A 144,179-nucleotide genomic window follows, 5' to 3' on the forward strand; every position below is an offset into this window, starting at 1 on the left:
GTGGGATGGAGGAGAGAATAGAAAAGGAAAAAAAAAAGTAAGACTCGTGGGCTGAGATAAAGACAGTTTAATAGGACAGGAAAGGAAGATTAATAATAATAATGAATATACAAAACAAGTGATGAATAGCACAATTTCTCACCCCCTAAAGCCGATGCTCAGCTAGTTCCTGAGCTGCCCCGCCTCCCGACCAACTCCCCAGTTATATATGGAACATGATGCCATATGGTATGGAATATTCCTTTGATCAATGTGGATCACCTGTCCTGGCCGTGTGCCCTCCCAGCTTCTTGGGTGCCCCCAGCCTTCTCGTTGGCAGGGCAGTATGAGAAGCTGAAAAGTCCTTGACTGCTTGGCAACAACTAAAACGTGAGTGTGTTATCAACATCATTCTCATCCTAAATCCAAAACACAACACTATACCAGCTGCTAGGAAGAAAATTAACTCTATCCTTGCCAAAATCATTACAGTAGATAAACCCCAAATATAAGGGATTAAATAATAATCAGTTCCAAAAAATGAATGTTTTCAGATCTGTAAAGACACTGATTCTGTTTATGAGATTGTATTGGTCTGGTTCATCTAATGGCAGCACACACTGGCTTATAGCTAATTGTGGACTGAAAAGAGTAACATGATTTTCAGCTAGTGCAGAACTCCACCATGCTCCCTGTGCTTCAGTGGAGTTGCAAACGCTCAGCACCTGTTTCATTAGGCCAACAGATGGTCTCAATTTAAGGACACCCATAGGCGAAATGACCTTCATTTACTTCAGGCTCTCATGATGTTCCACATTGCTGTGCTTACCTTAAATGTTTTGTGGATGAAGAAAATATTATGTATTATATAAAATAAGCAATGTATGCTGTGTTAACAGATCAGAGCACACAGACTCACTTCACTTCACTTATTATAACCTAGTTCAAAACCTGTTGAGACTGACAGAAAGATTCCCAGGGTCTGTAACTTGGCTTGGATCATGATCTATGGACAGATCTGGCATTAATATTGGTCCTTTTAGTCTGTGGGCTTCATGAGACTGGGACTTTTACACAGGTTCACAGATTGGTAGGGGTTGGAAGGGACCTCTGAAGATCATCTAGTCCAACCCCCCTGATAAAGCAGGACCACCTAGAGCAGGTTGCACAGGATTGCATCCAGGCAGGTTTTGAATCTCTCCAGAGAAGGAGACTCCACAACCTCTCTGGGCAGCCTGTCCCAGTGCTCGGTCACCCTCAAAGGGAAGATGTTTTTCCTCATGTTCAGATGGAACTTCCTGTGTTCCAGTTTGTTTCCCTTGCCCCTTGTCCTGTCACTGGGCACCATGGTGAAGAGTCTGGCCCCTTCCGCTAGACATCCACCCTTTAGATACTTATAAGCGTTGATCAGATCCCCTCTCAAGTCTTCTCTTCTCCAGGCTAAACAGACCCAGCTCTCTCAGCCTTTCCTCATACGAGAGATGCTCCAGTCCCCTGATGATCCTTGTAGCCCTTCGCTGGACTCTCTCCAGTAGTTCCCTGTCTTTCTTGAACTGGGGAGCCCAGAACTGGACACAATGTTCCAGATGTGGCCTCACCAGGGCAGAGAAGAGGGAGAGGATAACCTCCCTCGACCTGCTGGCCACACTCTTCTGAATGCACCCCAGCATACCGTTGACCTTCTTGGCCACGAGGGCACACTGCTGGCTCATGGAGAGCTTGTTGTCCACCAGGACTCCCAGGTCCTTTCCTGCAGTGCTGCTTCCCAGCAGGTCAACCCCTAACCTGTACTGGTGCCTGGGGTTATTCCTCCCTAGGTGCAGGACCCTACACTTGCCCTTATTGAATTTCATATGGCTCCTCTTTGCACAGTTCTCTAGTCTGTCCAGGTGTCGCTGAATGGCAGCACAGCCTTCTGGTGTGTTGGCTACTCCTCCCAGTTTTGTATCATCAGCGAATTTGCTGAGGGTACACTCTGTCCCCTCATCCAGGTCATTGATGAATATGTTGAACAGGACCAGATCAAGCACTGACCTTTAGGGCACACCGCCTCCAACTAGACTTTGTGTCGCTTATCACAACCCTCTGAGATCTGCTATTCATCCAGTTCTCTACCCACCTCACTGACCACTCATCCAACCCACACTTCCTAAGCTTGCTAACAAGGATGTTATGAGAGACAATATCAAAAGCTTTGCTTTTCGTTGAAATACCAGCTGATGTTTGGGCACTGTACCTCCCTCTGCTTGTTTGTGATCCTATAGTGCAGACATTGTTCAGGTCATCTAACCTAAATGCAATGGCAATTGTTTTATTTTTAAAGTAGATCAATTTCTTGATAGGACAAGGGGTAATGGTTTTAAACTAAAAGAGGGTAGATTTGGACCAGATATAAGGAAGAATTTTTTTACAATGATGAGGATGGTGAAACACTGGAACAGGTTGCCCAGAGAGATGGTTGATGTCCCATCCCTGGAAACATTCAAGGTCAGGCTGGATGTGGCTTTGAGCAACCTGATCTAGTTGAGGATGTCCCTGTTCACTGCAGGGCGGTTGGACTAGATGACCTTTAAATGTCCCTTCCAACCCAAATTACCCTATGATTCTATGATTCTTGATCCACATCACACTGCAGGCACAAGTACACTGTCCAGTAAAAGAGCAAAAATGAGCAATAGAAATAGAGACAGTTGGGAATAGATATTAACTGGAAACAAAAATTACTATAACATAATCTTTTAATGTGTTTCCCAGTTTCTGAATGGAAAAAATTATTAATAACTACAAACTTTACTCAGAGGTGATTCTATATGCTTACATACGGTTATCCCATAATGATATACAAATACTATGCTTTTCATTTCTCTATTTCATCAGTAACTATCTACATTATAACATCTAAAATCTGAGTTGGGGCTATCTATTGTATCATCATCTCTACAGCTTAGAAGATCTAACTCTTTTACTTTAGAATAAAAGTCCTACTTACAATTCAGATGAACACGGGCCATCATGAATTGTCAAGGTTGAGTTCCTCCTGCTTCTTTCATGCTGTCTAATTGACGTGACTTTTGACATTGTGGTAAAATATGCTCATATTTTGGGATTGAAACAAAAAGGACAGTGGATCTAGTGGGTGGAAGAAAAGCCCTCCAGTGGAGCAAGTCTCAGGATTCATTACACTCTATAAACAGTGACATTTCCGGATCAGCAGTGCAGGAATGTTAGGGCATATCGTATATTTGTCTGCTGACATGAGAAGATGAGACTCAACAATCAAATTAAAGAATTGTCAGTCCCACAGTTCTCTGTTACCCAGGGATATAACAATATAATTGTTTCTTCTCTTACACATTCCCCCTAAGCAACCCACCTGAATACAGCAGAAAGATTCAAACAGACTTTTTTCTCCACTAAAATATAAAGATGTAAGTAAATGATACAGTGCTCCACAGTGTTTGATAATGATTTATATTGGTAGTAGCGGGGATTCATATTTAGGAAAGAGTATTGAAAAGCTTTCATGCACACATGAATATCAAATAAACAGTCATGACCCTTCAGGCAAACTGGTTAGGTTGGTGAAATGACACTTTATATAGTTGGACAGACCACTGCTTGCTTTACAAGGCTTCCTAGGAGTCCCAGCCAAGATGAGGATCTGGATGTTTGTGTGATCCTCCTGGGTCAGAGACACCAGGGCCCCTCTCACAGAGTTCAGAGCTGGTGGGTAGGAGGCTTCCGAGGACACTGTCGGAAGTCTGCTTGCTTAATTAGGTAGTGTCTGTCATGGTGCCCAATGACTACTGGCAAAAGGATATAGAAAGGGGCTTCAGTTCCAGTGACAGAAAGGGCAAAGAACTGGTAGGTGTGAGAAAACCCACAAAGATGCCTGAAATGAAAGAAAACATTTAACCCAAGACCATTCAATGCCAGGGCACCTATACATTCTGTTAGGGGATAAGGAAACACCTTTGACTGATGTTTGGAAAACAGGGTCCATTAAGGCAAACACCAATATGTTCCAGGTGTGTCACTGTGTAGGTGATGGTCCTTCACACATAAAATTGACAGGAGTCAATATTTAAATTGCTTCAATTCTTGTGATGAAAGCTGTGTTTTACTAATTTTTATATGATTTTATAATTCTTTAAAAGATGGAAGTTATGAAATATTTAGTCATTTTTGCACAGACCTGAATTAAATTTCTACCACGAGGTTAAGTATTGCCTATTTGTTACTATAATGACAACAGGAACATCTGTCTCTTTAAATCATAGTTATCCAAAGGTAGGTAGCATTCTAATGCTGTGTAAAACTAAAAGTGACATGGTATTTTCCTATGAGAGGCTCTTAATGAGCATCCTAATGAGAGGCTTTTAGTGAATCTTGGATCTTAGCAGGTCACACATGCTCAGACCTCTGTACTATGTATCTTTTTCTTGGCTAAATTGTACCTGTAGTTTAAGTAGGTTCTCAGTTTCAGTTAAAATTATCTTTCAGCTTTGTTCATACTCAGACTGGTCAGATGTTATGCTAAAGTTGACTCTGAGTCATGTTACCTTGGCACAGAACTGATGTAGAATATCTGTTAGGGTGTAATATATGCCTTTTCCAAAGAGATGATAATGTTGACTGACATCCTGTGTAGACCAGGAAACCAATAGTAACATTTCCTTCCTACCACATATGCACCCAGACATTTGCTGAGTTCCCTTTATGAAAGCAATCAAACTATGATTCTATTCATAGTAAAAATAAAAAAGGTTGTAGAAACCTAAGGTGCTAATAAACAATAAATATCGGGTCTATCACTTATTCCAACGTAACTGAGCAAGATATAAATAGGTCTTTTCTTCAGGACTGAGATACAATATCCATTGATGCTAATAAGAAATAAAGTTGTGACGACTTCAGTGAGCATAGGATCAGACTACAGATACATAAAAAATGAGTCCTCAGAGGTAGAAAATTTTACAGAGATAATAGACAAGCAAGGCACTGACCAAGAGCTCTCCCTGGAAGCTTGCTGGCATCTTTGAGACCCCAACATTTCCATTAGAACTATTGTGATTTACAGATTGAATAACATTTCTTCCTTCCTCTAGGTCTGGGTTTGTCACGTGTTTGTCCATGAAAGAATTTTTTTCTTGTATTCAAAAGGCTAGTAACCTTCTCCCTCAAGATATTCCCAGACCTTTACTCATCCTGATTAGATTATTGGATAAACATCTTTCATAAGGACAGAAGGGAGTATTATCACCAGCTATTGTTATGTTATGGAGACACAATATTTATCCTGCATTTCCTGCACAGAACTTAAATATTACTCTCAGGATCATTCTTAGGAACATGTCTCTCCTTAGTCCTTTCTGATATGACTTTCAAAGAGAGGTTGAAGGCTGAAATATGTCTTCCGTAAGTTATGTCTAGTGCATGTAGACACTATAAAGAGGTATTTATACTCGTGTCATATGTGGGAAAAAGGAATTTCACCTAGGAAAATAATTTCAACAAAATAATTTTATTTATTAAAATATGCCTCCCAAGTCAATCACTTTTTTTTACATCATTGATGGCTGAAATGATTCCGTTTGTCTGTACTCACTTGTGCATCAATTTAGTAAAAGGGCATACTGGTTCCTGTCCTCCCTGGCCTTTTATTGAAGTAAAATTAAACAATTTCAGGATTCAATTATTAATACCTTCCATCTATAAACCATGTCTTCATCTATAAACCATATTGACATTCAGTCTAGACATCTCAAGAGGGGATTCACTTCATGAATATCAATAAACAGGTTGTAAGGAGATTGGGAATATTAAATTATTTCAAAGTGTTTGACAGTTGACAATGTTAATACAATAATTAAAAGCTCACATCCCTTAAAAAAAAAAAAAAAAAAAAAAAGCTGGGCAGCACTTCCATGTAGGAAGCAGCAAAGTCCTTAAAAGGTATAAATCAACATAGCTGTGCTGTCAGTACTGGATCTGTATGGATTTCCATCAACTCCTGCACTACCTTTACAAAAAAGAAATATTCTTTATGCTCCAAAGGTGGTTTCAAGAACTGGCTTAACCTCAGTTTATGCCCAATTTGGCATTAACTTTTCAGCCAGAAGGAGGTAAAAAATAATTTGAAAATGAAAATCCTATCCTGCATTAGACCTCTCCTTTGAAAAGGAAGCGGTAGGTAACCCAGTACACTGAAGACCTGGCTCCCTGCTCGAGATGCAGTTTGGAAAGCATTGAGTCAGAAAGCAAATGGTAAAAATTCACAGTAGTCTTTCTGCCTCTCTTGGTGCAGCATGTGTAAAGCTTCCCTTGGTAGGAATCCATCAACTCAGAAAAGCTAATGATGAAAGACAGCAGATTTCTGTCAGGCATTTGTCTTAGCAATGACCTTCTGTGAGAAAATAGAACAATTGACCACAGGAACACAAATCATGTCAGGGGCTTCTTCGAAATTGCTTCTTGAGGTGGCTGGAACCTAATATCAATAGTCTATGTGTTTGAAAACGGGGAAGGCAAAAAAAAATCATAAAACATTTATGGCTCTTAAAAAAAAGGTAATGCAATAAATATAATCCTATTAATAGTATCCCACTATGTTTTAGTTTATTCTGCTAAAATACCACTAGCTTAACATTCATCCAGATTTTCTTGTGTAATGGACTGGTGATGCGATCACTCAGTGTCTCCCTACTGCTTGGACTGGAGGCAGACTAACAATTTGGCTGTACTTTTTGGACAGGAGTTGGGCAATTATATGGATAACAAAGATTCAGAATTACTATTGTTAATACTAAATAAATCTTGGGAGAAATAGTCTTAGGCAGTGGTTAAGATGTTTCTCACTTCAGTGGGATTAAAACCTGATGACATTTAATTTGAGTGAACTGAGAGCTTTTCAGCCCCCGCTGTTGTAACCTAAACTTGCCATTATGCAACACGTTAATTAAAACTGGCTTTAATATTTGCATTTGGAACTTAATTAACTATATTGAAGACAATGCCATGTGTGCTTATTTTGCATCCACACTTCCTGCAAAACATCGCTGATAATTTCAGTTGTAACCCGTGGGTGCACGAAAATGAAGCGGGTTGTATCCCTAAACTGATGACACTTTAATAATGGGCGGAAATAGCCTGAGGTGTGAACTCCCTCCCACAAGGGAGACAGCTCAAACCCAGGACGAAAGGTGCATTCAGGCTCACCTCCGCTGTTAAGTCAGTGCACCCCAGGCTCCCACTGCTGCCTCTTTGCCTTCCCACCAGCCACCCACCACTGCCTCCCTGATGCTTCCCTCCTCCTCCCTCTCTTCCACCCCACTTCCACCTCCCCATCAGTGACAGCAGGAATGCCAATACAGAGCCCAACCTAATCAGCTTAGCAGTTTGGGCTTTGCCCAGGCCCCTGTTTCACAAACGAAGTTGCTGTGTCCTGTGGATGAGGTACACGCCTGATCTAGCCCATGAAGTTCACAGCCAGGCTATGCATGACTCGAGGACCTAGGCTGAAAGGTTTTTAACCACTTGCCCAGCCTGATGCTTGTGAGTGGACATCAGCAGGATCTTCATGTTCCTCTTAGATGGGTGTTAAAGTGGAGACAGGGATGACCTCTGATGTGACTCCTTTGAATATGAGTGTAGCAGTGGCTTGGCTAGAAAAGGACTAAAACAAATGAGTGCCTGCAGCATCTGGCAGCACCAATCTCTTCACGAAACACCACTGATGGTCAGTGCAGGATTTACCATCTGCTGCAAACTACTGGGTGACCCTCAACATCCAGGCACTCTCCCCTATAGCCTGTGCCATGCCATGGAGCCACTGGCAATTGCCTGCTGCATGGAAAGAGCCTCTTGCAAGAGGATGGCTGGCATGCCATTCCCCAGAGGGACTGGGCAGTACTGCGTGAGAGCAGCCCTGCAATGTCAGTGGTGCCCCTAGGTCTTGTCTGGGGTGCTCACCCATCCTTCTCCCTCCCCTTCTCTAGCAAAGGGATGCCAAACACGCACCACTGGCCTCTGATGCACTGGCATCTGCTTTCAGATCAAAAGCTAGATGTATACCTGCTTCTCCAAACTCTTCATGGGGTTGATTCAGATTTCCGTCTTATCTGGGGCGCTTTTATTGGTCCTGTACAGTTGAAACATACTAATTACTGTCCTAGCGTCTGCCTTCACCGCAGACAAATCATTACTCATTGTGAGAGAAATGCTGCCCTCCAGCTGTCAGGGCAAGTTATTTGTAATCCTGACCAATTTTATACTTTTAACAAATGTACTTTATAAAAAAAGTATCAGAAGGAATAATGAACACTGCTCATAATCAGTAGTCAGTCAGGATTAAAAATTACTTTCACCAAAATATTCAGGGGGTGATACCGGCTTTTGAGGTGATTGTAAGCCACCATCTCTAGATACACTGGTTTTCCTCTAGACAATGAATGTAAAAGACTCTCAAAAATGTAATTGTAAAGAAGAGTTAAAGTGTATTTGAGATAAATACTACAGTACATTTGACAAGGCACACTTCAATTTTATTCTGTCTGGGGCAGTTTTTCATTCTGGTTTTAACAGAATTTAGTTGAATGCTCATTTTAGAATCAAAGATATTTTCTCTTAAGGAACTGCATCCAGTGGAGCATTGACATAGCAAATGGTTGTGTGCTTGTTGCATATATGTCTGCATCTGCACATTTATTTCAGATGTGTTAGACTAAAAAGTGCCCATTTTTCTTGGTGCTGGTCAATGTAGGTACGTACGTAGATGATGCTGAGTGAGAACACCAGCTACTGGAATGCAGAATTGAGTCAGAAACATGTGCAGCGTGCTTACTGGCTCCTTATTATTCTTCCTACACTGCTTCCCCTTTCTTTTGCATGCACTCACTGAATTACTCATGGAAAAGCATGTCCTGGGAGATATTTTGATGATTTAGGAACTTTAATACTACCCTATAATTTCTTAGCCATGTTTTTCCCACTTCGCTTTCCCATATAAGACAATAAGGTTAAGAATAATTTGCACACTTAAATCCTTTCCCCTTCAATTTACATTTCCACTTAAACAAAGCTGATAAATCACTCTGTAACCAGCAGTCAGTGTGAGTACCTTCTGCCATCAGGCTCTCCTGTGACTCTCCTATGCTAACAAAAAACAATACGTCAAGGTCCCTGTCACTCTTCTTGGCTGCTGTAGTGTACTGACAGCATCCAAATGTCTCCTTGGATTGACTGCTGGCAAGCGTGGGGCTGGTGAAGGTCTTTGCTCAGGATGCTGGGGCAGTTCAGAAATCTTTTCACAAGTCTTTTACATTCTCTCCTTTTCAATATAGAGAAAATCTTCTTGTAGTGTAGATCAGACTATTTTTCTTCAAGTCAGTAGAGAACTATCAACTCCTCCCAGATTTCAGTCTGAACCATGATGTTTGTAAGTTTTCTGGTAGAAGGAAGGATGGTGTTCAGTGGTGCTGGAGGTGGTGGAAGAGTTCCTAGTTTATATGCTGCTGTAATTGAGCAGGGGAGAATTTACACACACTTTCTTTTCGACCCCTTAGGAGACACAACTTCTTCTATTTGCCTCTGATACATTGAAGGACATTGCTAAAACATCAGAAGAATAGTCCTTCCCTTCTATAATTTTATACCAACAGGTAAAACCCCAAACAGGCAGAAATTCTGTGCTAGTTTACATATCTTGCACTCCCTGATTTGCCATATTTACTCTGACTAGTACATAAGATGGATGCAAATAACTTACATAATAGTTAGCCAAAATCTTACTGTGATTAACAGGTACTTGGCTTCTTCCTTGCAAAACACCTCTGAAACCAATATGGGATGATATTAGAGATAACACATCATTTTGGGAGTGTTAAAGCCTATGTGCCTATCAGTCAAAAAACTAGCACCCAATATCTTGAGATTAGGAATTAGACAGTAAGGGAAGCACATTGCCTTGGAATTAAGTAGCAATTTTTTGAAATGCTTTAATTCCCAAAGCACTTCAGAAAACTCTGAGTCGTATCTCAGTACCAACTGCACAGGGACCAGCTAGACCAGCAGACTGTATATGTGACTAAATTTTCTGGAACCCATAAACTTTTCAAAACAGTTTTAATTGCTCAAAGGAGGAAGAGTAGTAATTGGGAGAGAGCAAGATAGATCATATTTTCTGAAGGTGTTTTCTCACTGTCTCAGCAAATCATAGACTTTTTTTGTTTGTCTGTTCAAACACCTTGCCTTGGTTTGGAACAAGACAGTCAATTAGGGTAGGTAGGTAATCACCAGGGATTAGATCCACTTGTAATTGGGAACATTAATTTGACAGGAAACACTTTCTTTAGGGGAAAAAGAAAAAAGAAAAAAAAAAAAAAAAAAAGGAAAGAAAAAGAGTGAGGAGTGCTGAGCTTTTTCAGTGCCTGGAGCAGAACATGTCAGTGTCTCGGTTCCAAGGGTGGGGAAGTCCGTAAATCAGAGGGATCGCTGCTTTCTGTGGGAATACTGAACCTGTGCTTCAGTGACGCATGTGAGAATTAAAGAATCCCAGAAGACTTGAAATTGTTTTCAAAAGGTGCACAGAGCTTAATTACTAGAGGGGTTGTTCGTTATCAACCCTGAAAGGCTCCGTGTTGATCTTTTTGTGGGATATGATGTGAATATTAAGTGTCAGACACTGTATATCAGACTGCCAGACCTTCTGGGCAAAACATGTTGCTTTTTAGCAAGATGTCTCATCGGAGGCAGGTTTTACCTCACAGTTTACACTTGCTGTGGGGTACCTGCTACCAACTGAGCTTTCACACTGTTCAGCTGAATGCAGTGTGGTGCGTTTTCACTCCAGGGCTCGTCTCCTGGAGAAGTTAATGGGCTGAAGGGTAGGGTGAGCATTTACAAGCCACAATTTGGAAGAGGAGTAAGTTACCTCATACTTTCTGTGCACTAAGAGCATCTACACAGACCATAAGTGCACTGTAGCTGGCATGTGGCAAATCCCAACCCCAAAGTGCTGCACCAACTCTGAAAGAGCTCTTTATGAAGACAGGTTTGCAATGATTTCTAGAAGTCTTGAGATCAAGTGATGCAAACTTTGCCGCCCTGCTACAGTTCATGGGTACTTGGCAACAAGAAAAGTGGGCAGAAGGCACAAAACTCCCAAAATGCAGTGACCTTTTCATTTAAAGGTATTCATTTTTTCTCTGACTATGAAGCAAAATGGAGCTCGAAAGTCCCTGTACTCCTGGGCTGCACTAGGCAGGGCATTGCCAGTAGGTCGGGGGAGGTGATCCTTCCCCTCTGCTGTGCCCTGGTGAGGCACATCTGGATTCCAACTTTCATCCTGAGGAAGTTATGAGCTGGACTCACCACTACAAGAGAGACATGGATGTACTGGAGATCAAAAAGATGATTAATAGAATCATAGAATATCTCAAGTTGGAAGTGACCAATAAGAATCTTGTCTAACTCACTGCTCCTCACAGGACTACCTAACACTAAACCATATGACTAAGGGCATCATCCTGACACTCCTTGACCTCTGACAGGCTTGGTACCACGACAACTTCCCTGGGGAGCCTGTTCCAGTGACTGACCACCCTCTCACTGAAGAACTTTTTCCTAATGTCCAATCTGAACTTCTCCTGACACAGCTTCATTCCATTTCCCTGTGTCCTGTTGCTGGTCACCGAAGAGAGGAGATTAGCACCTACCCCTCCACTGCTCCCCTTGAGGAAGTTATAGACTGAGATGAGGTCACACCTTAGCCTTGTCTTCTCCAAGCTGAACAAGCCAAGTGACCTCAGCCACTCCTCAGAAATCTTGTCCTCAAGGCCTTTCACTATTTTGGTCACTCTTCTCTGGACACACTCCAATAGTTTGATGTTATTCTTATATTGAGGCACCCAAAACTGCACACAGGACTTGAGGTGGGGCCACATCATTGCAGTGTAGTGGGACGATGACCTCCCTCGACCAGCTAGCTACACTGTGCTTGATGCCCCCCAGGACACGGTTGGCCCTTTTCGTTGCCAGAGCACACTGTTGACTCATATTCAACTTGCCATCAACCCAAACCCCCACATCTCTTTCCATGAGGCTGCTCTCCAGCCTCTCGTTCCCCAGCTTGTATGTATAACCAGGATTATCCTGCCCCAGGTGGAGAACCTGGCACTTGTTCTTGTTAAATTTCATATGACTGGTGATTGCTCAGCTCTCTAGTCTTTCCAGATATTTCTGTAAGGCCTCTCTACCCTTGAGGGAGTCCACAGCTCCTCCTAGTTTAGTATCATTGTCAAACTTAATGTACATTCTATTCTGTGTCCAGATAATTTATAAAAAATATAAAAAGTTCTGGCCCTAAAATTGAGCCCTGGGGAACCCCACTGGTGACTGGCCACCAGCCTAATCTGAGCCCATTTACTATAACTCTTTGAGCCCGACTCATCAGCCATTTGTTCACCCAATGTATTATGGACTTGGCTAGCTGTGTCCTGGACATTTTGGACATTTTGTCCAGAAGGATACTGTGAGAGACAATATCAAAAGCTTTGCTAAATCCAAAACTACCACATCTATTGGCTTCCCTTGGTCAACTAAATGTGTGACCTTGGCATAAAAGGAAATTAAGTTGGTTAATCAGGACTTTCCCCAGCTGTGACCAATGACTACATTGTTTCTCAAGTGTTTTTCAGTAACTCCCAGGATAACCTTCTCCATAATTTTGTCAGGCTCTGAAGTAAGACTGACAGGCCTGTAATTACAAGGATGTTCCTTCTTCTTGAAAATTGGGACATTTGCCAACTTTCAGTTGACTGGAAACTCTCCAGATTCCCAAGACCATTGAAAAATAATGGAGAGAGGTCCCATGATGACATTGGGCAGCTCTTTCAGTACCCTGGGATGCATCCCTTCAGGCCCCATAGACATGCACGTCCAGCTGGAGCATCAAGTTTTGAACAAGTTCAGAGTTGGCTGGGACTTTATCATCCCCCCAGTCATGGTCTTCCTACACAGGGCTCTGGGGGTCCCAGAGCCCATCATCAGTATTAAAGGCAGAGACAGAGAAGGCATTGAATGTCTCCACTTTGTCTACATCCCTATTGGTGAGGTGACTGACCTCATCAAGTAATAGACCAATGTTATCTTTGATCCCCCTTTTGCTGTCAATATATTTAAAAAGCCCTTTTATTGTCCTTCACAGTGCTGGCCAGCTTGAACTCTGAGCTTTTTCCACATGAATTTTCTCTCTAGAGTGGGAAACAGCATCCCTGTAGTCCTCCTGCGTTACCTGTCCTTGCTTCCAATGCCCATACATTTTCCTTTTCTGCCTAAATCCTAGAGGAAGATCCTTGCTCAGCCAAGACAGCCTTCTGCCCCACTTGGGGTGTCTTTCATACAAAGAGAGGCTGAGAGAGCGGGGCCTGTTCAACCTGCTGAAGAGAAGGCTCCAAGGGGATATTTTTATTTATGTGGATAAATACCTGATGGGAGGTAAGGAAGACACCACTTCTCTGTGGTGTCCAGTGACAGGGCAAAAAGCAATGGACACAAAGTAAAAAATAGGAAATTATATTTATCATAGAATCATAGAATCATAGAATCATAGAATGGTTTGGGTTGGAAAGGACCTTAAAGATCATCTAGTTCCAATCCCCCTGCCATGGGCAGGGACACCTTCCAATAGACCACGTTGCCCAAAGCCTCATCCAACCTTGTCTTAAACACTTCCAGGGAGGGGGCATCCACAGCTTCTCTGGGCAACCTGTTCCAGTACCTCACCACTCTAACAGTAAAGAGTTTATTTCTCACATTCAATCTAAATCGACCCTCCTTCAGCTTAAACCCATTACCCCTTGTCCTGTCACTACACTCCCTGATAAACAGTCCCTCCCCAGCTTTCCTGTAGGCCCCTTCAGGTACTGGTAAGCCACAATTAGATCTCCCTGGAGCCTTCTTTTCTCCAGGCTGAACAATCCCAACTCTCTCAGCCTGTCCTCATAGGAGAGGTGCTCCAGCCTTCTGATCAGCTTCATGGTCCTCCTCTGGACTCGCTCCAATAGCTCAATGTCTCTCTTGTACTGGGGCCCCCAGAGCTGGACGTAGTACTCCATGTGGGGTCTCACCAGAGCAGAGTAGAGGGGCAGGATCACCTCCCTCGACCTGCTGGTCACACTTCTTTTGATGCAGTCCAGGACATGGTTGGCTTTCTGGGCTGCAAGATCACATTGCCAGGTCATGTTGAGCTTTTCATCCACCAACACCCCCAAGTCCTTCTCCTCAGGGCTGCTTTCAATCCATTCCTTGCCCAGCCTATAGTCGTGCTTGGGATTGCACCGACCCACGTGCAGGACCTTGCACTTGGCTTTTTTAAACTTCATGTGGTTCGCACAGGCCCACCTCTCAAGCCTGTCAAGGTTCCTCTGGATGGCATCCCTCCCCTCCAGCTTGTGGACGGCACCATGCAGCTTGGTGTCGTCGGCAAACTTGCTGAGGGTGCACTCAATCCCACTGTCCGTGTCACAAAGATGTTAAACAGTGCCGGTATTAGTACCGACCCCTGAGGAGCACCACTCATCCCTGTTCTCCACTTGGACATGCAGCCGTTGACCACAGCTCTTTGAGTGCAACCATCCAGCCAATTCCTTAGCCACTGAGTGGTCCATCCATCGAATCCATGTCTCTCCAATTTAGAGACAAGGATGTCATGCGGGACAGTGTCAAAGGCCTTGTACAAGTCCAGGTAGATGACATCTGCCACTCTTTCCTTACCCACCAACACTGTAACCCCATTGCAGAAGGCCACCAAATTTGTCAGGCACAATTTGCCCTTAGTGAAGCCATGTTGGCTGTCACCAATCACCTCCTTAATTTTCCATGTGCCTGAGCATGGTCTCCAGGAGGATCTGCTCCATGACCTTGCCAGGCATGGAGGTGAGACTGACTGGCCTGTAGTTCCCTGGGTCTTCCTTTTTTCTCTTTTTAAAAATGGGGGTTATGTTTCCCCTTTTGCAGTCAGTGGGAACTTCGCCGGACTGCCAGGACTTCTCAAATAAGATGGAGAGTGACCCGGCTACTTCATCTGCCAATTCCCTCAAGACCAGCAGATGTAAATATAAGAAAAATCCTTTTCACTGTGTGGGTGCTCAAACACTGGCACAGGTTGTCCAGAGAGGTTGTAGAGTCTCCATCCTTGGAGATATTCAAAACCCAACTAGACATGGTCCTGGGCAACCAACTCTAGGTCACACTGCTTGAGAAGGAGGGTTGGACCAGATGCCCTCCAGAGGTCCCTGCTAACCACAACTATTGATTTTGTAATTGTGTATCATGATCAAAGGGAAGCCCTGCATGTCCTGTTCCCAGATGTCAAGGGCTGGTTTCCTCCTGCCTTTTCTCATCTTTCCCAACCACAGGTCCTGGCAATGTTATGCTTTGTATCCTTACCACAATGACCTTGCAGATGCTGGTAAATGCTATCAAGTGTGCTGATGTGCCCTGCCTTGTTCTGTCCTGCCTCCTCACCCCTCTTTTAAGCCCTTTATATGCTCCTGCAGGGTCTCACAGAGGTGAGTGAAATGAAAAGAGTGTCCCAGCACGAGGGAATGTTGCCTGCTCTTATAATCTTTTGCTTTGTCTTAACTGAACCTAAAAGCTTCATGGCAATCATGGAATGAGCAACAGTTATTTTTTTCCCCATTCTCTGGAATGACAGGGAGAGACATCATTTTTCCTAAAGATAAATTAGAAAGTTATGAATTACACTGATGCAATGCTGAAACTACCATCTTTCCTTGTGCAGGTGCAGGTTGTGACGATGAGAGTGCTTAACCACTTGAGTTAAAAAAAGTCCATGTCTACAGGTGATTGTTGCCTGTTTTGTGTGCCTGCCTGTTCTGTGCATACAGCTGGTTCCCACTTTCTTCCTGAGGGAGCTGTGACTCAGAGCTGGGAGTGACAGGAAAGTAGTGGATCTCTGAGGGAGAAAGGTGCTACCACTGAGGGGGTGGCACGAGCTCCAGCCTAACCAAGGAAAGAGATGATAAATGACTCAGGTGAAGGAACAGCAGCCATGGCGAGCAGACAGGGTGATCAAAACAGTAGAGAAAGAGACCCTGCTGGTAATTTCAGAAGGATATCAGCGTCGTCCTGCACTCCTCTGAGGCTCGTATTAGATCTGGGTTAAGGGATTATGCCTCCAGCAGCCCTTTGGTCAGAATTTTTGTGCAAAAAGACTCTCAATCAGCTTCAAAGGCACAGACATATGTTTCATTCCTGTTAGCTGTGGCAATGCTGGAAGTTTCTTCATTTCTGCTTTGGTCCCATAACTGCCTGTTAAAAAATGCTTACAAGATGTGCAGACACGCAACAGGTACTTTCAAGAGTTGTGCAAAAGGTACTCAGCACAGGGATCGTGACTGTTCAAACATCCCTGCAGCCTGGAGCATGTGTGAGCTGCCGTGGCTTGTGCTGGCTCCGCTAACCTGAGTTTTCAAAAGACGTTGCTGAGGAGCACTGACAGCAGGAGGAATGTTCTAGGACAAAACTGGGACAAGATTACTGTTCCTGCTTGCTTCACATATTGATTCAAAGCATTTGGCAGGAGACACAGTGAATCACTAAGCTTGCCACTATGCAAGAATTACACTGGCGTGATGATGCCTGATGGTTCTTGATGCTATTGTTCCTTTACAAAAAGTCTCCTCCCCATACCAAATACAAAGAAACCCAAATCCGTGGTACACCAAATGTGATGAAAGCTAAGGATCGGAAAGCGGTGCCTTAACAAGAATGAAAAAGAGGTTTGTCAAGCAGTGGAGTCTGTTCCCTCAGGAAAACCTTGTGTTGCAACACAGGTTTATCTCTTGCTCCAGATGCTTCTCTGCACAAAACACAACATGCCCCTAGTGTGCATAGCATTTGCTTAGCTGGGTACAAACTATTCCAAAGGTGTAGTTAAAGTCTGAGAAAGAGGAAATGTGATTGAATGCCTGAAACCAGAGGACACAGAGTCCAAATTCTTTGGTGTTACAAAGAAAGAGGAATTCTCAGTGGTAATGATCTACCAATTTCCATAAACCAGGACCACTTCCTCTTGAAACCTCAGTAATTCAAGCCTCATCTACTAAAATCAAAACATTTCTATTAAGTTTTCCCCAGATTAAAATGTTTCTAATAAATTATTGAAGCTAAATCAGAATGTTTCTTTTTTAATAAGCCACATGTTTTATTTTGTATCAGTGCAATAAATCATTATACTTCATTTCCCTATACTGATAGCATACTGAGTTATGTGAGGTGTAATCTAAGTCCCCCTTCAATCCTATTGCCTGGGTTCCTGGAGCACTATGTTTCTCACAACACACTGTGGATTTCCTGTGACTCACGGGTGGTTACTCAGATTTCTAAGAAGAATGAAAAATTAAGACTCCCTGGTACTAGCTTCTTCAAGGCATCTTACCACTATGGGAAATGATAATGGTGAACACAATACCTGAAAAAAAAAAAGTATTTGAAATTAATTAATTCAAAGGAAAACATTTACATTTTATGAATACTAAAACTTTTCATCTCACCCAGAATATCACAACAAAAAAGTTGATATTGCAAATAGAAATTCTAAAAAAATATAGCAACAGAAGTTTTGAAAATTTCTGAGTTGTGCTCTGATTTGAGACAAAACCAAAATCTTGTGTACTCTAGGACCAGTCCAGTGTTCAGTTTTGATCCTTGTTCTATTTCATAGAATCATAGAATGGTTTGGGTTGGAAGGGACCTCAAAGATCATCTAGTTCCAACCCCCCTGCCATGGGCAGGGACACCCTCCACTAGACCAGGTTGCCCAAAGGCCCATCCAACCTGGCCTTCAACACTTCCAGGGAGGGGGCATCCACAGCTTCTCTGGGCAAACTGTTCCAGTGCCTCATCACCCTCACAGTAAAGAATTTCTTTCTAACATCTAATCTAAATTGACCTTCTTCTACCTTAAACCTATTACCCCTTGTCCTCTCACTCCGTGCCCTTGTAAACAGTCCCTCTCAAGCTTTCCTGTAGGCCCCTTCAGGTACTGGAAGGCTGCTCTAAGGTCTCCCCGGAGCCTTCTCTTCTCCAGGCTCAACAACCCCAACTCTCTCAGCCTGTCCTCATAGGAGAAGTGCTCCAGTCTTCTGATCAGCTTCATGGCCTCCTCTGGACTCGCCCCAACAGCTCCATGTCTCTCTTGTACTGGGGCCCCCAGAGCTGGACGTAGTACTCCAGGAGGGGTCTCACAAGAGCGGAGTAGAGGGGCAAGATCACCTCCCTCGATCTGCTGGTCACACTTCTCTTGATGCAGCCCAGGACATGGTTGGCTTTCTGGGCTGCAAGTGCACATTGCCCGCTCATGTTGAGCTTCCCATCAATCAATACCCCGAAGTCCTTCTCCTCAGGGCTGCTCTCAATAATATTTGCTGATTTAAATGCTGGTTCAATCACAGAAAGATTATTGGGAACTCATAAAATAGAATGATGGAAAAACATACATGTCTAGAGTAAGATGCATTAAAGCTTGATTTATTTTCAATGAACTTATAGTCTTTCTGTAATATGTCCACTACTAATTAGATTATTAATTGTGTTCAAAATATTTGGATCAAAAAGATATATCTTAGCTTAAACATACAATATTGTGACTCTTACAGTCCCAAATCTTTCTAGACTACTTTGTCAGGAGTAAAACCACTTGTCCTTTTAAAGTCTTCCACTCGCTCCTGAATGGCACTTCCCAGGTACCCTATTGGAGAGAAGATCACCTGCTTTGCTAAACTCTACCACCTACCACATTTAGAAATAATTTTAATTAGGCCAGGATGTAGTTATACTAACAAACACAAATTGGGTTCTGCCTGTATAATCCAGATCAAAATAATTTCATAACTCATTAGGGAACTATATGACAGCTTTAAACAATTGCAATTGTAGAATAGTTCCTTTGGTCATGATGTTAATATGATCTGTTCTGCTGCACACAAGAAAAAAAGAACATCTGAAGTGTATGCACTGTAATTTGATGTGTAATTGTGGTGTAAGCAAAGCCAAGAGGAGCAGAGCAGGAGCGGTGTTCCATCTACTGTGCAGGAAATTCTAGGTGAAGCTAAGGTGAACTTAGGACACCTTCAAGTGTCCATTTTACATGTTGCTACCTGCTATTTGTTATATGAGAACACTCAGTATCTAATATTCCTGGCACTCTTTGTTTAAGGCAAGACAGCCACTGCACTAAAAAGCATCCTGAACAGAAAGAACATAGAATTATTTTTTAAAGATATTCAACAAGCGATCGTCCTGTTTTGTAGAACTAGAAAGTCATCTTGTAACAGGACCAGAATACTAAAGCTAATTGCAAATATCTTAAGGTCATTGCTGAATTATGAAATTCAGGCTCAGCTATACCTAGTATGTGAATGTCTGTTTTGTTTGCCCAAGAGAAAATGCGGATCATAGCAATACACATTCTTACAAAAATAAGAGCAAATGCTGAAACGTCTTCATCCTTATTTCAGGTCAAGGTCTAACAGTAAAAAGCACAGGCTGACAAGATTTGTATTGTCAGTGTAGAAATGTTAGAGGAACAACTTGGGACAATTGCAGAAGGGACAAGATAATTGTTGCTGAGTTCATTTTCTGTCTCATTTACTGTATGAATGCATTATGATGAAAGCTTGCTCTTTCTATGCAAGAAATTGGTATATTTTATATGGACAATTAACTGGACTGCAAGTTATCTGCTAAAAATCAAATAACCTTGGAGGAGAATATGCTAACTTCAACAAGAGAAGTGGCAACAGCTGAAGTGTTTTCTTTACATGGACTCATTGTCATAAGACTTATTCTTTTCAGTACATCAGTTGGCTTCATTATAGTGTTCTTGATAGTATATTGTGATTAAACTGCAGGATCTACAAATGGTTCAGCAATAGGGTTATAGAGTACTAAATTATGAAGGACAGAGTGTTAAATCTATCAAAAGATAAAGGAGTAAAAATATCCTTTTATTATAAATTAACAATGAGATGTTAAACATTAGATCTGCCTAGAAAAGCAAATCAGGCACACTGGGAGGCATATTAAATAGATATAGCCCACTTTAATGCAGCCCTGAAACATGGCAAGTCAGTGTGTCGTCTTTGCCTGGTAGGGAGTCTGGATAACAAATGTAAATGAGGAAAATGCTAAATTTGCTGTAGATTTGAAAGCTAGATTTTATTTTTTGAGGTTTAAGACAGATAATATTATTTGCAAACTAGGTAACATTTTGTTTCATTTAAATTTCCAGTAACAAACAGGTATTGATTACAGGCTGTAGGTGTCCTGTCAGCATCAACTATGAATTCAAAACAAGCTGAAACAGTTATGTCTCTAATTTTGCAAATACTCATACACGTGATTAAGCACAGGGATAGACCAGTCCTATTCATGTCAGGGAAATTCTCAAACACCCTGGACTGATAATCTGTAAGATCTTTGAGAAGCAGATATATCGTAATGCATTCTGATCTGGAAAAATGAAGACTGTGGGTACATCTTTCATGAGAAATACTCTGAAATATGGGATCACAATAGAAGACTCACCTGGAAAGCAATTATTTTTTGTTGTCATGATTATTAATTATTGCTGTTAAGTGTTATAGGAGATGCAAAGGTCAGAGAGTTCTAGAGAGATTCCACTCTGAAAGATTATGCCTTGCTTAACAATGGGGATAAAGATGTTATATGGGTTTCATTGAAGATGTTTTGTTTTGTGAGAGTTAATCCACATATGTGGTATTATCAAAAAAGTGCCAAGCCATCCAAAAAGTATAGCCTTGGACAGTTTGTGTCCAAAGCCAATGTTAATCATGGGTAGGAAATTTCCTGTCACGGTATTTCTCACTCCATTATCTGACCATTTTATTGTAATAAGAATTGTATGAACAAAAACAATCACATATTTTAAAAAATATGTTATTATAACTTCACCCACACACGTAATTAGACCTCACTTTATAGAGATAGACAATTTGGCTACTCCAAACAGATCACATTTTTCCCAAGGGAAAAGAAGTTTCTATAGATTTATATAATTGTTTCTAAATTAACTCAGTCATTTTCAAGCCTATAGCATTAAGATTCTCAGGATAAGGTGTTTTAACTGCAAATTGCCAGTATACTTATAAGGCTACAAACAGCATAGCATGCTTAATAAAAAATAAAAATAGCTGGTTTTCCTAAATAATATTTGAAATTTCTGAAGGATCTATTGCAAGACCTGCTCACAGCTTGATTTCTCTCAGTGCTGGAAAAATTCCAGCCTAATATCCACTTCCTTTTAAATGGGATTGAAAATGGCTCAAGAAAACTTTTGAACATCAAATTCAGGGCTTTGAAGTGACCTGTTCATTTACCTCTTCCACACCAACAGGTAGTCCTGAGAATTAACCAGACATATTAGTGATTATACATGAAAAGACCCATAATGCTTTTAATTCACAAGCAATTTGTGTAAGCTCAGACCTTGTCCAGGTGACTTGTTGTGATGATATCAAATTCACTATTACACTTACACCTTATCAAAATAAGATCTCATTGGAGTTTAAATCATGATAGTTAACACCGAAGATCCATATCCAAATAGCTGACAGAACTGTCTTAACAAGCAAATAAACCAAAGAAAATTAGGGAAAAAAATGCATTTATAAAAAAAAAAAGTTATTTTTTTCCTTTGCAGAGAAGTGAGCATTTCAACCAACCATTTCAACCAAAAAATGGAAAAAAAACCAAACACAATTTTGATGTGGAAGTAAACTTTAGAGGATTTTTTTTTTAACCATAATTTCCTTCTAGAGAAAAAAAACAAACAAACCAAAAACTCATCAATATCAGCATCACTGAAACAAGCTTTGGGGAGCCTATGGTGTGGGTTTCTACAGCCACAATACTAAAGGACCAGGCTCTCAAACTGGGGGCTGTAACATCCCAGATTTCCCATGAATGGGAACCAGAGGAAGAGAACCAGCTCGAATGGTTTACTCAGGCAAAACGCCTTTATTTAAATAGGGCGGTTAACGTGCATGAAATGTGGAAGCAAATGAAGGGTATTGTGGGGCCAGGAGAACAGTAGGGATGCTAAGGAGTCATTTTGATAAGCTTTTAAGTACCAAAACTTTATAAGGATCCCAATAAATATGTTTAGGAATTGACCATCAGCCTTTAAAAATAATGTCATAGGATATTTTAATAATATGTTATATTCTAAACATTTAGTATCCCCAGTACCCTCTTTGGCTAACAGGGTCTCTGAGAGAGGGGGATTGCAAAGGCAAAAGTAAAAATTAAATTTCATTAAGAAATTAGCACACCAGCAGATCCATTCCCCCCACTGGACTCTGCCTAATGCTGCTGGCATGCACAGAGCTTTGGTTTGTGCTGGACTGAAATGGTTTTTAAAATTTCTGAACAAACTACAGTTCACATTAGCGACTGACGCTACGCAGAGGTGCTCTGTTGGGGGTTTCTTCTATTTTCATTTTTGGGGGAAAGGTGAAGGATTAAATCTCTGTGGAAGATACTGTAACTAATTCTCATACATAATTGCATATGCATAGAACAAGCGAGAATCCCTCTCACAGAGCAGAAATTGGATTGAGAGAGACATCTAATAAAATTACATGTGATTATTGAAATCTTGAGTATTTAATTACAGTTTTTAACCCATGGGCTCTCAGACTTCCCCCATGGAGCTATAATCAAACTGTGTCCATACTGGGGGAAAAACCCCAGCATTCATAACAAACAATATGACTGCAGCAAATGGTAATGGGTTTTACAAGAAATGCCAACATGAAAAGTCTTGGGACTCTATAGCAAGAGATAAATACCTTGCAAGATCAGGATGTCTAAATACTTTAACTATTTCTCTGCTGCAATGCATTTTACTTGGTCACACTTTCTGGTTAAATTTTGTTCTGGCACCATTCAGATGGCAGGGTTGTTAGAGCTACGGTCTGACATCGCAGTCTCAACTTTGTCTTTTTTTGGGTGCAGGCAGATGGGCTCAGATCCTCTGGAAATGCTGGGGTGTGGAGCCAAGCTGCCCTTTCAGTCTCCAGGCTGATACTATCCAGGCTCTGTGGATACTGAAGCAGGAGAAAGGATCAGTCATTTTCTCTATTCTTTCCAAAAAATGGGAAAGAGGTAAGTGTGCTTCCTGGAAGGGCAGCATCTGCAAGGGAAAAGGAACGGTTAGCCTTAAACTGAGAAAGCTGGAGATGAAGAAATAGTCTCAGACCAGCGGTAGGAAAGCAGAGGAGGCATCAAACAGACTACCCTCCAGAAATACTTCCCTGTACATGTTCCAGCATTCAGTAATCTGCAGCTCAGAGACTGGCTGAAGCAGTGCTGAGGTCTCCATGTGTAATAGTCCTCACTGGATTTTCCAGCTAAGAAATCTTCACTATGTTCTTAGACTCTCTTGCCACACAGTGTCTCTTTCTCACAGGAGAGTATGCTACAGTTCAAAATCTGCCATATAGGGGATAAAACCAGCCCTACCTCTATCCTTGAGGCTGATTAAATTACGATAACCTACTGCCTTCTAGACTCTGTACACTGTTTCAGTTGACTGAAGCAGACAGTGTATTCACTCAATGCAGAAAAACTTTGTGAGGATCTGTCTCAATAGAAAAAACTTTGGTAAATTAAAATCTAAACAAAGCAGCAACACGCCATACACAGAGAGGCTTTAATGAATACTTTTGTAAAGGCATTTCTAAACTATAAAGCAGGTTGTCTGACGAAAGCAGCATTGTGCAAAACAGGCAAAATATCGGTTTGACATGTGGATACATTCAAAACACGGAGAGATAGAGACTTTTAAACAGAGTTAGGATTGTTTCATACACCAAGGATATTTATGCTGGCAATAATCTTCCTAAGCATCTGAAAGTTAGGATGTTTTATTAGCTGCCTTCTTTACTTACATCACTTAACCCATAAAAGTTGTGTTTACTCCTTTCTTTATAATGTACACCTGCTTTCCTTCCCCTCCCTGCACCAGACAAGAAAAAGACTGGTTGGGGAACTCTGTACTTAAAGTACACAAAGACTTTTCCCGATCAATATTTGACATTTCTACACTCATTAACATTTTGTATTTGTTGTTCTCAGAGTCTTCAATTGTTTGTATGTGAAATAAAGCATGTTTTACTCATCAGACTGATAAGTTTGAGCAGTGTGTGTTACAGACTGGTACCGACTGCCTTCAGCTTGGACTGTAACATTAGATGATCACCAGATAAAATGTTAACATCTGTGTTATGTGTATGTTTTCATTTTAAAAAATACCACAGTCAAAATATTTGTTACAAAGTAAAGGGACTATTTCAGCACATGGAGATAGTCTAAGAGGGGCTAATGCACATATTGGAAAAGAATAAATTACTAAGGCAAAGTCAAAAGGAATTTGCAGTTTGATGGCAATGTCAAACCTAATTTGCCCTTTCTTTGTATGTGCTTCTGAAGTGAGGAATGACAACAATGTAGGTTTCTGACACTGGAAAATTGTGCCTCTTCACATTTTACACACCGATTCAATGGATATTCTCATGTAACAGTTATTTATAACAGTTAACTGTCTGTCACTTAGTGAAAATGGGTGTGAAAAGAAAAAATGTTGGCTGTACACTACCTATTAACATGAAACTTTTTGGTTTTCTCTAGAACTAAAACCCCGTCATGAACAGACTAGCTTACATTGGGGGTTTATTCACAATACTTTAATTTATCCTTTGACTCCACTGTCTGTATATAGCACTGTGAATGTGAGATGTTACCTTCTCCGTGAGAGCAACCAGAGCTTAGCTTTGGTCAGGGTGAAATGTCTCAGAATGGTCATTAAGAACATTTAAAATGGTGTTTTCCTCAATATATTTCAATCTTATAAAAAACAGAGGAAGAAGGTGACAAAATTTGCATACTAGATCCTTATGTTCATTCATTTACATCAAAATTTCCTGGTTTAACAGAATGGAAACCGTCTTAAAAAGAAGAAACAGATCTGAGTGTTTTCTTTAAGCAATTACTTAGAATTAGCAGGATTATTTCTCAGACTTATTGGGAGCCTTCCAGACTTACACACAACACTACAAAGTCTGATTTGCCACCTGTTTACAGTATACAAACAATACAGTGCACTAACCAGAAGGAAGCAAACCACTGCAGCTGATTAACAGAAGGCAACAGAGGACAACCTGAAACTATTGTTGGGTGCTTCTACTCTATGTTTTTGCTCTTCTCGTTCCGATTTGCCACACAATAATAATAGCAATAAGTAACTTGGCATTTCCATAACGTTGTTCTTCCTTAGCTTGGAATGGCTCTTTTCAGGTTTACTTCAGATAAAGCAGGTCAATACCCAGCAGACTGAGGGCAATCAGGCCAAACTACTCATTCATGACTTCATTTTCAGGGGTGTTCTTGATGTTATCAGTTGCACACAACCCTACCTTCACCTGCTCTTAATTCCTCCGAGTAAATGGAGCAAGAGGAACTCTCTGGATTGGATATGAAATAGCTCTCGGAGAATATACTCCTGACCTTTTGTTGGTGTTGTCTTTAATTTACCATTTGCTAATAACTGGTCCTGTAGGTCAACAACCGAGCAAAGAGAAAGCCAGTTAAGAAGTGGAATGTGAAGATAAACAAGGTTTTAGAAAATATAAACAATTCCTTGCCCATCCAAATAACATGTGTGCATCTACCACCTCATTCTTAGGCTGAAAAACCTTCTGCAGCACAGGCACAAATCACATCAGGTTATTCAAAATATATCTGATTCAACTATTTCACATGCTCAAAGTGTTTGTAAAACAATTGTGTGTTACTATAACCTCCATCTCACAAGGCGTCTGTTGAACTTTGTGGTAAAAATTTCTTTTGGCCCTGTTGGAAAAGGGCTGGGACCTACACCAAGGACTTTGGAAAACCTAGTAATCTGGGGGTTGCATACAAGTTTTTTGTAAGCATGCAATTAAACCTGTGAGCACTGAAACAAATAAGGTTGGGCTTACTATGAATTTGTGTCATGGTCAGATGGATTCGCGGGGGTTCTTGGCAGCGTGAGCTCAGACTGAAACTTTTGGCAGAGTTAATGTTGCAGCATTTTCCTTAGCTGTCATGTCAACAGGCTCTCTTCTATATGGCCTCACGTCCTCCCATTTCTGTTAATCCTGTAGGAACATAACATCTTTCAGATTGCTAATGTGCTGACAAATCTGGGGGAAACAGTGGGGCCTCTAAAACAAAAAGCAAGATCCTACAAGCCATTCTTCTTTAGGAAACCAGGGTTAAAAAGCCTATCTACGGAACTTGTTTACTTCTCCATTCCTCGGATTTCACTTTTGTCAGTATGCTCAGGATAAAATACAGAAAAGCCAGATAAATTGCATTCTGTTGGTTAAATTCCTCTTCCCTATCTAGCAGAAGACAACCCAGACTATGTCTGATTCCTCAGCTGAAAAATGCCCACTTCATCATATCTAGGAACATCAGTTCTCAGGACACATTTGAAATGCCTGGACCTACTTTTAGATGTAGGAAAGGATCTGAAAATGCTGCATATTCAAAAAGGCAGCCTGTAGGAAGACATGCTGTACAAGAGCTGTGTTGCTAGCGGGGAAGATAGTGGACCAGGAAAGGGTATTGGAAGGAAATTTAGGGCTGAGTACACGTCTCTTGCTTTAGCAGGTTGAACCCATAGGAATTTCAACAGGGCAGCAAAACCTGTTGCCCACAGTGAGATAACTTTGAAGAAACTATTGTGAATGGAAACCCATGGGAATTTCCTGTCCTTTAAGCAGGTTTTTCCTGTATAGGGAATAACCTGGCCCCTTATTACTGCGCTCTTTCTTTTTCTCTCCCACGTACACAGAGGACATAAATATTGTTGAAATGTCAGTCTTTATCATCATCAGCTGTTCACACTCTCTGAGCTACAGACTGCATTTTCACATGCAACCCCTTCTGATATCAACCCAGGACATTTCACTGAACTTAAATGTGTCATCTAATAACATCACAGATCATTACTTACGTGGCAGAACTGCTGGGTAATTTTTATTTAAAAAAAAAAAAAGAAGAGTCTGTATCTCTGTTGTTTGAATTTGAATCTCATTTACATCCCAAATAGAAATGAATTGACATTAGAAAATTTTGTTATTTCTTCTGACCTGGGCAAAAAATAGGGGTTTTCAATTCTAAAAAAAAAATGGATTTTTTTTTTTTTTTTAATTATTATTCTAAGCCATGACTGGAATATAAATCTTTCTAATGTTTTCTACTGGAAATTCTTCTTTCTGTCAATGACAGTTGGAAATTTTGAAATAACACAACTACTACTTTTTTCCTAAATATTTTCATATTGAAGCATTTATCAGTGTTACCTTTGCCTGTAGCTCCATCAGTTCTAGGAATTGAGATTTTTCTAATAAAAACCAAAACACCAGTCAACTCTCCACTCTCTTCAAATTATGCCATTTTACAGTTAAGATAGAGTGCAAGTTAAATCAGCCTCTCATCTCAGATTATAGACCAGCCTGGCAACAAGAAGAGTTTCACTGATTCTAATGTTATATGGGTTTGGCACATGAAATTAAAGTTTTGGGTCCTTTGAACATCAGTGAGCCCAAAACACTGTCCAGCAATCAAATGCAGATATAACAGTTCCTAAATTTGCTCAGTTCCAGTCAAGTCAATGAGCTTTTGTTTCAAATCTTCTCCTCATGAGAATCTGTCCTCCTTTCATATTCAATATCACTCAGCACTTTCTAATAAAGAATTCAAAATTAAATTAGCCAAAAGGTTAGGAGGAAGGACCTTATATAAGCTTTTATAAAATAAAAATCACAACTAGTCCACAATGTAACTGGTTTCTTGCAAGCCTATGCTTCTCCCTACTAAGATCTTTCAAGCTACTTCTGTGAAAAAAACCCTGAATATTCAAAATTAACACCCATCACCTTCATAGGGGGACTTACATCCCCAGCCACATTTTCAAATACTTGTTTCCACATAGTAATATGTGGTGCTGAACCAAAATTCTGGTAGGAGAAGGACTGGAAGAATACCTCTGTGTCTTCAGGTGCAATCGTACTTGAGGGGACTTCTACAAAATGATACACACCTTTCACAACACTAAGGGTTTAATTCATCACTGCTATTAAAAGGTAGTTCTAGGATCTTGCTACACTGAAGATTAGAAACCATTTTCCCATTTCTAGTCTTAATGTGCTTAAGGATAACATTAAGTTATTCTAATACCGGTATTTCTTTTAGCATAAATAGCATCCTCATGCTGATTACCAACATAAACTTATAGCCACCCACCTCATCTCATCATAGTTTTCATTTTCCTGGGATAAATAGTCTTCACTAGGTATCATCCAGATTTCTCCCTACAAGACTTAACGTAAAAAGTCTACCCTCTACATGGACCACGGGGCTTGCTCTGACAGACTGAACTGTTTCATTCGGTTGAAGTGCTCTATCCTTAGCATTTGATAATTGAGGAATAAGTAAATCTTGAACATATATGGAAACTTGAGGGAATAACATGCTGTACGTTCTCAGTGATGAAGACTAACTTTGTAATCCAGTGCAAAAATGTATCTATCTGATTTGTTTTTCTCTTTCTTCCCTCCTGCCATAGCATCATAATTAGCTGACTTTTGTATTCAAAAGTTAGTGAGTAAGAGAAGGAAAGATTGTCCTCAGTTAAGATGATAATCACAGGAATAAATTGGGAGTATGTTAGATTGCTTTTTACTATTCCACATAATTTAAGATCATTTCTAAAATTGTTATTTATGTCTTTATACTGTAAAATCAATGACTTCTATATCTTTTGTGTGGAGTGTGCAGTAAATGCTTTTCCCAAGTATTCATGTGACACAGCAAGCTTGGGTCTCTTGGTTGATTTCAAACACATTGTAATAGGAAAATGACTGAATTCAGAAAGATGTATTCTTCATACTTTTGGTAGAGGTTGGTAAATATGGCTGTTGAGAGAAGTGTTCTCATTTTCATGATCTACAGAGACACACTATGTCTCAGCATGATAAATCAGTGAGTTTCCTTTTTAGACAAAAGAGATTTGGAAATGCATTATTGCTAAAGAACCATTTGATGCATCTTTGACATACATTTGGCTGAGACAGATCCCACTGAGATGTCAGGAATATCTCTAGGTTTCATTTCTATGACTTTACCTCATTCTGATCTACATTGGCGTAACGGCAGCTTGACAGCATTTACAGCAGTGGGGCTGAGCAAAACCTCAATACGTAATCTATGAGCTGGATCTTTGGACATTTGCTTCTTAATTTAAATTTTGAATGAGCTCTGAAAAATTCAGACTTACTCTTAAAATTACATTTCATGAGGTTTCTGTTCAAACAGAAAATACCACAAACGTTATGTGGTTTCACCACAAATCTTGTACCAGTCATGCCAGTTTCCACAAAATCACTGCAAATTTTTTGAAGCTTTCAAGATGTGAGGAATTTATAACAGAACAAAAATCCTGATATCAGATGGGAGCTTTGTACTCTGTCCATGTGGTGTGATGTGTCACATTCCTGGGTCAAGTCCTGCAAGTTCTACTCAAACATGATCTCAACAGCCATCTCAGTACGTTGTCCTGTTACTTGACTCCATGAAAATCATGTCAGGAAAGGGGCTAGTTTGCCTAGTTGCCAAGTAGGATCCATATGATATGGTCACAAATCCCATCCTAACAGCAGTCTATAACCTCACCTTATTTGCACACTGAGGCTGTATCTTGAAAGTCTCACACCTGAGACAGAGCTTCCCCATGGTATTAATGTTTATCCAGCTGAATGAAACATCTGTAGAAACCTCTAAACCTCTCACAGAAGAGAAAGTGAGAAATGAAATTCAAAGGCTCTCCCCATCCCTGCGTATTCATGTGTGCCTTGAAATCCAGGCCAAGGATTTGGCTCATTATTAGCCATAGCCCTATTAGTGATTTCTTTTACAGAGAATGACATGCATTCTGAGCACACCTAAATCCATCCTGCCCTTGCCCTGAAGGTAGCTTATTCTCTTCTTAAACCTGCCTTTGGAGAGTTTGAACAAATAGTAGCTCAGACTAGTTCTGACCTGTTTTTCCCCTGTTTTAATTGTCTTGCCAATTAGCTGGGCTTCTAAAATTTTTCTCACATGATTCACATATGTCTTTCTTCTGCCCAGCATGCCATTTGTATGTGTGTGAAATGAAATGCATGGTAGGACTTAGCCATGCTCTTTCTCTTAACAGAAAATTATGATATTCCAAACTTATATTGACACTTGTCTTTACTATACAGTATGCTGCAGTTGGTATTTCTCATTTCATATTTACACTAGGTCTTTTGCACCAAAAGGGTACCTATTGCATTTATTTGGCAGGGAATTCAGTAGTGATGAAAGTTTTAGATGGCATATCTTCTTCACCCAGGGCAGTTGGTGTCTTACGAGTTTTCAGAAATGAACTTTTTACTGAGTAAAAAACAATGAAAATGGAACAATATCTCTAAAGAAAATCTAAGTCTAAAATTTAACAGTAATAACTATTATGATGATAATGGTGTATTAAATTCAAGGAATGAGCAATCAGCATGATTATGGACCCCTAAGAGATTTCCATTAGCCATGTCATGTACAGAGGACCCATCTGAAAAGGTGACACATCATTTTAAGTACTGTGCTAAGTATCAGAGTTCTTAAACCATTCTGCAGCCTAAATGGAATAGACAGAGGCTCATAACTGAAGTGACTTCTCTGCCTAAAGTCACATGGTAGGTCTGTGGCAAAGCCAAAAATAAAAACCAGGTCTACTACTCCAGTGGTATACACACTGTGCTGCACTGTTTTTCTGTCTTTCTGTATTGTCCAAGATGTTTTCCAGACCCCTATGTGCTATGTTCACAGCTACATCTGTGCTGTAAGCACTTCACATGCCATCCCTGAAATGTAGCATGGCTGCACAAAAAAGCACAAAAGCAACGTGCAAGGTGGAGTGTTAGGAATGAAGAACTTCTTATCCAGCTGGCATTGAGAAGTCCTCAGTTTTTCCAAATAGTAAGCTAAAAAAACCAGGGGGAAAATGCAGGGTTCCGAATGCATAATTCTTCCTCTGCAGAATATTAGTCACAAACATTTGGAAGGGGGTATAAGCTACTCAGTATGGACTATTATTATTATTATACAGACACATTAACACCAATGTAGCAGGAATATCTGGAAGCAGCAAATAATGCAACGTACTCTATTACATCACTCTATCATCCACTTAAAATATTTACTCTAAAGGGGTAATGTCAAGTTTTCAGAATTTGTAAATATCTTCTCCTGACCTGTTTCTCAGTGATAAAATAGGGTGTCTTATCTGAAAAATCCTAGCTCAAGAATGGAGTTGCCATTAGCTTCAGGATCAAGCATTCATTAACCTTCTTCAAAGGCAACAGGCAACTCTACAGGACAGTTCTAAGAGGAGTAATAAGGATCTGATATGGCTATGTGTATGTCTAGGGGTTGCACGAAAACAGTCTGTGTGTTGGTAGATAATTATTTTGTATGAGTTCTGGATGTTGGCCCAGATAAACAAAGGCATTTAGGAGTCAAAGCTACAGTTGTTTAATGCTGAAATGTTTTGCAAAGCCTTTCCAAGAGCTGTCAACTCTTTCAGGCTGACCCGTGGCAAGCTGAAATAAGATGGTGCATGTTTTATTTATGGTGTTTCATTTTTATCTGCTCACATATTCATTGTTTTGATAGACAGTGCTATCTTTGAATGATTTTTGTGGAAAGATGCCTTTCCATTAGTAAATTGCTTTTTGAGATGCAATCTGCAGCAATGGTCAGATGTTGACCCCACTCAGGAGAGTACCCAAGGAGCAAAAAGGCCTCACTAATAAAAAACTCTCTGCTGTCTCTAACATTTGAATATGGTTGTCTTTTAACCTCTCCTTGTTATCCTGGGAAGAGGGTGGAGATTTTCTATAATGAAGGCTCCATAATACTAATCACAAAGTGGAAAGGAATGAAAACCCATTTTGCCACACCGAAGTGGGACAGACAGCCCCACAGAGTCCTCTGTGCCAAAGAGTTGTCCCCTTATGGCGGAACCAGAGACCAGCAGGGACTAAAGTTTCTGATAAAGAAGGAAAGGTAGTGCAGACCTCAGAGCCCGGGAGGAAGTATACCACCTCTGTATGAACATCCTTGACATGATAGCAATCTGACATCAGGTCTACAGAGAGCTTGCCAATTCTTAAAACTTTATCTACGATAACTTGTCACTAAAAAAGAGATTTCAGACACCTCTGAGAGATTTTTTTCTAAACTATACTCACAAATGCATTCACGGTTCTGTCGACATGGATCAGCTAACTCCAACCAAGTTCTTGAGTGGGGAGCCTTTCAGCCTACTGCTGAGGGGAGAAACAGGATTGCTCCATTCCTTCCCATCTGGGAGACACATGGGGCAGGTGTGGGTGCAGTGGGCAGGGACAGGTAAACAGAATGCAGCACATGGCGAGAAGGGCACAACGTTCCTCTATGCGTAAAAGGGTTATAAGGATGCAGGCTGTTTCCCTTCAGCGAAAAATCAGATGGACCCGTCTCCTCAGCAATGAAACTCCTACTATTCCTAGTACAGAATCCATCCTTTAAGGAATAACTTAGTCTTTAACGTAGTGAAACACAGTCATTTGGCCAGAACCACAATGAGTCTGCGACTAGCTCGGAGCTATTGTGTTTTAGCTCACGCAGCAAACTCAAAAAACAGGGGTTTATGCCTTTTTTAAATGCAGCATTTAAAGGGTCAGAGATGAGATAGGACCTCAGGCTTCCTGTCATGCATGTCAGTACTCAGACCTTGGGGAAGGAAGCCAAGTGGTACTGACGGAGACATCTTCACTTGGTGCTTTTGCTCTGGGACAGTCAGTTAGTCAGAACGTGCTAAGTAACAGCCAGGACACAGCTAACGTGGAAATGTACAGCTTCGTGATGTGATCTACTTTGTGGCTTCTCCTCTCCCTTGTGTCAAGCCACATTCGCTTCTTAATTATCATGGCAAAACTCCAGTGTAACATTACTGAAGTCCTTCATATTAATTCATACGTGCGTTGGTAAGAATTAAATTCAAATACAATATTTTTCATTAGCATTTGCATATCTCACTAAAGCAAATGAATTGCACTGAGTCACCATGAAAATTGACTGGGTAAGCTAAATGCATAGTTTAGCTAGAGTCAGCAAGCAAGATACTTTGTCTCCACTCCCACAGACAGAAATCCACACCAAGATTTTTTGGTGTGCAAATGAGCCTGATTTACTTTGATTATAAAACAGACTCATAGCTTAATAAAGGAAACCAAATTACCTTAACTTGCATGTGCATGTGGAACCTCCATAAATTATGGTCATATATAATGAATGGAATAAAGCCGCAAAAGTTACATGAAAGCAAACGTTCCAATCAAACTTATGCTATGGTGCAAATCTGAAGTGACTTCACCAATCTCAGTTAAATTTCCCTGAGTTTACATTGGCTTAACTGAAAACATATTTTCCTCATTAGCATTCAGCTGAAACTTTCACATGACAAGCAGCATCACAAGGCTGATTTTTAAAGGGGTAGCTTTCTCTGCACTACATGTGAGATTCCTGCTCCTTGTGCAGCCTGAAAATAGCATCTTGGAAAAACACCACCTCCAAAGGAGACTGGTCAGCCTTGAACATTTTGTGTCATTGTATACTTCTAGGCCTGTGCTAGCCCTTCGATGTATCTAACAGTCCCCTTTTCATGGGTACAACGTACCCAGCTTCCAAACATTGGTAAAGATTAGATTCCACCTGGCTTTCTGCTTCCAGTATTTATTGCAGGGAAGGCACGTAGTATGTCTACCAAATTATAAGTGTTGACTTTTCCTACCGAGAGTAGAAAGTGTGTCTTTCAAACTTCCTAAGACAATATAGACGGAATGAAATCACAAACCTGTTTTAAAATTCAGCATTCATCACAGCCATTGTTCAAAGTCTCAGACTGACAGAAATGACAGAAAATCCGTGAAACTCCAGCCACCGTGTATTTAACATGCCGATGGGCTGGCACTGCAGCCTTGTGCTAGAGGTTCCCTTCCCAAAGAGAGAGTGAGCATCCCTGTACACGCAGGCACCCGGGTGCTCTGGCAGGAGTGTATGAGGCAGGAGGCTGGTGTAAGCCCACCCTTCCGGAAAGCAGAGTTGAGAAATATCCCCTAAGATCATCACCTGAGATCATAGCCCCTCCAGTGACTATAACTCTGCAATGGCTCCAGCTGCGACTGAAACATTCTTCAGTGTATTAATCACTGGGATGGTTTGCGAAAGGTATTTATGTGCCTCACATAGAAATGATTTCTGCTGTTGACTTGAGAATTAAGCAAACTCACCACCACACACCGTGTTCCTCTCTTGCCCATAGTCTTTTGATTCTGATGTTTAGAGCCCTTTTGACAGGAGATAAACCTTAACCCTAGTTTCACGTCTACCTATGAGCAATGGCTATGCGTGGGAGCAACTGCTGGCAGAAATTTTGGCCAGAGGTAGACCAAGTAAAGTCACTTCAGATTCACTTTTCTTTCTCACACACAGGAATGCTCCTGCAGAAGGATGTCATAATGAGGGTGTGACACACAGGAATGTCAGGAAGAAGATTTTCTTTATTTTCTGGCATAGAGATATCTGGGGTAAGTGTTAAAAAAAAGTTATTGCTCTTTCCTGATGCTAGAGGTGAAGAAAACTATTTTGGGGGACCTTGCTAACCTCAGAAGAAGCCCCTGGCTCTCATACTTAATGGGAAATTTGAAATGCTGCCATGAAAGTGTATCCTGGATACCACAGGCTGCCTTTTGAGAAATTACATTTTCACCCCATGCAGAGCTGGGAACTTGAACAGGAGGCAGGAACGTAGCATGAACTCGACAGTCCCAGCCTCTTAAATAAGCAAGATGCTTTGTGGGAAACACAAGACCTGGGAGCCAGAAACACCTGCCCACCACTGCCAAAGCGGGCTGCCACAGTTCCCCTGTGCTGTGTCTACAGCGGGCAGCCAAAGCCAGGAACAGCTGCCTGCCCTCGAGGGAAGGCATTGTGAACTGTGCTCGTTCACACTCCTTTTCCCCTGAAAAGCATGTATTTATTGATGTTTAAAAATACACAGTTGAAGGTATGGGTGGCTGCCACATCCTGCCCCTCTCCGAGCACTGTTTTTATCACAACAGGGGCTGTGGTTAAGGCTACCATTGCACCAGGGGGAATGCAGGGCTCAGTTCTAACGAGCATATTCGTTAAGGAAAAACACAAACAAACACCTCCCTGGCAGTGGCAGGCTTTGTGTTTACTGTTTCTCCAGAGTTTCCAGCTGAGGAGCAACTTAAACCTTACTCTGTCTTGTGGTTTAATGTTGTTTTCATTGAGCTTAGCATCATGAAGGCAGGTTTGAAGCTGTTCTCTCACCTGAAGTCATGACCGAGGCCCTTCTCGAGTGCTGGGGATGGGATTGAAGTAATCAACCTACTTCCAAGTGAGCACGTGATGGGGACTATCATTTTAATCTTCTCATCATTTCCCAGAGCTCAGACGTAAAGAAACAGCAAAGAGGAGTGGCCAGAAGGACTGACTCTCCTCAGAACTATAAAATTGCTCTTCCTGAGAAAAAAGAGAGAATGAACAAAATTCAGATGTTTAGACATCAATTTACCCTCCTTCCCAATTTCTCAGCCCCACAGGACCTTAGCTTAGGCTGTATTGTGGGTGTCACACTCGGGAGGCAATGTGAGGGCAGACAGCCAAGGCATGGCTGGGTCCCAGGCTAATGACAAGAGACTGTGACCTCCCTTGTGCCCACTCACCAACAGAGGAGATGCAGTGAGATAAACACACCCTCTCCAGATGGAAACCATGCCCAAACCTCTCCTGAGCAAGCTGGGTAGGAAGAGGCAGGGGCACAGAGGAGGTGGAGAGTGGGTTTTGAGCTGAGAAAGAAGATTTGATAAAATCAGTTTTGGATGTCAGGCCAAAATAGGAGTCAAGTAAGAGTAAGGGAATTGTGAGATGAGGGACAACTTGAAGCAGCTTCTGGGATTTCTTAGTACTGAGCCAGGAAGGAGTTTGGAGCCTCAGAGCCAGCTCTGCCCTCCTCTTGGCAGTGCCAAAAAGGGCAGCAGTACACTGTGAACTGGTCAGGGGATCACATCCTACTCTGTTTCATAGTTTGAAGTGGTTGGGAGCCGCTGGATGGGGGCCAAAATAAGAGCATAGGTGCAATAAGGAGCTTTCATCTCCTAGCAGAAACCCATAGGGCTGGACAGACAAAGAGAAGACAAACATGCACCCTAATGCTGCAGATTTGCTGCAGCAAAAATCTCTCATCCACAAATACAAGGAGGACAGTCCATCAGAGGAGCCTTTTACACCTTCTGGAAAGTCATCTGAAGTAATTCCTGGTGATAAAAATTTTCATTTGCTCCAGTTAGGGTCCTTAGATGATCAGATCAGATTTCATATAGATAAATTGCAGCCAGCTAGATAGAAAACAGCAAAATACTTCATTTGACACTTCCAATTTCAAGTTCAACTCAATGTCACAGAAATAGCCTTGCTTGGAAAATATCTGTGAATCAAGATACTTAGTGCTTCAAGTACATCCAACAAGATCTATCTAAATAGCAGCATTAACAAAATGATAGTGTGTCTGGCCTCTGCATGCAATAAAGCAGAAAGCACAGAGATTTTCTGCTTGGATCTGTTTAACTCTTCAATGAAAAGTTTTCTTCTGCATTTCTAGACTTTGGAATTTTTCCATTTAAATGGGTGGCAAACTCTGCCTCACAGAGTAGAAGTTTCTGCAGCAGTTTTAGTGTGCTGCAAAAAATGAGCTTTGAAACACAAGAAAAGGAGTGAGTCCCAATGTACAGGACCCAAACTACCTGCTTACAGACAAACAGAGAAACCCTCCCATGGTGGAAAAGAAATATACAGCAACAACAACATTTTAATTTAAACAAGCACCAGATACTAACCAGCTTGCTCTTCCAGTAAACATCCATGACTTACTGAACGGTTGCAAAAACATAGTCATTGTGTTGCTGAAAGAACATTAATGTTTGATTTAAACACAGCTGCAAAAATACCTGGGCAGAAATTTAGGGTCTTCAGTCTCATATTGTTTTCAAAATAAAGTGAGATGACAGGGAGGACCTACCACACGAAATATTTCCACTTTATTCTCAATCACAATTTGCAATGTACATGTAAACAATCATAAGACTTCTTGTTCTGTAGCTAAATCTTACCAAACCAATCCTAGATAAATTTACAATGCAGAAACCACTCAAATGAACTTTTGAATCAAGCCGCTAGTGAAGTTTGCCTTTCTGCAAAATGAAGCCCTCAAACTTGCACATCCATTCTCAGATTTTAACTGGGACTCTGAGGCACCCTTGTACTATAAGTTATTCCACAAAGCATTTTTTTTTTTTCATTCAAAGACAAACATACTTTCTGCAAACTGAATTTTGTGAACTAGAGCCTATGCAGAGCCCTCTGAAATGGAGGGAAAGATTCTCCATCTGTGCCTGTGCTATCGAGTCAAGAGCAAGTGAAAGAACAGCAAATGTTGTCACTCATACACTTTCTATCAATATTGCTGGCTTTGGCTTGGCATTGAATACTTGTGATTTCATTTTACATGAGGGAAATATATATGACTAATTGTAAATGTCTTGAGTGAAGGCATCTACATCTGCACAAGTCACCCTGGGCTGCTTTCATAGTGAACAGAGAATTAGTCAATGCAATTAACACACACTGCGTGCACAGCAGCTCAGGATGACTGTGTTTGGTCATGTGAACTTGACTGACCGTATTGACACAGCCCCTGATAAAAGGCTAGCAAGTACACTTGATAGGCTTGAGGGAAGGGATGCCATCCAGAGAGACCTTGACAGGCTTGAGGAGTGGGCCCATGCAAACCTCGTGAAGTTCAACAAGGCCAAGTGCAAGGTCCTGCACATGGGTTGGAGCAATCCTCAGTATCACTACATGCAGAGTCATGAATGGATTGAGAGCAGTCCTGCAGAGAAGGGCTTGAGGATATTGGTAGATGAAAATTTAGATATGAGCCGGCAGTGTGCGCTTGCAGCCCAGAAAGCCAACTATATCCTGACCTGCATCAAGAGAAGTGTGACCAGCAGGTGGTGGAAGGTGCTTCTGCCCCTCTGCTCTGGTCTTGTGAGACCCCGCCTGGAGTACTGCATCCAGCTTTGGGGTCCACAGTACAAGAAAGACATGGACTGTTAGATGGGATCCAGAGGAGGGCCATGAAACTGATCAGAGGGCTGGAATACCTCTCCTACAAAGACAGGCTGAGAGAAAGGGGGTTGTTCTGCCTGGAGAAGAGAAGGCTCCAGGGAGAGCTTCTTGCAGCCTTTCAATACATAAAGTGGGCTTATAAGAAAGGTGGAGAGAGGCTTTTTACCAGGACCTGTAGTGACAGGCAACAGTTTTAAACTTAAAAGAGAGTAGATTTAGATCGGACATAAGAAAGAAAATCTTTACTGTTAGAATGGTGAGGCCCTGGAACAGATTTCCTAGAGAAGTTGTGGATGCCCCATCCCTGGAAGTGTTCAAGGTCAGGTTGGATGGGGCTTTGAGCAACCTGATCTAGTGAAAAACGTCCCTGCCGATAGCAGGGAAGTTGGACTACATGATCTTTAAAGATCCCTTCCAATCCAAATCATTCTGTGATTCTATGATAAGTAGCTCAGATGTAGGAACTACACTGTTGTCACCTAATGCTAGGAGAGATGGATGCCTTTCACAACCTCTGTGCTAGGAAGTGTCAAGACTGAGGTACCTGCCAGTGAATGGGTGTATTATGTGCTGTTCAAGAATGTTCAAGTCCAGGCTGCGTGAATAAGAGCTCATGTTAAGGTAGTCAACATACGCAGAATTTGCTGCTCCAAGAGACAGGTTTGGTTTGACAAATTGTTATAGGTGCAAGTAGGTCTTGAAAGATTCGTTGGTCCAGTCTTAAGTGACAAAGTACACGTGCTCTCATTGTCTTCAGTAGACTTTTGATCAGATACCAAATATACACAACCAATCAAAATAAACCAACCTTCTACCTTTTTGGCATTACGTAACTGGGTGTTTGCTATTCCACCTGTACTGTCTATGCCTGCATTAGCCTTAAAAGTCTTTTCTGATCCCCATACATGTGAAGACAATTGCACTTTGAAAACAGCAGCACTAGAGATGATGGCCTTGGTTCCTAATGCCAAGAAATAGTAAAGCTTTGAGGAATACTTGTAAATACGTCTGTTCCATTTCTATGAACATAGTCACTGTCTAGCTTTACATCAGAATTAAAGGACAAAATTGCATTCAGTGGGAATGGAAGTGAGCAGGTAACTACTGAAGTAGCTTCTCGTTGTAGCGGGCAGGACAAGAATAATGAGTTCAGCTTGTGGCAAGGAAGATTTACATCAGACATTAGGAAATACTTTCTAATGATAAGAATAGCAAAGCACAGGAATTGCCTGAGGATGCTGTGACGCCTCTATACTGGAGGTCTTTAAAAACACATCAGATGCACATCTATCAGGAGTGGCCTGGGTAGAGATCCTGCCTTGGGTATCTGTACCTACCAGGTAACCTCCTTTCAGCCCGATGCTGCCACCATTCATGCTAGTTCCCTATAACTTCTTTTTAGGGTTGTGGAACTGAAAAGATAAATAAACTAATTAGGCTCTTTGGATATTATTCTTAGCAGGAAGCTTACCAGGATGCAGGGTAATTTCCAGAAAGATCTCCGGATCTTGAAGACCTTATCAAGTCCTCCAGCCAGCAGATATTTCTAATCAGATTCCCTTGCTTCACTCAGATGAGAGTCAAGACCACAGGCAGTGTTTCTGCGAGTAGGGTCTGAGGTAGTGACCCATGACCCTCAATCCATTCAGTCACCTGATGTTTGTGTTCTAGGACATTACCAAGAAGCATGCAAGGGAAAAGATTGGAAAAATCTCAGCATGTGGAGATCAGACACAAGAAGAAGTGAGCAAGACAGTATGTCATTGATCAAGCAGAAAGGCAGCAGGTCTACTGACGTAGGGATAGATAAGCGTTTATTGAGATTTAACCACTTGCAAATTGCAAGCCTAAACTCAGTCACACATGGAAAATACCAATCACACATGGAAAATACCAAGCACATGGCAGGCACATTTCAGCCAACACATAGGGAGTGTAGTAAGCTCTCATGAGCTATAGCACACTAGCTTGGGAGATCCCAAGTTGTGATAAGCAATGCAGAGTCTGGTTGGAGGCCTGTATCTAGCAGTGTGCCCCAAAGGTCAGTGCTTGGTCTGGTCCTGTTCAACATATTCATCAATGACCTGGATGAGGGGACAGAGTGTACCCTCAGCAAGTTTGCTGATGATACTAAACTGGGAGGAGTGGCCGACACACCAGAAGGCTGTGCTGCCATTCAGCGACACCTGGACAGACTAGAGAACTGTGCAAAGAGGAACCATATGAAATTCAATAAGGGCAAGTGTAGGGTCCTGCACCTAGGGAGGAATAACCCCAGGCACCAGTACAGGTTAGGGGTTGACCTGCTGGGAAGCAGCACTGCAGGAAAGGACCTGGGAGTCCTGGTGGACAACAAGCTCTCCATGAGCCAGCAGTGTGCCCTCGTGGCCAAGAAGGTCAACGGTATGCTGGGGTGCATTCAGAAGAGTGTGGCCAGCAGGTCGAGGGAGGTTATCCTCTCCCTCTTCTCTGCCCTGGTGAGGCCACATCTGGAACATTGTGTCCAGTTCTGGGCTCCCCAGTTCAAGAAAGACAGGGAACTACTGGAGAGAGTCCAGCGGAGGGCTGCAAAGATGATTCGGGGACTGGAGCATCTCTCATATGAGGAAAGGCTGAGGGAGCTGGGTCTGTTTAGCCTGAGAGGGGATCTGATCAACGCTTATAAGTATCTAAAGGGTGGATGTCTAGCGGAAGGGGCCAGACTCTTCACCATGGTGCCCAGTGACAGGACAAGGGGCAAGGGAAACAAGCTGGAACACAGGAAGTTCCATCTGAACATGAGGAAAAACATCTTCCCTTTGAGGGTGACCGAGCACTGGGACAGGCTGCCCAGAGAGGTTGTGGAGTCTCCTCCTCTGGAGAGATTCAAAACCTGCCTGGACGTGATCCTGTGCAACCTGCTCTAGGTGATCCTGCTTTAGCAGAGGGGTTGGACTAGATGATCTCCAGAAGTCCCTTCCAACCCCTACCAATCTGTCAATCTGTGAATCCCAAACCTGATACTGGCTGGGAAAATGAAATTGCCCAAAATGAAATTTCAGTGTTTTCACCCACAAATGGGGTGATAGTTATACAAGATTAAAGGCATCATAAACAGTACTGCACATAGACATGCAGAGGCAATCATGGAAAAGACTGTTATAAAAAATATACATACATAAAATCTAGTCACCAATAAATAACATGCTTCAAGTGCTTCAGCTTTTCTCCTGCCACCCCTCTGCCAGGCAGGAAGGACTTCTGGGTCTGATACAGCTTAACCAGATGCAGAGTTTATCTCTAGATTCTCTGTTTCCTTTTGTAAAAGAATAAAGAACAGGGCTTACATATCTTCAAATTTCTTAGTCTTGGTTATTTCCTACACACACATGCTTCCTCTTCCTCCTCTATGAGAACATAATTCCTCACATCAAGTTGCTGGAGGGCTCTGCAAATTTATAAAATTTTACAATATTTTAAAATCAAAGAAAGAAAATTATATATAGTTCCAGTAGCCAGGAAAAACAATATGCATACGGATTTCTGATTATCAGTGTCTGCGGTGAGTATGTGCCATACGTAATTGATGAACAGTCTTTGGTCTGGCATTCACTTGCACAGTAAAACATTCTTTTTAAATGAATTCAAATAGCAAATAAAGATCTAAATACCTACTTGTTCTCTAACTAGGATAAAGGGAAATGGTCTCAGTTCTCTATATCATTCATTGTAATGTCTAAAGAAAATTTTAATTTGCTTTAAAATCTGGAATAATCCTATGAATGCCACACATAGTGAAGAAATTGCCAACAACTCTTGACTCCCTCTGACAGATATTTATAGGGAGATTATCAGAAGCACTCACCACTGACCAAATACTGTTCTACTGGAGTAAATGGAAACAAAAATTCCCCAGAAAAAGGTCTAAAAAGTCTTGACTAATAGTTCTGTGAGGAGAATTAAGCTTAAGTGACTTTTTAATTATCACAGTTTCACAATGAAATAGAGTCACTTCCAGTGAGGTCCCCAGCCCAGGTTAGTGTCACAGGGAAGAACAGAATAAGACCTTTTCCCTCATACCGTATGTAGTGCTTACAGTAAGAATAACCTGTTTCTCCTCCGCCCCACACATAGCATTTAGCACACACTACACAAACATGGCTGGAACACTTTCTGAATAAAAGGCTGTTCAAAGGCAAATGGGCATAAGAAATAAGTGTGCAAAGCAGAACCCAGAAGAATTGCCCATACTATAGCTCCATCTAGCTATTAACCCATCTTCTTTGTCAAATGCTAGAAGTAGCCTTGCAGATAGCTCACCTTGAAAATGCATGTGGTTATCATCCAGCCAGACCAAAAGGAAACATATTCTCCTATTAATGTGCAAATGAGCGGTGTCTAATAGTGCTAATCAATGTTTCAAAGGAAAAAAAGCATGTCCTTAAAAAGATAATGGTAAGTAGCTGATGGACAGAAGGGTTTTGTAGTGACTAGTTAGCCACCCCCTGTGCTGCCCACTAATGCTTCTGAACAGTTGTTTCATTAGGATAAGCTCCACATTAAGCCGTACTGCTTTTTCAAATAGAAAACTATCCAATTAAGAATCTTATTTCTTCTGAGCAGTCAGCTATGTAGGCTTAACTGAACTGCTGATGATGACTAAATCTTTTCAGCCTTTGTAATATATTTTTACTGTGTGCCTCTTGTGTGAGACGGAAATACTTAAACTGATAATGACAACAGGGTGGGCAGGTATGTGTCAGGCAAAATGCTGTGACTAAACTCCCATTTACAGCGAGGCAGCAAGCTCAGGCACTGGCAGGAGAAACATCTCATTGAATCAGCACTTCCCAAACCAGTGTGTGAAACTGAAACATGCAGCAGCATTGCCAAGTTTTGCAGCAGAGAACAAAGGATCCCTGGAAGTTGAATTGGATCCTAGTGTTTAAAACCTTGCTGTATAGGATGCTGCCCTACTTCTTATTCTTTGGGTAGCTTATGTTGCATCGTCTTGGGTATCTCTCCACAGCACCCCTCTATATAGCGCAGACAGACAGACTCCTGCTTTCTTTATTCATCCATTCTCCCTCCACTTTGCTATTCCTGCACTCTTTTATCCATTTTTAGGATAAGTAAATAAACACTGCTTAGCTCCTATTGAGCAGCAATAATAGTCTAAGCCATGGGAGTGAGAACATTTCCCCGTTTCTCTTGCCGTGGTTTGCAAGGCTCAAGGGGATGGTGCTTGCAGGGAACTCCGTGATCTTGGTTTTACCCAGCAAAAATTCCTTGCTCACTGGGAAGGTTTTGAGAAAAGAAATCATCCTGTGACCCTGGTACTGAGAAGCTTCAGGCTGGTGTAAAACTACACCTGCCAAATTTGAGGGGAGTCAAATTTTTTGCAAATGGCAGCCACTTTAATGCCATTTGAGAACATACTTTAGATGTTCCTCTAGGAGACTGCACATGTCCTGACTGGTGAAGCAATGCAGTTATTACAATTGACCTAGACTTAACCTTTGATCCTTGGAGAAGAGCTCTTAAGTCATTTTTTATTAGTCATCTCTTCTGGGTCATGCCTCTGCATCTTCCTCTGTCACAATCCTTTTCTAACTCACCTCCAGGACAGATGCTGGCTGGCTTCTGGCTGTATATGCCAAAGGAGAAATACACTCTACCTACTTCTGCTAATACCCCAAGGGCCCTACTTATCTTTCTGAAGGAAGCCTGGGAAAGTCTAGCAAAAAGCAGGCAAGGTTGTGTTTTATACCTCTGCAGTCTCTGATGAGAGTAAGAAATGCAGCATGCGGTATAAAGTTGACTTAAGGTATGCCACAAGCCGGCTGACTCTGAGGGCAATCTGAGTGAATAAAGCACTGCCTCGCTTGCCTGCTTAGACACACCACTACTATGGCAATCTGCTGGTACAGGGATGTCTACGTGTTTGCACAGCCCCTTGCAGACTGGGGTCCTTTCAGCCTGTGCTTGGAGATGCAGGTGATAAACCATTCAAACAAGGATGTCAAAGCTACATCCATTGCCATGTTCTGCAGGAGATACAGAAAGGACTACCCAGGCCCTGAGCCTGTCATCAGGAGAGGTCAGTCGCTCGTGTCCTTTTTTGTGCTACTGGTAGCCTTTCTTTACAAATCACAGCCTCGGATATTGCTATTTTCTTTTTGATTACAAAAACTCCACTGGCTTCCCCAAGTTGTTTTCCTTCAAAAATACTCTTGACGTAGTACAAGGGTGAACAGCCTTCACAACCCTGTGATCTACACACCAAGGTCTCTGAATAGCAAAAGACTCAGACACAGACACGAGAGCTTGGAGAGCTGAGAACAGCAGCTCTGGGAATACCCCACAGATCACTTGTCCTGAGTGGATGGGACCACGCTAAAGTGCTGCAGAGAGCTGCAAGCCCCAGCAGACTTTATTAGTTTGCTTCCTCCTGTGTTTTGGGATTCAGCACAACCCCCTGCCAGCCTTCTGATGGTAGTCCCAGCTCAAAGTGCTTCATGACATCAGGCAGGCCATCACTGCCGTGGTCTGCCATGGGCAGGCATTGCCTTGTGTATGTTCACTTTCAGACCTTAAATTCTCCCCAGACTCTTTGACTGCTCCCAGGGGTTTCCTAGTGAGACTGGCCAGTTGTTGCTCTTCCTGCCTTGGAAATATCCTCTGGAGACAATTAAGAACATTTGTCTTGCTGCAATTTTCACATCAAAAGCATAAAGCCTGGTCAATCCCTACCAGTTACTCTGCTCGTTTTCAGGACTTGGAGATCTCAGCATCTCAGGACCGTATTTTTTAAAGGCAGCATTATCTTGACTACCACGGCACACAGCAGGGGGAAAATATGGAAAACACACCAGGCATATAGATGGCTATAAACACAAGTGTAGCATTGCAGACTGTGATAGAGCTAATACATAAAACATACAGGATTAAAACATGCAGCACCTTGACCCAGCTGTTAATGGAACTGGGATTCTCAACACTTGTGACACGGGTTGTTAGTCCAGAAACAAAGAAATAATTCATCACTGACTGCACACCACTAGCCTTGTGTTTTAAATAAAAGGGCTAAGAAGCACTGTCAGATAAACATTAGTGTCCTACCTTGATTTTAGCACAGCAGCTTCAGCTTCCAACCCAGTCCTGCTCAAGGCTTTTCAGAGACAGAACAGAGTTGTGCTGCCCCATCCGAGAGGGGTGAGAGGTGTCTGCTCTGGCTGCAAGTGGCGGACGTGAGCGGGGATGCAGGGCTGCGCTGGGGGGATGCAGATGAAGTAATGAGATGCACGGAGCTAGTAGTGATGCTTTTCCTTCTCCTTTCACAGGTATCCCAATTCCTCCCATGGCCTCAGCCTGCCTGTCCCATGTCCTGATGTACACAAACTAACCAACAGCACCGTGAGCATTTTGCACCCAGCAGTCAGATATCTGCTTTGCCGAGCGCCTGATTCTGACCCTGATTCTGACCCACAGACTATAATGGGAAAAGCAACTTCACTAGCTGAGCACAACGTCTGAGAAGCTGAGGTTTGATCTAGCGCCTGTTGAAATGATAACGAGTATTCACATTGGTCTTGGTGGGTCAGTGAATCAATCCCCATGTGGCAATGTGCTTGTTTTGAGTCCATCCCTGTAAGGGTAAATCACAGTGTCAGGTGCTTTGGGTTTTTTTGCTTCTTATTATTATTGTTTTGGTTATTGGCCATGAGAAATAATCTCGTCCACATCACAAACATATGCATCAGACTCTCAAACCCACTTACACATTTTGTATATTTTTCTGAAAAGCAACACAGGGCAAAGAGCTGCCCTATTTTAATGTGCTAGGTCATGGTCAAAAGAGTCAGCTATTATTTTCCTGTAAGGGGTAGTATTTACTATATGAACCAACTATCAAATTCATCTGACAAGTTAATCCATTAACCTAACCTTCCTCTAATAAATACCAGAGAGAACAGATTCCCATTGATCTCAGCTGTCATAGGGATTTTGGACCCTTTAAACTCAGTACTGCCTGTAGCTAATGGGTCCATCAGAATTAAACCCATCACGTACGCTGTCTGTTTTCTCATGTCTTATAAATAATTCCCTGAGCTGTTCTTCTTATCTGCTCCAGCCACTTCTTCACTTACTTATTTGTTTATACTTATCCTGTGCTCTCACACTGTGTCTATCCCTGAAAAACTTCAGTGAGCTGTTTTCTGCTTCTGCAGGGCTTACCTCACCTAAACTGATTGCACATTCTTAAAGAAGCCATGCCATAAAATAGCTCTACCTGTCTCCTGTGGTCACCATTTCTGGGCTTTGTTAGTGGTGCAAACCCCGTCAATGTTCATGGAAACCCTCTTACCCATTTCATTGGGAATTATATTTGAGGCAGTTCATCTCCCCACTAAAAGGCAGTGTAAGAAAGGCAGTATGTGCACAGCCAAATCAAGCAGAAAGTCAAGCATCTTCTGGCCATCAGCAAGCACCCAAGTTATATCAGAATTATATAGTTTGATTTCAGTTTGAAAGCAAAACTTGCTTTACAGGACTGCATTAGACCTTCCCTACCAGACACAGTGTTGAACCCAGTGACAGACCCTTCTTAGCATTTGGCATGCCAAATTTTGAGCAAACAGAACATTTTGGGCAGGACTTCAAGAGTTGCTGCAATGTGAGACTCGAATTTCAAATTGGGAGGAATAGCAGTGGGTGGATTAACCCCCATGTGCACAGGTTGGCTTTTAATCCCATGTCTATCTAGCAAATCTGTTTGATATTATCAAAACACTTTTTCTCTCCGAGGAGTTCTTCCCCCTTCTCCCACTCAATTTCTCCATGGTCACTCCCTCTGCTCCTCTGTGAATTTTGGTTCATATTTGGCACCCATCAGCTTTTAATGCCATTTCAGACCACAGGATAAAAACACACAGTGACTATGCTCACAGAGAAGAGAGCAGCTCCCTTCTGTTTCCCATGAGCCTCAAGAAACCCACATGCGAGTTGGACTTCACATTACAGCTCTTTGAATTTACATTACTGTTCCCCACAACAGGCATGCTGAACATGGTCCTTCTTTCATGCAGCTTGTGGAGTGTCTCAAGCCTAAATTTCTTTTGCTCTAGCCATATAAGCAACCTTTTTATATTCTACATGAAAGAAATACCCAAGAAGCTGTAGGTTCTCATTCTTTTGGGAAGACTTATCTCACAGCTTTCCTTTAGGTTAAATTTTTCATCTAGCTCTTAATTTGTAAAGACATAGTTAAGGGTTCACTATTACCACATTGACTTAAAGCTCGGTTGTTAGAACAGACAAGCTTAGAAAGTCAATGCTGACACCACAACATTTGTAAAGGTGATTAAAGTCTTGGAAGCATCAACAACAGCTTGTTAATAAAGGTAATCAGTTCTTTTTTTTTTTTTTTTTTTTTTTTTTTCCTTATTAGAAGAATGGGATTTCTATTCCAAATGTCCTTCTCCATAAACATAATCTTTCACATTAGGTCTGCACTACTATAGAAAGGACTTCTTTTCCTTTTGTTTTCCTTTTGTTTTTACTCTTTTTAAAGGAAAAACATTATTGAAAGGAAAAGGGAAGCTACACCAGAGCATAAATGTCAGGGGTATAAAGGAAGCCATCCTCAGCCACCCCTAGTGACTAATAAATGCCAGTAAAATTCATTCCACATCTGGAATGTGGTCTGTAGAAAATCCGACAAGTATAAATCACCACCCTTGATCTGAATATAAATCCTGCCGTGATGCAATAATGCATAGCTCGTATGTTTGTGTACTTTACTGTGGTATCAGGAGGAGGAAGGAAGGGCCAGGTGACAGGATACAGGGAAGTTAGAAAATAACTTTGTCCATTTCAAGAAACAATACACTGCTTCCACCGGAAGAAGAATATTTTTTAGAAAGGAAATTTACTCTCTCCTGCTTCACCACTGCTAACTCCTCCTCCCCCAACTTAGAAGCCTCCAGCAAAAAAGAAATTAAGATATCTTGAACTCTGCAATCAGAAGGTCACGAAATACCAGCTTGGCTATGCTGGCTACATTCACTTTTCCTTCGTACAGCAGTTATTTCAGATCAGATGCAAGTGCATCTCCTGCTTCATCTCCCTGGAATATTTGCTCCTTCCCCCCTCGCTGCAGTTCACCAGCAGGTCACGCCGGCAGCTTCTCTCTGATTTTCAAGAGACCGGGTCTCGCAAAGGTGACTGTCAACCAATGCAGTCAAGCTAACACTGTCTTTCTCTATTTTTTTTCCCAGGACATGGTAAGATATGGCACACAGGCTTGATCCAAAGCCCTCAGAAGCCAACAAAAATGTAAAGAAAAATCCTCTCTAAGGGTTTCACAGTATGGGTGTGTGGTAAGTGAGACCTTTTCTACTCTGACTCTGAAAACTGCTATGCAGCATGGTCACATCAGCACAGCTTTAGTAATTGACCCGGACTCAGCCTCTCTCCCACAGATTTGCTGTTTGATGTTTTCCTTATAGCTCCTGATTCACCCTGCAATATTCTAGATTGCCACAGGGGGGAAAAAAAAAAAAAAGTTTATTAAAACTCATGATTAAATGTTAAACTGAGCCTTGAGCACGTGTGAGGGAGGGTCTCACGATGCATCTCCCTTCTGCATTTCCCAGGCATGAAGGGCTTACCACTTGTGTAATGTCCATGCTCACAGACAGAGGGGCTTCCACTCAGCATGACAATATAAATCAGAAAAGCTCCACTGAAATTCTTACACTGCTTCTATGTACATTATCTAGGGAGGAAAAAGAGATCTGAAGAAGCACGGGACAGATATTCTTCACACAAACACAGAGAAACAAATTCAGGACCCAGAAGAATGACTATAAATGTAGAATAATTACATTTTAGATTTATGCCATCAAAACTGTAAAGACAATTGGGCATTAAAGTAAAATAATAATAATAAATAAAAATACTTATTTTTTATTATTAAAAGCGTTTACATAACACCATGATCTGTAAGGTAAAACTACTTTCATGCACAAGTGCAGTGGACTGAATCTTGGATCAATGCTAATTTGCAGTGATTGCTGTAGGATCTGACCCAATGATTTTTTGTGGGATAAAAACCACATCTGTAGAGAAAAGGGAGCCTACTGATATATTGCATGAAGATTAGAGATTTCCCTGTCCCCTAGAGGTAATTCCTATTATGCAGCAGAGAGAAGCCTCTTAGTCAAACTTTAAAAGGCTTCCCTTTTCTATCCTACTGAAGGATAGATTATTTATCAAAATAACTTGGGACTCTTTAGACACAGATATCTTGATTGGAAAACCAACACAGGAAGGAAACGCTTAATTGTTTGACTTCTGTGTTCGAGTGTACCTTCTAGGCTTGAGTGTGGGACATGAAACTGTCCTTGAACCAAAGGCTAAGGAAAATTCACCCACAGCTTAAGTACTGTGATTCAGTCCACAGACTAGGTAGTCTAAAGAAAAACCCCAAAATGCAGACATTGAGTCCTTGATGCAACCTGTCATGCTGTCTGGATCTGGTCCTACGATGCAGCACTAATTAGTATTGCAGACATGCCACTCTGCATTTTGACTGTATGTTCTTCTGGGAGGAGGTTCCCATATTTTACTGATAACATAAGAACTGACTTGGCATTTGATACAAATACACAGCAATACTGATGCATCTTGATCATCCCTACCTTAAATTACAGCCCCCTCTCCTCCTGCAAGAATTAACCTGGGATTCTGGAGGCTGGAGTTTTTTAATTTTTCAATTAGACATTCATTGTCTGCTTTCCCTAGAAGACTTTTTTTGAAGAACAAGTTATGACATTGCAGGTACCAAGACCTCTTTGTGTGCTGTAAAGCAATAAAAAAGATCTCTTCACCACTTCACAGTTCACCTTGAAGAAACACAGTGTCCAGGTCAGTCTCAGGAGTGTTCCTGCTGGTGCCAGGTGTCGATAGAAAGCTCTCTAAAGACTCATTTGCTAATTAAAGTCTTCCTTTCACTGAAATACAGCTTACTACATCTTAACCATTCAGTGCACAAAGTTGAATGTTCTGGCAGTTACCTACCAAATCTTTCACACCTAGAGACTGGAGATTGTCTCTGTGAAAGGTTATTTTTAGACCTCTGAGGTTTAGTTTTTTGTTTTGTTTTTTTTTTTTTTTTTTAATAATCACCAGCTTTCTAAAGACAAAAATGCGATGAATCTGTGAGTTGTGTACCACTGAATTTTACACTGCTAAAGCAATTTCAATGGAGAAAAAAAAAAAAAAAAAAAAAAAGAGGCTGCATCCCAGGACTGTGGTGCTCCAGTGCCAAGGGAGAATCTGGTATGCTGGAGAACAGGAAAAAGAACAGGCTTTTTTGATTTTGGGAGAAATTAAACTGAATTCCCTATTATCTGATTTTTATCCCTAATATACACTGCCTTGTGAAATCCAAAACATATCCCCACACTAGCTACTATGAAGAAAATCAACCCTCTCAGCTTAAACCAGGACAGCTACTCATGCATTAGATGTGAGCTACAGCAACTATATTTTTCCTAAATCTTAAGTTTAAGCTCATAAGTTTATATAGGCTACACAGCACCATAAAATCTGGACACATGGTTTCTCCTGCAAGACTCCCAGAAATGATGCTTTTGGTCGTGAATTCAGCTATAGACAGATTTGCAGTGTTTAATAAGCAGCCACTTCTCACCAGAGGAGTTTTAGCTATCGTGGGGCAGGAAGAAAACTCTCATTTGGGCAGCCATAGCAGTCCCACAGTCACATCAAGCCATCTGAAACAGAGGCTGGTCCTTGAGAGAAGGGTCCTCTTTAAAACACCTCTTTCATGGCATTCCTCATCTTTCTCCTCATTCCTAAAACATGTTTCTTTCTTTGCCAAAATAGTTTACACTCAGGTCACTTCTTCTGACTCTGCACCTCTACAAACACATTTGTGCCAACAAGAAATAGAGGTTAAAGGTGGGTAGTTGTGGAACTGTGCGACAAACTGCCAAATTAAAGCTGTCATCCCATACACTTCTCCATCCAGAGGGACCTTAACAGGCTTGAGGGGTGGGCCCCTGTGAACCTCATGAAGTTCAACAAGGATGAGTGTAAGGTCCTGCACATGGGTCAGGGGAATCCCAAACACAAATACAGGCTGGGCAGAGAATGGATTGAGCAGCCCTGAGGAGAAGGATGTGGGGGTGTTGTTAGACAAGAAGTTCACCGTGAGCCGGCAGTATGCGCTTGCAGCCCAGAAAGCCAACCACATCCTCGGCTGCATCAAGAGAAGCGTGACCACCAGGTCGAGGGAGGTGATCCTGCCCCTCTACTCCGCTCTTGTGAGACCCCACCTGGAGTACTGCGTCCAGCTCTGGGGGCCCCAGTACAAGAAAGACATGGAGCTGTTGGAGCGAGTCCAGAGGAGGGCCACGAAGCTGATCAGAAGGCTGGAGCACCTCTCCTATGAGGACAGGCTGAGAGAGTTGGGGTTGTTCAGCCTGGAGAAGAGAAGGCTCCGGGGAGACCTTAGAGCAGCCTTCCAGTACCTGAAGGGGGCTACAAGAAAGCTGGGAGGAACTACAAGGGCATGTCATGTTAGGACAAGGGGTAATGGTGTTAAGCTCAAGGAGGGTCGCTTTAGATTAGATGTCAGAAATTCTTTACTGTTACTGGTGAGGCCCTGGAACAGATTTCCCAAAGAAGCTGTGGCTGCCCCCTCCCTGGAAGTGTTCAAGGTCAGGCTGGATGGGGCTTTGGGCAACGTTGTCTAGTGGAGGGTGTCCCTGCCCATGGCAGGGGGGTTGGAACTAGATGATCTTTAAGGTCCTTCCCTTCCAACCCAAACCATTCTACGATTCCATGATTCTATGATTCTCATCTGAATATATCCTCAAACTGGTAAAAACCAAACCCAACTTCTTTGCTGCTCTCTGCTCCTTTTATCTTATATATTAGTGCATTCCAGAAGAAATCTCAGAAGCAGACTCCATTTTATTGGCAAATATTTCTCTTTTTGAATTTTCAAAAGTTTCCCTTTTTTCATCTAAGTTTTAAAAACTCACTTCATCTTGATGGCAAAGGTCCACCAGGAGTCTTTGAATGTAAGGAAATATATGATTAAAATCTTTCCTTGTTATTGAATCAAAATAAGTCTTTCAAAGATTTTTTAAATTTTCCTCAATCCCAAAACTAAACTTGGTTTTAACAAGAACAAAACATCCCTTTCAAATTGGAAATCAAATAAAAATATTCACAGAAAATGTTCAGCCAGATCTACTGTTCTGGTTCTTTTACCTTGAGTTGTCATTTTTTTAAGCCCTACTTCCTGTGTGTCTAATCTACAATGGTATACTGTATATTTAGCTCTCTACAAAACTAGTGGATTTTCATATGAAAATATATGCATATATTTTCACCTACGGATTTACATAGAAGACGGTATTTAGATTAATAAACTTAAGGAAGAAAAAAGACTTTTCTGGAAGGATTTCATTTTACAACACATGGTTTTCCAATACACCTTGGGGTAAATCTTTCAGCTACTGTTATTAATGCAAGACTGAAGGAGTTTCAAGAAGGGACCAGACCTCATTGTCCTCAAATTGCTATGGACACCAACAGAAAGGGCTCTGTCCCACTCTAAATACAACAATAGATGGATACGGATGGGTGAGTGGAAGGAAACAATAGGAGATTCATATCATGAAACACCAGTGGAGAAGTTAGCCATCTAGTCTCAGCTAGTTGTCCAAGCACAGCTGTTTGCTTGGCTGTGCAGTGAACTGGAATAGGGAAGTAATCCAGCTTTTCCAAGCCTGGTCCCCTGCAAGCTGCAGCGGTTCCCAGAGACACTTTGCAACATGACTACACAAGCTGCTGCATTGTCATAGCTGAGAAGACATAATGCTAAAATATGGGGCAGGAACACATGGTAGGAAAACAAGAATACTGCAAACTCATCCTGTTGGTGAATACTGTATTTTGAAACCAGTGTTGCAGTGTTTGCCTCTGACAAGGAGTCTCCTGGCTTACCACTTGACATTGGCTAATGGTGCAGCCTTGTCCATCCAAGGCTACTCATGGATGCTTTCCATGGGGACGTTCAGCTGTTGAGGCAGCATTTGTTCTGTCTTTGAGATAGCTTATGCATCATTAATGACACATGCACCTGAACCTGGGAACTCCTGCCAGAAATGAGTAAGTGGGGTTATGATGAGATTTATATTCATACAGATAACAAGAATATCCAGAGCTATAAATATTGCTAACAGATACATCCTGGTTGCTCAACCTCATTCTTCAAAGTTTAAGCCAAAACCTCAATATTATGGATATAGAACAGACCTACTGGAGTAGAAGAGGGGAAAAAAAGGAGAACTATTATCCCTTACCTCCCAGCTATGAGATCCTTAAATCTTTCTAAGACAGCCATCCCCACACCTTGGTGGAGATTTGGAACCAGATGCTAGATGGACTTTTGCTCTGCTCCAGGACGGCAGCTCTTGTCTTCTTGCTTTCTATTGACTATATAGATTTCTGCTGGAATGCAGACCACATAATGAGTCCCATACTAATGGAGAAGGGATTCATCATGAACATTACTGAACCCGACAGGGTCTTCAAAAATTTTCTGAAAGAAAACAGGAAGCTGCCAAAAAGAAGTGGACATCTCTGATGCAACAGTCAACTCTTTTGTTTGAAACCAAGAAAAGCACCATTCAGGACTCTAATTGATTAAAACTGAGTGCAATTGCCAGAGCACCAATAATTGCTGGAAGAGGGCAACGGTCACCCTAACGTGTTGTCACTTCAGAGGAAGCTGAACACTAACAACCAATCAAGCAGCATTAGTTAAAAGTAACCTTTTAATGACCCCTGATTTCTCCTTCAGGAAATATTTTCTACACAATTTGTATTACGTTTTCAATGTTAGCCCGCAAGTCTTTGAATGCCTTATTTATTTCAAATTTAAAAATATGCTGAACTCTTTACTGCTCCATTCTGACTGCCTACTATAAATACTTTCTGACATGATTTCCAGATGAAACCCAGGAATTCTGCAGCTCATCTAAATTTGTCCCATCCTTGTCAGTCGCTTGTTTGCAACAAAACTACATCTTTTACTAATTCTTTTACAGCTGCCATTAGTTTTACTTGCTTTATTTTGCTTGATTACGTACCCCCAGTTAACTCAGACTCCCACTTGACATAGTCCTACTTTTTCATTCACTCACTTACATGTAATACACTTCTTCCTTTCCCACAATTTTGTGTTCAGCATTGCAAGAATGTTACTGATAGTCCCATAAATTTTATGTTTTCCTTACAGCCTGAAGGTTGGATTAACATGTAAACCCTGGAATCACCACTCCTATTTACAGAGAAAAAAATGGGTATTGCACTTCAGGCTTTTTCAGTAAAGCTATGAAATGTAACACTGCTTCAGAAAACCTGGTGCAAATAAAAAGCACTCAAAGGTATTTTTTTGGAAAAAGCTTACCATTTTAAAAAGGATTTAATGATCTGTGGAAACATAGCTACTCTTTAGGTCATCTGGATTATTCTTTCTAAAGGAATTGCTTTCTCTATGGTGCTAAAACCTCTGAAAGTCTGATAGCAGCTTTATTTTATTTTGCTTTGGTGGCACATTTCCAGTCCAGTTATTCTCCTAAGTGATATATGCATATTAAAATACCTTTTTATAAACCACAAATCTATATTACAAAGAAGAATAAAACCAAGAAGACATATACATTGAACATCCAACATTCCCATGTTCTCACATATTCATACTTCAGATTATGCCTCGGTCTTGACTTTTTTTGTCTCTTACAGTGTCATCTAAAAACATACTGTAAACACTTAAGACCAGGGACTGCCTTCTTTATGTTGGCAAATCACCAGACACCTCTAGCATGCTGCATAAATATTAAATTATACTAATTAATAAAACATCTCTTTACAAGTGAAAAATGGAGTTCTGAGAAGTAATCTTACCCTGTCAAGACAGAATAAAATCCCATTCAATGAAGATGCCTGTAATTAAATAGAAATGTCTGGAAACCCAGGGAAACCTTGTCAGGAAAGAAAGCATTTTAGGTGCAGTGAAACAGAATGGTGCCCAAATTACTCATGGGGGCTTTCACCATGAGTAGGAGAGTACTTCACTGCTGCCTTTCCCAACGTAAAGATCATTCTCAAAGCAGAGGTGACCCTGGAGTGAAAATGGGACAAGGAGGCTTCCTATCTAAGCAGGGAGTGAGAGGACCATGTCCCTGCCCTTGAATTAGGGAATAAGTTGAAGGCAGCTGGCACCAGAGGAAGAGACTGCATGAAACATTAGAGAGAGAAGACAACCAATAGCCTCCAAGGGACTGATGTGATTCAATGAAGAAGGGTGGACAAAAGCATATGGATTTGGCAAGCTGTATACCTGTCCTGGAGGAGGCAGACTCATCCAGATCATCATCTTACCCCAAACATCCTGCCTGGTAGAAAATGGAGACATGGTTGCGTCCCAGCCTGGAGCAGGTAAGTTATTTCAATACAACCAGACTGAAATAAGAGACAAAGGTCTCTGGGATGTATGGAGGACAGAAACACCTGAAGGGGGATTTTGGCTGGGTCTGCAGGTCAAGCATCTCCCCACCTACAACAAGAGGAGGTAATATAGGTTTTGACTCTGGAAGTAGGCTTTTGGTGTGAGCACCGCTACCACCATTGCGTGTGGCACCATTGCCAAGTCTTTTGATTGCTGCTGTGGTTTGTCTGTATGCAGAGAAAAAAGGTAGTGGATCTGTTAGTTTTTTGCTGGAAGGATTTTTAAAAGTGCAAAAAGACTTTTTTAGTCCTCTTAAATCCTTGTTTTCTTGTTCCAGGCTGACCAGAAAACCACTGCAGGTTGTCTCCTTTCCTCTGTGATCTTAAAATAGCATCAGATCCTTTTCCCTGTCATTCTCTCAATAGTATTAAAGTGGAGCATTCCCCTCTTCAGGACTCTCCTAATGTTTTAGCTCCTTTTGTTAGATGAAGTAGATGATGCATTTGGGATTCATTTGTAAGGTTCAAAAGCTTTTAGATAAAACATCTGTTTTGTTAGAACAGCACACCTTTGTGTTGGGGAAGGAAGAGAATATTGGGCTACTGCAAACTCTCTATATAAAGGGGAAGCAGTCATTTCTCTGGGGTCAGAGTCCAGAGGATCTAGACTTTGTTCATTCTCTCTAGCTTGCAAACAGGGAATCAGGAAACATAAACACCTACAAATATAAGCAAGACCTACTCTAGAGAAACAAGCCTGGATATTTACACTCACTGATCTAATTCTGAATTAGACCCATGCAACTCACACTGAAGTCTGCCAGCAGCTACTGCTGTTCATGCTACTGTGCAGGAAGGGACCTACCATGTTAGGAACTGCCTTTGCAGCTGAGACCCTAAAAATCAGGCATGAAATCAGACACAGGGAAGGATACGGGATAACAGACAATGTTATTTTACAGTGAGAAGAGCAGGAATCTTTATACGAGACAGTGTACTGGAGAACGTCAGGTATGTACATAAAATAAAAAGTTGTTGCAACAAACACAGAATATTTTGCTAATCTTTGCTGAGAAATCAGCATGAAAAATTCATCATTGCAAAGTCAGCTGGCCCTATCATGTTTGTTGCCCAATCTACTTGACCCAGACTATGATAAAAAGGAAGGCAAAAGAGATACTAGTTTCTGATGGACTTTCCCTTGAGAACCTGTTGCCAGAGGAGGAAGGTCTGGCTCAACAGAGGGTTTGCAGAGGTCTGCAGCTGGGTGTCTGTGGGGTACACAGAGGGAGGACAGACCTCTACAGTTCTCCCTTCTGCAAGTTTCTCTCTTCCTTCTCTTCCTCATCCATTGCTTTGTAGGTCCAGTCTGTTGGGCTTTAGCCCCATTTAATCAAAGCTCTTGCAGTGATCTGGCTCATCATAAGCCTGGTCATTCTAATTTTGGCTGCTCTGTCTTCTACCAGTATCACATTGATGCCACTGAGTCTACACTGAGTCTAGGTATTGACTAGCTCTGTAAGCCCTAATTTTCTTTTCCATCTCTTGGGGATATTTAAAGAAAAACCTCATTAAGGCGGGAACGGGGAAGAAAAAAACCTAACAAGCCAGGAACAAAACAAAACAAAAAAAAAGAAAAGGAGAAAACAAAAGGAAAAATAAAAGAGGGATCCCGGACTGAGTCTTCAGCACTGAAGGTGAGGCTTGTGCAGTGAACTACCTCCACCTGCTCTTCAGGCTAGAGTTCACACAATTACATGACACCACACTGCAGCCTCTCTTCTGCTCCGCAACTCATCTATGAGATCCTAATTTGCCTGGGGACACGTAGCAGAGATGCTGTAGCACTTGGCTGCAGCCAGGCAACATCTCCCTGTTCATGGGACCCAGTCCTCAAAGCCATGCTTCTCTGCTGCACCCAATGCCAGGCTCCTTACCTAGGCATATGACAGATGTGCAGTCTACTTTGGTACTTTCACATGCTAGGACTGGATAAATTTGAGAAGTCAGAGGGCAGAATGAGCAATAGGGAGAGTAGGTAGATCCTTACATAAACATCATCTGACAGACAGAAGAATGGTGACTTCTGCTTTCAGAGAAAACAGCTGGAATCAAGCCCAGAAATTTTCTGCAGCTATCATAACTCAGCCACACGGCACAGAAACCTTAAGATGCAAAAGTCATACAGTATTAAAATGAAAGAAGTGCAGCAGTTTGGGTTAAAATTGCACTGGGAATTGCAGTTTCACGTATCATAGAATCATAGAATGGCTTGGATTGGAAGGGATCTCAAGGATCATCTAGTTCCAACCCCCCTGCCATGGGCAGGGACACCCTCCACTAGACCACGTTGCCCAAAGCCCCATCCAACCTGGCCTTGAACACTTCCAGGGAGGGGGCATCCACAGCTTCTCTGGGCAACCTGTTCCAGTGCCTCACCACTCTAACAGTAAATAATTTCTTTCTAACATCTAATCTAAATCGGCCCTCCTTCAGCTTAAGCCCATTACCCCTTGTCCTAACATGACATGCCCTTTCCTCCCATCTTTCCTGTAGGCCCCTTCAGGTACTGGAAGGCTGCTAGAAGGTCTCCCCGGAGCCTTCTTTTCTCCAGGCTGAACAACCCCAACTCTCTCAACCTGTCTTCACAGGAGAGGTGCTCCAGCCTTCTGGTCATCTTCATGGCCCTCCTCTGGACTCACTCCAACAGCTCCATGTCCTTCTTATGTTGGGGGCCCTATAGCTGGACACAGTACTACAGGTAGGGTCTCATGAGAGCGGAGTAGAGGGGCAGGATCACCTCCCTCGACCTGCTGGTCACGCTTCTTTGGATGCAGCCCAGGACACTGTTGGCTTTGTGGGCTGCAAACGCACACTGCCGGCTCACGTTGAGCTTCTCATCCACCAACACCCTCAAGCCCTTCTCTGCAGGGCTGCTCTCAATCCATTCTTTGCCCGGCCTGTATTTGTGTTTGGGATTGCCCTGACCCATGCACTTGTCCTTGTTGAACTTGATGAGGTTCTTAGCTGTGTATGTGCTTCAGCTCAGAGCCACAATGTATTAACAGTGACTTTCCACAGATAAGGCTGTTAGAAAGAGTTCAGCAAAGTAGTAACATGTATGAGTTCTCTCCAAGAGCGAGATCTGTAGTCCATCCTTGGAAAAGTATGTGCTTCCAGCTGGCTTTATTGAGAACTTTTCTTTTGGATTCATGGACAGCATGCACCTCTCAGGTCTTTCAGCTGGTCACTCTGACAGTGGTTTGTATTATCATATGTGATGCAGTATCACTGTATCTGAAGTCCTTATGTTCCCTGCTGTCTTAAAGAGAAGTAGTTTGCCTTCTCCAAGTGGATGTATTTCAATGGTAAGAGCATGGATCCTAATAGAAAGCAGGTGAAACTCCACTGCTCTGTGCTTTTCTGTAAACAGTTGCACTCCTGCAAGGTCGGTATGGAAGGCTGCCAAATCCTAATGGTTGGCTTTCACGCCCTTATTATATAGGTTATTACAGTAGTTACAAGCCAATGAAGCTATCAGACATATATATTAGCTTAGGGCTGTATGTGTACTCCAAGAACCAGTTTAACAATAGCTTGTGCTTATGCATTTGATTAACAGTTCAAACGTATACATTCAAAGAAAAGGAAATGCAGAATAGGCATGAGCATTTGCTGTTACAAGTCACTGTGATCCTGTTCACCACAGCAGTGCTAGGTAAATTTACACAGAGACTCTCTGACTCCAGGAGCTGGTGACTAGCAGAATAGTATGAAATAGTTATATTGATGTTATCTCTCCAACAATATTTTAGAGACAAAAGACGAAAGGGCAGAGAGTCTTTAAGAAGATGTTTTATCAGCACGGTATCAGACTAGTGCAATTTACAACCGGGGTACAATAATATGCTTCGTAGGCAGATTTTTGCCTTTTTAGGGTGGTCAAAGATCATTTGCTCCTTGTAGTAACTTACCGAAAGGAATCTGGAAGCACAGAATACTAAATTATCAGTACAGTACAAAGTTATGTATTATTTACAAGCACAGTGTGAGCTGTCAGGTCAGTTAAATCAATTATTCACCATTTGTTCAATTCAGCTTTGTATAAATCTTCATTTTCTCACTCAGCAAATTCCAAATTTACTACAAAGCCTTATGCCATGTCTGTAATGAGAACAGACTGAAAAGTATAAAAAGGCAGACAGCTTACTAAATTTATAAGCAACTGCTTGAAAAAAATGATCAATGTCTACACTTTGCTTTATTTTATCTGGAGTGTGATTTTTGTGCATAAATCATCCATGATATATATATATAAATTTACATCTTGAGATAGAAGGATTCAATTCCACCCATGTTTTGACTGTTACATACAGTAAGAGACTAAGACATTCCCGTAAGGACTGAGTAGAGGAGGGAGTCACAGACTTTTAAGGCTAGAAAGGACCATTAAAGACTGTGACCTCTTGGATCACATGCACCATAAAACTTCACCCAGGAACAATTGCAACAAGCCCATGTCTTCTGACTGAACTAGACCATAGTGGAAGAACTTCTTCTTCTCCCTAATTTGGCCATAACTTGCTGCTTTACATCAGTGGAAATATGTATATAGACCAAGGTATAAAAGAAAAATCTGCTTACTTGTGTAATCAGGGAGACAGCAGTCAGGCTAGATCCAAAATCTGATCTGTTGCATGATGTACAACTGGAATGCATTGCTAGGAAAAGTTATTGCATGGGAGATTTAAGTGCAGTATTGTTCAGGGAGCATGGAAACTGTGAGATTATCTACCTTGTGCACTTCAGCCTTGCCCAAGAAAAAAAACCCTCAGCTGAGAAGTTAATTCAATCTCTCTTTTTTCTATGCCTGGCCTTTCCTGACTGGACCCTGGCACTGTCGATGAATTGGGAAAAGGGAAAAAATAATGCATGAAAACAACTGATTTATTGCTTTATTGATTAAAGATTATCATTCATTAGCTGAGAAATGGAAGCTGGCTGTATATACTACTAGAGTGTCTCATTTGTGAAGCTAAGTGTGTTGGCTCAAACCACACAAAAGCTCAGATCTAAGGCTAGTCTGCTGCTGCTTTTTTTCTCAGTTGTCATTACCTCATTGATTTCTGTAGTAATCATTGTTTTATTCACTGAAATACATACAGTGAGGCTGCTGGTGTACTGAGATTTTTTTTTCCTCTTTTCTCTCTGTACTTCTCTCTGGAGTACAGAATTCAGTTATAAGAAAATATTAAATCAAGCCTTCCTTTTCCCTCTATATGTCCAAAATTTGAGATGAACAGAATTATTCAAAGCAGTCCAGATTCTGCTTTTTTTTACCACGTTGTAGGATGTAGTTCTACCCCCAGGTCCTTCAGACAAAAACTTTCCAGTTCTATGCACACTCAATTAGACTGATGTAGCCGAATTGTCTTCACGGAGCACGGCTGTCCTCATGAACTGTCCTTGTCACTGGCTGCTCTGAAAGTGAGTTGTGTTGCTTTCAGTAGAAAATGGAAGTAAACCTGGCATTGAGCAGAAGACTTATAACATGTGGAAGATATCCCCAGAACACCAGAGAGAAGCATAACTGAAATCTGAAGAGTCTGAATTCTGGCATGTCATTTATATTTCATTTTATTAAATCCAAGAGTTTAGAGAGAATGAAAGAAAGTATGCAATCTCTTTGATCATCTGGGTTTAAAGACGGATTAAGGATGACATCAGACTTGCCAAAAGAAAAAGTGATATGAGTTTAGCTGAAGAATGGATATGTGTTTTCAAAGTCCTTCCATTTCTGACTATCTTAATTTCCATTTTTCCCCAAGGCCTCTTACCACTCGGAATGACATTTTTTGGAGCAAGGGTGATTTTGTTTCTGTACAGTGAAGTGGGGATGGTTGGGACCACCTGAATAGACGTAACAGCAGTTCAGTCTTTCTATACTGCATAGCAGGTAAATATTGGCAAAGTTGAGAGATGGGCTGCCTGCTTTTGAGAAACCAGAATATAGGAAGAGCTTTCTGTGCTCCGCAGCAAAAGAAAAGCTGGAGGCAAGATGTGAAGGCATTGCTCCTCCAGGTGTTTCTGTGAATTGTCAGTCTGCCCTTGTGCTTGACTGGACAGAAAGACATCAAATGTGACGAGCCATTCACTGCTGCAGAAGAGGCTGCTTTCAGTGTCACACAGTTATCACCTTACTGCGTGACAGATTGAAACCTGGATAAGCAGCGTAAGTTACAGATGTACACTTGGAAAATATAAATCATTACAGTCCCAAATCTTGCCTTGGAGAGAAGGGTTTGGAGAGGTCTTTTGGAAGACATGTTGAATATTCAAAATGCATGAAAGCCTCTATGATTTCTAGAGGAATCTGGCATAGAGAGAGGTGTTCACCTTAAAGCATGGCTGGTGTTCTGCATCCTATAGATTAGTGACTTCCCATTCCTGGGCAGCCACTTACTTCCTCTGTGCTTTTCATTCCCTCATCAACAAGGACACAGTATCTCTAAAATGTAAGGACATAATATCTGTAAAGTATTCTGAAATATAATTTAAAATTTTTACATTTCTCTGTTATTAAACCTAGGGTATTTGGGAGAAAAAAATAGATTAGACATCCCAACAAAATATCAGAAGCCACCCTCAGAAAAATAGGTTCATGAAATCATTAATTCTTTAAAAGCGCATCAGTTTAGTTAGTTACTGAAGACACTTGCTCCAGAGAGGCCTCCTGCAAGATTTTTGTCCCATGGAAATTACCATGTCAAAATATGTTGCAAGTCTGACATTTTTTCCCTGTCTATCCGTGCAGGAATGTAATCGAAGAAAGAACTAAATTAAACATTTATGACAGGAAGTGTTTGAAAGCTGAGATAGTAGCTAGCACTAATGTGCCAACTTTCCAGTCTGGTACCTTGCAGACAAGCGGTGTCCCTGACTGTTCTGCCTGTGTTCCTTGGCTATTTAAAAAGTATTGGTATGGAGAAAATACCCCTTGTTACTTAGGTAGGAATTGATTCCTTCCCTGCTACTTCTAAAAATGACTATTTTTTTTTTTGATAGCAAAATCTGCCCAGCCAGGTGTTGAAGCACGTACTGTGTTGTATCATCAAAGCAGAAACTGGCCTATAGTCTCAATGCTGATTACAGGACTACCAGTCCCTCAAAATCCTCTTAAAAGATGAGAGTACCTGGCTTGTGAAATCTACAGCCATTTTTCAGCTGTTTCTCTGGGACAATATTAGTAGAAATATGTGAAGTCTGGCACTGCTGGCTGGTTCCTATTGAGCTTCTTGGTGAAAGTCAGAAGAATGGCTTTTAAAATAGCTGTCTTGGATGCTGCTGGGTCAGCGGGAGAAATGATTTCCAGCACAGTGTTTCCCAAAAATAACATCACACTCCTGACTTCTATTTCAGCCTGGGTTTCTTTACTTCAAATATATGAAGCAATCCAGAAAAGATGACCCACACCATGACCCAACCCAAATATTGTCACCCTACACTGGCTCTTCAAATCCTGCTTTGCTAACCAGTTGCTTGGAGTAGTTGCAGGTCCCAAAGAGGGAGCAGAGGGGAAAGGATAGTTGTGACAGTGATCCCATTTGAAAGGCAACTTATGGGTCTCTGCAACTTTGATGGACATAAAGAAAATAGTCTTAGCTACCTGGGCTCTGACCTTTAGGAAGTATTAGAATCAAGAGAGGTTTTCCAAGCAGTCTTAACAGACAGACATTTAAGACCTTCAGTCCTCTTCCTTTCCTTCTCATCTTTTAAAGAATAAGGGGTATCACTGTGAGGCATGATTTAAAAAAAAAAAACAACCAAAAACAAAAAACAAAAAACCACCACGAAACAAACAAAAAAACCCCACCAAAAACCACGTCACACTCTAGAACAATTAAAAGGAAGCACAGCCCTGAACCATCAGGAAAAAATGAACAAACAAAATTACTTTTACTGTGGGTGGTCACTGCTGAACATCTACAGCATAGTGTAGGAAATAGACCAGTGTCCAATACATCATGTCCTGTCCTCAGCCATAAAAAGCTTTGAATTATCCTGGTTAGTTTTCTCGCTCCAAGATCTCTATGGTCTCTATTAAGGCAAAGTCATGTTGTGAGGGATGAGATGTTTTTCCATGAGCCACCTCTCTCCTCTACAGTATCCTCTCAGGGCATCTGTAGCTCATCCTGCGAAGGCTGAATATATAAACTCTGATGTCAAAGCATATTCACAGAAGTGTTTAGCAACATAAAATCATCTGAAGATGCTATACAAAAATAAGTTGGTGATAATATTTTCCAAATAAAACCATTCAGGATAAAAATAAGTTCCTTTTTTTTTATATAATGTCAAATTAAAAGACGAGCATTGCATCAGCAGACTTTCACAACACATTAAAAATCCCAGAGACACAATACATCATACAAGAAGAGCTTCCTACCAGATTCATGCAGCTAATGAAATTCTATGCAACTTCTTCCAGGAAAATAGCTTGCGTACTCTGAAGCTATATCCAGGATTTTTACAAACTGTTCTGCATGATTCATTCAGTGCTCGGTAGATTAGATGTTATTGAATTCACATGAGTTCACATTAAATAAATAAAGTGAAACACAGCAGCTGGGGCTACTCATCACTCAAGCACATGACATCCATTGCCAAACCCAAGAGAGACTCAGTGGTGTTGTAATTACCAAACTGGGTCAGTGGTGAAATGGATTGTTATTACACCAACTCCTTCGATTATATGTGATCAGAACAAAATATCAGAGAGATCTGTAGTATATGGCAAGTAGCAATGGCCTGTGCACAAGCAATCACTACATGAATGACCAGCATTTTCATCCCGTAAAATTTCGTTACGTGGAAAAGGGTAAGCCAGAACAGTCCCATTCCACAGTGAATTGAATGGCCTGTGTTGCAAGTGCCACACATGCAGAAATTCAACAGAGATCAGGGAGCCCAAGTTTCTCTGCTTTAAACTTCCAGTGATTTCTCCCCAAATGGCTGTTCATAGCTCTGTGCTTGCCCTGTGTTTTGCCAGGAGCAGAAGCAGAGAAAATGACAGAAGGAAATACGTGACTATACAACAATTCTATGTCAAGGAAGAGCAAGGGCTTGAGACAAATGTGTGCCAGGCACAAGCAGGACCAACTTCACACTATAGGAAGGAGGGTGACTACAGCTCTGGGCAATTAAAGGCCGTTTTATTTATGTTAGCTCAGCCTTCATGACAAAAGTCTCAAGCCTATATACAGTGCAGGCTAGAAATGTTAATGTACATCAAGAGGAGTCAGGAGAACTATATGACTAGTGCAGCATCTGGCTTGTTTGAATTTTCCTACCCTGCAAGACCAGGAACAGCTGGAGACAAGAAGCGGCCTTTGGCATGAGTCTGCTGCAAGACTCAAACTCAGAGTTTCCATCCCACAGCAAGACACCTTCAGCACTCAGCACCCCACCCCTGGTGTGTGCATACTCATTCTTTGTTTTGATAAGCAAATCAGTGCATACTTTAATGTATTATACCTGGGGGAATTTAACTCAGTATGCTGTGCTGAGGTTCCAAGAGGATGTAGTTATTTTTGACACCAGTAATTTGTTTTTTGTTTCTTTTCCAAATAGGAAAAAAAAAAAAAAAAAAAAAGCTAGGGCTGGATTTTTGCCTGGTTTCCATTCTAAATCACCATTTATCCCCTTGCTCAGCTGACTTCAGTGGAAACATCAGAAAATCTTCCTCTTGCAAACTATCATAAACAATATAGATACAGGGAGAACAAAAATAGCTGAAGATGACACAGGAGTTTCTACTCAGCTCTTGCTCTCACCTTTGTCACTGCATTCTGCAATGATCACACATTTGCCCTCAGGAATGGCAAATAGCCCTGCCTCACAACCACTGAAGGATGCATACGGCTGGATCCCACCTAGGGATCCAACTCGCAGGATATAGTTTACACCCTCTGCTCAGCTGTTATCCACCTGGAAGCACCCAAAACTCTATACATGCCTCAATTTTGACAGAGGAAGTCTGTCTTTGTACATAGGGAAATACATTTTCTTTCAAGACATAAGCAGCAAAGTGTCGTAACCAAAATTCAAATGCTGCAGAAATTAGTTGATTCTCACTTAAGCGAGTAAAGAGTCTCACTCAGAACTCTGAACTGCGCTCAGAATGACGTGACGGCCACCTCATTCTTGTAAGATTTGCTCCTGTAGGACGCTGAGCTTTGGCGTTGGTGAGTGTGACAGGGGGATTGAAGAAGTAGGATGACAATGTCAATATAAGCAGTGTCTCTAATATGCTCGAGTTTAAACAGGACAGCATAATAGTTCAAGTTAGTAGTTGATAGCTGACGTTAGCAGTCATACAGAAACATCCAGACCTTTTTTCCTCCCTCCCGGCCTCTTTCTTTCAATGTTTCTTTGCTTACCTGCTGTTGTAGTACAGGCTTGAGCCAACTCTCAGCTCTGATTTCCAGTTATTCAACCCCTAAGAATTCAGTGCTGAAAACAGGAGACTTTAGCAGGCTCTTTTAGGCAAAGTTTTAGAACTTTTGCTGGCAAGGAAATTTGGGGGCACAGATGTCAAATATTATCTGTTATACCTTTCTTGGAGAGCTATTTTTAAGGCAACCAACTCAGTTGGTATGAGTAGGGTAGAGCCACAGAATAGTAAGGGTCCACTTAGTGCTGAGCCTGTCACTTTGTAAGGCCACACTGGGTCAGGAAAGAGGGAAAGGGAGCCTCCACAAACAGCAAATATCTCACAGCTCAAAAATTGTGACAAGTCTTTCAGCTGAAACAACTGCAAGAAGGGTGCTGAGAAGACTGAAACTTTGAATATCCCTTGTTCAGCAAGCTGCCTTGCTGGGCTGGGAACGTGTTGGAGCTTGCAGTCCTGGAGCCTAACATGCTCCCTCTGTTCGTCTGTTCACTCTTCCGTGATTTTATAGCTGCTTTATATAACGAGCACGCAGGCACCTTACACTGTTGGGTGCGTGCAATAGTAAGATTTTAGCTGCCACTCCAAACTGCAGCTGGTATTTTTTAAAAAGCTGCAACATTTTCCTTTCAGTTTTCACTATCCCTCGAGGCTACTTCTGGCTTTTCAGGGGCAGAAGAAACTGCAGAGCACCCAGATGAAGCGTTTTTGAGTGCTCTTGCATTTTTATGGGAGAAGAGTGTTTGAACCACACCCCGGAAGATTTTCACTAGAGCCAAGCACTGTCCTCAGCTATATCATACATAGGCAGCACTCAGCTCCCCTTCAAGACCTGCAAGACTCATGTGCCAAGTGTGAGATTCGCATAGCCAAATCCTCCTCCCCCAGATATTGCTGCCTGCTGGCATCTCCGTCTGTGCCTCCTTCATTTACAGCACAGCTCCTCTCTTCCACTGCCTCTCTCCTACTTCAGGACCTGGTTAGTCCAGTTTGTGGACGATCTGGTCTGCCTCATCTCCGCAATGGGGCCCCGCTCCTCGAGTGCATGTGCTGCAGTGATTTATTTCTTTTTTTCCCACTCTGAGTAGTCACTCACTCATCAGCGAGCCTTTCCCTGTGATTTGACAACAGATAGCTCTGCCTTTTGCGTCAAAGGCAAGATCTGTATTTGGTTGCTGGAGATGATGGCTGGCATGACGGCTAGATGACTGTTTTTTCCACGTGTGCTGTTACTAATCCCATTTCATTCAGGTCAGTATTTGGCCAATTTTGTCAACTCCAGCTCTCCTAGCATGACACATAAGCATTATGGGTGAAACTAAGGTGTGCAAGGGCCTTAGAGCTCCTTTGACTGAATCTCACATCACAAACTGCTGTGCAGTTTTAAGGCCAGAGGGGTGACTCTGGCCATCAGATCTGACCTGAATGATGCAAGACATAGAAATTCATGCAGTCATTTCCGCATTCAGTGCTGTCACGAGTCATCTGTCTGTGCAAGAAGTAAAAGAGGAACCATATAGATCAGACGATATGACCATGGAGAGGTATGAACGCAGCAGAGAACACAGCGATCCATTGCTCCCACCCCTCCACCTTCTGCCCTCTGAGACTGCAGTTAATTAAGTTTAATGCCCTTGAATCTAAGCAGCTGCTGTAAGACACATCCCACCAGCCCTCAGAGTTCAGGGGGGAATTTAGGATGGCTCCGGTGTGATCCTGCTTTTGGCAGCCACTTCTGATAGAGTGGAGGGTGGCAGCAGATGAGGAAGCAAGGGGCAGGCTGGACTACTGCCCAGGGGCAAAGGAGTGCATTCCTTCGTGTTGTTATAAGCACAAATGGTAATTGCAGGATAATTTGGATTTGCTTTCAAACTGCACTAAAGCCCCTTTTTTTGCAGCTTTGGCAACATAAGGTGACCTAGCCAAAAGGACAGAAACAGATCAAAAGAAGATGGCTGTGGCAAGGGCATGGGCAAGGAAGAATATGCTGACCCTCTCAATGCCTGTCTAAAGGCAAGGGTCAGGACAAATATATCCAAGTCCAGCCGGCTGCTGCTATCCCCCTGCGGCAAAACAGGTTTGCTGTGTGGTCTAGGATGACAGGTTGAGCTGTGGTCACTGGCAAGCAAAAAATGCCAGTGACAGCTAGGAGAAGGGGGTGAGGGGGAGCAAACATGTCCCATTGCAGGTCCTGCCTAGCACAGTGCTCCTTTTGCAGGGCGCAGAGTGATGCAGGACAGAGCTGATGTTGGACAGTTTTGCTCCTAGCCCCACATTGGCTGGGAAAGCCTGGAGGCAGGCTGGGGGTAAAGGAAGGTGCAGCTGCAGCCCAGAGTGCTCTGGCTAATCTCTTCTCAAAGTTGCTCTAAGATCTGGACAGCCCCAGGCTGCCTAAGAGCAAGGGGAAGAAGAAAGTGATAGAAAGGCCTGTGTGTCCTCTTCCTTCCTTCTTGCCCCAAGCCTAAGAAGCAGACTTGGACCTGCTGGGTTTCTGCAAGCAGGGTATGTTTCTTTAGGAGAAATCCCGGCTCTCGGCTCCGTAGCAGTTTAGGAGAAAAGCCATCCTTTCTCACGTCTGTTTGGCATCAGGATCCCCCACCCAACACAAGGTCAGGGGCTGTGAGCAATGGGGAAGCAGCCACAGGAGACCCAAGCTGTTGCTTTGAGGAGGCAGCATCTGAAAACCTGGTACATGCATTGGCTTTTTTGTTTCATGACATTTAACGCTGAATACTTAAAAATATCTAAAGCAATTATCTTTTCACTCTGCTTTTAAGGAGGACTTTGGCAAAGGAAAACACTAACTTTTGCCTTTTTTATTCATGCCCCTCCTTCCCGCCTCCCTGGCTGTTGGTAGGGAGGAGCAGGGCGGGTGGCCCGGCTGCGCCCGCGGGTCCCTCGGCGGGGACATGCTGCCATCCAGCGGCAGCGCCGGCTCCGCGCCCGGGGACGGGGAGAACCGCCGCTCCCGGAGCCCCGCGCCCCGCTCGGGCCCCCTCTGCCACCCTCCGCAGCATCCCTCGGGGTTCGGAAGATGCTCCGGGGGGGGAGGAGAGAGGAGCAGATCTGCTGGCGGGGGCCGTGGGGAAATGCGTCCCCGCCCGCCCCGCCGCAGCATCCCGAGCAGGCGGCGTTGGGGTCCGGTGCCCCGCGACTTATCGGGTCTGTGTACCCCACTGCTCTGCAACCCTTGTCGCTGAGCTGAGAACCTTCGTGCCCAATTAACCCTCCTGCCCAGGTTCCCTGCAGCAAAGGGGTTCACAGAAGGGAAAGGGGAGGATGCCTTTCCTGCTTAAATCCCTTCTCTGTTTCTTTTTCCTCTTCCCCTTCTGTTTGGCAAGGATGGAGAAAGACTTGATTTTTAAAGATTTTGAAGAATTTTTAATGATTATTGAGTGACACTACCCATGGTAGTCAACTTCATTTCTCTTCTTCAAAGCTGCGGATCCCCCCAAATCAGTGAGAGTTTAGCAGCCGTGGAGATCACACTAAGGGCAAGCTGGTGCATTTAAATAAAATACCTGAGAAGTCACAGCCTTGACCACTCATCCACAACCACTCCCCCCGTTTATATCCCTCATACAGAATGGAGGTCACTATGCAGGACAAGCCTGCCAGTACCTGACACCACAGTATCACATACATTCCAGCATTGGAGCTGGTGATACCAACTCAGGTATTCCTGCCGCATCCTGGTCTGCACCACTCAATCCAGCCCTTTCTGCTTCCCTGTCTGCACTTTGACCCTTAGGTATGTCAACCTGTTTTATTTTCAAGCAGGTTTCTTCCTGAATCCAGGTCACCAGGTAACTGCACTGCAAGCAGTGCCAGCTTGACTGAAGAGACAATAGGATGTATCAGAGCAAGAACCAAATCGTATCCCGAGACACATGGTGTCAGGGATGCGTGTGCTACATTGGCTTACGTGGGAGCTCACTGTGAGGTATAGGGTGGTGTCCTACAACAGGGGTCTTAAATACAGGAACCTTCAAAGTCGCAGACGTCCAGCAACAGCTCAGTACCTTGAGCTATCTCCAACTTCATGATCCAACTTGCTGTCCAACAGAGCATGGCACAGGAGGAGATGCCATATTTCCTTGCTGGGAAGATATAAGGTGTTGCCTTACCTGCAAGTGTGAGGCAATAGTCAAATGGATCTTGCATGTCCATCACAAGAGGTCTGACAGTCCTGCATGACACAATGGATGTCAACTTAACCTGTAGCTGTACATACACATGAAAACATTCATTCTTGATGGGTCAAGATCTCAAATGAAACGCAAAGAAAAGGCAATTGAGGTCAGAGATTTTCTATGACTAATGAATAAAGCAAAGGGTTTTTTCCCCATCGGTGATCTGTGAACAGTTTTCAGAGCAAGACTGAACCTGGAGAGTGACAAACCATAACTACAAACTCCAGCTGATATGCTGGCAGATCTCATCCTGCAAATCTGAGTGTGCATGTAGATCAGGGAGGAAAACAGTATGTCTCGCCCAGACCAGCCAACCCACCAAGTAACACACCCAATGCAACATGAAGGGAAGGAAGCCTCCATTGAGGGGAGTAAGAAGGAAGATGGGACAAGGGCATTTTGGGCCATCTGTTGTGCTGTGGGGCCCGCTGGTGTTTCATGGAGTGGAATTTGCTGGAGGCGAGCTGTGCTCATTCCAAATTCCAGATGGGTATCATGTAGACCTACGCAGGAAGAATGCTCCCCAGTGCAGGAAATTGTACCTTATTTTTCAAACCCTTCATCAGGAAGGAACCCTGACTGCCTCCTCTGAATGACTCAGTTGTCCAAACACTGGGTTTCTCTGCATTAAAGGACTCATTGAGCTGCAGTCTGAGACAGTCTTTTTGTTCTGCATTTTCCTTTGCTTGCCAGTCCCTGGTGATGAGGGGCTTTGAGGCCTAGGACTGAGGACTTACAGGCACTTCAAAATGCAATACAAAGTCTTATGGAAAGTTTTCAGCTAGGTTGAATTATGCTTTGTCCTTTTTTTGATGAAAACCCCCAAAACTACTGCCCTGCTCCACAATGCCTCTGGGGGTTTAAATGCAGCACAGCCCATTGTCCTTGAGGACCCCCATAAGAGTGGGGAAGATTGAGGCCATGAGAAGACCGTGTTCACAGTGGCTAAATTAGATTCATCGTCCTACAGCAATTCTCCTGTGTGCACTGTTCTCCCACTCTTGGCAGAGCAGAACTATCAGGGAGAAAGTGGGGAATGCCTCAAAGCAAGCAGAGATCTGGTGAGATCATTTCTCTTCACAGACAGTGTTGATGGGAATGAAGACACCAAGGGCTTAAATGTCTCCTCACCATCTATTCCCATCTGATGCTTTGGGAAGACCACACAGAAATGTACGGAAAACTCTAACCCTGCTGAATTCAAAAGGAAGAGTGAGGGCTGTGGGATTTAAGCAGCTTACAGATGGGTGATGGTTGTCTTTTAATTTCTGCTCATTTTCAAATGCATGTATCTAAAAATCTGCTGATCCCAGTTCTATTAGTTTTCTCTGTGAGGAACAACACGGTCATGTTTGGGAACAGGAGAACAGGACACCGTACACCACCTCAAAAGGACAAAGGGAGGGGGCTGTTTCACCATCATTTTTTTCTCCTCCAACCAGTTTAACTGGGGTGCTGATGAGCCTGGTGATCAAAAGAGAAGTAAATTCTCTGGGTTTATGTCAAAAACCACCTCCCTCTGCTGTATCACTCCCTCTGCCTCTCTCCATCTCTTCTGTACATCTAAATCCATTCACAAGCCCTTTCCACCCCACTTAATCCCCCCTTCTCTTCTCATCGTAAAATCAGCCCTCCACACTAGGCTTCAGCTGTTTTTTGGAGCTTGTCTGTTCACATCACTGAGCAAGGGATGAAGTAACGAAAATTACAAGCTGTGGAAATTTGATCTCTCTATTCTGTAATTACTGCTCTCTGAAATCTGAGAATATATATTTACTTTAATATTCTCGCAGAGGAGGGGAAGTATCCCCAAGGCATAAAGCAAAGAGACAGAGAGCTAGGAAGAAGGAATAGCATGAACCCATTTGTACTTGATTAAATGTTATATACAGTAGTGAGTGGATCTTGCCTCTAAGGCTGACACAAAATCAGCATTCGACTCATCTTGGTATTTAGAAGCAGTTAACACTTCCTCTTCGCAATGTACATTTATATATAGTAACTTGAAGGTGAGGAGACCTCATCTTCTTCTGCTTTCCCAACACATAATTACCAGTGTTTGCCATTTCATGATGATATATTGGCATTTTGCTTAAAACCATAGATCCTAGAGTCTTGTGAACACAGTGAGAATTGTAGTTGCCATTCATAAAATAAAGTAAAAGAAACTCACTTTGTTGATCTTGAAATTATCACAAAAAGCTGGAAAACATGAACACAGTAAACCCTAATGGGTAAAAATCTGAAATAAATTAAAAGATCTGCTAGAATTTGTTTTAAACTTGTTTAGAAATTCTAGAAATGCCATGATTTTGGGAAAGCAAGTAGGCACTTGATATGTTAATACTACTAATGTTGTTACAGTAATTTCTAGAAAGGTCCAAACATGGCTGATTTGATAGGTCCTGTGTAAAGCAAAGTCAGTCTCTGCCATGAAAAGCTTAGACTCTATCTTCAATGAGTTTACTGTTCAGATAAAACCATGGAATAAACATGAAAGTCAAATTCATTGATGACTGGGACTAAAGGACTAAAGAAACTCTGGTCTTCACTAGTGCAAATCTTCAATGTTTTTCTTTGCTGGCCCTCCAAAACCTGTAGAGGAATAGGCCCAACAATTGCCTTTCCAGAATTCTGTGGTTTTCCGTTCTCGTAACATTCTTCCACGTATGCTTCCATTATGTCTATTGTCTTCCTGGCTCTATTGTCCCTTGGATTTCTCTAATGAAGAAAAAAAAAAAAAATTAAAAAATGTCATAATCACAAAAATACTGCTAACAACTGTCTTGTGTGAACTGTTTCAGAGCTATCTGAATGACAAGACTTTCTTTTTTTTTTTTTTTCTGATCTGATCTGATCTAGTCCAAGAGTCATTGCCTTCATCCACTTCATATATTTACAATAAATATAATCCTTGCTGAAATATCAGTTGAGCAACAACAAAAGTCTGGCAGCTGAGTTGGCTTCAGAAAGGCTGCCAAATCAACTTCCCAGGGTTTTCTCTACTTCTTTTTCCCCTCCAGGAGAAGTATGTCATGAAGTCGTATATCTTGCAGGATTTCAGAACCATACTTTTTGAGCCCTATTGTTCCTGGTAACCTGGTATCACAAAGGCATGAGAATCAAAACAGGGAACATTCTAGAGCATGAAGATGTCTACTGAGTACAAGTTTCTGATTGTCAGCCAGTAATGGCTGATGTATTTCAGGGACAAGCCCATTGTTCAAGCTATTCCATAATTCTCTTACCCTTCTGTTCAGCGTACTAGGAGGGGTAGGGGCCTCAAAAGATGCTGTCTGTCCTGTGTTCTCCCCTCATAATTTTTGTAAGTTTTGGGAAGACTTCATAAAGAAGTTTCTGTGAAGAAAATGTTCTTCTTATGTTTTTCTCATTTTTCCCCACAGATTATTAATTATATGAAAGAAGAATCTGTTATCTATTTCCCACCATCCTTACTCTCACTGTACTCGGGACATCGATGGACCTAGCCAAGTAATTAAACACATGCAGTTGATTTAATTTCATGTTTGTTTACTGCCTGAAACAAATTTACCCCTGTCAACAGTGGGTTATCCCTAGAGGATATAGGTTTTGCTACAGCTTTTGCTTTTATAACCTTGTGCTACAATTGAGAAGAAAGAATTTCTAAGTTATTAAAGTTTTACAGACCAAAAGTTAAGGCAGTCTAAGCAATCTTTGAAGCATTCTGCCTAACTTAGCTCTGAACCCTTGAATTGCTGCAGGGAATTTGGCCAATTGAACTACTAAACTCAAATCTAAAAAGAAGTAAACTTTTAAAAATTTTCATTATCTAGACAACAAAGCTGTAAGAAATTCAGGATTTTCCAATACTCTGGCTTGCCTATGCTTTAACATTATCTGGAATTTGCCCAAAGATTTTTTATAGCCTTGTGCTTAAACACATTTCTTGTGCCTCATCCCACCCTCTTCCACTCTAGAATGGGAAGCAAATTATTTTAAACGCAATATACTTCTATCAGGTTGTGGGAGCATCTCTTTAGTTTGAGTTACTAAAATCTATCATTCACTTTTGAATGAAGTCTAAAAGCGAGATGTCTAATCTTTCTGTCATTAATGCAGAGAAAACAGACACCTCCAGAGAGAGGTTCTTGTCACCAGCCATAGCTACCTATCTCATAAGTTCTGCAGGGAGTCTAGATGACTAGGAAGCTAGATGTTTAACTTGCAGATGGTTTAAATTAGGTGAGATGAGTCATATCATAAGAGTTTCCTAGTGTGTCTATGGCTCATACCTAAATCCAAGCTAGATTATACACTCTTCCACACATCCAGCTTTTTAAGTGTTCAAATAATTGGTCCTGTCACAAGTAATAAAGAAACTATTCATACCTCTATGCATCTAGCATTTTCCTTCAGCTGTGAAGTGATGGAAATAAAACCATTTGTGAGATATTTCCTAGAGTTTCCATCTGCTTCTGAAGTTCTGCAGGTGTACACGACAACAGTAAGTCAATGAAATCCAGAGCACTCCAAAGGCCCTAAGGATTTTGCTTTCACTGACTAATCCACAGTTAGAATGTTTAAAATAATACAGTGAAGAACAAGTTTGTTATAAATGGCTTACTACATCCTCCTGCCACTCCAGCCACAACCCACATCCAAGATGAACCTGAGAGATAAAAGGGCAAAACAGCTGTAGGTCACTTTTCCACCTCCTAGCTCCAGTCTTGTTTCTGACAGAAGTTAGATGACAATGAAAGGTAAAGCTCACATCACTGCAAGTTCCCTCCCTGCTTAGGGAACTGGATACACTTCTTTTGCAGCTGCTCTGGTCCATCAGAGCAGGGCAGAACAATTAGGGTCTGTATCTGATGCATGGATCCCTGTGTAAGGAAAGTCACAGTTAATAGAAGCTTTTTTTTTTTGCACGTAAGACTCACTAGTTTCTTCTGATCTTATTTATGTTAGTCCAACAACCGATAGTGCTTCTACCTTCAGTGAAACTGCAACTGGTTTTAGTCCATACATGTGATCTCACAGTCATTGAAATCAGACCTAAAAACCACCAAACAAATCACTTGTCTAACTAGAATTACTCTTTACTGTATATTCCAGTGCTCAGGCTGAATGCCTCTCCTCCACCAAGATCTAGTGTATATTAAAAGCTAAAGAGAAGTCATTCCAATCAATTGGATCAATGACACACCAACTAAAACTACATTAAGTAGGGCCTTGATACAATAAACTATGACAAGTAGGAAAGTTGTTTGATTTTATTGTGACATTGATTTTGTGAACTCAAGTTTCCGTAAGTTATCTACTGTAATAGATTCTAACAGCTATGTTAGAGATTGCAAAGATTCTGGGTCAGTGATCTAAAAAAGCATCTCTAAGCTGTAACCTTGAAACAATATCCTTTAATCACACAGCCACAGCAAAAAATGTGTATTTAGTGCACTACCTTTAGTTGCAATTGTTACTTTTCTTGAATTTACATGTGTTCTGGTTGGTCTCTACCTTTTCTTCATATTGAATATTCTCCAAATACCATTCAGTATTTTTTGATCATCCTTCTTCATGAGTTCTAATGCCTTAAAGCTGGTTGCCTAATCAGAGATAATTGTGAAGGCTCCCACTATTTTAAAGATAAAGTGAGGAATACCTACAGGGTGATTCATTTCACCTGCTTTAGCTATGATGGGCTGAATTGCTTTCTGGAAGTGGATTTCTATAAGAGAAGAGAAGTGCTGCCTTAGAGTGAGTGCCTGCCTTTGTATCTTCAGTTGCTTTTATCTCTTTATAGTCCTTCAATCTATTAACTCACAGCCTTGGCATTAACTTTGGGCTGTGAGTCATTGTCCTATTATTGCCCTCAAGTGCATATTAGAGTGTTGTTTATCCAAACCATTGAGTTGCCTTCTAGCTTGGTACACCAACTCTGTTTCTCCTGTGCAATCGACGCAGTCAACACAATACTTTCAACATACCTCAGAAAACCAGATTCCATAATGTTTGCTGTGTCACATAATATATTCATTACGTGATTAGAGATCCATTTGCTTAGCTAGCAACTCCATGCATATAACAAGGGATCTCATCTGCATGGTCAGAATGGATTTTGCAAGTTAGCTTACCTACCATGGTGACCGTGACTTTGGTACTGACTGAACAGCAGTTCCTTGGATGATAAACTATAGCTGCTTGAAATGCACACAATTCTGCATAGGTGTTAAAGTAAAAAAAGTCAAAGTGGAGGACCTATATTTTGTCACAGATTCACAGGTGAGGGAAAGAAAGGCTGGGCAGGCACGTCTGGAGTTACATTTCTCTTTCTTCCCCCCGGCTTCTCCGGAACAGGGGAAAACTGGACTCCAGGCCTATCTCTTGCTTCTAGCTGGTGGCACATTCCCATAGGTGCATAACACGTGGACTTGTTAAACCAATAACAGGGTGTGCGTTCAGGAACACAACTGCATTTATTGTTCAGAGGGCACCAGAGCAATGAAGAGGAGATGAGACAATTAAATGCAAGAGTGTGTTGGTTTTGCATGGCAAGGTTTTGGTAGCGGGGGGGGCTACAGGGGTGGCTTCTGTGAGAAGCTGCTAGAAGCTTCCCCTGTGTCTGACAGAGCCAATGCCAGCCGGCTCCAAGACGGACCCACCGCTGGCCAAGGCCAACCCAATCAGCGCCTCTGTGATAACATATTTAAGAAAGAAAAAAAAAAAAAAAACAGTTAGAGAGCGCTTTTGCAGCCAGAGAGAGGAGTGAGAAGATGTAAGAACATCTGCAGACACCAAGGTCAGTGCAGAAGGAGGGGCAGGAGGTGCTCCAGGCGCTGGAGCAGAGATCCCCCTGCAGCCCATGGTGAAGACCATGGTGAAGCAGGCTGTCCCCCTGCAGCCCATGGAGGGAGGATGAGGGGGTGTAGAGATTCCACCTGCAGCCCATGGAGGACTCCACGCCGGAGCAGGTGGAGGCACCTGAAGGAGGCTGTGACCCCGTGGGAAGCCCACGCTGGAGCAAGCTCCTGGCAGGACCTGTGGATCCGTGGAGAGAGGAGCCCACAGCAGAGCAGGTTTGCTGACAGGACTTGTGACCCCGTGGGGGACCCACGCTGGAGCAGTCTGCTCCTGAAGGTCTGCACCCCGTGGAGGAGACTCACGTTGGAGAAGGCCGTGAAGGACTGTCTCCCATGAGAGGGACCCCACGCTGGAGCAGGGGAACGATGAGAGGAGTCCTCCCCCTGAGGATGAAGAAGCGGCAGAAACAACGTGTGATGAACTGACCGTAACCCCCACTCCTCTGTGCCACTGAGGGCAAACATTCCACAAAGAGGAATGCTGTGGTGGGTTGACCCTGGCTGAGGGCCAGGTGCCCACCAGAGCCGCTCTATCACTCCCCTCCTTCATTATACAGGGGAGGAAAGGTACAATGAAAAAAACTTACGGGTCGAGATAAGGACAGGGAGAGATCATTCTCTAATTATCATCACGAGCAAAACAGACCGAACTGAGAGGGAATTCATCTAATTTATTACCAAGCAAAACAGCGTAGAGGAATGAGAAATAAAATCAAATCTTAAAACACCTCCCCCCACCCCTCCCATCTTCCCGGGCTCAATTTCACTCCCGGCTTCAACCTCCTCCCCCCTCAGCGGCACAGGGGAATGGGGAATGCGGGGTACAGTCAGTTCATCACACGTTGTTTCTGCCGCTTCTTCATCCTCAGGGAAAGGACTCTTCTCATCGTTCCCCTGCTCCAACATGGAGTCTCTCCCACGGGCTACAGTCCTTTACGAACTGCTCCAGCGTGACGTCCCCCACGGGGTCACAAGTCCTGTCAGCAAACCTGCTCTGGCGTGGGCTCCTCTCTCCACGGGGCCACAGGTCCTGCCAGGAGCTTGCTCCAGCGTGGGCTTCCCACGGGGTCACAGCCTCTTTCAGGTACCTCCACCTGCTCCGGCGTGGAGTCCTCCACGGGCTGCAGGTGGAATCTCTACACCCCCTCATCCTCCCTCCATGGGCTGCAGGGGGACAGCCTGCTTCACCATGGTCTTCACCACGGGCTGCAGGGGGATCTCTGCTCCAGCGCCTGGAGCACCTCCTGCCCCTCCTTCTGCACTGACCTTGGTGTCTGCAGAGTTTCTTATATCTTCTCACTCCTCTCTCTGGCTGCAAAAGTTCTCTCTCTAACTGTTTTTCTCTTTCTTAAATATGTTATTGCAGAGGCGCTGATTGGCTTGGCCTTGGCCAGTGGCGGGTCCGTCTTGGAGCCGGCTGGCATTGGCTCTGTCAGACACAGGGGAAGCTTCTAGCAGCTTCTCACAGAAGCCACCCCTGTAGCCTTCCCACTACCAAAACCTTGCCACGCAAAACCAACACAAATGCTCACCCATTGGCTGTGCTGACACGTATCCCAGGCAATGAATGACAAGGCCTTTTAAAACTCCACCTTACAGGGATAGATGGACTTCAACAAAAACAAAACTAAAAAAAAAGATTTGCTGTGCATGTTACACCATGATCATTTCCACAGCCATTATTTTTCATTCTGAATTGTGTAGGGCATCCAGAAAGAATGTATAAAAGACCAACAGGAAGGGAAACTTGCATGATAAATGGTTAGAAACAGCACAAATGTTTCCTACAGATTGGCTAGGATAGTTCACACCTTGTGACTCTATGATGATAAATCCTCACTTGTTTACATAAAACATGGAGGACAATAACATCCTTAGATCAATATCCAGCCATAGGATAGGCTTTGCCAAAAAGGGACAAAACTTTTCCAGCCACTTTGTTGTTTTACCAGCCCCCTGAGAAAAAGCAAATGCTTTCTGATAAAGGACCCTGCAACACAACTAAGATCTAAACATCCAATATCTGACAGCATCCTACTGTCTCCTGGGTAATGCATCCATCTCTGCAGGAAATGATGCATAAGCTGCTGAGAAAGAGTTTAATAAAGTAAGCTGGAGAAGACCAGGCGAATCTCTAGACATAAAGAAGGTGACGCAGGATTCATGACTGAATTCTTCTCTCATCTGTGATAACAGAAATAACACAGACTAGAGAAATTCCAGTCAATCACTACAAACTGTAATGAAGTCACTTTCCAGAACTGAGTTATCTTAGACTTTTGTACATACGAGACCCAGAGTCCCCTGCAAGAGAATCTTGGTGTAAGCCTTATCCTTGTGCCTTCTCCACTGTTCACCAGTTGAAGAACAGTATTACAAATGCAGGGGTACACATTGCAACTATCTGAAGAAAGATTGAAGCAGAAAGGGCTTTAATCTGGTGATAGAGAGGCATTTAATCAACGTGCATCAAAAAGACTTGTGGAAATATTCTTTTAGTATTCAGCTTCTCTGCCCCTAATTCAGCTTAGAAATGGAAATGCAGCAACCAGCAACATCCACAGAAAAAGAGCAGCTGGACAACTCATACCCATGTAGCTAGCACTGTTAATTACATTTAATTCAGAGAGGCTATTATTATTTTATTGTTGCTATTGTATTACAGGAGTGCCTACATATTTCCTCTGAGATTTGTCTACAACTATGTTAGATGCTATATAAATAGGATAAGGTAGTCCCTGCTGAAGTCAACAGAAAGATGCTTTGATAGACTTTAGATCGAGCCACAGATGTCTTGAAGTTTCCAAGTGGTAGCTATTCATAATTTCTTTCTGTCTCTCTTTAAATCCACACAGGGGGAACTTACTTACAAACAAAAATACCAATACAACATTTAACATGATGCAAAAGATCTGCTAGAAAAGATGGTGGAAGAAGGAGGACAAAGGCAGGTGTATCCTGCGAAGAGTGATATTAAGCCAGATGCTGCTCTTCAGTTTTAATGTATTTAACAGCCTATGGAGTATCCATTTAGCCATCAAGGTCACTCCATCTTTGAACTCTTGTCAGCTCAGACTTGGGACTATTGCTTGGTTAAAGCTCCATGTTCTCTTGTACTAATAGCATAAACATTTTCCACCCTCAAAACAGCCCCCAATCTTTGTCTTTATCATCTTCATATAAATGTCAAACACTATTTGCTTATATTTGCATACAGCCTCTCTGCTTGTCACTATGATTAAAGATCAGGTATCATGGCTGCACAGCACAACCTGAGGGGGTTGTCAGGAAGGAAGGACTCTTGTGAAGGAAGAGTCAGTCTTTTCCTCTCAGGCAGAAAATGTTGTGGAATTGTTGGCACGTTGGTTAGGTGCACTTGTTCTGGGGAAAGAAGGGAAAACCTGTTCATCAGAATGAGTTACAGAAACAAAGCAAGTTAAATGATAAACTATACTTGATACCCAAGGGTAGGAATCTGCACGTACTTTTTCTTTCTCTGCCACTGACTGATTTTGTAATTAGGCAAGTCACTGCATCCTCCTCCCCAGTGTTTCCCCTTCCACAATTTATTTTAATCTGTTTAGATCTTGATGTCTTCCAAGAAAGGTTTGCCTCCTGTTCCATTTTTATACTGCACCTAGCACAAAGTGACAACAGTCATTGTTTCAGTGTCTATTTGCTGTAATAAGAAATGATCTGGAAGGTTATTAAGAAAAGGAAGTTAAGATGCTTGTGGGAATAGATCAGTAATTAGGAACGATATGAATACTTTGTATAAAGAATAAAATAGATGTTTCAGGATCCCTTTGAATTGCTAGGTAAGGTGGCAAAGGGAAGCTTATCGTCAAGTCTGTTACATTCCCCTTGCTTCTGGGAACGCTCAGAGGGACAGCACTTGCACAGCCCAATAACAGCTGATCTAGGCCTGGCACCAGTCAATGTTTCAACAGTCTCCATCTTTTTGCTAATATCCTGCATTTGTATAGTGCTTCTTATCCGTAAACTTCAAGTGGGGTTGTTCAGCCTGGAGAAGAGAAGGCTCCAGGGAGACCTTAGAGCAGCCTTCCAGTACCTGAAGGGGCCTACAGGAAAGCTGGAGAGGGACTGTTTACAAGGGCATGGAGTGATAGGACGAGAGGTAATGGTTTCAAACTGAAGGAGGGTAGATTTAGATTAGACATAAGGAAGAAATTCTTCACTGAGGGTGGTGAGGCACTGGCACAGGTTGCCCAGAGAAGCTGTGGATGCCTCCTCTCTGGAAGTGTTCAAGGCCATGTTCGATGGGGCTTTGGGCAACCTGGTCTAGTGGAGGGTGTCCTTGCCCATGGTCAGAGATGGGAACTAGATGGTCTTTTACATCCCTTCCAACCCAAACTATTCTATGGTTCTATGAATCTATGATTCTAAGTGCTTCCCATTCTCTGCTTAATACTTGAATACCCTGAGGCTCAGACAGCTCATGTGTGACTTGGGATGACTCCATATGCCCCAGCCAGCTAGCAAGGCAGCAAGGCCAGTAACGAAGCACTGAGTAAAAGGTAACGAGCTAGTAGCAAGCTAGTAAAAGAGCACAGTGATGACAGGTTGTGCTGTAGGTGTTAGGGAACACAGCCGCATATGTAGACAATTCTGTCCCTAAATAAATTCCTCCTTAACCCAGAACATGCTGGTTCGATATCTCAATGACAACTCTTGTCTCCTCTAGCAGAATTGTCAGTCATCTCCTACCAAATTATTTTTAGGCCAGTATTTTTGAACATGGATGTTAAAAACTCTAGTTAATACAAATGCCTGAGCATGAATTCAAATACATAATTCCAAGCATACAGGAGTCATGTGACACTGACGATCTCCCTCTAGCATTCAGTATAACTTGGGAAAATGTTCCTTTGTCAGCTTCAAACTCACTGTCTTTCCATGCCATTGGAAGTCTTTGTACTGTTGACCAATAATAGCGGTAAGAAGGAACAACCACTTTCATTTTATTCCAAGAGTCCCTACGTGCTCCTTCAAAGTCTATAAAAAGATGCTGGGTGACATCCTTTGTGCATCTGTCCCTGCATCCCCGTGTGGACTATTTTCCATGCCTTTGATTATTTCTGACATCCACCTCTGCTTTTCCCCATCTCCATCTTTTGCCATATCTCGCTACAGCAGGATGTAGACTTCCAGGTGAGGAAATAATATTTTCTGTGATATTTTCTGCTCTTTTCCATGCTGTTGCTTTCCACTGGCTTGTCTTTCAGCTAGCAACCCAGAGAGGGAAGGCAATACACCAGCAAGCCAAGGCTGCTTTCTTTAAGTTAATGGTCTCTGGGCATGTGCTTGCAGCATCCTCAAAGCGTCTCTGTATTCTGTTTTATCTTTTGGACTTTAAAGAAATGGGGTTCAGCCATGAAGCCCTTTCAAAGCTATTGAGCTACCGAACAGAGTAGCTTCTTTGCTTTTAACTTCCTGGGAAAGCTGAAGTGACTTCAGGGAGGAGCCATGTGTAAATGTTCTGACTTTCACTGTTATGTGTTTGTGTTAGCCCTGATTCACATAATGTTATGCAGGTTTCTCCATTAGCTATTTACATCCTGCGCATCTTCCTCCTGGCTGCCCAGCTCCAACTGCTCTCTGACAGTTGCTCAAGATTTGTGCATTGCTAAAGATTACTGTACTGTTGTCTCGCATTCAAGTGGCCCAACGCTTCTGCTAGCAAACACTGTGCAAGGAGTATGCCTCTGGGGAACTCCTTTAGAGAAAATTAAAGTGCTCCATGGCAGGCTATCAGTTCTTGCCAGAGTTTTAATCTGTGATTGAACACAAAGCTGACAGCACTGTGGTTGCTGCTCACCAATCATCTCATGATACCCAATCAGCCTCCATAATAATCGACGGGAGCTTAACTCATCTGACTTTATCCACCTAAAACTTAGCTCTCTGGTCTCAGCTGACCCATTAAGTTCTCTTGACAGCCAGCAGAAAGCTTTTAATGGTTTAGTCAGCCTGTCCATCTTCGACATCAAAATTAGATGTACATATAATTAAATATTCCAGGGTCTCTGTATTGTTGAGGCCAAATGGCACATAAAAGGCCTCGTGCCAACTCTTACAAGCTCCAGAACAGAGTAGCTGCATCTAAACCATACCTAGGACTAGCGTGGAGATTCAGTTCCCAGTGGCTGGGTACATGACTTGGCTTTCCTTCATGAACTCATGTTGATGGAGCCCTGGAGTCCAGAAGGACCTTGGTTGTGTTGGAGCTGTGCAGTTTGGCCTCTGCTTCAAGACTAAGTCCCACTAGGGAAGAAGTGCTCCTTATCCTAGTTTTTATGGCATAGTTTTTTCTGAGGACAACAGATCCCTCTAGCCTTCAGACTAGAGGTTGTTTTGGAGCTGACGTATTATTCATGCTTCCTATTGAAGCTGGCCTACTGCACGGAAGACAATTCAACACTCTTGGGTGACATAAAGGAAGCAGAAATAAGCCTGGCTCCACAGCCTTGTAAGATCACTCACTTGGCAGAGGAGTCCCAAGTTCCAGTCTTTTCTTTTAGTGATTATTGATGCTTTTTTTTGTCAGTGGAGTATTCAGTGTAAAATGCACATACAAACCCATGGACCAAGCTCTGTAGTCCAGAAGTCACTACCTAGACATATGCACTAATCACTTTGACAAGTGATGCAATGCCTAAGCCTCCTCTAGGGTCTAGTCTGCACTATATTATATATCATATATATGACATAAGACAAATCATATATCATATATGGAGCCTTTTAATTAGTGGATAAACAGAGCCATCCAGTCACAAAAGAAGACGCTTCAACAGAAGGACCCACCCTATAGGCTACATGATAGAAGAGTATTTGGGTCCTGGGCAACTTCCCAGGCCCACTGCCACAGCACCCAGCCCTTGCCGGCCTCTTGCTGCCATAAGTAAAGGCACAGTCACCCTCCTGCGAAGGATCTGTCTCTGACAAGTCAATGGGAGATGGCCTCCAGCACAATCAGCCTGACCACTGGAACTGTCAGTCCAGCAAAAATCTACCCCAATAAGGTCATTGTATCCCATTAGAAAAGAATTTTTGGCTTCTTCTCGTGGTTCGTGAATATTGATAATTTGCTAATTGTCTGTCTCTTTGATGGAATGCCAGACTCTGCCAAGAGGCATGGCTCTAGGCATTGCTTTCTACTTAATATGAGAACTCAAGGCCAAAACTGCTCCTGATAGATTCCCCATGGAAATTCATTGGCTTTAATGATATTGGGTTGTTTGCGAATCAGGAAGGATTTTGGCCTCGAAATCCTGATTGTATTGATTCATAAGCTAGTAACTATAAAGCGCATTATGCCATTCTAGGCATTAACGATTACTCAGGAAAGAAAATAAACTTCCTGGAAGTGATGATGTTGATCTGAATAGTCTTTGGAAAGATGTGCCAGTTAAAGAGAAATGGATCAGCATACATTGCTTTCTGAACCGCTGCTTGTAAGAGGCTCTGGGCAAACAGACCAGCTTGCTTACCCACAGCAGAGGAGCTGTGGCAAACTGGAGTTTAGCTTGGGCTTCTAGCATCCAGCTCAGACGCGAGGAAAGCCAGCTTGCCCTGAATGCTTGGCCCCTTGCAGGGCTCACCATTTCAGGCTTATCTGCACTGCAATCGCATAAAGTCTACCAGTTGCCAAAATGCTGTCGTTGCCTTTGCCTCACCATGCCATACCTGTGCCTTAGCATCTCCGTTCCCAGTTACTGCAATTTGCTATGCATTGTTCCTTCTCCAAAATGTTCTTCCTTCTCCCAGGTTTTTCCTTTGAGAGCAGAGGCAGGAGTTGTGAGAGTGTCTGTACATATGGCTTCACTTTTCTAGTCATTTACAGAATGGCCGAAGGCTGATAACTTCCCTTTTCACATCTTAATTTAGGTGAGAAGCTCTTTGCTAGAGACAGTGACCTTTACTTCTCTGAAAATACTATTCACAATTATGCTGCTGTCTAAATAATGTCTGTGGTTATATTGAGGTGAACTAGGCACCTCGTAAATAATTCCACTAAATTCCATTACTGGTGCAACAAAGAATAGAGAGAAACTTATTTACGGGAAAGATCTTCAATTTGAGACACTGCCTCATTTATCCTCCTTCCCTTGCCCGCCCCACAGTAGGAGGAGAAATACGACACTCACAGAAAACAAAAAAAAAAAAGAAAGTGAGCTTTCTGAAAATATGCTATCATCATCTTCACTCTAAATATTCAGGAATATGCATTTGAAAATAGGAGTATTTTCACAAATTAAGTTTTACAAAAATAGATTTATCTAGAACAAGTGTATATTTCATGCATTTTATCAGATGTATAACACCAAACTCAGAAGAGCTTGCCTCTTAGGGAAAAAATGCATCTAATGATACTCTGCAAAAGTCTGAAGTGGTATTAATGAAGACAAATGAAACTCAAGGACAACAATGTACTTCTAAGCAAATGAAATGCTACTTATGCACATTTTTCACTGGACTTAAAAGAAAAAATCATTAAAAACACTGGAATATATTATTTTATTGTTACTTTGAAACTTGCATCATTCAAATCAAGCACACTAGCTAAGAAAATGAATGGTCTTTGAAGTTATCAAAAAGACTTATGCTAAAGATAAAGACTTACCTGCAGTTAGACGACTTATTTTACTTCTTGCTTACCACCATTTTTCAGCAGTTAGTTAGTTTAATTTCAACATTTCCTTCACAAAACACAGTAAAGGTTTTGCCCAGCTCCATTTCAAATGCTTCAGGGAGTGAATTAATTTCCAGGACTGTGCAGATCATTCTGAAACTTTCTGTGAGTGATAGTAGTAGCTGTATTTAGCAAGAACTGGTTTTATTTTTTATTATTATTATATTGTTAAGGTAAGCATATCTGCCATTCAGGACAAAATAACTAAGTGCCAACCAATTTGTTTAATGACTAATCGCTAACGATTGACTGCAACCTAAAGACTTCATAGACAAACGCACAGTTGCAACAGTGGCTTTGTACATACTTTTTCTTTAGTTATGCCTCTGCTTTGGAGATCAAATCTGTTTTTTTCAGCATCATAATCTCTGTCATGTCAGAATTCAATTGATATGTACTTGTGGTTATGGATTGTCTGGGAGCAGGGGGAGGGGGGAACAACTCTATGCAATCACCTACAGCTACTATTACAATTCTGCTGGCCTGGGGAAAATAGATGATGTGGCATGGAGTAGATCTAGAGCCAGGACACCACCTTGAGCAGAACCCAGGACCTTTTGGAAGAATCAAGATGATCACAAGCTAGAGTGCTTGACCTGTAAGAAGAGGCTTGCTCAGCCTGGGGAAAAGGAGATGCCAGGAGGATCTAATAGAAGCTTTCCAGTGCTTACAGGAAGGTCATCAATAAGACAGAGCTAGACTCTTCACAGTGGTTCATGGTGGAAACACAAGAGACAACAGGGATAAGTTGAAACAAGAGAAGTTCAGATAAGGTATAAGGAAAAACTCTTCCATGATAAGAACAGTAAAGCAGGGGAGCAGGTTGCCTAGCAAGGCTGTGCAGTTTCCTGGAGGTTCCCGAGAATAGGCTGGATAAAGGCCTGAGAAACTCAACTTGACCTTGTAGCTGACCCTGCTTAAGCAGATTAGTCTAGATGACCTTCAGAGAGCTCATTTGACCTGAATTTTCCTATGATCCTATGACCCTATTACTTGGGGTTCCTGGTTACCTTCTATCTGAGAAGGCTTGGCCTGTAGTATTTTAGCATTGCACTCATTGGTACTTCTTCCACCCAAATTATCGTCCCTGCTCTAGGGAAGTACTTCAAGGGCAGAAGTGTACCTGGCTATGAACTTTAGGACTGGATGATCTATCCATCTCTGCATAATAGAGGCTTCTATAGTTTAATTTAAGCAGGAGCTACATCCCCACTGTAGCTTATCAGTGACCTTGAACCACACTGTTTCCTTGCTGTAGTGATTTCATGACCAACTCTGAAGCACTGTATAGCAATGTACACCAAGACGTTAGGACACAGGCAAGTGTACACTCAATGTGTGCCTGGGTCCTACACTTCTTTGCTTGACACAGCTGCCTTTAGGTATCCTATCATCCCTTGTGTAGAGGGCATCTGACAACAGACCAGGAGGTCCAGGGTCCTTCTACAAGAGCCCCTGTATCACTTGTGGGAATTTCTGTGCAGGCTGAATTCAGATATGATGAAATTTGCATTGATTTAAAAATCTTATTTGAGTTCTTTCACACTTCTTTGTATTTTGACGCTTATCTCTCTCATTTAGGAAAACAGAGAGAAAATATTGGGAAGTGTGACACCCCTGAAACCATCTGATTGTAGTGAACAAATGTGTCAGGGGACCGTGGAAGAACATCACACCAACTTTATCATTAGCTCCCCACATTCAAATAAGTCTGGTTCAGCTGGGTACCCAGGGATCTCCATCATTTTTCTGGGAATCTGGATACAAGTTTAGATTCAGCAACTTCAGTCCGGAATCTTCAGAACTGCTTCTAGAGCTGGAGAAGGCCCTGCCAAATGAAATGAAAATCTAAAAACTAGCTTATCATTCTGGAATTTGTTCAAACTGGGCTTCTTTGGGGTTGAAATGCCAGACTAAATCCCTTGCTGAAAGGCTGCTTCTGTATCCAGGAGACCTAAATGCCACTGGGGTTTCTGAGTGAAATTTTTTATCCAGCATTGAAACTGATGGTCATCTGGAATTTCGTTATCCTGCTGACCACAGCCTTTGGAAAAGCAATGCAACTCCACAGGTCCACTTCTGCTACTGTCCATTGATAACTGCAGGAAGCCATTAGTGATGGAGTGTGCAGGATACATAGCTGAATTGTTCTGATTCTGTCCAATATAGAAGAATGTTCTCCATATACACAAGTTTATTTACAACGTAGGCACAGGAGTGACTAGTTAATGAACTTAGAGAACAGCATTATGTTATCTCTGACCTTGCAAAATGCCTGCTATTTTCTTCTAATAGATAAAGACTGATTGTAAAAATTGTTAGAAGATATATAGTTTTCTATACTTCATAAGAAAAAGAACAAAATAAAAAGTAGTCAAGAGGACAAAATCACATCTGGAGATACAGGCAAGCATTATGTTACCTTTCTAGGGGAGTCCCAGCACTTACTTTCCTAAATAGCGGTTAAAGTGTCTCTCTCAAACAATTTCCTTATAAATGCACATACTCCAAAGGTCAAGCCAGAGCCATTGTGAAATAGGCTTTAAGAGAAGCATAAAACTCCTGTCTGACACAGAGTCGGTAGCAATTGAAAAAGCAAAGATTGGGAGGGTTAAAGGCTAATTACTAGAAGAAATCTGGCCTGCTGGCCTAAGGTCTTTTGAGTGGGAGCACAGTCAAATGGGAGTTGTGGGATTAATTGGGTGAAAGACATTGTCACCTTGACATTCATGAAAGTACTTGGGAAGAGCCCTGTTTGCTGATATACTGCGGACAGTTCATTTGAACCATGGAGGTACAATATCTCTTTTCCACACAGACTTCACGTTTGCTTTTTAATTGGTGTCAAATACAAAAATTAAAATCTCCAGTGTGAGAAGCCCTTGCACGTATTTTCTGAAGTTTGTAAATGTCTCTTCCTGTTCCCACAATAATAATGAAAAGTAAATGTATATCCCAAGGACAAAATTTTCAAGCCCAAAATGAAGAGAGCACAACTTGCAAGCTGTAAGTCCCTTTGGAGCTCTTTGTGCTAGTGGGAACATAATGAGCAGTTCTTTGTGCTTCTTATAAATAACTCCAACATCCACTGATCAGCAGCATGACCTCAAGCCAGGCAATTCCACTCTCTATTTCACTTTACTTGGTAATTGTGACACCATGCAATAGGTATCTTATGGTCAAGAATGACAGTTTTCTGGCTGCAGGGGAAGCAGGAAGAGTCCTCTGCATAATAAATACTGTTTGCTGCAAAATTTCACTGCGCTCGTATTGTATCAATGGACGAATTTATCCTTTCCTTCCGCTCCATCATTTAGACAGTATAATTCTTTTGCTCCATGGCATCTGTTCATAAAAGTTTACACTTTCATCCTTTTTTTTCAGTCAAAAGGTCAAAATAGTTCCTGAGCAATTTGTATTCAGCCTTCATGGTACTTTCAAAGCATCGTATAGGAGATGCTTGGGCAGTTTTGGGAACTGGAAGTATAAATTAACATAACTGACCCTTCCTTATTAATGCTTCGAAAGACCTCAAATCTCCTAATAAAGGACAGTCAGTACAGTGCAGGTGTCTTTCATTGATCAGCTTGTCATTTTTTCACCTCAGCATCACACTGTAGTAGAAAATAAAGGTGATTTCAAGAGAAATCCCCAGCTCACAGATCTGCCTCCTGTCCAGCATGCAAGTCTCACTACAGTGCAGCAGCATGATAAGCATGGTAGCCTGGTAAGTCTTCAGCCAAGAGAGCAGAGATCCACTCCGGTTCTGCACCCTTCATACAGCTGTCGAAGACTGCACCGCAGGTTTCTGTGTGATATGATAACCCAATAATTCCAGCAGAATCACATCAAACACTTCCAAGGTGCCAAAAATTTGCACAACTAGAAATTTAGTTTGGTCAAGCATTATGGAAGGACCGGTTGACGCAGCCTCCCCAAAACTGGCCACAGCAGTTCCCAGACTCCAAAATGGAAGACAGGATGCTCCAGTCTGCTTTTCAAGCTATATAAAGACATAGAGATAAAAAGTGCTTTAGAAGAGAGAATCATTCTCCGAATCCTTAATTGAGTTATGATTCTAGAGAAAGGGACTGGTCATTTTTATGAGAGATATAATTACCTTGTGGTGTTCACATGTCTTAAACCTGCAGTATTAAATATTCACTCTGTTGAAACTAATTAGTGTTTCACTGCTGATGGATGTGAGACCAGGATTTCAGGCACAGAATATCAGTGGCAAGTTATGTAGCTGGATAAGTGGCCAAAGATCCTTTACTTTCTCTTGAATTCAGAAGGGGATATGCATCCAATATTGCATTTTAGTAAAAGCAAGTGCCTAAGAGAACATTTCAAACAAGTATACTTGTGACTTTTACCTTAACAGAAGAAGGGAAGAAGCAAGACCACAACTGAGTAAGAGTCTTTTTGTCAATTCAAAATCTGCAGGAAGTGAAACATGTCTAGTTTATGCAGTCCTAAGAGGGTTTTCATTATTTACCACACAGAGGAAACCAGTAAGTTTAAAATAGAAATGAATTCTTAGATTGTCAATTCAAATGGAAGTTTAGGGTTGCGGTTCAAGTTCAAAGAAACCCTTCCTTGGGACAGAGATTCATCCCTATGAAAAGTCTTACTCAGTCCCAGCCTGCAGATCTAACTTACCATAGCAGCTCTATTGAAAGTGGGCTGTCACAAGGTGACAAGACAAAGCAAGAGTAATCTTTGATGCACCAAAAATCAAGGATGTACAAAAGCCAACACCAGAAATCAGGGAGGGACAAAAGCCACTTAGGCTAAAAGATAGTGTTATAACAACAAATGCATGCAAATTGTGCATAGATATACTTAGTTAGAAAGCAGAAGCAAGTCCCTGCCATCAAAGGAGTAAGCTTTTTTAACAGCCTCCTAAGTAGGAAAATGGGAATAAACTTAAGATGGAGCTTGATCAAGATATAAATGGGATCAGGGACAGCTTCAGGTACACACAAAGTATGCAGCTGCTAGCATGGGTATTACAGTGATTACAGCAGCAAAATCAAATGGAGTAGATTCCCCAGACATCCCTATTTCAGACTGGATTAGTAAGTCAAACCAATGCAAACCTTCCATCCTTGCGAAGAAACAGCCTCATTCCATCCACTTTGTGCATTGCCTCCATGACCCCTCCTGTCCCCGCTGCCAGGGTGGGAGCAGCTGTGCTGATGATGCCTCAGCATGAGGGAAGCAGGGTTGGACCATGGGCTGGAGGTATTCCCACAGCGATGGGCCTTGGTCTTGAACATGGTGTTGAGTAGACATGGTGCCAGCTAGCACTGCTGTGAGGTCATCTTTAGGGAAAGAGAGGTCACGTCCCACCTGTGTCTTCAGTGCTCAGGAACAGTGGTGCTACAGAGAAACTACCAATGAAAAAGCTGCCTACACTACTGAGAAACATGGACTGCCTGTGGTGGTCTCCAGTTTTGTATTTGGTTTTCAGTCCACATTCCTGACTTCAGTCCTCATCAAGTCAGTTCTGCCCCAGCCTCTTGCATTATGAAAGCTGATTTACATATCCAAACAAACGGCCCTCGAAGGGGAAATTCAGGCTGACAAAACATAACTCATGCTCATCCTTTTTGGAGCTATCTTTGCATTAAAGAAAAGATTAACAAACAAAACTGAGGAGATAAAGAAAGAAATGTCATGAAACCACTGGGAATTTTGAGAAACTATTCAACCATCCATGTACATTTGTGAAGATGGGATTGGGGGGAGGGAGATTTCCCAGTTGACACGTTTCTCCACTTGTGAACATGTTGAAAGATCACTCGTATGTTTTCAATGAAGTCACTGACAGTCAAGAATGCTGGAGGCAACAGCTGTTGGAGATTGATTTACCCCAAGGCTATTTAATCTCTGAGCCTCTCATAAGGATGCTTGCTAGGGGGAAGGTAAAGAAGCACAACTAAAAATTGTATTGCTTTCAGCAGCTGTTGTTATTCCTGAAAGCCAAGAATGGGTCAAAAAAATGTGATGAAAGTCTTGGATTGTTATCAGCTATAGGGGTGGCCAAAGCTTACTGCTTCCTTTGGGAGTTGAGTTTCCTTTGTGGAATGAAATACAGTAAAATTACTAACTCCAAGAGGGCTTAGTTGCCTGGGAGTTACCGTGAAGTGTATATGCGCCTTGGAATTTCCAGAATTATAAGTATATTATGTCAGTCTGGAGTGATACAGGTTGTGAAAGGCGGCCCTTGTGTTCAGTAACAGGAGCTGGGACAATCAGGCAGCAAGAAAAGATAACATAAAACATTCATTAAAATGGTGGAAAAAAATGACTGAAAAGCAGAATGCAGCTGCTGTATGTGTCACTTAGTATTTCAGAATGGTTCTTCTCTGTGAAACTCTGGATTTTTATTAAATCACATTGTCCAACCATGCATTAGACCCCTACGCTGTAAGACATTTGCCTACCTAGTTGAAAACAAAACATGTGCATCTCCCAACACAGCTTCTTTTCGTAACCATGCATTTTCCACAGTTTGCTAGCAGAACTTTTGAGAGAGGAAAATTAATATGGACTGCGTTTTCAATGGGGAAGGAAATAAATTAACATCTTTGGTTCACAGGCGACTTCATTGCTGTGAATATGTAGGATGCCTTGTGGCTTCTCAGAGTGCATCATTGGGCATAAAACTTATGTCTGTTCCCTCCAGCAATGCAAGCTGTTTGAGACAGTGTTCCATCCTGGGCATTAGCTGTCTAATGCCTGACACCTCATTCATCCCTTCCAAATCCTTCCAGTGGATCACTCAGGATGTATCTACACCAGGGCTTTAGTCTGGATCAAGAATACACTTTTGAAGCAAATCTTCCATTATCCCCACTTACTGTGCTTTGGTTCCCATCGTGAATCTGTCTTAGAGACCATGAGCCAGATTCCTGTCAGATGTAACTGAAGTGGAAAGTGTGCTTTAGGAGCATTCCTCATTACACTGCACAACAAAGGGCTCTGCAAGGCCAGACTAGAGCTAGTTCAGAGTAGAACAACCCTGAAATGTGAATAGTATGGACATTATGTCCTTAGTACTAGCTGTTTCATCATGCAGATTCATTCCTACCAGTCCACAAACCTTGCTGATACTCACATAGCCATAGAAATGCACCAGTTAATTAAAAGTCTCTTCACAAAAAGAGGAAAAAAAAAAAAAAAAGAAGAAGAAAACAAAAGAAGAGGAAGAAAAAAAAAAACAACAATGAAAATCATCAGGATGTGGGAGAAAGGATTTATGATTCTGAAAGTCACAGTTATCCTGAAAATTATGATGATCAGAGGAGGATGAGTATTTTTCATGCCATAAGTGTCTCTTTACATTAGAAGAGTTCTCAGGAACAACATACATGGCAGCAAAGACAGAAGAATTCAAAGATGGCATGGAGTGGACCTAAAATTGCTTTGAGTATTCTTTAGATGCTGAAAAAATGGCAAAGCCATAGAAAAGATCATAATGCTGAAAAACAAATAGTGTGCTCTTGAAGAGTATCTACATATGATTTGCTCCTATGACAGCAGTTAATCGTACAGTGTTTGTAGCCACACCACTCTAGCACAGGACTGTATAGGAACTGCTCATCACAGGGCCTTGGGATTATTACTTAGTCCTGTCAATTTGACACATACTTGAAGTTTATCCAAACTATTGAAAACTTCTGGGTCTGAGAAAACTAGTAAAGAGTCATTCTTGTGAGTGGTTTGGGACTACAGGGAAGAAATCATCAAATTACTGAAAATTCTTGTCCCGCAAGTACTTAAAAGAAAAGTAATTTTTCTTGTGGCCTTTCAGCAGTTCTGCCTCTGGGACAAAGTGGAAGTGGGAAAAGGAGAAATGCAGAAATTAAGAAAAATGAATTATGGACTGTGTCCAACAGAATCCAATATCAGTTTTTCTGCTGATTACACCAAATTTGTATCAGGCAGTTTTGGTACAGTAGTCTTCAGAACATTTGGTAGCTTCACAGTGGTCTGACTAGATAGATATCCAATTCCCTTTTTTATCAACTTGCCATCAAGCTGACAGGCATTTTACACTAGTGATAGAATCTGCAAATCCTGTAGCATGATGGCCACAAGAAGTGTCACGCAAAGATTATTTGATTTTCTAATTGCAATCTTAAAAAAGAAAAAAAACCAAAACAACACTAAAGCTTTTGAGCTAGAGACTAGATGACAATAGTACTCTTTGGAAAATAGAATAATGAAAATATTTGACACTTGCATGATTTTTACCCTATGGCACTCTAGCAATGTATGCTTGTATTTACCAAAACTTCCACCAAAGTGTAACTACTCCTGGTCCATGTATAACCCTTGTCCTCATAGGACCATGGGCACAGATGTCTGTGCTCTTCTTTGCAGTAACATAGGCAAAAAGCGAGGCTTGCAAGGACCTGACCAAAGCTCCTGCTAATCTCACTAACTGTAGATCACAGCCTCTTCATGGGGCTGTTCCCCAACAACTGAAATCTAAGGGATTTGTTCAATTCCAGCTCCAATGTTTATAGAATTATGATCCAACCAAAATCCATCCCTGTAGGTCTTCAGGATAGTTTTCTTTTCCCTATATATTTGAACCTATCTTTCAGCATCTTTTCTTCCAGACACCTGAAGACGTCCTTATGCAGCTGGTTCTCCTGTCATCTTGCAACAGCAAGAAAGTGATTATGTTTTTTCAGCCACCAGATGAATAAACTTCTACACTTTATTTGAAAACAGTTTTTCCTTTTTTTTTTTTTAACTCAAATTTGTCATTTCTATTTGTTCAGGGAGGCATTTATATTCTTTCTGCAGATACACCCTAGAAATGCTCTGCAACATCGAATATTCACAGACAAACCTTGCTTCAGGAAAGATTTTATGTTGACAGATAATGAAGTACCAGCACCAGCACTGGAAGTACGAAGATGCTGTCATCTAAGGTTGTTCCATAGCACGATCTAAGTTCATATTCACCTCACATACATGCTGTTTCTAAAGAAGCCTGCTCAAGCAGAGTACCAGAGGAGGAAAGCAGAAGCTGTGACCCCCTCCTCAGCCTGGAGCCAGCTGTGCCAATGCACCCTGGGCACTGCCTGGATACAGCAATGGCTATCCTGGCTGAGTCCTTTATTCCCACATCACGTCAGTCTTTGCAAGCAGCATCGCATGTTCAATACAGGGCAGAGAAATGGGATCTTTCCTGCAAGGGCTCAGCATAAAGGGAGCTGTGAGCAGCAGAGCCACTGGCCTCTTGCTGCTGTAATGACACATGCAGCTCAGGTCAGAGAGCACAGTCCCAATGAGTAACACATGTAGACTTAGCAAGGGACCCATTTGTTAAATATTTTAATGTGTTTTTTCTCTGCTAAGTTATAGTAATAGCTGATGCCATTATAAATGTGTGAGTTCAAGATGTTTGTTACAAATCAGATAAAGAATATACTTCTCAGCCCTACCTGTTTCTTTCCTTAGATCTATTTCGTAAAGCTTGGTTCTATAATACAAATGCCTTGATCAGTGCTAGAGCATGCGTGAAAATATAAATCAATTTCATGCAGAAAGTCAGGATCGAGACATAATCTGGCAGGTCTCTGGTCATTTTAAAGCCTTCCCATATACAATCACCCTCCTACTGTAGATGGAAATCTTGGGGGCAAGAGACAGTTGCTTCTGTCTTGTTCTTAAGTGTGAAAATCAGTAGGGGAATGTGAAAGGCTTAGAACATACCATCCCAGAGCAGTAAGTCTCAACTTGCAGAGGAGACTCTAGTTAGGCAATGACAAATTCCTTCCTCTCATTAGAGACAAGTTCCTCAGCATCAGGAGCCTTCCGTGGAACGTGTCTTTGAGCTCTAAGGTCATTCTAATGATGGAAAAAAGAAATCTTGATGGTCTAAAGCAAAAGCCTGTGAAGTGGCTTTCTCATACCCCACAAGCCACACGGGAAGGAATGAGCAGCAGCCTTTTGGAGACCTTGCAAAGCTGTGAGCTGTGTTCTTACAGTGCATGGAGAGATCAGCTCCTGAGGCAAAGCGCAGAGGCAGATAAGAAATCACCCACATCAACTGCCGTTTTAAAAAAACTACCGTTTTCGGTATCAGTGCAAAACAGTGTTTTCTACAAAACAGGCCAAAAAGAAAGAAGAAACTTTTGTGGCCCTTTACAGTGGTAAGGATGTGTTGGGTGGTGGCAGAAAGTGAGGAAAGGGATGCAGTTCCTGGGCTCTGTGGTACAACGCCTTCCTGCAGTGTCTTAGGGACAGCAAGATAAACGTGACAAATGAGGAAAAATACAGAAAGGGTAAAAATTAACATCTTGATTCACACAGCCTCGTCACCCATGAATGAGAGGAACATGGAAACTCAAAGAATAGTACTAAAAATGGCTTTCATCAATCTGTCCATCCCTCCGCATCAAAAGACAATGAGCAACTCAGAGTCACCAGGTACAACTATGACAAAAAGCAAGGGAACAGATAGGAGGGTTAGGAAGATAGTCTTGGTCTTGAAGTAGAACATCATCCCTACAGAAAAATGATAAAAATAATCAAGGATTCATAGGAAACATTGTTGAAGAGACTCTTGGAAACTTAGTCTTATCCTCAAGGCCAAGGAATACAATTCAGCTGAATTTAGGAAAATTATGTTTACTTATTTGCATGTAAGTGCCTAATTCATTGCCTATTACAAAAGTTTTACACTTCCTTCTAACACAAGAAGGCTTTGCTTTCCATTGTCAATAGCCGAGCATCAGACTAGACAACCTGAACAGCAAATCTAAGTTCTGAAATGTTCCCCTCATCTCGTAGGATGTCTTGGTCATAAGGGGAAAATCCCAAATCTCCCAACTTCCATATTAGCTGATCCCTTTTTACTGAGTGAAACATTTTGCTGCTGAAAACAAAAAGCCACATTAAATGTGTGTATAAGCAGGAAGTGGAAACTTAAACAGGTGCATGTTCATATATATACATGTTATATAGTGTTTATATATAGTGCTACCTTCTTACAGACAGCACTAGTCCCAAGCTGACAGCAATGCCCATTAAAAACAATCAATCAGATTGTTGTGTGAAGTTAGGTGTGGAGGCTTTCCTCCAGAATACTTCTTCGTTAAAATATCTTGAAGGAGAGATGAGTTACAAATGTGTGTGTTTGTGTGTACGTGTGTCTGCACATGTGATTTCAGACTGGAGGAAGGGGGGAATGCTCTGTCACACAGGGGAATTTCCATGTCCCAGATTATTGCAAAGGGGGTGAAAAATCATAAAAATTAGTATGATGCCTGGTCCTATTTCTCAATTCCTCATGGAGCCTGGAGGCACAAACTATTCAGCAGCTGGGCTGGGAAAGAAAATTCCCCCTCTATGAAACATTATAGCACAGTTGAGCACGTTTAAGGTTGCACAAAACTTTTCACGGCATCAGCTATTTTCTTTTGGGAAAGACAAAATACTTGAAAGCACAGCCCTGTTATGCTGCTGCAATTTTCTAAAGAAATTTTTTCTTTTGCCTGAAAGAATAGCCAGTCATGAATATGCAATGTGTACCAGACACAGGGCAAGTCAGGAGAACAGAGTGTCATTCCCAGGGAGCCTGCCTGCAGGATGTCCTGGAGGGGCTGCCCACTTCCAGTGCCCACCAGTTTAGCCTCCCACGGGATTTTGGCACAAACTAATGGCCTGTCAGAGGTGATCTGAAGAAACGTACCTAAGCACAATGCAGGAGTGCATTGCCCTAAAGAATAAATTTTAATACTGTTTTAAATTTCTCTTTACCCTTTGTCAGAAAAATCATAATGAGACAGCTAAATAAAAAGAGACAAAATGCAGGAAGCTTTTTGTGTTTTAATATCTAGAGACCAGAAGTGTTTTGTTTGATTGCTGTCATTTCTTTATCACGTTCTGAAACATTGTCTATGATGTGGGATGTTGTGAAGAAATACATTTATTTGTCTTTCACCTTCCTTATCTTGAGGTCAGCATGATTTCAGAGTGGCTGGATTACAAAAAGGCAGTCCTCTGTCAGGACTGTATTGACTCCATAAACAGGAGGACCGTAAATGCTTCAGCTCCTTGCATGTTCTCCAGATAATCAAAAGAATAACCAAAAGCATTTATATAGGTAGTGTGAGTCAGGAAGGAGCAGGTATCATGGGGGTCAGAAGAGAAATAAGCACCTTTCCAAGATGATGTTAACTCTGGGGGCTCTCTAGCATGCACCAAGATCTTAGGAAGTGTGCCAGAAAACTGAGTTTGTCATGCTCTTCCTCATCTTAATGGGGCTTCGGTTGGGAGTCACTAGTTTACAGGATTTGTCTTTCTACCACAGTATCATCCCACCTGAAAACTATTGATTTGCGAAGTCACAACATACCATCCTGAAGTAGGGAGTGGTATATAAGTTTTAGGATGGTTAATTAGTGAGAAGGAGATTTTCAATATTTTTAGACAGTGCCTGATTTTGGTTACACAGCTCAAGACATTACTTTCTAGACTGCAGATAAAAGTTGCAGGTACTCAGCATTTCTAGAAAATAGGTCCCAATATGCCCCACCATATTTTTTCAAATTTTAGAAGTTGATTTTAAGCTTACATTTTTAGAACAGCTCCTTGAACCGGCCTCAATTTTATAATATCCACACCTTAACCCTTGTTCTATCTTATCACCAAAGTTGTTTGTGTAGAAATAAACTCCAGAGGCCATGTTCTGAGATTTCTAGCCCTAAAGTGAGCCAATCCATTGACGTCATTTGGTCAAAGGAAATTTTATCCGCATCTACATATGAACAAGACAACAGATACCTCTTCCCTAGCCTACAGGATTTACAAGATGTGGATGGGACATTACAAGACTGTCCAGTTGTGCTTTTTTTATATTCAGCATATTTTTTTTTCTCAAAATGGAATGCACACAATCAGAAAAAGTGCAACCATCATCCTCCCAGGAATAAGTAAACCTGAGATACCAGGAAAAAAGTTCATCTTATTTTCTTCAGATGGAATGCTTTAAGATACTAACTGATAGATATCATCTTCCTGTCTGAAACCAACTGTCATGTCCATTACTAGCATCTGCGTGGGTAGAGAAAAGTATTAGAAAAGTCAGAAGGTTAAAAACACAGCAAAACAGAGAACTTAGCCTGCCTGACAAGTTGGGCAAGCTTGTAGAACTCTGTCTACCCTTAAGAAAAGACAAGCTTTACCTAGAAATGAACCCTTTTCATGAGCACAACGATCATGCAGCAAGGTTGCCTTTCCATCTTGCAATGGTATGACGAGTTAACCAACATTGTCCTTTTTTTTTTTTTTTTTTTTTTGCTAGGTATAATATTGTAATTTAGTGGACTAAGTTTGAAGTCACAGTGCTTGACTCCTCACATGTTGTGTGACTTTCGATATGCCAACACTGCAATTCCCACTTCTTAGTCTTGAAAAGTATTTGGTATAATACACAGATAATGGTTAGATGGCTACTCTGGGCCTTGGAGTTGAATCAACCTCACTTTCAGCAGTGTAGATCTGCTGAAGATACAATTTTTTGATAGTGTGTAGGGAAGAGAATGAAGATGTCAGACTCAAAGCCAAGATCTACCAATTCAAACTCTTTGTTCAAGAGGTCTCTTTTTCGTTTCTTTTTATTATTATTTTTTTCAGTTACACAGAACATTATAGCTGTAGTTACTACTCAGATCTCAGAGCTTACCAGACCCACGCAAGTGGGACCCTATCTTTTGACAGTCTGTCTTTGATTTGAATGCTGTCCAAGCACCTCAATTTAGACTTACATTTTTGAAACATCTAACCTCTTGTCATAGTATTCTTAGTAACCATCTTCAGCAATGTTTTTGAAGCTACTATTTACACTGTGTTGTAAAACTGATGTGTAAGAAATACTGAAAACATTTTCTAGCACTGATGGTTTGGTATTTCTTCCAAATAAGCAGCTTCAGAGATGCTAAAAGCAGGCTTCATTAGACTAGATGTGAGCATTTACAGTGTAAGCATCTACATTTATGTTCATTGCCTAAGCAGCTTTTGGTCAGTGCCGAGTTACTAGATTTAATTTAGGGTACGCTTTCATAGTAAAATACTATCTCACATCTGGTCCAGTGAATCACATCCTAAACGCAGTTGACTTTGTTGACTAGATCTACACCGAATTTCAGAGGAGCTTAGACACCTTACACACACACACACACACACACACACAATGTATTGTAGACACCTAAAATTAGCAGATATAAATCCCACACAAATGAAATGACAGTTTCTAGATAAATCTTTTATTATACTCAAGGGCAAAGCTTGTCATTTGGATTCTTGTCATTAAAAGCTAAAATGTAAATTTCCATCATTCCTTGCACTTGGGTACACTTAACTCGGTCCCAACACCATTGTATCCCATACTTTTCTCTCACCTCCTCTACACACTGTTGGTTGCAGCTTTAAGAGGAAAGCTGGTCCTTCCACAAAGAGATATTTTTTAGCACTACAAATTCAGCTGGGATTAACCTAAGTTCTTCAGAGTTTCTCAGAGATGCTCATGCAAGTGCTAGTTCTTTCTATTTTTCCCTTTTTAAAGAAGTTGGCACTGCTTTATTTCACATTCCCAGAAGAAGGGAAGCAAGGGGAAAAGCTCCCAAACACTGTGATGAGTTCCCCCCTTCAAAGAATACTAATGTCAACATCACACTTTGATCCTCACAACCAGCCAGAAATGTTTCAGAAATATCTCTTTATTCAAATATTTAAGAACTTACAGAGAAGATCCATGGCAGGTGACATAATTTAGAGGTTGTACAACTCAGTTCTATAATAAAACACACCACTCTCCTTATGCTTAGCTGCACCACACTTTGCTCTCAGAGCAGAGTCAAAGGACCTTTCACCCTGGTATAGATCTGGGATAACCCTGCCAAACTCAACAGAATTAAAAGGCTGTGAAATAGAGTAAATCACAGCCACAGCAACTCATTTAATTTTAGCAGAGCTACTCCAGGTTCCCAGCAGTCTAACTAATTGCTTGGCCTTGTTCCACTTTCCCTAAAGACTGAAGCATCCATTTTTTTTTTTCTATCAAATATTAACAGGAACCTACGGATCGCTTGTCAGAAGATGCTTAACAAACTGAGCATCCTTCAGCAGCTCCTCTGCAGCCCAACCCCAACTGCAACTCTAGGCTTTGGCTCTGTCCTAATCCTAATTCTAAGCCTAAATCAAGGCTTTGAATGAATCTCAGGCCAAGATCCTCAGGCATGGCCCAGATGGAAAAGTTTTCATGGGAGACTTCTCTGTGCAGCCTATCCCTTCCTTTGGCAGCCCCACTCCAACTCAATCTGGTTTGTTTTTTTCCAGGAAGAAACTAAAAGGCATTAAGGTGAGCAAAACAACAGAAACAGAAAAATGCACCCAAGAGTAAGGCGAAAAAGGTAAACCACAGACAAATAGCAACAAATGTGAGTGGTAGCTGAGAAGGGTAACTCTAAGTATAGCAGCAGTAAGGCAGTGTCCTAACAGCTGTACTCCATCCGCTCCCGTATTTTTCAGTCTATTTATCTTTTAATAGGTGACATTCCCTGTCATGCCCTTCAAACCTCACAAGTTTATTGCTGTTTGCACAGTGTAGCTTCCATCCCCAAAGGCTATTTGCCTGACAGGGGAAGAAGTGTATGTAAATAAGATTTTCCCTGTGTTCCCCCTGGCAGGCAGGCAGCTGCACGTCTTCCATTCTGAAATCTGACAGTTATGAAAACTTGCCAGCTACACTGGTGGGATTTGGGGCCAAAACGGTAGCAATCTAGTAGAGGACACTGAGAAACAACAAGTACAACTGCAAAATCATTTGAGTTGTGGCTAGGCAGTTCAGGGCTCAAGCTCTGCATAGGTTGGGTACAAATCCTAGACTCATGGGCGAGAAGGCAGATTTAAAAGTGATTTGGTGCCCTCTAACGGCAAGGATGCTTTTTTTACCAAAATGCTCTATGAAGCTACTTTAACCCCCAAACGGTCACCGCCATTGCTAACAAGCTCAGTTCAAGTGGCATAGTCCTATTTTCTAGCATTATTTTAGTTGGCTCGCTTGACTGATAGGACCTCTCTCCCACTGGCTAATTTATATTTCCATTTATTATCTGGGCTTTGTGGAGGTTGTAGCATCTCATGAATTCAAATAGTCAAGATCCTACTAAGTTTTATGCACATTGTGAGGACGCGGCCACCCTGTCAGCTCTGTCACACCAGGAATGATTTCTGTTTACCCTGTCTGAGCTGCATCCTATGCTGCCAGAAAAGTCTGCTGGTGCTATGGTGGGAACATGCATGTTTCATCTGCGGTGACCAAAATAAGCACTGGGCAGTGCAGAACCTGCAGATGCCTTTTGTGCAGATGAATTTGATGAACTACAAAGTATATTTCTTAAAGATTCAGGATTTAGTGGAGTGCAGTGAGCAGTTCAGAGTTCTCTGTAGTCACTAAACTATTCACTTTCTGGAGTCAGCTCATGGGTTCTAACCTCAAAGAGGCACATCAACTGCCCACTGATCAGGCCAGATTGCCTGGGAAAAATGGAAAATTAGAGAGAAATAGAACTAGTTATGTAAATTTAGGCTTTTCCTTCTTCTTCTGCTCTTTTACTTCAAGCTGGTGATGTTGTCTCCAACAGTTCTCTAACCATCAGGGTATACGAAGAGCTTTTTAAGGTACATGCACAGGAAGCAATGCAGGTAGATGCAAGTTTCTGTGCACTTTCAGTGCCCTGCTTGGGCACCGAAACAGAAGCTAACTGCAAACAGGATGCCTTTTGTTCACATGGTGTTATGCTAAAATTAACAAGCCCTGGAAAAGCTGTAGAAGAATCATAAGATGCTAAGTGGCTGGGTGATAACATAACAGATGTAATTCAGCTTAAATAAATCCAAAGCAATGAACATAAATAAAAACAAATACAACTCTATGTAGATACAGTGATAGCCTCTAAATCAGATTTTACCACTCAGAAAAGTGATCTTGTAGTGATTGTTCATGCAGTGACTCTGGAAAAGGCAAATTGAATCACTGAATAAAGAGCAGATTAAACAAAACATTATTATGACATGATGTTCAAATTCTTTGGTGTGTCTAGTGCTGTCTGTGTCTCTGGCAATCGCAGTTCAACAACAAACAGTAGAACCAGAAAGCATGCTGAGAAGCGTGACAGAGATGATCAACAGCATAAATAGTTTCCATACAAGAAACAATTAAATAGTCAAAGATGCACAGAATCATGGAAGATGTGGAGAGAACAGTTGAGAGAGATTCTCTGCTGGTTTTCATATCACAAGAACTACGGGCACCAAATGCTTTTAAGCCACAGTTTTAAAAACAGAAAGTGATCCTTTTCCTCACATCTCCCATCCTCCACTAAATGTTGAAATTAATTTCCACAGGGTTTTTTGTGTTAAAGATGAGCTGGGCCTATGTCTGAAGGATGGATCCATCAAAAGCTATGGAAGCATGATAGACCTTCAGTTCAGGGATTTCCTATCACCGATATCTGAGAGCTAGGAGGAGGAACAGAGGAGTTGTTCATGGAGGCATGGAAAAGTAAAGGTAGCCAGAAGTTTGATTTGGACACCTACAGCTCTGCAGATCTTCCAGATCTTCCAACATTTTCTGCCTTTGTATTGCTGAATGTGAGAAAAAGAGCATGTGAGAGTGACCTGTGGCTAAAGAAATAATGAAGGTGGGTCTCCCCTGTGGCTCAATCAGATATTTAACTCTTTCCCTGAAAATCCTGAGACAGAGGAAAAGCAGATGCACATGTGGTGTTTATTTTGGCAGTTACCAATAGCATAACAGCTTGGCATTGCTCAAAATATTTTATTTCCTAGAATATTCAAGCATTAATACAGTTTAAAGCTAGGAGATGTAATTTCTTCTCATCTGGCATCCAAGTACTGCTTTTTCTTCCAATCTGTCTTTGAATTTTGTCTAGTGACTTCTCTTCAGCTTCTGTCTGTCTCCCAGAAAGATAATCAGTTTGGATTTGAGGGTATCAAGATTTGGCAGATCCACTGTTCTCTTCAGCTCATTCCAGTGGCAAATCTCCATTATTAAAAGCATTTGTCTAATTATCATTTGAATTCATTTTGGTTTTGCATTCAACCATGAGTTCTTGCTATGCCTTTTTCTACAAAAGAGACTTCTAAACCTGGTGTTTTTCTCCTCTGAGAGTTGATCACACACTCTGACCATGTCTCTTGCTGTGGTACTATGTAGTACATGTGCAAAGCGATGGACAGAAAGCTCCATGAAGTGCAACATCGCTCCCTCCCTCTTACTTCTGCATCAGTTCATGTGTTTCCCTGACTGAGCCCTTCAGAAGGGTGCTCTGCCAGGACTCTCAGTCTCCTTTTGGATAAACTAAGTAAATAGAGTTCTTCAAGTCTGTCAAGAAAAGCATCATTCTTCAGCCTTTGAATGGCATTTATAGTTCCTTACTACCTTGTCTTGCTTAACACTCTTTTAAAAACCCTGATAGTTGAAATGCAGGACCCCTGTAGCACCACAAAAGGGGCCAAAGACAAAATGCGTCTACTCCTACTCTAGTATTTTTATACTAGACTATTACACCAGAACTTCATGCCTGATTTCTTGCCTAATACCCCCTCCTTCTTCCTCGTTTTTTCCAGAGTGCCTGTTGTGGAAGATATGGTCCCTGTTTGGTAACTGGTTATTGTCCCAAAAACACTGCTACTACAACTACTGTGAAAGTCAGTTACTGCACAGTAGGTTCATCAGATCCATAACTTCCCAAATATTCAATATATGGGCTGGAAAGTATCCCAGAAAATAGATTAATTTTGCATAGTCTGAGTCTTGGTATACTTCCATGGGATTTACACTTAACCGCTGACCCAGCTAAAGGCCGTGGAGGGACCATACACAAAAGCAGTGCTCTAGTTCCTGTCCCATGTAATTTACATCCCAGATGAATATCTGGCATCTGCAGGCACCACAAATTACAATTCAGAGAGTCAGACAAAGAAGCCACAGTGAAGTTCTTGGTGTCATGAAGGAGCATCCTCCTAAGAGGGTTACTTAGAGGAAAACACGACTGAGGTGATACTGCTCTTCAAAGAGCCTTCCATCCATGGCTAAGCACTTTTATTGCCTTGTACCACTGCTGCAGAGAGAAAGATCTTAAGCTATTAGAGCAGAGAAAAACTTTATTATGGCTCCACAGCCTCAGGCATGTGAAAACCAAGTGCTTCAGCACCTTTCAGGATTAGGCTGATAAAGATGAGAGAAAAATACATTCTGGAGCAATAAGCTATTAAAAGACCAAATAAATAATTTAGAGAGAGACATTCCTTGGTGTGGTTGAATATATTCCTGGAGCATGGTTACTTGTCTCCCCTTTGCTGTTACACACCTGCACAAGTGATATTTCAGGAGGTAAAAATCCCTGCATGACTCTACTGCATGATAGCTTGTCAGAGTACTTTTCCTTCAGGGTCTCTGCTTAGAGGCTCTTACACAACATATAGTCTGAAATATAGCAACAGCTGCCTTAGTCTGCTTGGAAGCCACATCTGGATCCATCATATACAAGTGCCTTACCAAAATATTTTACCAAGACGCTCATTTGGGGGTTCATTATAACTCCCAATAAAGAAGAGATTGGGTTAGTGAGAAGGAGAAGGGGAAGAATAAGACAAGGAGCCAATAGCCTTCACTTTGTACACAAAATTAAGGCCCAACCAGAGCATCTCCTCAAAGACCAGAGGACCTTGGTCCCTCTGTAGTTACTAATCACAAGCGAGAACTGGCAGAATTGAATGTTGCAGAAAGTTACTATAAAGACTATTTCCCTTCTGGAAAATCCTACAGATCTGAGTAGGGATTAAACCAATACTATGGCAAAAGCAGAATATGGAATGAGATCACTCCCATTATGCAAACCAAAAGAAACACATTGTTCAGCCTTCTGCACAGTGACCTCAGTGCTGTTTCAGAAAAGGATGCTTCGCACCAAGTCCTAATGAAAGGGGCAACATCCCTGAACTCTCCTACATACCCAACTGGAACCTCCCTTCCACAAAAAACCTCCTCAAAATTAAGTAGAAACTCTACAGGACAGCCAGAACAAAACAGTGTCAACCTTTTCTATATGCTACAGTACTTTCCTCTAAAGCATGTACTAAAGAATGCTTTCCAAACATAATTTCTGCCTTGAGAAAAATACCCCATGCTACTCTCAGCAACAGGGGCAATCTCTTTACACCACTATGTATGTACGTATGTGTCATGTCTCAGCCATAGCTGAACCTACAACAGGCACATCCAGACAGGTTAAAATACTGAAGTACTGCTTCATCTGATGGTGTATGAGTGCCGCCTTCTGTGCCTGGCTTTGCTTCAGACCTGGAACAAGAACTTGGACAAAGCACAGATTTTCTGTGTTGGTGTCACAGATACGTATATCACGTGCTCATGTTATAGCAGTGTTGGTGGCTGTCGTGGTTTTACCCCAGCCGGCAGCTGAGCACCACGCAGCCGCTCGCTCACTCCCCCCCCCCCCCAATCAGGATGGGGAAGAGAATTAGAAAAGTTAAAGTGAGAAAACTCATGGGTTGAGATAAAGACAGTTTAATAGATAAAGCAAAAGCCGCACGCACAAGCAAAGCAAAGCAAGGAATTCATTCACCACTTCCCATGGCAGGCAGGTGTTCAGCCATCTCCAGGAAAGCAGGGCTCCATCACGCGTAACGGTTACTTGGGAAGACAAACACCATTGCTCCGAACGCTGCTGTCCCCCCCCACGCTTCCCCAAAGCTCCTTATAAACTGAGCATGACGTCATATAGTATGGAATATCCCTTTGGTCAGTTGGGGTCACCTGTCCTGTCTGTGTCTCCTCCCAACTTCTTGTCCACCCCCAGCCATCCCGCTGGCAGGGCAGTGCAAGAAGCAGAAAAGGCCTTGGCCCCGTGTAAACACTGCTCAACAATGGGTCCATAGAACAAAAACATCTCTATATTATCAACACTGTCTCCAGCACAAATCCAAAACATATCCCCACACTAGCTACTATGAAGAAAATCAGTCCTCTCAACTGAAACCAGGACAGTGGCCAAGTGCTATAAGATCTTCTGTTACCACAATAACTACACATCTCCCAAGTTTTGAAACATCAGCTCAAGTTGCTACCAACTATTCAATGGCAGTTTATTTTTCTGGCAATGACCACATGGTGGTGGTGTATCACCGTGAGTTTGATGTTCAGGTCTCACTCCCAGGAACTGACTACTTGGTTAAAGGAGCTGCAAATTTACAGCACAGCGCATTTACAAGGATGCTTGTAGAGCAAGCCCTCTAAGCCCACTTTACCTCTGAATTTATACTCACTGCTTAACTGCTTTGCTTAGAGGGTTGTGTGCCTTTCCTGTTAAAAATATCCTGGAGTTACTCTAACAGCAGATGTATCTCACAGCAGGTATATCCAAATGCAGCGGTATTTGGAGTTACACACAGAGAATTTAATTTATTTGTCCATCTGATTCATCTCCCAACCTGTTTTGTTTTTTTTTTTAAATAATCTTTCAATACTCTATCCATTCACCAGAAAAAAGCACTTCTGAGAGCTCCTTTAGAGTCAAGGAATGTTGAATGCTCATTCTTCCTAATTTCTTCCAAAAACTCTTCCTCCATAAAGTTTTTCAGCCACATTTCACTGAAGACAGGTGCTAAAAAGAATATGTACTGCATCTTCATTGTGCTTTTCAGCCCATTCACAATATAGCCTTAAATTAGCTACTATATGTCCTTGACTGAATGTAGACAGTGACAGGCTGATCTAACATGCAGTGAAGTCAATGGGAGCCTTTCAGTTTTCTCTCATTTGGCCCTGAATCAAGTTCAAAGTTGTCTGGTTCAGGAACCAGATCCTCTGTGTTTGTCCAAAGATGATTATTCTCCAATATGGATGTAGGTTACAAAAAAATCCATTAGGACTTTTTGCACAAAAGGAGCTGTACGTAAAAAAGACAGCATGTCTCAAACCAACAGAGACATTAGCTCCAGTTTAATTGGTTTGAAACAAGGGCAGATCATCAACAGGGACAGGAGAACTGGTTTGGACTTAATGAGAAATGCATCATTTCCCACTCACAAACTTTCACTGCAAACTAACCCTGAACTTTTAGAGTCAAAACTATTTTAATGATCTTTTTCCTTGCATTGTCATGAGCCTTTCTACTTTCACGTTCTGTCAAGGATCAGAGAAATACACACCACCACAGAAAGAGGGCTCTTTTCGCAAAAGGAGTGACTACATGAAGAAAATACAAGAAATGCCATGAAATATTGTATTCCTGGATATTTTCTAGGCCAAATGCACACGGGCTCTGACAGTTCAGATAGGCCACTCAAATAACATCCTACCTTCTGACTGGAAAATCCTTCTGTGCTTTGGAAGTGTGGTGTGTTTGGTATCACATCCCTCTTTTGGTGTAGGCAAGTTTCAGCACGCTTTCTTAAAATCTTTGGAATTGGATCAAATATTAATCCACATCCACCAGTCCACGTCAAATACTTATTAGATACTTCAAGTTCCCATGCAGCTGCTGTACACCCAGGAAGAAGAGAAATTCCCCAGATACCTACCTTTTTTTGCTGTTGAACATTTGTGGATCCACCCAAGTCCTCATAATACAATGGAGATATATGTCTGCTTCCTCTGACTGTCCTGACTTTAGGGCCAGCTCCATTAGTGTTTTCAGAAAACACTGGATCAGGCCTCTCTGGAAGGCTGACATACAGGACATTCTGCCCTGCAGCTGAAACTTGATGAGTTGGAGCTCTAATGAGATCTGGGTTCTTCAGATCTGCTCTGTTTGCTTTGGAGTAGATCTTGATTCAAAATCTTCTACTGCCCAGAGCAGATGCTGAACCTGGCCAATACATCATTTTGAGAAGGTCTTCCCTGTTAGAATGGTTTATTGCATAAATTATCTAAATATCCAGAAAAGAAATGTTGGAAATAGCTCTAGAGCCTGTGGTTAATATTTTCAGCAGAGAAAGCAAAGGACAAAACTTAGGCCTGCATTTCCCCAAAATCCACTGCAACTGAAGCAAGTCGGTTACTGGTATGGTTGGAAAGGAGTTATCACTTTGAAAACAGCAGTAGGTGCCTGATTCAGATCTGTCAAGGCTTCTAGAAGATGTATGCTGCAAAACAGCTCAATTGTCCCTCAGTCCCTCAGCTTAGACAGAAAATGTAATTTAGAAAGTAGAATATGGCAGAAATGACACCAGTCATATCTGTGTCTAGATTTTCTCATCCTTGCTTTCTGAAAATTGATGGCCTTTCTAGAGTTTTGACATTAAGTTCATCCAGAAGCACTAGCTGTACTTAGAAAGTATGAGATGTTCAATCCTCTTTCTGAAGATACTCTGTTCTCTCAGTGTTCTACACTTGATCCTTTTCTGGGCATAATGTGACCACTGTGATGTTCAAAAAGTACCATAAAGTTCTTCAACGCTTGCACTACAGAGTCTAATAAAATAAATAGGGGTACAACCTGCAACGAATCTTCTCCTGACCGTCCCATAACACCTTACTGACAATTATTACTTCAGAGACACAGAAATATTCTCATGGCTTTCCTGGTAATGACAGAAGATCAATGTCTTGTCCAGAATTACACAATGAGGCAAGTCAAGATGGGATGAAACACCCACTCTTCTGCTTAGCAGCCTTTATAAACACGAGCTGAGACAGTGTTAACCAAAGCAGAGAGCTCAGAGTTCCTTACCTGCATAGCACCAACCCGCACGTCCTTTCCTTCTCCACCTTCCCCTGGCACCATGGACAAACTCCCTGTCTTCCAGTAGCATGCCTATCCAGGAAACACACATTGCATCTGCTTCTCCAGCTTGGGTAGACTGAAGCACCCTCTTCTCTACCTCCAATCTTTTCTCAGGCCTCAATTTATCCACTGGTGTCTGCCCAAAGGAAATCTCTTGGGGTGTATTTTGCTGCTGTCAATTATCACTGCCTATTGCACTTATCGGGAAAGGATACCAAAGTTTCAGTGATCCCTTAACAGTGTGGGTGGAGGAAAGAAGTGGAACCAGGGAAAAGCTGTGCTTTGATCCTGAATGAGCCAAGGACAATTCGCTCAAATCATTTGACCCTTTGTGCCAGAGGCAACCCAGCTGGGAAATTGAGAGAAAAGAACAATTTCACTGCAGATCAAACACAGCATCTGAGCTGAGCTCTCCTGGGCCAGTAAGTTACAGTGGCTAAAACAGCTCAACTGAGCACAAGATCTGATTAAAACCTGGGTAAGGTGGTAGAATTAACAAAATTAGTTCTTCTTTATAAAAATGCTTAGCAGAACCTAGGCTCAGAGACAATGCTCCGTATGGTCAAAGCTAATCTTTTCAATGTTGGGGCCTGTTTGCTAGGGTCCTCCAGAGATCTTAGAAATATAATTTACTGCTTATCAGTCAGACCTTTTCCTGGACTAACATCCTGGCAGCTCCCTCTTTCCTTCTGCCATAGGAAGTATCCCAGACCTGGGAGTGCAGATGTGCATATATGGATGAGTATTCATGGGGCTTTTCACATGGCCAACAGGAGCTTTCTTCTCACCTCTAGACCCAACATGAGCAGAAAAAAAATACATCAGCTAAAAATGACTAGTTGACCCTCAGTGTGCTTTATGCTGTCATGTGGCCCTCAGCGTTTTCCTCAAAACTTCAGCATCTCTGTTAAGAAGCAGTAGTAAACCACTAGTTCTGCTTAGGAGAAATTTTGAAGTGCATTTGTATCAGCCTGCTCTGATTACAACCCATCTGAGATCTTCTTGGGCTAAACAGTTAACTCAACACCCTCTCTCACCCTCCCTCAGTATATTCCTCAGCACTGGTAATAACAAGCCTCCGTACCACTTACTTACTTTCCACCAGAGACATGCAAAGCAGGGTTCCTCTGATCAAATAGAGGTGTTTCCACTTTACTATAATTAAAATTAGGGTCAAAGAAAGCCAAGGACAAATAGATCAAATATTGAATCTTTAGTGAATACACATAAATCAAATCCCACGTGTTATGTAGGACTCACCTGGCCTAACATATGGTGTCTCTCATGCTGTCTGTATCTCAGGTAGTATCTGGTCTGTGGACGGTCAATGGAGATGTAGTCAGTACAGTCAACAGACATTTTGATGTGATTCATCTGACCAAATGTAGAATGTAGGCATGCACAGAGGTGAACTGCATCCTGAACACCACTGAAGAAGCAACCCCAGGGTGGCTTGCTCCGCTGTAGATACCCCCATCCAGGCACTGTAAGGATAAGGGAGTGGAGAAGCTCGCGAGACCCGAAACTGTACTGAGCTCTAAATTGTCATATTCATTCCTTTATACAGCTGTCAGTCAGGAATGATTATAGCACATTTGAAACCGCACAGGCATATTTATTGAACAAAATTTCAGCAGTGCTGAATAAACCTGTCCTGTGTGACTGCTATAGCATCACTCAGAGGGGAGCCTTTACAGCATCCAAGATGTAGTATTTTTAATGAAAATTTGAAATGGACATTGACTGTAAACAGCATCTGTAGACCTTCTCTCTTTTTTCTGTTGTGCTAACTTCTTTTTGACACTCTATCACATGTTAAATGTAGTATCTGGAGGGAAGAGATTGACTTCGGAGCCCTAACACAGCCCCAGCTGAGCATCATGTGTTGCTCTGCAGAGTCCCTGATTGCTCCCTGGGTGCTACTGAGTACGGGGGCTGAGCTGAGCAGTCGGTGCCTTCCCTTTAACATCCTGCTGGAAGAACTCCTGCACATCAAGCCATTAGACCGTCTAATAGGAGTAATAAAGCTGATATCAGGTACATTTATTTTAACTATACAGTAAGGCACAACGTTAAAACTGCAAAGTGCCAGCCTGGTTTTCAGCAGTACGTAATATGTCTTGCACTTTTTACAGTAGCCAGCAAGGCATAAACATGTCAGAGAAACTACCCAGGATGCAGAAATATTCCTTGCAGAGCCACATAAGGGAAGGCAGACACCATTGTTTAAAACCAAGCATGCACAATTAACAAGAAAAATATTGCCAATAAAAAGGGGAAAGATGGCCAGTGAGTATAATTAGATGGGATAGTTCAGGGTGTGGGTTTGGAAGGAAAATGACAGAAGTAACAAAAGCACTTTCAAGAGAACCAGTGTCTGTAGCTGCAGCTTCACAGAACCTTGTTGTGTGCAAATGGAGCTTTATAGAGGTCTCTTGGCTGAAGCTCATGGTGAGTGTATGTCAGAGGAGAGTTGAGTGCGATCCCACAATGGTCACGGATTTTGTTTTCTATGGGAAAGGATATCTGTTGTTATTTATCTCCAGTGAGTGGTCAGACCAGAAGGTGTTTAGGTGTCAAGGTTTCAAAAGTGGGATCTAAAACATAGCTTGTCAAAGTTCCCATTGATTCATTGCCTAAATATTTCTGAGGACCTGGACCTAACTGATTTGAAAAAGGACACAGACGAGCAGTATAGAGAGGCTGGGAGTACAATATATATCATAGTGTCCAATTTTTTGCATTACTCTTTACTCATGCACTGATCAGTTGGCACAGCTACACACAGCCCTCATCTGATCCCTGTTTCGCCAGAGCCAGTCCCCTGGTCCTGACATGCCCATCCCCATGAAACCTCTCTGAGGCAGAAGAACATGAACTGCCCCATTGGGAAACTAAGATGCAAATTCATATGGCCATATGGAAATGTTGTGGCAAAACAAGCACAGGACCCCATGCCTTTGTTTAAAATCCTTTGTCACCTAACTGTTCATCACCTCATTGCATTTAGGAATACAGATCATCCCTATTATCACCTCGTTAACAAACAGTTCAAACTCAGAGGGTTCAGTTCCAAAAAGCATCCATATGGGAACGTTCAATGAAATCCAAGGACAGTGTTGCAAACAGCTGGCAAATATACAGAACTGCAGGCGAGACTGCAAGCAATACAGCAGTGAGCACCACAAACTCAGTATGGATAGTGTCTTTTATAATGTAAACGTCCTCAGTGCTTTGCAGCAAGAAGCTATAAATGTTTTATAACACTTTAATTGAAAGCACATAAAACTGAAATGATTTGAAAGAAAGAATCCATGAGTGTATAGTCAGTGTAGAAGAGACATAGAAGCAGATTTGTGTCAAATTCCATTTTAAAATATACATTGAATGGGTTGATCTGGAAAATCCTTGAATTGCACAAAATAGGCCTGGAAGAGACCTCAAAGACTCATGTAGCCTCATGTCCCAGAGCAGAATTGAAGAAGCTCACAAGATTGTCTTAACCGTTGTTTAAAGCCTCCAGTGAGAGTGTCCTCGGATCTTCTTAGGTACAAAAAAAGCTCTTTTTCCATGGAGAAGCTCAAAAGCTCAGGGTCAATCTACAATACACCAAGAAAAAGCTTAAATATGTGACATACTTTCACCAAATGTCTTCCATCCCCATGCCTGACTTTTGCTCTTAAGTTGTGCTCAGAGCAGCCTTACTGACTATTCATCAGCTGATGACTTATCTTCATTGGTAGGTGCACCTGGCCACAAGGCTTGCAGATGTTTTCAGCTGTGAAAACCGTACCAAGAAAAGGACTTTCTATCTAGAGAGAAATGTGTCTGTAAAGCTGAAAAAGCGCAGTGACATTCAAAGCCAGTTTTCATCCCTGGAGGAAGCCTGTGGTGTCCCCTGGAGAGGGGCAGGACAGATTAGGTCAGTCACAGGGGAGCGCATCCACTCTCACAAGCAGAGAGAGGTTTTGCTGTGACAGATCTCAGATATCTGATACCTATCACAACCTATCGTAAAAAAAAAAAAAAGGGATGAGGTGGTAAAACTGGCAGATTTTAAGATAACTTGCATAGGATAGTTGTTTTCTATTTTGACAAATTAGTAATGATTATGTGTCAGAAAACAGTGCTGAACTACAATTAACTACTCCTTTATTATAAAAAGTGCTCTCCTTTTTTAATAAGGGATAACGACTCACTCTAGCAAACATGCTGTGCTCTATTCTGACTGTCAGGTTTAACTGACAGCCTGTTTCTTGCCCTGCCCCTAGGGCAGTGCAGCTGTGTTCTGTCCTCTACTAGGCTGGGTTGCAAATTTTACTTTCGCCTGCTTAGTAACTGAATATAGATGAGTTTAATAAGGGAAGTTCTGCTAGTGATTTCACAAACTATGCATGTTTTGCTCTTTAAGCAAATTTGGTGGGTGAGAAGACACAAACTTTACTATGGACACCTTTATTGTGGACATCTTTACGAAGCATTTTGCTAAGTATTTTGATTGTAGGACTCCAGGAATATCAGAACATGAGAAAATAAAAGTCACTGTACTGAATCAGATCACCTCCAGCAGTTTCCTGCCTTTGAGAGTGGCCAAGAGGGTTCCTAGGGAAAAGTTTTAAACATGGGGGGGCAAATATATAATGCTACCTCCCTGAACATTTTATTATCTGCTGACAGTAGCAGGACAAAATCTTTGTGAGACAGCAGTCACATCTTTATGTTCAGTAGCCCTCAATGGATTTTTTCTTCCATAAACTCACCTTGTTTCCCTCTGAATCTACATAATCTGCTAGTCAGTTCTTGAATACACGAGACACCCACAACAACCTGTGATGTGTTGCTGCACAGCGCAGCCACACAACACCTGAAGAGCCATCTCTTTCTGTACACTTTGAACTTGTCATTCACTAGCTTCATTTGATGCCCACTAATCCTTTTCTTGGAAGAGACAGGGAATAATAATTACCTATGTACCCATTTCTGACCACTCATGGTTTTATAGACCTCTATCATATATCCCCTCAATAGTCCCTGAAGTCTCCTAATCTGCTTAATTGTTCCTCGCAGAGAAGTTTTTCCATACCTTTATCATCATTCTTGCCTTTCTTTGAGCCTTTCCCAGTCTTATTATATCCCCTTTGAGACACAGGGAGCAGAAGTGTACACCAAGATGTGGTATTTATATAGAGACATACTCATCTACTCTGTTCATTATCCCTTTCCTAAAAACTCCTAGCATTAGATTTGTTTTTCCAAGTGTGTTGAGCACTGAGACAATTTTTACAAAGATACTATCTACTATACCCCAAGATCTCGTTCCTGAGTGATAAAGTGGTATCAGCTCATCATTTCATACAGAAAGATCAGGACAATTTTCAACTCATGTACATTATTTATTCACACTGATTTTCATCTGCCATTTTATTGCCATGGCAATCCCTTTTGCAGTTCTTCTGAGTTGGACTTTGTTTTCGTTATCTTAACTTTGACTGCCCCTCTTTCCCAGATTGTTGATAAATATGTTGAGCAGAATGGGTCATAGCACATCTTCTTGTGGATCTCCACTGGTCATGTCCTTCTACTATGACAACTGATCGTTTATTCCTGTCTTCTCTTTCCTATCTTTTATCTAATCCTTTGTCAGAGAGCTTATGCTGAAATTCTCATGTCTGTATGAGCATTTTTATAGATTATGTCAGCCAGAAGAGTTGATTTGCATCACTAATTTCTACCTGATATTAATTGTAAGTAAAGATAGATCCAGCATTAGCTCTCAGAGGTTACTACTATCTGAATGTCAGACAGTCTGGCAGATAGCATGTGAGCATTATCCCAAGATAAAGATCCTCTGCTTTTCAACACCATCCTCCTCTCCATCTCCTTCCCATCTTTGGAAGAATCACAGTATCACAGAATAACTTAGGCTGGAAGGGGCCTCAGGAGGCCATACACCCTGCTCAAAGCAGGGCTATCTTTGACGGTTGATCAGGTTATTCAGGGCCTTGTCCAGCCAAGTTTTACATATCTCTAAGGATAGAGAGACCACACATATTGAATCACATTATACATGAGGAGAGAACTGGAGTCAGATTAACTGGAGCATATATGTTTGGGGTTTCTCTAACATAAGACACAGCTACATTTCCCTTTGGTCTTCAGGGGTAATGTTCCTCTCCCATCTCACATTTGCTATTGTACTGGTGCCTTGAATGATGCATACTAAGACAAAGTTGGTGGGATGTCGTTACCTAAATACAGATATTTGCCATTTGTGACGTCCCAGGGTAGTCCTCTCAGCTTCCAGCTCAGGCTTCTGAAAAACACAGGTGTCTTCTATATCCTGTATTATATTGGTCACCCCTGGGAAGATGTTTTAGATGCATCAGGGCATCGCAAACAACATAGACGCTTGTGTTTAGTCAACTAAGTCATCTTAACTGAGCACAGTATTTCCCCCTCTCCCCTTTCTGTTTGTTAAATTCACTCCAGGCAAAATCCATTTAGGTTTGGCTCTTCATCTGAAGTGGAGAGAAGACAATTCAATCACACCTCTCTCCTCACAACACCACTACTATCAATAGATGCAGGCCAAAGATAAACTTCTTGTTTATCCTCTGGTGGAAGTGTGTAACTTTTCCACTGCGGTGTACCCATGCACATCACTCTCTTTTGCACCATAAAGCAATGCTGAAGTGATGGGAGTAAGCAGAAGCATGGTTCCTAGGGTAGACCAGAGGTCCCTGGCTCCAGAGGCATCATTCTCAACATGAGTCTCAAGCCCAAGTATTAGATACAAATAATGTTATAATAAGAGAAACTATGGGGAGCTCTTCCCCTCGCTCATGAGTTACCTTACTTACAAGCTAAAAATGCAAAGGCAAATGGGAAACTCAAGGACCACAAAGCAAACTGTTGATACAAAATGAGCTGGTGGGTCCAAAATATTTATTTTGGTTTTCTTCAGGAGTTAAAATTTTCATCGACGTCTTCTGCACACATTGTAAGCACAGCAGGAGTGTTCTCTTTTTTTTTTTTTAATTCTGACAATCCACCGGAAGCTCTGTTTTACTTTACAGAAATCAAACCTTGCTGCAAATGATACATTAAATGAAGCCTGCATACTGTGAAAAAGGTTGTATTGGCCTCTGAGCAACAGGGAAACAATTTTGCATTAAATGGCTTTAATTAAATGGAAGTTTGTGTTTACTAATGTGAGTTGATCTGTGAAACAGTGAAAGAGGGGAATGTGAATCTTTGCTTTGTTCCATTTGGGTTAGGCTAACAGAAACTAACTTAGAAATTTCAGTCCTTTAACTTAATGTGCTGAACAGGGTATTCCTTCCCACTTCTCACAGATCAGGCAACCCCTTTCAGAGAGTAACTGAATTGCCTCTTAAAACCCTTTTTCTGTCCTCTCCCCATATGAAGAGAACACTTCTATTTTCCAACATTAATTTATTCACAACCAGTCTTCACCCATTGTTTACGTGACAGTGTTGTCCTGAAGGCCAAGGAACACCTATCTTCTTCCTGATGCTTGCCTTCACATTGCATGTATGGACAGAAACTGTATCCCATCAGCCTTCATGGTGCCTGTGGAGCACACGGAGCTCTCTATTTCCACAGTCCTTTTTGCCCCTTTCCAAGTGGTGTTCATCTTTTTTGAGTATGGGTCACTGGCTCTTCTATCATAGAGTGTCCAAATCCCTTGGAAAGAAGAGTGCTCTTAAAAGATAAGCAAATGCTTAAATCAATGGAAAAAAAGGCAAAGGACAGTCAGACATTATGATTGCCATGTTGTAAAATGTTCCCACCTTGGCAACTGAGAGCTGATCTCTGGCAGCATGTGTATTCCCCAACCTTGCAATGCCAAGCTGGTCCATCTCTGTGGCTGCAGAAGTTAAGCTTTATCCCAAGTTTTATTTCCCATTACAATGCACTGGGATCATGGACAAGGTCATTTTCTGCAACTCAGCTGGCATGACAATAATTTTCAGTTCAGGGCCAGACTGGAATTTCCCCTTGCTCACTGTGGTGAAGAAATACTCTCAGATTTCCAGGAGAAGCAATCCACCTGCATGAGGATGGGTAGGCAAGATCTATCCACAATATCTAATCCTGTTCTTAAACTCTGCAGGAGCTTACGCTTTGGGGAAAAAGCAACCAGTATAAACCTATGAAATTACTGACAAAGCAGAGGCACTAATGTGGAGAAGCCTGACACTGAGATTTGTTGGGCTCTGGAATCGTTTCCCAAGGTTAATGATAAAAACACCATCCATCACTTAAGTCTTCTAAAACTAGTCAAAGCATTAGAAAAAGTACACTTTAGGAAAACAATGCTGTATTATCAGGAAGATGGGCTGGAGGACCTGATAAATCTTTTCCATCACTTATCTTTTGTTCTGCTGAGAGCACTGGGAGGTGTTTTTTTTCCAGGGGTAGATCTGCCAAAAAGTTAGCTGTTTGGGAGGAAGAATTTTATTCTGGACAATTCTGAAATGGTGTTTTCATAACTGGTCTCTTATAGAGAAGATTTTTTTCAACATCCTTTGCTGAGATATTCATATTCTCTGTTGTAAATATTTGCAATTATCTTCAAAAATGCCAACATGTTCTGTTACCCCCTCACCAGAAGACCAGCAATTTTGCTGATAAATGACAAGATTTAGTTCTCTACAATACCTGCCTATCCTTATCAGTGCAGTAAGGGGAATAATGGATGAAGAGACACTTGTCAATGATAGTATCTGCTGGGGCATCAGTGCAGAGATGACTTCATGGCATTCCAGTCAGATCCCTGGTGTGCCAAAGTCACGCAGTGCAACAGATTTAATCCTCATCTGTACCTATGCGAAAGGCAAAGCAGGACCTTGCCATGATAGTCATCCCATCAGCCGGCTTTGAAAACTGTCCCAAGTGCTATCAGTAGACCCAGCACAGCATAAGACAGGTTTCTAGCAAGGGCTTTTAGGTGATTAACTACTAAAGGCAAGAAGCCAAAAAAAATGGTTTCAGAAGAAATAAAATAAAATGCTAGGTCCTTCTCTTGTCATGAACCTTTGCCTTAAGAATAATTCTGAGAACAGTTCAGAATAATTCACTCTAAAACGTCGTTACGGTAACGTGATGGAACTTAACAGCCTCATCTGTAACATCTAATAGAAAATTATCTCCTTGCTGCAGAATTGTAAAGGTGGTTCAGAAGTCCTGAAGAAAGGATAATGTTTTCCATTTAGTACTTTAGATTTTTTGGAGTAATTTTGATAGATCTCCATTATATTTTTCTATTTTTTCCAAAGTGAATTACTCCAGGAATCTAAGTGGTTATTTTCAAAGTGATAGCACTCCTTAACATAAAAGGCATCAGGAACCAGACAGGGCTGAGGTACAGCTGTGTACATTGTGACTTTTTTCAGCTGGAATAAAATATTTCCCCATGTGTACAGCTGTGTTTACTGATTTGCTTCTATAAAAAAATGTAAAACAAACTAACAGTGAGACAACATCTTTGCCTGGATTGGCAGAGCTAAATCCCGATTTACACAGCTGGCATCCTTTAACACAGTGAAATACCCACAATAACACTCCCCAGCATACCTGTCAGATGCTTCTTCCCTGAGCATCCTTCTTTTTCCCTTTCCTCCCCTTTATAAGTATTTACCTGACACTAAGTGCCACAAATCCAAGTATTCCTCCTCAAATACATCAGTGAAAGAGGAAGTTCTTCGGAGTCATTTTATTGTTTGCCAATAACTTGTCATAACTGGGTCTTCACAAGTTTTCTTACTGGTTTTGTAACCCTCCTACAGCCTGCCACAAGCCTGGTTAGAGAAAAATTGAGATGCTTTGGGTCTGCAAACAACAAAGGTCTCTGCCCAGATCCATTGATGACAGAAGGATCCCAGATCCTCTTCCTTACTTCCAAAAAGCTAAACATGGTGACTATCTGGCAACACATCTGCCAGATAGGGCCCACCTGAACATATCACATCATGCGTAGTCATGCACAATGGAGCTCAGGCTTAGCGACTAAGTGCACATAACCAGACAGGTATCATCAGCAAACACCTCCCCCGGCGGGCAGAGAAGGGCCTGTGAATGCCATTTCTGTTATCCCTGCTGGAGATACCTCTGCAGTGTGTTGTTGCTTGGTCCTCAGATGAACTACACACTAGGCTGGCAAAAAGACTGGGCATCCTGAAACAGCAGTTTCTTGATAAGAAGGAGGATTCAGCAGCAATGCTGGTTTACTGAGTTCCCAGTCAGCACGACTTTGGGGAAAAATGTTTTTTCTTGCACCAGTCAGTTCAGTAAGCCAGTTACAGCACAGCCCCCAGTCAGGAACAAGGGATGGACAGAGTCAGCATTTTCTAATGCTGATGCCCCAACATGCCCCATGACCTGAGATGTTTCTGTTGTTCCTAAGGTCTTTATTCCTTCAATGTGAGACCGCTGGTGAAGAAATCCACTCATACTCTGCTTGTGTCTATGCTGCAGTTAAGAGTGAGTCATGGGGCAGCATTTCCATGCATCTAACCTGGTAACAGGATGGACTGAGACACAGAGCAGAGGAATTTGCTCTTATGTTGCCCACAGCTCCTAGCAGGGCTCTGACACCACCAAGCACAAACAGGAGCCATCTCTCACATCGAGGTGCAATCACATCTATTACAGCGAAGAAGGAGTGAGCAGCAACTAACAGAGAATCTAAACTGCAATATATCACAAGAACGAGATGGTTTATTTGTCTGAGGATCAGGGATGAATGAAAGCCTGGAGTACCAAAGCTGCAACACTCCAGTACACAGTGGATCATTAACAGCAGCGACTACAACTTGAAACTACAATGTCCAACCCCATGCCAGGCTTGTCGTTACAGCTGTGACAGTACCAGGAGAAATAGCTGTTAACATCTCTGAAGGCAGAGCTGTAAAGCACTGAGATGTGTTTAATGTGACAGGGACATACTAACACAGAGCTCGTAAGGGTAAATCATGCCTGCCTCTCTTAGGGTGTTTTGAGAAGTTTGAGGAGAAAGTGTGTGAAGAAGGGGAATGGGGGCTCATCACGATCAGTCCTGGCATGGATGCTTTAAAGGGCTGTGATGAAGCTGGTCCTGGGCACTGTTGGCAGTTGCAGCTCCACGGTGAAGGATGACCATCAGGGCTGACCCCAAGGGCTGCACTCGAGGCTTAGGGCAATGGTGCGGGCTTGAGTCCAGTGTTCACCAACATGGCCAATGTAATGGAATTTAAGAGGAAAAAGTGACACAACCTTTTGTTTCTTGTCTGTGGGCTGGGCTACCTTTTCTAGTATTTCCTTCTGCTTCTCTCTTGTCCTTGCAACTAGGCACAGGGCTTTACCAAAACTGATTTGTCTTAAATGCAATGGAAGTGAAAACCTTCATTCTGCTTCTGACTCTACACAATGTTTAGCACCCCGATTCCCTTTTCTCGTGGGTGCTGGACAAACCATATCCCTGGTATGGGTGATATGCATAACCTATAAAGTGTCTGAGCAATCATCCTTTCAGATTGTGGCTTCAGTTCTCTGACTGTGCTTGAGGGAACCTCTTTGTAGCTCTGCAACACATATTTCCTTCTTAGTTTTCGTGCCAACCCAGGCCACAAGATGTAAAATCCTTGATCAAGTGTAATACTACTCTAAAAATCTACTGCATGTACAAAATCCTTTTCAATATAAGACTGCTAGTGGTGTTAAAATTAATAATCTTCATAATAAGAATGGAAAAAAAAATTGTATCAGAACTAGTGTGTCCAGCAAGACCAGGGAAGTGATCGTCCCCCTGTACTTGGCACTGGTGAGGCCGCACCTCGAGTCCTGTGTTCAGTTTTGGGCCCCTCACTACAACAAAGACATGGAGGTGCTGGAGTGTGTCCAAAGAAGGGCAATGAAGCTGGTGAAGGGTCTGGAGAACAGGTCTTATGAGGAGCGGCTGAGGTAACTGGGGTTGTTTAGCCTGGAGAAAAGGAGGCTGAGGGGAGACCTTATCGCTCTCTACAACTACCTGAAAGGAGGTTGTAGCCAGGTGGGGGTTGGTGTCTTTTCCCAAGTAGCAAGTGATAGGACAAGAGGAAATGGCCTCAAGTTGTGCCAGGGGAGGTTTAGATTGGGTATTAAGAAAAATTTCTTCTCCAAAAAGGTTGTCAATCGTTGGAAGAGGCTCCCCAGGGAAGTGGTTGAGTGACCATCCCTGGAGGTATTCAAAGATGTGTAGATGTGGTGCTTAGGGACATGGTTTAGTATTTGGATTTGGCAGTGTTAGGTTAACGGTTGGACTTGATCTTAAAAGTCTTTTCCAACCAAAATGATTCTATGATTCTGAGGGAGTTTTACCCAGGAGAACATGGTGGCAGCATCCCTGCCAGGGATGAGGCCAGAGCTGCTAGTACTCTGCAGCAGAGGGATCTATGCTTTGTACAGATGGCCCTGGTCTCCCCGAAGATCAGGTGAGATTTGCAAATGGGCCCCGTGGCAAATTTTTCAACAATGGGTGCTGTTCCAGCTGCTTTCATCTAGCAGAGCCATGACACCATCAGCAAAGCCAAATATCTTTACACTCCCACACAAATCTTTGTCTGCACCTTTTAGCAAAATCAGTAGAAGCAGTGGTATCAGAATGCCCTTTTTTTAACAAAAGATTTGTCCCCAAAACATCGAAAATGCACATTTATTTATGCCTATTTTAGCTCCAGAGTTTACTTCTTAGCATCGAAACCTACCATTTCTCTTCCATTTCTAAACACTGTGCTACACAGCTGACATATTGCTAACCCCATGCCAAAGCACAAGCTGTAATAATGCTATCAGGCCAGCATTTCAGAGAGTTTTTTCTCACTAACCTGTGTCTGACCTTTAATTGATAAACAGCAAAGTGGATCTGATAGCAGGGTGATGTAGAAACCTTATATCTCTCTATAACTTCAATTGATTGCCCCTAAAATTGAGATGAAGTGATACAAGACCACAGTATCTGATATAAGAAAACACATTACTTAGCACATGAACAGAATGCCAAGGCAGAGCACGGAAAGGTTAGACAAGTGGAAAAAACAGGAGGATATGTGGACCAAAAACCTCTGTGTTGAGAATCTCAGTCAGTCTATCAGAATTAGTCATGCAGTTGTGTACAGATTAAAAACATCTTGTTTGATTAGTCTCAAAGCTTAGTAGGGAATTTAGCCACACAACTCATTAATTTCAATGAGCATGTTAGTGGCTAACTGCCTTTGTTGACTTTGAAAAATTTCAAGTCTTGATATTACATTTTTCTTCCCCTGAGTTTCTCATGGACTGAGAGCAGGGACAATGAAGAAAAGTGCTACTACATGTATGAGTTTATCCAAAGGAATGCCTAATGCAGTGATTTTTTTCAGCTACTACTGCTGTTATTAAGAAGAAGATTAATTTAGAAATATTGCTATAAATAGAAGGCCGTGCTCATGACCATGTGCTGTGAGTCATTGCTGTTAATTATTCAGATGTCTTTTCAAAGATACCTGGGGATTCGCAAAAATGAACAGTTGTAGAACTAGAGTTAGTTATTTAGCATTGTTGCTAACATACACGTGTGTATATAGTTATGTATCCATTTGGTTTTCTCCTGTTTATAGTTTCTCTGTATAAATAAAAAGAAGGAATTGTATCACATGTTAGAAGTGGCTAGTCACACGATACAGTGAATAATGAACTGTGTGCGCAAACCAGCTGACAAATCCCCCATGCTAAGCTTTATTGTATGCAAACTATTTGTCAGATGCTTGTGACTAACATTGATTTTTCTAGAAATGATGACCAGTTAATGGACAGCTGATTAATCCAGAAAGAGATGGCATTTCTAATGCATGTTTTTAGAAATAAATTTGCTTTGACAGCTTTCTTAACTACCATGATCAAAGAGGGGGATGTTTTGTTTCTGTGCCCATTTTAGTTGTTGGGTTTGGGGTTTTTTTAAAGAGAAGTAGCACCAAAGTACAGATAGTAAGAGCAAGACAGTACAGGGTATGGTTTCACTTTGAGGCTGGTTATACCAAGCCAAGGATATTCTCAGGAATCATTACTTTATTTGAAAAATAAACAATACAGGTAATATCCCCCAGCCTAGAATGGAGTTGTCTGTGCTGTTAAATGATTACTGTGGCTCCTGGTGCAACTAACATCTTCCCAGACCATTCCCAGGTGCAGCTCAGCAGTTAGCATCAGCCAGAGGCCATTCCTGGAAGGTTTTATACATGGAGCCACTCAGTTTCAGAGACTTAGGGACCAATACATCAGCAGCATGGATGTGAGATATCCCACACCAGCTGCTCTCACTGCCCAAAAGTACAATGTATTTAATCTACCAAGTTTGATGCAACTGCTGTCCCCAGGAAAGCTTCTCACCATGCAATAACTCTGCTTCCCAGACAGGTGGGACACCACTTTCTTGTTATCCTCTGTCCAGGCCCTTGGGACGGTTGTGGTTTCGTTTGCACCTTTATCTGTCCTTGCCTTCTTGCTCCCTGTGGGGAAGAAGCCAGCTTGCTCTCTTGCTGAGCTGACATTCAGTCCACAGTTCAGCACCTGCAGAAGTTGCAAGGGGGACTCTGTGCAGCAGTCCATCTTGCTTTCAGGAAAAGGTTTACTGGCTCCTCCTTCTAAAACTTTATGTCTTCCAATTTATATCCCCTTATTTCTTAAAACTAATATCCAGCACAGTTTTACAAATCAATCTGGGACCTACCAGCACCTTATCCCAGTCCTAAAGTGCCCCCACTGAATGCAGGGAATCACCAACTCGTCTTCACTCAGCTCATTAGCTCCACCAGGCACAGACCACCTCTGTTTTGCTCATTATTTTCCCTTGCTACCATCCCCAGAGCAAATGCTGGGTTTCTCCCTCCAGTGTATAGCCTAGTTGAGTTTTATCTCAGATGTGCCAATATCAGTTATAAATGATAAAAATCACAAATAAGCAAGAGAAAAGCTGTATTGCCTGCTATCAACTATTGTTGTGGTGTCAGATAAGTTGTGTGGACCATGCCCACAATGAATGGCATTGTTTGGCAGCACAAATTTTCTCTGAGATCACAGGACAGCCAGTACTCTTGAACATATGATTCAATAAGGTATTTGCTGAAATCCAAGACCAATTGCACTAAAATCCTCAACTTCCTCATTGTTTGAAAAAAAACCAAACAAACCAAAACCAAAACCCTCTTGCTTTCACATTTGTAGGGAAGCTATTTAACATGTACCTCCAGAGGGCCAGAATTACCTTTACTGCACAACATCAGTGGAGGTCAAGGTGAAAGATGGTGTGTAAATGCTGAATCTCTGACCCACATCCTCCCTTCTCAGCTCCACCCCTTCTCCAGAACAAGCAGAGAGGATGCAGAAGGGAAGAGATCAGGCAGCTGTGGAGGTCTCCATGCATATAAAGAAGAAGGAAAATCAGCTCTCAACATTGCTTGGATTTCTTGAAATGTCTGGCCATGCCCTGAGAGCTTAGTTAAGAAAGGTCTGACGTACTACAAATGTAACAGAGCCTTTCCCTCGCACCAGTTGCCCATGTCTTCAGCAGGACTGATTTGTGGCACCGCAGCTCGGTGTAAGGGAGACCACGTTGCTGCCCAGTACTTCCTTACCCTGATAAAACTTCAGAGAGCCTGGAAGCACGCCTGCCTCCTCCTGGTGCATGCTGCAAAATGACTGTGTCATGACTGCTGGAGATGTTGGCAAGAACAGAGCCTTTACAAAGAGCCATTGTTACCCAGCCAACACAGATGCAATGTTTTGCTTCTTTATAGCTTACGTTAGTCAACGAAATCCATCAACCGACTAATTTATGCCTTGCAATGGGTGAGGTAATAGCAAAGCAACGTGTTTTGTTTAATTCTCATCTATGAGGCAGAGGCCAGTGGGTTTAGTACAATAATCTTCCATATATAGAAATATCAGGTGCCAGGTGTGCCACCAGCAGCAGGCTGGGGAGTGCTCTGCTCTGACTCCCTTTCCAGTGTTTGTGCAGAGCCTCCACGTTCAGAGACATAACCAACAGGAGCTGCTTGTCTTTGCCAAGGCAGCTTTGAGAGGCTCAGTACAAAGAAGCACCAATAAAAGCAGAATGCAGGAGCGTGTGCCCCTCTTTGCCTTTTTAAAATTTTTTTGTGAGCAGAGCAACTGACCTATGAGCTGGTACTCATTTCCCTACATCTTTGAAATCCATGCCATTGAGCAGGGTTTACTTCTGGGGCTAAATTCTCATCTTGCCACCGTGGAGGAAATTTGGAAGGCCTCCACGAAAACTAAAGGGTCATACTTGACTTACATCCTTATTAAGGAGAATAGAATTTCTCTCCTGAGGATTTTATAACATACAGAATTTTTTCTTTCCTTTTTCTTTTCTTTCTTCTTCTTTTTCTTCTTTCTTTGGTAGCTCTAGGCATTTGGAATCTTCTAGTAGTTTTTTCATCAGAACAATTTAAAGGAACCAAATCAGTCTGTAAGTTGTTACAGATTGTTGCTATGAATTATCCCAAAGCCTTTGTGCCAGCATATTGATTGCTTTAAAGTCAAGTGAAAATAGATGCACAGCTTAGAAGAGCCATAAAAAACCCTCTACAAGAGCAAAGAGATTACTCATCCATACCATTTAAAAATGTGCCTTGTAGGTACATGGGTATGATTAGTGAATAAGTGCAGCTCTGACAGTTTCAAAATTGTGACACATACACACAGTCAACTGTCTGCCAATTCCTTTAATAAATTGATTGTCTAGAAGGAAGCCTTTCTGATTAGTAACAGAAGATTCAGGTAACGATTTTTTTTTTTTTTTTTTTGTGGGAAGGTATAAGGAGTTGATTTGTGGTCAGATTTTATAACACTAACCAAACCAAGGCATTGTTTCAAATATTTATTACAACTGTTACTGTGGCTGTATCCTTATTCTGCAGTGAGCTGGTTTATAATTTATGATTTATAATTGTATAGATTCTCAGTGTGCTGTAGCCAGACTGCGTTCTTCTCTCTGCCTGTTGACTCAATTGGTTGCTATCTCTTCTGTGCTAGATTAGTGCTTATTCATTCTAATAGATGTTATCCTTTCAAGTTGTTGCTAGTTTGACTTTGTATCTGGGTTAGGAGGAAAATGTTTATCGAAACCAGAGCTGAGAGCAAGCCCTTCGATGCAGATTTCTAGCTCTCACGGCCATTGCTGGTTGTTAAGCTGCTCTGCTCACTGGTGCTGTGCCGCTGATGAAATCGGCGCTGCGCAAGGGCCAGTCTGCAGTTGCAGCCTCTACAACCCAGCCTGGCCAGCTAGTGAGTTATTTTTTGGCTAACATCTGAAAGCTCTTTGGCAACCTGAGTGAAAGGAGGCCAGCCTTTTGAAGTATACGCTGCCTAGAAACATCCTCTCCGTTACACCTGGCATGCCTACAAAACTGATGGGGACCCAAGATGAAGAGAAGAGGAAGGCAATCCTGTCACTACCTGCATGATCCTTTCTGCTTGGGGATGCAAACCAATGACTAGATCTCCTCCTCCTGCAGTGGGACCTCCAACATCTAATGCATGTGGAGCCACCCATCTGTAGATGTAGCAATCTGGAGCTGTCTTCCACCTCCAATTTCCCTCTCTTATCAAGAGAGACATGGGGGCACCAAGGGGTGGTTCACCCCAACCTTCTATCTAGGAGAAGTTGGGTGAGTCACTATCTGGAGGTACCTGTGTCTGTGCGCTGACTCAAGAGGACACCCAGAATGCCAGCTTAGACTGATACCAGTTACTACAGGGATAAAACTAGATGAGAGCAATCCTATCCCTGCAGTCCACTTAACTGAGTACCCTAGCAAATCTGCAGCCAGCACCATCGGTTTCAGAGGGAAGGAGCAAGAAATTTGCTCAGAAGAAAGGTCCTTACCTGTCAATATTTGGGGAAAAAAATGTACGACTCGCATGAAGATTAGGTTTGAGCCTTTTTAAAGCAACTGTTTGCCATTAATACTGGATATTACTGTCTTCCGTACAAACAATCTGTTTCTGAATTTCATGACACTCTCTAAAGTTTATATCTTATGGTAATGAGTTCCTCAGGCTAATTGTGCATTGTCTGAGAAGAGAGTCTTGCATCATTTTTTCTAAATATATTTTTATACCAATTAAAGGACTTCAGTTCCCACGTTTTCTTTAATATTACTATTAGCTTGAATTCTGCGGGTTAGAGACAGCTGTTGCATAGATAGAGGAGTGGACTAATCACAGGACTGGAAATAAGGAATTTATGAGTTCCTTAAAGCTCCTCTAATACCAATTGCCCAGGAAAGGCTCTTTATTAAGCATTTGTTTGCTGCTCCGTTTTGCTCAGTTGGTACTAATTGTACGTGCACATACATATACTTTTATGTCAGCACTGAACAAGGACAGGACCACTGGGCACTGGTGGGTGCAGATAGCTTCTTCCTCTGAAGCCCATTTACCAGCTGGATTTACCAACATAGGAAGTCTGCCTCCCAGGGGTGGAATCAAACCACTATCATTTTTTTTTATCTGTGGGTTTTCTGTTAAACTGACCACAGTCACACCGCTGAAGGGCTAGGAGATCCTCTGGGGAAAGGCCCAGTTTGGTGTCCAGAGATTGCAGTGAGAACCAGTCCAGCTGGTTCGCTGCCACGGATTAAACCAACAGAGACTGGTATTTGTTTTCCTTCACATGAATGTGTTTAGTGGGGCTCAAAATCAATCAGGAAAGAGATGTTTGGAGCTAAAATACAGGATCTTTTTTTTTATTTGGTTGTATTGGGGATTTTTTGTGTTAGAAAAAGCCTTTTGGCTTTGACACCTGGCTGCCTCAGCTATATAGGTATATAAGGAAGGAATCCATCAGAAGAAAAATGGACATTTGGCAAGGAAAATTTTTAAAGTAAGACATCGTAATTAATCTTGATTAGGTTTAGCAGGGTTGCAAGAAGGGTAAGTATTTATCCCATGCATTCTTTAGAGAAGTTTACTGGCTGTGTGTTCTGGTCTGGTTTTGTTTTACTTCTACCAGCTTTCTAAGCTTCAATTTACGTGACACCAGTCAACTACCTAACCATGCTGCCTTAACCTTTCTTTGTGCTGATCTACTCAAGACCAGAGATAGTCACTCTGCGATAGATCACTGTGTTTCCAGAAGGGCTGTTGTAAACCAAATGATGCCACATTGTGTGTTCCCTTCAGCATTTTCTGGCATCGCTGATAATGGGCTATCACTTTCCCTGGGCTGCCGGTATCTCTGCCATATGTAACATTTAGGCAGATAATCTTTAGGGCAGGGTCATACACCTAGAGTTGCCAAAGGCAGCGAGGAGTGATTCTGCTTCATGCTGAGCAGTGGAAACAGAATGGCAACAACCTCTGAATTCATATTTAGAGCCCACGAGTGCTGAATAAGCTTGAGGCAGCTCACAAAAGGGCTGCACCCCAAACCAGCTCCTAGGGGGGCTGGAAGAAAGCACCTCTCAGGTCTCTCTGTGCCTGTATGAATCTGGATTGAAGAGAGCTGTATCTAAAGCTGACATCTCTGGAGCGTGGAGGTGTCCAGGAGGGACATTGCCATCGCACCCCTTCCTGATGCTCCAGCCCTACAAGCCTGACTGCAGTGTGGCAGGAAAGGACAATCGTGGCTGAATTCTCCAAGCTGGTTAGGAAAGCACAGAGACAATCAAGAATCTGAGGATTACGATTGTCACAAACCCTTGAAAACACGAGTTACTTCTCATTTACCTGCCACCTTGACTTTGGAAACCTCAAAGCACATCACCCATAGGAAATAACAGACTGACTTTGTTTTGGCTGTGGTAGCCAAAGCAACACTTACAGTGCGTTTCTCATCAGGACCCAGGCTGTCTCCCAAAACTCAGGCTCTGGGCTTAGATTGATACAAAGAAATGCCTGGGCAAGACCTTTGCCATTCCTGAAAGATAAGAACTGGGAAGGAGCCAGCAACTGAGTTTGTTCTGGGGCCTCCGGCTGACATTTCTTCACTGTTTGATCCAGAAAGGGAGTGCAGGATAAGCAAAAAGGCAGGACTGCCTGTCCGTAGTGACTGGAGGAGGGGTTTTGGAGGAGCCTGCGGGCTAGTTTCCTCCCCTCACATTCCTGTCCCCTTACAGTTTCAGCAGCTCAGACAAATGGCTGGATACACTTGAGTGCACAGCACTGCAGTGCAAAGGGGATGCTGCCCTCGTCGTGACTCTTGTGTTTAGTTATTTCCAGGAGGAGGAGGGGACGGGACGGAGAAAAGACAAGAATGTGTGAACTGCTTTTTTCTTTCTTTTTTTGCTTACTGAGTCTTTGTTAGAAAAGCTGTCAGCTGTGCACCATGTTATGCCAAATATCTTTGCAAATCCCATAGCATGGACAGCAAGGTCCTGCTCCAAACACTGAGAAGCTCCAACTGGAGCATTATGATCAGCTTTCCTCAAAAATTGATCACAATTTGCTCAAAACCGTAGTGCAGGCACCATTGCTGAAGCCCAAGTTTTGGCTTTGGTGGCACGTGTGATACCTCATTAGGGCTGTGTGACTGTAAATGAAGGCAGGGCTTGGCCAGAAAGGCGATCTGCAAAACAGACCACTGCTAACTTCACGTGACTGACCGGGGTCAACCCTTGGGTATTGTACCAAGACACTGCAATCCTTACACAACCCTCTGTGTGTGCTCTGAACCTACAAGCAATTTGCAAGGGGTACACCTCACGAGCCGCTAAAAATGCAGACATTGTGCGATGAAGTTTGAGTATGCCTTTGTGCTCAGCAGTGCCTGGAAATAGAGGAGGGATACGTGCCATTCTTCTTGATTTTAGTTTTCTTGGTGAAGCAAGGTAACAAGTCAGGTGTCAAATGCAAACAAGGGTTATTTCCTCATGTCTTTCCCCTTAGCAGCTGAGTGCTGGGCTGACACTTGAGTGAAAGGACAGGCTCAGTTTGCCAGAGAACCAGTCGAAATCTGGAGTTATTCAGTTGAAACCAATAAAGAGACTGGGATCAAAATCTGGCCTCATGCCCGGCTGTGGAGTCCTTTCCGAAAAGACTAAGGAAAAAATAGCTGTGGATTGCAGACCATGTCTGCAGCAGAAAGTGAAATTTGCCAGTGAAAAAAATTTCTCATTTAGAAAGCTTTTGAGCAACTTGCTCTCAGATATTTGCAGTGCCTTTAAATAAACACCTGAACTGTAATGAGCTTACGTGTTAAATGAACAAGTGTGGAAATTAGGACATGAGATATTTGCATAGTAGCCAGGAGACAATTATTGGTGATAGTCCAAGCTGAAGAATAGTATTCATTGTTTCCAGCTAACTAGTTTTCATAAAACAACATCAACTTCCTGTACTCAAAACACTTACATCAGCAATGCCTGCAATGATATGCAGCAAAACTATTAACGAATCAAGTACCTGGGGGAAAAAATTCAATCCTAGACAAACCGTAAAGAATTAAACCTAATCTGCAGTATATCTGTATGTTTAAAAGGTCTCTGTACTGTGTATCTTTCTATCTAGTATTAAGTGAGTGCAAATATATGCTGGTGAAAGACACTGGATTTTCATTTCAGAATGACTAAATTTTATGCATATTTATACACATGCAGAAATGTAGACATTAATTAATGACCTCCTTAGGTCAGGAGGCCTGCAATAGCTAGGGACCCCATTAAAGGGCATGACTATGAATAGTTCAAGGTTTAGTCTAACAGGATTGGCTTGTAATGTGCACTAGGTAATATAGTTAGTCACTAGCAAAGGAATTCATCCTTATTCGGGCACCATGTGAGTCGGTTTTCTCAACATGAAATGCGGCCACGCAGATACAGATCTCTAAGACTGTGTTTTGTTTGGTGAAACAATAATTAATGCTACATAATGGGGAAAAAAAACCCCAAACCTGAAAAAGCTAAAAAAGCAATGATGACAAAGTGGCAAATGCCATGGGGGGTTTTAGGTCAGCAAGCAGAGAGGACAAGCCTGCCAGATGGGGCTCTTTTGTTGCCTAACTTCCTGACCGTCACAAAAGATGCTCTTCAGTTGGAAATTTCCTGGGGAGTTAAGCAAATGGAATAATGAAACCCAAATCAGTATTTATACTTTAAGTCACATGGAAAGTGGGAGAGTGTCCTGGGGAAGGAAAAAACATTTGCTTTGTCTTACATGTCCCCCTATGCATCTGCCCTGGGCCACTTTCGGAGACGGAGGCATGGGCTGCGTGCACCCGGGGCTGCCATGCTCTGCTCTTCCTTACATTCCTGTGACTCATTACAAATAACAAACTGCTGCAAAAATGGTGCTGCTTGGTTTCAGAGACAGAGATCTGGAAGGTCAGGCCTGGACTTACTATTAAATCAAAATAACCAGAAGTCAATGCTCGGTGTCTTTAAACAGGTCTGTGGACACCAGGGACCCCACTCCTCCCGACATTCCTAAAACTCCTCATGAATTTGCCAGGACCTCCGTGCCAGTGAGAATGGAGCAAGGTGTTGAATGTTTGCCTGAATGCTCTTTTTGTCCTCCCTGCCAGTCTGTGTCACACCAGCAGATGCTGGGAGCAAAAGGCCAGGCCCCATGTGGTCTCAGCTACAGTAGCTCCATGGCAGCAAGCAGAGCAGTGCCAGGCTAAATCACTTCACAGATTGTATCATCAGCACTGGAGAGGGTTATTATATGTACAATTTTTTTATCCTGCTGGCCAGAAAACCTCCCTGATTTTTCTTTATGTTAGTTTCCTCTTTCTTTTTACTCTTCCAAGGTCATCTTTTGATCGGAAATAAGTGGTCAGATAATGATATGATACGTGTGGCAGAAGAAGGCAAGATCAGAGATGCCATAATATGACTGTACACAGAGGCAGAACATTATTTTCCAGGAAAAATGGCATTTGCTATTTAACCCTGCTCATCTACTCTGCCCTCTCCCGCCAAACACAGAGATCCTCTCCTCACAGTCTTTTCCTGTCTTTCTGGTTTTATTCACTGCCATCTTGCCAAAGCTCTGGGAAAAACACTATCCCCCTCTTTTAATCCACTGAGAAGTGGACAGAGGTCCAGAGCCTCAGAGGTACACAGGCAACTACCTCTACCTTTGAAGAGCCCTTGAAGAGCCACACCAGATGCGTCTATACAGAGTGACAAAAGGGTTTGGGACAGCTCTGGGATCTAATCCCAAGTCCTCTAATACCTGAACAAGTGCGTAATTCATCCCGCTTGTCAGCTTCTCATAGAGGTGGCCCCTTCCCTGGGACTGCCCAAGGGTCAGCCCCTAAGGTTGTAATTGCAGTGGGAAAATAATTCATTAAAGAAGGGACAGCTGCCTCACATACAAGGCAGCTGCACGAGCAGGAGAAGGAAGGAGGGAGCAGGAGTTTTTCCTCCCTGTTAAGGTTTGCAGGTTAAATTGTGTTAGGTCAGGTTGAACATTTTAGAGCCTAACAGATACTATGACTCTCCTTCTTTTCAGATGCAAAGGTAGGAAAGTAAAGCACACGTATCCACCCAACACAAAGTTTCGGTGCTCTGAGCAGACAGGTTTCAGTGACTATTATTATGGGAAAGGTGTGTGGGTGTGTGTCTCTCTCTGTGAGTGTACGTAGGAGAGTGCAGCACAGGAATATAATAAGGAAAACTAAACAAGCTGAGTAAGTCAGCTAGAATAAGCTGACTAGGATGGGAAGTGAGCAAAGAGGGTCCCAGAACTTAGGGGCTGGGCTGGGACTGCTGAGCTGGAACTGGAAACCGTCTCTGCTCCCATGCTCAGGGATAACAGGTTTAGTACATTCTTGCAAATACACAAACTGCATTCAAGATCCTCAGACACAGTTTCTCCTCCTAATTAAAACTGCCTATAATAGCTGAGACTTTGGCAGTCTATACAGATGAGAATGGATCAGGCTATCCTTCATGTTTCTATTTCAAAATGAATGTATCTAAACATATCACAATTGGACAAGTTGGTGATTTACCATTTTATCCTCCCAGGTCATATCTAGATGCTAATTCCTGCTCTTCAGTTATTCAGCCCCAAAAGAGCACTGATAATGTTTTCAAAGAGATGGTCTTGGGAGAGCCTTGCCCTTACACCATCAGTATCTCATCTTGTGCACCATGCAATACTGTACTCAGAAGGAAAGACAGGAAATATAATCTATTCTTCCTCATACCTCTGTGCCATAGGGAATCAAGCAGTGCAAACCTGTATGCCAGGCTCTTTCACTGAAAACCATCTCTAGGAGACTTATCAAACCAGGCTGCTTCTCCAGTGCCTTAGCCAATTAATGCAACTTCTTTAAATTCCTAAGGATATCCCCCACAGCAATCTCTGACACAAACACACACAAACACACATATTCAAAGGGGTTTACTCTCCTATCACTTGATGCATAAGGATGGGCAGATGAAAAACGACAAAGTGTTAAGAGATCACAGCAATGATGACAGAGTCACGGATATGCTGATGTCAGGGGATGATACCTGGCACAGCTGAATACAACTGCTGCGTTGCATTGGAGACATGGTGAAGATACATGTACATGAAATAGCATCATGTTATATGTAAGGATATTTCATCCCTTTGTGGTGTAGCAAAACCAGTGAACTAGGCAAACCCCCTAAACAGCTTGTAGACAGCTTTGTTGATAAAGAAAATGGAATGGAAGTGCCTTGTAAATTATTGATATCACATATTGCATGTGAACTTTTGACATGGCTGTCTCCCTGCTGTCGTTCACTGCATGCCATAATCCCTTCTTTTCCTGCCAGATTTCAATCTGTTCCACGTAACCTTTGCTATTCCTATAGCAAGGGAATTCAGAAGCATCATAGATTTTGTACAAGAATTGCATTTTATAAATCATTCCTGCAGTTAGCCTTCTGGCAAGCAATCACTTAACATGTTTTAGCCTCTCACATCGATTCTCAGGAGTTTGCAGGTCTCAGCCTCAGTAACATGATCCTGCCTTTGGTTAAAGAACAAGTAGCCACCGAAAAGTGGAGAAGCCAGACCTCCAAGAGTCTTCAGGTATGAACGAATTTTTCAGAAGAGGTCCATTGTCTTTAAGCCCCTGTGCAGGGGTCAGATGTTCAAAAGTGCCCAATGCCTTTATAGTTTCCACTATAATCCTTTCAGGTAGAATTTAAAAGCCCATGTGTTGATTTATTTGGAGCCTCTGGACTTAGTAGTGAGAGTAGAGCTCTCTGAAAAATTCAGCCATATTTTATCAACAAAGCCTGCTAAAGAATAATTATTACAGTCTGAAACTAAAAAAGAAAGGAAAAAAAAGACCTAACATGGAAAATTCCCTTGTTACCTTTTCTGTTTCACTTTGCTGGGAGCTGCACCAAAATGGTACTACTAAGGAAAAACATTGACTGGAAATTTTCTATTGACATTTGAGTAAGTGCAAAAATAACTTGATAGGTTCCAGCTTAATGTATAGGTAGTTGCGTTGACTTCAAAATTTCATCTTAGGCAAAACTCAAGTATTGACTTCGTTTGAAGCAGGAGTCTTAAAGGTCACCATTGCTTGTTGCAACTGGGATTACCTTGAAGGGTTTATACCCTTGCTTTGCTTCCCAAGATGAAATTATGTTGTTTCAGCTGGTTTGGCTGCAGGCTACTCTAAATCATTTGGTAAATGTTCAAGTGCTACTTAGGGTGTTTTCATTGTTGTATACAATACAGCAGACTGACCGAAAGATAAGAGGGGCTTGGACTAAAGAACAAAGTCCAAAGAACCATTAATCGTATGGTATCAGTTTGAAAATCAAAAGTGCTCATGGAACAAGTTCAATAACCAGGGTTATTGCTACCCCTCTTGCCCCAGGATGCTATGCCCCAAATTTGCGACATTTATGAGTGCGAATATAAGATTCTTAGGTTATACTTTGGGTAATATAAATTCATTTGGTACAGAATTTTAATAATTTCTCTTACATGTACCATTGTTTCACATCTACACATCTTAAAATCAGCAGATGACCTTGAAATGGAGTAGAGGACAACCTAATGTTATATCTCCTCAAACCAAGGATACAAGTGACAGAGTAATGCTTTGGACATCAGTTGCTGAGCATCACCAAGGGCCCTTATAAAACAAGAAAGCTCTGTAGGTACAAAATAAAATGACAACTTGTATCACCACTGCAGAGAAGCTGGAAAGGGATGGAAGTGAGATAATTCCCTCACAATCCACGGAAAATGGCTGAGGCAAGAAAAACTGGGTGCTGTAAATAGCAAAAGTCTGAAACTCAGCTTTAAGTATTTTTGTGAGTAATATATCAGACAAATAAATCAAGAGGCATTCAGCGTTGCCAAGGTTAGTGAAACCCTTTATGATCTGCTGGCTACCATCTAGCTGTACAATCTAAAATGACTTGGGTGACCTGCTCGTACAAGCACATTTTTCTCCTGAGATTTAAGTGACAGGAGAGACTGTAGTAGATGACCGGTTATATCAGGAGAGATAGTGAAGTATTAATGTGGGGCTTTGCTGAAGTTTGTGTGGGATGCAGTGTGTAAGTCTAGCTAACCACATTCAGAAATGCTGAATTCAAACTGGGATGGGCAGAGAAGACTCCTAACTTTACCAAGGGATCCTGACTTAGAGGAGAAAAAAACACTGGAGAGAGTATCACTGTCTCTACTAAGTCTGCCAGACCATAAATACCACCGAGGGATAAAAAGTACCTAAGGGACAGTCTGAGGCCCATGTTAAGGCTGAGCACTGGAACTGCCACCAGTCCTTGTCCGTAGCTAAGGGGCATTGCCATTTCATTGTGGAGAACAAAGCTGCTCAGGTGCAATCCAGAGGTGGACAGAGAGCCACCAAAAGCCTCTGAAAGACTAATCCACTAGGAGACCTCAAATTGTACTGAGTAGAGGTGAGAGCACAGGATGGATGCATCTCCTGCAGTAAAGCCTGGGGTCACACAACTGACCGATGAGATGGAAACACAAATTCTAGTCATCTTTCCACCAAAGATGGTGTAAATGGTACTCTTCTAGGAGTGATGAAACCACCCTGTAATAATTCCACGGGTGGGGAGCATTCCTTGCTTTAGCTGATGACCAGCCACTTTGCAATCAGCAATAGTGCCTGCTTCACAAACGGCATGCGTTTTTCACCCCAAAAAGTCATTACATGAAATACACATGAAAGAATTGGAAATAGGTCCCAGAACCCAGCACCATTCTCCCAGAGCCCCATTAAATGGGCTACAGGATTAGGATCATTGTGGCTTCACAGATCATGCATTTTGTTTTTGCACAGTGGCCCATCTACAGCAGAGAGAAGCATAGTCCCATCAAGACTATAGATCACAGTTGGTGGAAAAGCATCCCTAGAAAACAAGAGCTGCAGCACCTCACTCAGGCAGATGAAGGTCTTGGTCCCAGACTTGCTTCCTTCTAGCCAGCAGGCAATAGGCAAAATGCAGCTGCAGATGATTCCTCCTCTTCCTTCTCCATCAAGTATGTTCCCTCAGACAACATGGGGTTTGTGGTCCAGTTTTTGACCCGATGCAAAAGGAGAAAGGTTGTTTGTTTTGTTTCAGTGATCCACAAAGCCTGAGTTGCGGCTCCTCAGGCAGCTGCCCTGATCTGAGACACAGTGAACCAGGGCATGGAGGATCCTGAACAGGCTCACAGTTTAGAGGGAGCTTCAGTAACTCAGTCACGCGGAACACCCACATTATTTATGGTGGTACCGTGATGTCTCAGCAAGGCAGTTGTAGTATGTTGTCTAAATAAGTTCAGCTAATGACATGAAAACAAATAAATACAAACTGGATGTGAATAAATGTAGCATGTAAATAGGGGGAAATGTCAACATCATTATCAAGGTGGACAAGATTCTAGAACGACATTTCAGAAGTATTAGGGGAAAAAAAGGGTAATTGATTAAAGGACAGGAACCAACATGTGATAACAGGAATATTGAACACACCCTGGCCCAAGGGTTTCCTTGTTCCTTAATGGGGGCTGCTTTTTCCATTGTTCTGCTCTATTTATGCTTTCCTCTGTATCAGTGGGAACTTTCCCCACCTCAGTTTACATTTTCCCTCCCACTCTACCCTGTTCTCTCTAGATGGACACAGACTGTTGAAAATAGAAGGCAGATTTTTGTGCTAGCCACTTCTTCATTCAAATTATCTTTAAGCTCATTGAAAACTGAGGTCTAAATAAAGGTGGAATACAGCCTGAAGAGTTGTAATAAAAAATGCCTAATAGCTTCTGCAGGATGTCAATTAACCTGGTTCATGAAGGGAAGATGGTTGATAACTCAGTGAATATTCTAACCATTTTAATCCTATAAGAACTTAACTATTTTATATACCGTATTCTGTAGAAATCCCCCACTAGATTTCACCCTCTAATGTCTATAAAATAAAGGCAATGCATATTCTTAGCACATAAGCAATAAATAAGAAATGTTAAAAAAGGCCAGATCTTATGGGATACACATTAGTTCCCATAATAAAAGAACACAAATCAAACCCAGCAGCTGAAGAGCAGATGAGTGAATGATTATTCTGAGCCTCTAATGATATGATACTGTGAAAGGCATTAGACAGATTGATTAGAGCTCAGTTGACTGACAAAACTGCCCACTCTGTCCACCATTATAATGTATCTACCTAGAACTATTTCCTTGTGAGGGTGCACTGGTATGTGCATCCATATGCATGTGTGCTTGTGTGCTTTGTTGCAAAGTATTCATTGCTGTTTCTTTATAGTGTAAAAAACAGTCTAACTTGCAGAGCTTCATGCTTCAGACTTCACTATGAATACACTTTCAAGGTAGGACTCCTCAAATGACTCATTTTCAGTACATCTGACAGTCATTTCAATTAACACATTTATCAGTGTATTTACAACATGCAGAGGCAAATAAAGATCCTGTTAAAGAACGAAGCAAGATGAATCAAGCCTCTCACTTAGATTAAAAAAAAAGAGGCAAAACTAAATCATTACCACAAGTTAATACTGAAGCTAAAAGCACAGCAAGAATAGAAATGAAGATTGGATGTTTATACCGTTGGGGAGGATATTCAGAGAAAAACCAGTCACGATTAAAAAGAAAGCAAGATCAAGAGCTTTTGCTATATAAATGTTGTCGGTTCCATTCGCTTCAGCAGAACCCTGCCAACAGCCATTAGTGATGGATCTGACCTGCAGTCTCAGAACCTGTGTACTTCAGATATACCTTGAGACCAAGGTTTAGAAATTGTTCCTGGAAACAAAGACAAAAGCACAGTCCTGCATGTGGTTTGGAATAATTTCAGGCAACAGTACAGGCTGAGGTCTGGCTGACTAGGAATCAACCCTGCAGAAAAGGACCTGGGGAGCTGAGGGACAAGGAGTTGAACAGGAGTCTGCCAACCAGCCTTACGGTGACAAATGCCAACTGCACAATGGCTGCATCAGCAAGAACACAGTTTGAGCAAGCTGATTTCCCCCTCTATTTTGCACTTGTGAAGAGTACATGTCTGGTGTACTGTGTTCAGTTTTGGATTTCCCAGTACAGGTTCATCAAGATCACTGGAGACCCACTGAGGCTAGGGACCAAAGCATATGATGTACAAGATGAAGCTTCAGAAGCCGAGCTTCTTTAGCTGCAAGAAAAGAAGGCTAAGGGGAATCAGCTTAATATTTTCAACAACCTAAAGAGAGTTTAAAAAAGAGATGAAGCCAGACTAAGACCTGACAGACACAAGGTACAGCAAATGGAAATTTGAAATACCAATTAGCTCTAAGAGAAAAATTCTTCACAGTGAGGGCGGTCAAACATTACAACAGAGACCCAGAGAGGCTGTGCAGTCTCCATCCTTGGAGATATTCAAAGCAAGACAACATGAAGGCCCCAGAGGACCTGATCTAACATTGATGCCACCCTGTTTTGGCCTCTGGAGGTCCCTTTGAATTATATCATTGTATGACTTTAGAAAATAATAGAAATGAGGTGTAGGGAGAAAATCAGAAATCTCATGGCACACAATGAGATTCAAGAATCAAGGAATATATGAGGCAGACAGAAAAGACGTGCCTAAGCTGAATACTAAGCTAGACTCAAAGAATCATCATTTGGTTATAATCGGCTTAACAAAGACAAACTTCATCTCCCTTTGGAAATCAAAGCCCTGCAGGCTTCTTGTAGTGAGGTAAATGAAGACAAGAATAACCTTGCGCTCCAGTCACACTGTACTTATTCATTGCTTATTTAAGACATAGCAACCTATTGTATATTGCTGCAATTTGTATAGCTAATTATATAGAACTACAGTTACACATTGTGGCTAATTGCTGGAATATACATCCTCTGAAGCCATTAGGAGTGTTACCACTGACTCATTTGAAGAGTCTAATTTAGCCAGCTGAATTATCTGACTCATCTTAGTAGGCTGATCTCAGCAGGCTCTTCTAATGTTGCCCTTTGGAGGAGCTTCTCTCTGTACAGAGAGCTTGGGGAGACTAACCTAAGGGAGATTCCCAGTGCTCTGTGAATACCGCCCTTTCTTTCCTCCTTGATAAAGATGGGGATGGTAATAATTGCCTACCTCCACCTTTGATGTGTAAATCAGTTGATGTAAGAGCAGTTTAACAACAGGTATACTAATCTATCTATATCATTTGCCAGAGTATAAAACCAGCCTTGCTGAAAGATTGGAAGGATGAATTGGAGGAAGGATTGACCATTACAAAGCCAGCTTTTCAACAATATTAATTAATATGGTGGGTTTAGGGCTTTGTGAATACCCTGGCAAAGAAACGGTGCTTAAAAGCAGTCCAATTAATTAGGATTTGCAGAAACCAATGTGAAGATAGGAAAAAAAACCCCTAAAAATATTGAAAAAAGGAAGCTAATCTGTAGTAAAACAGCTTCGATGAATGAGAGTGTGTGTCAAGCTTTTCTGTTTGTGATTTATGGTCACTGAGTGGTTACACAGGTACTCAGGGGGTTTATGAAGCATCAAAACTGTTTGAAGAAGCACATAAAACAAAATAAAAATTCTAGAATATATTCAAGGCACAGCAATGTTTGTGAGGTCAAATATAGCCACTGCAGCTGAGTTATATATTCTATACAATAATATATTCTATATTCTCACATATATTCTATTCCACTAAAATAGATTTGCTGCTGTACCTTTATGATAAATGAATAGGGCAGGAGGAGGGACACAAATATTTTGCTTCTAGAACAGAATTACTACTTTGGGGACCAAGTGAGAAATATGGAGAAGAGAGTTACAGATGGGGAGAAAAATATGAGAGAATTACATCATAGCAGATATGGCCGATGGTGTCAATGACAGTTGAGGGTGGAGTGCTGGCTGGGAAAAGATCAGTAGTCACCTTGGTGAGGGCAGTGCCAGCAGAGCTGAAGGAAGGGATGAGGAAGGGTCTGGGATCTCCAAAGGCTGACTGTGAGTACTGCATTTAAAGTGTGTAGAGTTGAAAGGAATGGGTTTAGATAAATTAAAACTAAAGCAGGGCTGTATTTTACAAAAAAGATGTCATTGAGAGGAGAAAGAGCATGAAGGAGGGGACGAGAATAGGATAAAAGGAAAACAGGCCATAGGTTGGGATAGTGACAGTATACAAAGCAGTAGGGTTTAGATAAAGCAAGAGTCACTGAAGGAATGAACTGCTGGTTATATTTTATCAGATATGCGATATGTGATACGGAGAGGTATCAGTGAAATCTTGTGTGGAGAGCAAAGTGGAGACAAGGGCTTAAGAAATGACCTCCCTCCAGGAATGTGTGCCCATTCACATGAATGAACCTCAGCAGGCTTCACCAGAGACATAAAATGAGGATAAGCAAGAGAAGAATTAAACTCAGAGCTGGAGAAGGAAACTGCCATGGGATCCTATTTAAATTACTGCTGGGACAGCCAATGTGGAGCTACCTTGCTCTTCAAGACCTCCATGAATGACATGTGCCAGTCCTGTGCTCTGGGCAGCACCAAAGACCAGATCCAGTTCTCATTGGGCTGCTTCTCTTTGTCTGAGGGGACACTATGCAGCTGTGGGCAGTATCATGACTCATTGCAAGCGTTTTGTTCAGGCTTTCAAAACACTGGAGTCATATGGATATTCATCAGAGATGAACCTTATTTTACCTGAAGCCAGGCAAGTTTGGCACAGACAGATGGTCAAAATGATGAATATCCTCCATTTGCCATTCACCTTCAAGCTGTGTTGAATTGCTTCTGGTTGTCTGGACAGCCTGCTTCGCTAGGGCACACTCAAAGACAGCCAACCACAGTTTCAGACAATAAAAAATACACCTATGCTACACAGAAGATTGCAGCAGCCTAAAGGCTGTTTTCCAGCTTGTGTGCTGTCTCTGGCAAACTGTAAGTGGCTCCCATTAACTAACTTTGTTACAGTCTATTCAGATCCCTGCATTCATTTAGGATCCCAGCGCCGTGGTTGCCCAACTTCCTGAAGTGTACCAGGCAAACACACCAGCAGTTGTCAAGACAGGACAGCTTTTGCAAAGGCATCACTGTGCACAGACTCGAATAGGGTGTTATTCATCTCTTTAAATTGAGTTGTCTCTGTTGGCTGGGTTCCCATTACAGTGGCTGGAGATCTGGTCAATACAGCCGTAAGGCATCAGTCAGTTTATTCTAAAGTAGACACCCACATTGAGGTCAGATGAATCATGCCCTAGGTGATATGGACAGTATTGACTGCTTCTCCGTAAACACAGCTGAAGCCCAGATATCTGCCTCAAAGCTAAACACCTATATTTTAGAAATCTCGATTCAATAAACAGCATCCCACTGCTAGGTCCATGCCACATGACCCATAATAAGAAGGAGTAAGGTGACATATGGGGATCAGAGTGATAACCCAGGTCTTAGGAGGTTCACATAAACATCCAGGAGGCAGAATGAACTCACAGCTATACAAATGGTCCAAGAGTATCATTTCAGTCCTGACCTCACCACAGACTTCATCTGCCACCTCCTCTGTAACGAAGTCACTTCATTGCTCTGCATTGTGCATCTCACGTGGATGGAATGACATTCCACTTCCTGGACTGTTCTCTCACCTATGTAGACAGCAAGCTCCAGTCACAAGACATCCAATCTTGTGTTTTGTTTCAAACCTCCAGTTGCTACTGTGATAGGAGTAAATAATAGAGGAGCCACGGCAGCTAGTCAGGAGAGCTTTCAGTCCCAAGAGTGATTGCCCTTTTAACTAAGAATACTATGTTTTCATATTGGATTTTTTTTTTTTTTGGTGTGTATTATTGCTGTTGCTGCTGAAAAAAAAGTGATTTATTTCAACATGTTTTTTCTTGTTTAAAAACCAGAAGCTTAACCCTTGCTCTTTCTGGAGTTAAAGTAACCCTACAGGGTATGTAATAAATATTTTAAATGGATAATTGAAGGAAGAAGAAAAAATATCATGTCACAGAGGGATAGCAAGAATTTTATTTCAGGGTAGTGACAGCTTCTGTTGTCTCTGCCATCAAATAACTCTGAACTCAGGAGGACTGCTGCATGCAAATGAAGTCAAATTAAATATAGGTGTCCACATCATGTGCATTATCTTCATCAGAGTGGCAGATTGGTCCCCTCAGCACAGAAGCCAAGCGGTGGATGCGGAGTGCTCCCCCCATCAGAGATGGTCCCATGAGGACAAGGTTAAGGCTGGTTAATGGCACAACGGGGAGAGCCTCATGTTGCACCTTCCCTCGCTGTCTTAATTTTGGAGCGGATTTCCTCCCTCGGTGCTGTCAGGCCAGTATGCTCCTCCAGTGATGGAATTTATTTTATCCGTGTTTCAAATCACAAGAGAGAGGAATTGTATGCTGATTAGGTGAATAAGCTGTCACCATCCTACCAGGCAGCTACTCCACACCTGTCTTGAAATCAAACATTGAGCCTGAGCACTGGTTGCAGCAGAGAAGTGTGACACCAGCCTGGCAGGAGAGAGCATCCTTCCAGAGGGGCTGTTTTCCACCTTTGCTTCTCAAGGAAAAGGCAGGAGTTTGGCTGAGGTTTCCCTCTGAACTCCTGGTTCTCAGGAGAGACACTTCAAATTATTGCCCAAGTATATTTTTTGGAGGGAAACTGAGGCATGAGTAACTTGCGTATTTTATTTGCCTTTCACTGGGAAATT

The 144,179-nt window shown here is 42.0% G+C and overlaps 1 long non-coding RNA gene across 1 annotated transcript; it reads right to left on the minus strand.

The window, feature by feature from the left end:
- Positions 1-20,227: 20,227 nt before the first annotated feature.
- Positions 20,228-110,088, minus strand: LOC142600706 (uncharacterized). Its single transcript, XR_012834265.1, has 4 exons — positions 109,950-110,088; positions 26,064-26,222; positions 23,548-23,665; positions 20,228-23,218 (listed from the first exon to the last, which is right to left on the minus strand). It is a non-coding gene; the product is annotated as an uncharacterized LOC142600706 (long non-coding RNA).
- Positions 110,089-144,179: the final 34,091 nt, after the last annotated feature.

Source organism: Balearica regulorum, chromosome 2 (genome assembly GCF_011004875.1).
Source record: "Balearica regulorum gibbericeps isolate bBalReg1 chromosome 2, bBalReg1.pri, whole genome shotgun sequence".
Classification (NCBI taxonomy): Eukaryota; Metazoa; Chordata; class Aves; order Gruiformes; family Gruidae; genus Balearica; species Balearica regulorum.